Source organism: Mytilus californianus, unplaced genomic scaffold (genome assembly GCF_021869535.1).
Source record: "Mytilus californianus isolate M0D057914Y unplaced genomic scaffold, xbMytCali1.0.p SCAF_1, whole genome shotgun sequence".
Lineage (NCBI taxonomy): Eukaryota > Metazoa > Mollusca > Bivalvia > Mytilida > Mytilidae > Mytilus > Mytilus californianus.
This window is the reverse complement of record NW_026262581.1, coordinates 36,254,272-36,391,998: the sequence shown is the minus strand read 5'-3', so window position 1 is coordinate 36,391,998 and position 137,727 is coordinate 36,254,272. Positions and strand designations below refer to the sequence as shown.

The following is a 137,727-nucleotide window of genomic DNA, read 5'->3' as shown; positions in this document are numbered from 1 at the left end:
TTAACAGACTGTCACTCTTTAAAGGAGTGACTGCCCTTAAATGAAGATTTGATTTTGTTTACCCTCTTTTGTGTTTTGAGCAAAAACTAAAGAAGATAGAGAGAAACTAAACTGACTAAAGGATCAGCAATAAAAGATTAACAAAATAGAGATTTTTGTCATGAATTCTATTCTCGTCTAAAATGTTGGAGAGTTTCCTTTGTTAAATATGCACATAGACCAAGGTGAGCGACACAGGCTCTTAAGAGCCTCTAGTTTATATAAGTTATTGGTTGGATTGTCTTATCTCCATCTAAAACTTTAGCTAAAAGTATATTTCACTGGGTATTTTAGTTAAAACAGATTTGTAGCATGTTGAGAAAACCCACATTATAGAGCAAGTAATTCGAAACCCTAAATTGGCCATTTGTTTTAGCAATTCAAAATGACTTCCTTACCTTTCAAATTACTTTACAAATTACAATAAACGTATGTGTAGAAATTTAAGACAACATTTCAAAGTATGCGTGAAGTGGAACTCAAGTCTTATGGGACTGTTGGTATGCTTCATTTTCTCCCTTGACATTTTGATGAAATGGCTGAGATTCTTCTTCATTAGTTGGTAAAAATTTCTTACCAGTTGAACAGGTTTGTTTGATGAAACAAATTTCAATAAGATCAGAATATTGAATGAACAGCAATAAGGTGGAAAGAAACACTTAAAATCAAGCCACTTCAATTTACAAAAACAAAATATGGTGCAAATTAACGCAGCACCTTTTGTTTTGTAGATTACATTTAAAGCATGACGCCAGTAATAATTCTTAGCACTACTGTTTGTTAAAATTTCTTCTCTTATCTGCAACATGTGAGCCTAATAGATACTAAAAGAATGCCACTTGTTTAATGTAGAAATTCTACTAATAGGCACTAATGACTTTGTTTAGTATTGTTTATTTGTCCAGTTAAAATTGACATCTTTATAGATTGATATGTGGATCTTTTGACTTAAAGCATTGATAATGTGGAGGTTAGGTTCTGGTTAAAACTATATACACTCATTCTTATTAGTCCTTATTCTAAGTGAGGTTATTCTCTTAGCGTTTTTTTTCCATCATGATATACGACAGGTTTTATTTTAGTTATTTTCTTCGTTCCACAATATGTCAGTTGGGAAACACCTCTTTCAGAAACAGCTGTTAATTATAAACGTTTTGTTATCAATCTACAGGTAGATCAAAATTCTTAAATTTGTGACGGTTATTTATATCAGGAAATGCAATAATGTGTTGCTATTACGAAAAAGGAATTTTGAAATTAAATGCGAGAAGATAGTTCTTCAAACCTTTCAGAAAATAAACAAAAAATATTTATTGTAACCCTACTCGGTTATTTTTTGCTGCATAACAACAAAGATAAATTAACTCTGCATTCTTGAAAAGATCATATTTATTTCTACATTGAATGAAAAGTCCTCCAAACAAATTGTTTTCCGTATCAAAGACTGATTCAGTAAAAAAATCAAAACCAATCAATCGCGGCTTTTTGTGATCCAAAACGGTTGAATCCTCGATCTCATACTACCTTAAAATTGATTATTACAAAGGCTCAGAACACATTTCTTACGTATTCAAGTACATGTATATATATTTCATTACAGATTTTAGAGATGATGAGATAAAGAATGTGTTTATGTCTCTTATAACAAGGATCTATTCATTCTTCTGAAAATGCTTGTATCATCATTTAATTTCTTCCTTATAATAGTTATTATGCACTGACACAGCACACAGTCAATCATGCAATTAAATATAATATCTAGCATGTACATGTATCAAATGAAAAAAAGTATTAATTGCATGCGTTCGAAGCTCTTTTCTGGATTACCTCTAATCAGGATCGCCCAAAGCCGAATATTTTGAAGCCAAGGATGTACAAGAACTGAAACGATTGAAGAATAATATCACAAAAAAGGACATATAACTAATAGCCAAATCCATCTAAGGTCAACTTAATAATTTATGAATTTATAAACGGACAATTTATGAAAGGTATATGAAAGGTATGTTATAAATCATGTTAGTACCGAAGTACTGACGACTGAGCTGATGTTATTACCCTTCGAGACCGACTGTCCGTGACCACCAGCAGCAGTGTCGACCCAGTGATATGAAAAATAAAAATAACACGTTTTAAATTTCATGCGTCCAAAGCGTTTTTTCTAGATTCCATCAGGAACGCTCAAAGCCGAAACATAAGAATAAGAACCGAATCAGTTGAATAGCTTTACATACACAATTTCTATTTGACTGTCTTGTTAAAAAACTTAGAATCATCAATAAAACGATTTCCTTACTGAGAAGGGATTCTTGGAAGTCACAAAATCTGTTTTTATCCTTCAAGATGTTAATCTACTCAGTTACTTTATATTGGATGCTTAAATTATAAAGTCACTTAAGAATTGTACATACCGACGCGAGTTTCTTAATAAAAGGAAGCGTTATGAATAGTTTTTGATAAGTCCTACACTGATTTCATTTTAAACATACACACTAGTCAAATTGCTGGACTTTTGACAATGCATTTTTATTGTTGCTGAACTGACATTCGGTATGTCAACGGTCGTTATTTTGTGTCAATGCAAGCCACTGTTTGTGTCACAGCCAATGCTAGCTGACCCGCTCATATACAATTTATACAAACCATGTAAAATTTCAAAATCTTTTAATTTCATTTTCATCTAAACTGGAGATACCTTTTTCATCGACGTTGTATCGCATATACGATTTTTAAGATACATATACGGAAATATACAGGTCCTCTTTACAACTAGATGTATTTGCTGAAATTTACCCAGATGCACAACTCATCTCTAGGATATTCCACAATCGGGATAATTTCAGCTTTTCTATATTGAAAACTAATTATTGCTTTGCTGTAACATACCATCTGGGACGTTTATATATTTCGGTTAATACGGTATGCTGGAGCATGTTCCATTATTACTGTGGACAGCCCATAGTCACAAACATCGTCAGCTATTTTCGTTTGTTATATATAAGTGTTTTGTCTATCATTTAGAGATTTTAGTGTTAATAGTCTTCGATAGTCTCTGTTAAATTTACTCATAGATTTTCTTGATGGGGGCATTTACAGCTTGACAATGTATATCGACACGTATAATTTGTTCAGTGCTGTAGTTATTTTTGCGTCGTTATGTTGCTATCATCTTATAGTTTTTCCAACATCTTTTATTTATCTTACCTACATCAAAGTTGTGGAAGTATATTTCTGACACGATATAGTCACGATATCGATGACATCAATAGCCCCATTATCGTTATATTTGCAGTTTGTAATGAGTAACGATAGGGGTTAGATGGCTAGTTTACCTTGTATTCACCTGATGCATGTGTCGATGTCGAAAATATCGACTTTATCTATCATACTTCGACACTTCAGATATATTCTTCATGATATGTTTCTCTAAACTACACACTCTATATTCATTTGCTATACTTAGGTGTCGACATGTGGCTTCAACAGCATTATCGACGACATCGAAGCAATTGCTATAATTGCATTTATTATTCAAAATCTACTGCAACCACAACAACCGACTTTGCCAGATTATCATTGCGATCACTGTACATGTTCTTCACTTAAAGTTGGAGTTTAAAGTATTGCAATAGTATTCAATAGTCTTGTCGCACATTAGTAAAACATTGCCTTCGTTTCTGAATTGTAGATATTGTGTTGTCTAAGACTTCGGTTTTTCAGCCGAATATTTTAAAACCATAGATAGGTGATACATATTCACATTTTTGCACTTTGTCACAACGAGAAAATTATATCATTTCAAATTATTTTAAATTTTGATCGATACCTATGTTGTTAGACTGAATGTTCACAATTTTGGAATTTTTGTCGTTGAAAATACGGATTTGGTTTAAATAGATAGTAGTGATAGTTGAATGTAGGCATTAATGGTAGTTTCCATATACCTCGCTTTGACGTCTAAGAATGTTTATGCTCTTCGTTTTAGTTATTTATCTGGTTGTTTCAGTTATATTTTTAAATCTGTTTAAAAAGGAGGGAATATGCCAAGGGGACAATCAAAACGCAGACAACAGCAAAACCTACAATAAGAAAATAGAAGACATCCAATTGTCCAACTGAAATATGGCTACTGTAAACTAAGATTTAGCAACACAAAGTCTAAAAAAAATAGAAGACAAACAATTGTTCAAATAATAAACATTAAAAAAAGATTATGGCTACAACAAAGGAACATGTCCGAGGTCATCTGTGACAAAGATATTCCATAACAGTCAACCAAAACATAATAACGTCTTCAAACTTTCAGAGAGATTTCTTCAACTAAACCATTCAGAACTCTTTGCTTATGGTTCGGATTTCTAAATATTTTAGTTTTGTTTATTTAAGAGATTTCATTTATCGAAATTTTTATCTAGTCCATCAAAACCGGTATCTTCTAATGCCAATATTTCAGTGATGAAGCTCTCAAAACATTGCTTACTTCTACAAGATCGAAATGTCCCTATATAATTTGAAGTCATGGCTATTGAAACGGTTCATTTTAACATTACAAGTTCATTCATATTCATATCTTCCTGTTTATCATGTTGCTATATGTATATGTGTGCATACAAACGAACCATCTATTGACTCGTATGTAATAAAATAGAGTTATCTCCTAAAAAGTCAATGTTTCGATTACGCCTTAAGCAGTCATGTGTGTTATCCTTGACAGACGGAATGTTTATGTCTTATCCTGTCAAGTGTGAAAGTATATACCTGCGTACACTTGACAAACAACTTAACCATATCTGATTGTATTGGGATTTATATTTTTGTTCGTTTTCGTAGTAAGTAAAATAACTTTAGAACTTAAAAGTTGTTATAAAATTCAATTGTGTAAAACTTGTTAAAATGATTATGCTTTATCTCGATGCAATTTTCTGTAACCAAGAAGAATATTAATTGCATCGTTACACTTTTTACTTGGCCGGTTAGGGAATTTAAAATTACTTTCAAAGGGGAATATGCCGGCCATTTAAGCAGGAAGAACATCATATTTAAAACCCTAATTTAAAAAAAATATGTAACGTAAACTCTTCCTTAACATTCTCAGCATTCAATACTTTATCTTAATGCATAATCAGTATTATTATGTATCATAAATAAATACGACAATTGTACGTCTCCCACGTCTTATTAAACAGTATTCCATTTCATTTCATTTGAAAAGGTGAGTATCTTTTTATGTCTTCGTCTTGAGTGAATACTCAAAAATTTAATTTTCCAGTCGTTTTTCTCATTAGTGTGTGTAATTAAAACGAATTTGATATGAATACTACTTTGTCAAATTAATATGGTTCATATAGTGTAAATTTTAAATAAATATTTCGTATATGTTCATTGAGGTATGATGGTTGAGCAATGATAATCTAAAGGAAATCGCACATTGTACAAGGTATTGATAAATATTAGAATTGCAGATTTCTGAACAAAAAAACAATGTGCAGATATTCCGAAGCCATGTAGAATATGCATGTGTAACATGATTATCCTTATTTTTCAAAAACATTTTGGAAGACACGGTGTTTATCATCTTTATAGATGCGTGGGTGGTGGTTCGATCTGACAACACCCTTTATTAAAATTTTTGTTCAATCATATTTTGATTTCGTATTAAAAAATGAACGGATGGGTCATAATGTAGAACGCTAATCCTGATATTGATCCATTGATCTTGAAACACAGCTGATGCAGAAAAATCCATTTTATTTAAGTATCTTCATAATTATATGTTGTAGACTAGGTGTGGTTAGTACAAGACGATAATAATGTGTAAGTACATTTCATTTGTGATTTTAACTAACCCATAATGATTTTAAATACAATTGTATATTGAATGAGGCTATGCCATATAAATATGTATCCTTTCAGGCCGAGTTTAGATGAAAAAGGGAGGTCTCTGTTTTTCATTTACCACTATATATGATAACCGGAAACCGATTTCAAAGTATCATAACTGGCTAATTCCCATATTGTGTTGTGTTCTTGTCCATTACTGATAATAAAAATGATCGAACTAAACAGGGTTGCCTTCACTTAAAAAAAAAATTACAACTCGTACAAAAATTTCGTGTATGTTGTATTTTATATATGATTGTTTGTGTACTTGTTTCACTGAGATAATAAATTTAAAGGTAGATGACTAAAAATATTGTTAAAAGGTGTAGAAAGTAAAATGACATTTTATGTAAATGAAATGTATAGCGGGGGCGTAATTGGGGTTTGAAATGTGTATGTCTACAAGAGTATAGACATTATTTCGGTGTTAAGATTCACAAAGCAACGTGAAATAAATGTTACACCCATTTACTCATATCAACCTTACATGGTATTGACTTTTAACTTCCTTAAAATGAGCTACAAAAACATATATTTAATCTCAGCGTGTTAGCTACAATAGACGAACACTCAAAAATATACTTATTTGTTTATTTTTCTGTACCAATCAAAACGTGCGTTTGCTTGACCTTATTTATATTGCAAAAGAAACCCAATATATAACAGAAATGAACAAGGTTATCATTTTCGTTTTGCTCTAACAACAACAAAAAGATGGTTTTAACGATGGCAAAAAGGATTTTTTTGTCAGATTGTTCCGCGGTAAACCTGGCTACACCCAAACCACATAAACACTTCCCATACATTTCTTGGTAACCCAGTGTTCCTCACATTAATTACAAAATGATAACACGACCAATACGGAAATATCGTCATATTCCCATACATTGTCATAAACAAATAAAAAATAAATTAATGTCATATTTTTACCACTACCTTGATCATAACAGACATAAATGAGTTATTTCTAGTTAATTAGTGTTTTAACATCTATATAGTTAAACGTCAAAGTTTATACTATTTAGTCACGGCTTAGGCACCCATTTTACTAAGTATCGGTCTTAAAAAGGGATTGTATACTTTCAATGGATAAACAAATTTTACGGTTGAAAAGTTACTTTACCCTTCTAAATCCCCATACATCACATAATCAACTAAAATGGATAGTTAAGCCTAATGTTAAATCTTGCAACTACTACCTTAATCAATCATGGGTAGTAAACCGTTGAATTTCATAATATGCTAAACCTACAAATATCTATACTTAGGTTATTTTAGAAGCGCTGTAGTACTACATATTAAATTTTTTTTTCATGGAGAACTGCTTCAGATGAATTATGTCAGCAGCCACTTCTCGTGCGTAATTAAATGATTCAATTCACCCATTTAAATTAACTGTCAATCTAAACATCAACTACATGTAATAGTTTCATCCTTGGCGAAATGTATGACCTGAACTATTTTGCCAACAGTTGTTGGTTTATGGATAAATAAAAGTCGTTGTACTAACAAAGCAGATTTTTAAATTTCCTTGATTAATCCATTGTTGATAAGTTCACACAAAGTTTGATGTAAAAAATGTGTTAGCATCATTGCTACATGTACAAGATCAGAAATTTGATAGAGAGTAATGTAAATATTAAAAAAACTTTATATATGACGATAGATTTGAAATAATGTTTCCAAAGTACTTGACTATAGAAATGAGACTCACAGGAATTATAGAAACAACTACATGTACTTTGAAAAAAAAAATTGATCAAAATATTGCAGTAAATTACAGCCATTCAAAACTACCAAAATTGATTACTGTGTAACACTTAAGGAAATCATTTGTTCAACGAAAATCAGATTTAAGAAAATGTGTATAGAATATTATTGTTACACGTGCCAAGTGTACATGTATTTAATGTTTGTGTAACATATTTTGTATTTGTCTTTGTATGTATATGATGCTATTGTCTCTTTAGTGGTCGTAATTTGTGCTAAATTTGATTTGATTTTATTTGTAACTTTTGGACAGCCGGACTTAGGAAAGCAAAGAAATATGACTGGAAAGATTCGAACATGGCCTTGTTTGGATCAGATACTGAGAAGAACGTCAAAAGTAAGTATATTTCTATAGTACATTGATCACAATCTGTAGAACTAGTAGTGCTAAAACACGTGTCGAGTAAACCCTATTAAGGAATCTTAATCGTTTCCTCATATCCAACATATACAAAGATATACAATGTAATTGATTTCGGTATTTGGCAAATGCATAAGCGAGACGGAAGATACCATAGATATTCAAACTCATAAGTCGAAGACAAATTGACAACGCCATGGCTAAAAAAAAACCCAACTATTTCTATAGGAACTGTGAAACTAAGGTAAAAAAAAATACCCATTTTAATGCCACCAAAGTGTTTTTCCGTGATTTGATTGAGAGAATCACTGATTTTATAGTTCTTTGTTATTCAATATTTGGACAGGTCTAATTTACAGCTGCAAATCGAAAGAACTCTTTTCGTCTGGAAAAGATATAAGATTAAAGACTAATTAAATATTGGAATAAACAAAGGAGTAGGGCTTATTTTCCCTGAATTTATTTCACACTAGTGCCATTTTCAAATAGTATTTCAATCTTTACTTTAAGTACCGCATCTCACAGGTTTTTATAAACATGTCATCAGATTATGAACTCCCGAGGAATGCCAATAACCGCAATAAAATGAGATTTTGATTATTTTTCCCCCAAAAGTACACTCCTTTTCAGATTAATTACTTAAAGATTTAAATTTATGCAAACTGTTTGTTGTATTGAACGGTTTCGCTAGAGATAGAGCGAATATTCCTGTTTTTTTTTCACTCAAGAGTTATCTCCATAAAATCTCCATAAAATAAAAAAATATTCAGTGCTACACACTGCTTTTAAATTGATACAATGTTGTTGTAATATGTGAATTTAGTATAGATCGAAAGACTTTTTGAAAATGTTCCTGGTGTAAAGATAAATACGAGGGAGATTAACCCTACCTCTTTTAGAGAGGTATATTGTTATGATTATTAGACATGAACTGGCGAAAACAACTTCTAGACTAGTGCAGTAGTGGGTGATAAATGTTCATGTATGGCCACATGTTTACACTTCATTCATTTCACCGACAACTTAACATCAAAGATTTGCTGGCTAATTACAGAAGGGCTGTAATATTCTGACTTGGTGTGGGATTTTAAAAAAGGAGGTGAAGATCCAAGGGAGATATTTCGGAAACGGAATGAACAACATCATGGCTAGAACGAAATAAATAAGTGTAACATAATTCGTGTAACATATTTGTGGTCATCTGTGACACTAACAGTTTTCAATAACGGTCAACCCAATCATGAGATGTAAAACGTTTTTCTCATACTTCGGGTCATCCGCCCATCAACTTGGTTATCTTTTAACGACAGTCCTTCTTTCCACATATCAGAGAAAACCATCAGGAAAATGGCAATATGAAATTATATGAATGGATTTTAAAAAAGCATTTATGGCATGATATTTATCAACAACTAGACAGAAATGACTTTTATCTTGCCTACAGTAGTTGTGACCATTCTTAAACTGAATTATCAGTTACTAGTATCATTTCAATGTAATTGTGCTTTTTACAGCGGATGATCGTGAGGTCATTCCGGTGTATTGTTATCGCCTAAATTTCCATTATGTAAATTAGTTTTGGGTTTTTAACCGATCTATAAACATGATAAATACGCCGACATCATCGAGTGCAAAATAACATTCCTTATCGCTTGCTATATATTCATTTCTTCAATGAATACTCATCAAATATTTTTTAAGAACATAATTTAATAATATTAAAATGTTTTATATGTATGTAAGTAAAAATTATTAATATCTATGCAGACGTACAGAAAAATTGTGTTAACGCATGCGGAAGAATATCTCAAGAACGATTTCAATCTCCTATAAAGGAGGTGAAGATTATATACAGATACATGCAGAGTTATTGGTCCTTGCTCTCTCGTTTTGCGGGAAAATATGAATGCCTACTCAAATCCAATCTATAAGAAAAATCTAATTATTATAGAAGAGTGTCTACCATGCACTTGCACTGCACTATTAATAATTAGTAGAATAGAATGATATACAAATGGATGAAAATTATATATACATGTAACTGTAATATACAAATATTAATATTAATATAAACCAGAGTATATTGATTTGTATCGCTACAATACATATATATATATATATATATATAATAGCTATTACGGTGATGTTGAATTCCCTTTCATTTATTTATCTTCCACACAAGAACTTGTCTCAGAAAAAAAAATACATCTGTACATTAACCTCACTTTCAGGTATAAAGATGTGATTTTTTTTTTCTGAGACAAGTGCTTGTGACATCCACAATAACTTGCGGTCATCCGATGTTCAGTACTTCAGTACTTTGATATCATTTGTAAATTCCATAGTACACTCTGAGTAATGTTGGACCACTTGCTCAGTGATATTTATATATCTTGTTTTATTCATATTATAGTTAAACAAAAATCTAAATTCAATTTTACTAGGTTTTACAGGTATGAAATTAAAGAAATTATTAAAATTATATGAATACGTTCTCGCATGTACCATAGAATCTATTCCCGTACAAACAGCACAGAAGCATAGATAGATATATATATATATATATATATATACAAGTCTAAATTGAAAACAACGTTCAAACCTAATATAAGATTGCGTTGGATAAAAACCGCAATTTTATACATGTTCATGCAAAACAAATTTCTTGGTAGAGTGGTCTTAATACAGCACAACATTTTCCAAAAGACCAAAAAAGTGAAAAAGTATATTTTAACAAAACGCATTTGACTAGCAGGTCGAACAACGGATGTTCTTAAACCCTGCTGACTGCCATGGCGATTGCCAAATAAACGGATCACCAGATGTAAAAATGGATCTTAATTATTAATTTAATACCAAACAGAAAACAATAAACTTGCGGAAAAGATGGTATACCGCAAACATGAGGTGCAAAAATTTGTACATCATATCCGGATTTCGACAATTAACGTCTCTCCAGTGATGTTAGGAATCGAAACGGTATTTGGAAGGCCATATAATTTACCTCAATTTGGGATATATATACATATATAAAAATCTGCGAGGTAAGGCAATGTATTACTGAAATAAGTCTCATTAAGTTCAACCGATAATTTAGTAGTTTTATGCCAGTTAAATATAAGCCTTCTATTTTCAGAGGAATCCGCTTTAACTGAACCAGCTTGGAAAAACGCGGGTAAAGAAGTTGGACTTCAAATCTGGAGGATAGTTGTGCGTATTTATTTTTTTGAATAGTAAAATATATTTCATTCGGGAAAGAAATGTGTCTTACAATAATACAAATAGTCAAAATATCTTTTATATTTAAATGTTGCTTGGCGTCAGCTTATCCTCCTCATCTCTTCATACACGCACAGCGAACAAATGTTTTGAGCAAAACTATGCAACTGTAAAATTGAACTGGCACAAACCTAAAACATATAGAATATGAAAAAAGTAAAAATGAATAATGACTATAGAAAATGATTCGGCGTGGTAATGTCATAAATTATGAGGCGTGAAATAATCTAAGGAGTCCCCATTTAAAATTGCGACTCTAAACAACTGTACTGATTACAAAAAGACAATGTAGAAAAGGGTCTACATGATACAAAAATATATTATTTTGATCTTTGACACCAGTGGGCTAAATTATAGCTAAATAAATCTGAGGGTATCGGGCCATCCAATGAATGTATCAAAATTTCATCCGAATTAATTCTAATCCCACGGGAAATGGAATTGAATTGTTGAAATGGATTTTGTCGTATTTTCTTTTTCTATAATTGTTTTGAATGCATAATGTAAGCCAATGACCGATAAAACTATGAAAAGAAAATATTGGAAACATGCAAGCTTAGCACGATTGGCCTAACAGAATCCCGTATACAGTCTAACTAGCTGACCAGACTCGATATATATTTAATATGTTTACATCATGTAAAAGTAATCTTAAATTATAAGTGAACAGTACCGTTCTTGCATTTATCCTGTCGGCGTATCTGAATCTTACTCCCTTATTCGTGAGTAAATGCAACTTACATTTAGCTTATTCGGATTTTGTCATTTCCTTATAAGATTATTTTTCTTTTGTATGCTTATATTCTTTTTGAATTATTTATACAGAAATTTAAAGTAACCAACTGGGCTAAGGATGAATATGGTAGCTTTTATAATGGAGACTCGTACATCATACTTAATGTAAGTATGCTTTATGAAACACATTTATTTTCAGTTAAGTGGCAAATTTTAAGTTATAAAAAGAGATGGGATATCAGGAAAAAATAAAATAATTTTACAAAAAAAATGACAAGAAAAAATAGTCTGGCAAAAATTTGTTCAAAATTCGCCATCGAACTAAAAATTAAAAAAAAAATCAAATTTTAAGTATTTAGTTAAAACGCCATATATCTAAAATATAACATGTTTCGTCTGATAAGTCTTTACGTTTTTTAAAAGCGCTTCTTTTAAAAAAACAATTTAATGTATCATCTTTCTCACTTTGCATATACAAGATAATTGCCAGGCATTTGTTCCACATCCACTTAATGAAGAAGATACTCTTCAAAGTTATTTGAAACTCATCTGTAAAATATACATTTGCTGCACATTTTTTCTGTGTTTAGTGTTGATGTTGATGAATGTACATTGACACATGACGATGTTGTATGGTAGCCAAGTTCTACATTAAACTTTATTTTGAAGTTTTCATATTTACATGTAAATTGTTTGATTCATGATTCAAGAAATATCAAGAATTGTACTTGTTGATTTCACTTACTTCACAGCGGTATCATTGCTCTAATTTATTTTGTAGACTTATAAAAACAAAGATTCGGATAAACTCTTATATGATGTCCATTTTTGGATTGGGAAGTACAGCACTCAGGTAATTTCACACCATATCAATAATCTTAATAGAAAAACAATTACAATTTTCCACTGTTTTTTGTTTTTTGTTTTTCAACGAAATTCAAATCAACAAATTCTTTGAGATATCTTTCCTGATTGTAAACCGCCGTTGGCAAATCATCTGAACTAAAAGACATGGTCAAACGTGAATGTGTCTGAAAAAGCTTTTAATTACTAAGGCATACAAATTATTGAAAACACCACTGACTTCTTTTCCTATCAAAAATTGTAAAATCCTAATTGTATGTTTCTTTCTATTTTTGCTACATTGATTGAAAAAACAACATAAGTATAATAAATGAATGAGATGTGGCGATCAACACATAACCGTTATTGGTTTCATCTTTTTTGAAATATTTTTTTGGGAATTTTGGTTATTAATGCTCTTCAACTTTGTGTTTTGAATTTCCAATCTGAGTTTTGATTCGAGCCCCACCAATGAGTCTTATGTAGACGAAACGCGCGTCCGGGGTACCAAATTATAAGCTTGGTATCTTTGATTACTTTTCACAGTGTTATTTTTTTCAGGATGAATATGGAACTGCGGCCTATAAAACAGTAGAATTGGATACCTTATTAGACGGTGTACCCATTCAACACAGAGAAGTTCAAAATAATGAATCATCTATGTTTAAAGCCTACTTTTCAGCAATAACGTAAGGAACAACTTCTGTTGTTTTTCAGTATTTTCTTTTTGTTTTCCTTTTAATTTTGTTATTTATATCAATTTAAAAAAACTACAAATGAAATGTTCTAACGTATGCGCGCGACACGTGTATCTGGAATAATCGGTTCATCAGGTACCCTCGAGACCAAAAGTTAAACAAAAAACAGTCTGGGGTCGTCATTGTCTAAAGCTGTTGCAACCTTGGATTAAGCACAGCATTAACAGACAAAACGTATCTTTTAAATCGTGCCAATACCGTTGCACTTGCTACAGGGTGTGTGCTACTCTTAGAAACTGCATCGGTACGGATCCGTAGGTGTTAAAACAAGCTACCGATTTCCGATATTTGTTTTCTTAAAAAACTTTTATCTTATATTTTTTTCTATATAATCGAATAATTTCGAGTAATTTTGTATATAGAAAAAAATACTTTTTGAATTATTCTTTATTTGCAATTATTCTAGAAGAGACGCAGTGTTTACGTCACACGAAGGAAAACTGAGGGTACTCTCGTTGTCATTAACTGAGAATAACTGGTTTCTGTTTTCTTATTATAATAAATAAAAAAACAATTATCCTCTTTATGCAATAATTTGAAATATACTTTACATCCAATTTTAGTCTAATGGAAGGTGGTGCAGAAACTGGATTCAGAAGCGCGCGACAACAAGCAGAAATCAAACGACTGCTTCATTTCCGTGGTGACAAAAAGGGCGTTGTAGTTCAAGAGGTGTGTAATTATGAATTACATGTATTAATCTAGTATTAACAAAATGTATATGGTATTAATAACTTTTTGTGTGAAAGGAGAGTATGTACATTATTTCAACGTTAATGAAAACAATATGAAATGTATTATACAATAGACAATTTGAAACAAGTTTCGGGTTAATATGAATGTTCAGAGTTGTTTCTAAATATTTTTGGTTTGCATTTACATAAAAAAAAATTGATCAGAGTCGTTGGTAGCATGCAGCACTTCGCACTCCTGAACAAAGCACCAATCATGTCATTTTGAACGGATTATTTCCAGAATCAATTATATCCAAAAATAAAATGTATCAATTTTAGGCAGTCGGGAGCTTTCAGTATAAATGTTTATGGTTCGGTACCGTCTGCCATAATGGGGTTTGCTTCTCATTGAACGCCCTGGTGACCTATGATAAGTGTTTACATCCACGATCTTTGTTCTATGGTGCATAGTTGTTTTATTGGCAACTTTGTTTTATGGTGAATAGTTGTCTCATTAGCAACTTTTTTTCTTCGGTGGATAGTAGTCTCATTGAAATGTTTGTTCTATGGGGGATAGTTGTATCTTTGGGAATCATACCACATCTGCTGAGCTTTTTATACAGTTTCTGTCTCATTAGAAGCACTCGCCATGTTGCTCCTATCACAAGTAAAAATCAGTGATGAGTCGTGAAGGAGGACAGGAGAAATATATTGTGGTAATATGCTTTGTGTTTGTTTTCCTTGAGTTCTGGATGGAGGTAGGGATACGTGTTATCATCAACTTAGTTAAGCCAGAGACTTTGAAATTCACATATTTGCTGTTTTCTCTGTGAAGCACGTGACGTTTATGAGTGAACAATGACTGAATTGGTTAACCATAATAACAAATCCGGGTGAGATGAATTGTCCTCTAGTGGAATATTCCTTTGTAATTAAAATCGGCTCACTTGTCGGTCTTGTACAACCAAGATTTCATATTCACATCAATGATTAACCACAGTGACGTGTTGTCATCCTGATTATGTATAAATATTTGGCGTTGTTAAGAAGCCATCAATAAATTAAAGGCTATCATCGTTTTAAGGTTGGTCTGGAATAGACACACACAAAAATTAACGAACTCGACAAATGTCATATTTGTTGCACATAATGTGATCTTATTAAGCAATCAAACATCAGTTAAAAGAGAACATTTTTCTGAAATAGGAATATTTTCTAATCACGCAAATATTTGCCACAGAATAAAGTAGACTATTAGCAAGAAGATACATGGCCATGTACATTTGGGATATTAAATTTTTTTATTTTAATAGGAATGTGATTTTTAGACATGAATTTTATTTAAAGTTTAATACGATATCTGGGAATAATACATATAATTATATTGGTATCAGACGATACTGTTGGATATAACTGCCACTGCATGGACAAAACTCCATTGATACAACACTACGTATATATGCGTCCGTTGTACCTGATATCAGACGGCTAAAGTTATTACTGTCTAACTTCCAAAATAAGATTGTGTCCTGGAACACATTTTAAATAATATCTAAGGGGTTCAACAGAAGGCCATGTCTGTTGTTTCATTTGTTTTGCGTCAAGTATAAAATTTTCAAAACCTATCAGCCAGACAGGAAAAAGCACACCGAAATTTCTTTCTTCATTTTCAAACGAGTTTTTGAAATATTGTTTGTGTCTGTTTTAGCATCAAAAGCCGACCAGTTAAGCGGTTGTAAGAACTATGGATTAATGTAAACCAATAAATATCTTTCTGGTTTTGTATCATTGGGTTGCTGTTTCATTGATGTTTACCAGACATCTTCTTTAACCAGACAATAGTTATGGTCCATTAGGTCGTGTATGAATTGTCGAAAAAAAATATTATAAAGATATTAAGCACATATACAAATGACTATAAAACAATCAATGTGCTGAAAACGAAGTTGACTGGTGGAAAAAATGTTGTGGAATGGTCACTATCCAACTGAATTTACATTTGTATGACGGTCATTCATGGTTCCACCTAACTAAAATTTTCCAAACAAACAACATCGTAAGTTAGTAAAATATCTTTGTCTTCAAAACTTGATATTCTATTTTTGTTTGCACAGATTTTGCGGAAAAGAAGCAAATTGGATTCCAATGATGTATATATATTGGATCTTGGCTTGCAAATATATCAGTGGAATGGTCAAAACTGTAACAAAGATGAAAAATTCAAGGTAAGCTACATAGTATAGAGTAGAATTTGTACTGACATGTTTTGACTAAAAAACATCTGACACTGAATTTGTCTTTTTGCAGAAAAAAAGAAAATGCCTAGCTACCTACCCACTGTCTCTACCTTTTGGTAGGGTTTGGGCAAACCAAAATATTTTTAAGTGTGGCCTTACATATCGTGGAAGGCAGTAGGTTGACCTACTAAATGCATTTTGAATATTTTTGTCGTTGTGTGGCTGTCGCATTAATATACACTCAACAACTCCTTTTATTCTTATATCAATTTAAATACAACGAAACAAATCATGAGAGTTATTATGTACCTATACATTTTTAGAAAATATAAACTATTTCGAAAAGAAAAAATCAAGGTTTGAAATTATACTCAATTTACATCCTAAGCGAGATTTTACATCATAAGCTGTCAATTGAAAGAAGATACAAATCAAAATTATATGGTTTTAAGAAGGCATAATTTTTTTTATTTAATTCAGGCAATGCAATATCTCCAAGATCTGAAAAGCAAACGAAGTGGAAAGGCATCAGTGGAGACACTGGATGAAGTGGATACACCTGATTCAGTAAGTGTCAAATCAAATGAGCCAGTACTGACGTGTGTACAGATTAGTGCTTTGCAAAGAACTGATGACATACGCCATTATTTCAGTGACTGTCCACCTCACATAGCAGTTGCATAAAAAAAACTCAAACATTTTGGAATGAATTAAGGACAAGGAAAATGAAAAAAAAGTATTTCGTTAGATAATTTAGAAAGGTTGTACACAGGGTTGAGTATAATAAACAAAACCTAATGTAACGGAAGTAATACTAATAACTAAACACGAAAAAATAATAACAGCCGGATGGAACAAATAACATTGAAAACTAGTTTTTTTGTCGAGCGACTTCTGAATTTTAGAAGGTGGAAGACTTGGATGATTCATACTTTGTATATAGATGCCTTATGTTATGAAGTTTCCGTCTGTCATCTGTCCATTGTCCTTGACCTCATTTTCATGGTTCATTGATCATTGTTAAGTTTTCATGGTTAAGTTTTTTTCCTAGATACTATAGGCAATATGTCAACTATATTTAATGCATAGATTGATTGTAAGGTGTACATGTCTGTCTGACATAGTTCATCTGGCATTGACCTCATTTTCATGGTTCGTTGGTCACTGTTAAGTTTACCTGGTTAAGTTCGTTTCTAAGAAACTATAAGCAATAGGTCAACTATAGTTGGTGTATTGAATGATTGTTAGGTGTACATGTATTTCCGGTTGTTTTTTTTTTACCTTGACCTCATTTTCTTGGATCATGTTAAGTTTATGTGATACTAGTGGTAAAGCTTTACATCTAGGACTATCAACATAAAATCAATGGTCAGTAAAGCAGGCGAGACATTTCAGCGTGTGCACTCTTGTTTAAAACAAATTGTAAAGACGTCGGTAATATTTGAGTAAACAACCTGAAGGAAAATAATAAGATATATCTATATAAATTTCTTAATTCTAATACAAATAACCAAATGGAATACTACCTATCTCACACAAACAAAGAAACAAGAAAAATGTTAACCAAATTTAGAATAAGTGACCATTGTCTTTTAATAGAAACTAGAAGATATACAAAAATACCAAGAAATGAAAGAAAATGTAGAATATGTAACATCTTAGATCATGAATTCTTTCACTGTAAAAAATAATAAAAATAATAGAGAAACCTTTTTAAAATATTATATCGAAAATATGTCAATTTTAATACACTTAACTTAGCCGATAAACTCGCGATTATACTAAATCCATCAACACCCAGTGATATAAAAACAGTAAAGCGTCATTAGAACTGAGGAAAGGAGACCAATAACATGTATATTATTATTGCTGGGTTTTTCTTATGTTTGTTGTATGTCTGTATTACGCTAACCAAAATTGGTTTTTGTTTGTTTTGCAATAAACTTAATGCGGTAATATAATGTTCTCATACCGTGATGTCCATATATCGATATAAAATTAGTCATGTTTTGTATGAGAGAGAAAAAAACCAACAAGTCCAAATCTATTTGTAGCGTTACCGGCATCACAATGATGTATCACAGTTTGTGCATAAATGTAAGGGAGCTACCATTTGATTTTTATGGGGCGGGGGGGGGGGGGCTAGGATGAAATTTGAAAAAAATAGGCAGGACAGGAGTTTTGAGTAAAAAAAAAAGGCAGGATTAGATTATTGGCAAAAAAAAAGGGGCAGGATGACAATTTATGTAAAAAAAAAAGTCAGGATAAACTAAAAAAAAAAGGCAGGACCGAATAGAGTGAAAAATAAAAAGGCAGGACCGAATAGAGGGAAAAATAAAAAGGCAGGACAAAATTTATCATTCTAGCCACCCCCCCCCTCCATAAAAATCAAATGGTAGCTCCCTAATGGTCACTTGCCTTCATTTCGTATAAATTTAAATAAGCACAGCATAGGATGAAATTTGAAAAAAATAGGCAGGACAGGAGTTTTGAGTAAAAAAAAAGGCCGGGTGAGATTATTTGCAAAAAAAAAAAAGCCGGATGACAATTTATGTTAAAAAAAGTCAGGATAAACTAAAAAAAAAAAGGCAGGACCGAATAGAGTGAAAAATAAGAAGGCAGGACCGAATAGAGGGAAAAATAAAAAGGCAGGACAAAATTTATCATCCTAGCCCCCCCCCACTTCCATAAAAATCAAATGGTAGCTCCCTAATGGTCACTTGCCTTCATTTCGTATAAATTTAAATAAGCACAGCATTCAATTCATATATTTACAGATTTTTTGGAATTAGAAAAAAAAAAATATCTTGTATACATTTTGAACTGGAAGTAAACTATAAACTCAAAACTGCGGCTGAATTTGAGTAATGAAAAAAACAGTAGCATTCCACGATCTTCTACGTGTAATCGAATTTGATGCGTCATGAAGATGTCGATTTTAATAGTCGATAGCTCGTAAAATTAATACTTATCAAATTGCAATCATTATTGTACATGTATATCATAAGATAATAATTTATTGTTGTATATTTATATCAATAATTAATTAAGTAGACGGAGCTAATATTTATAAAATCTTGGATTGTTTTCATCCGAGATGAGTTGCTTTCGTGCGATTTGAAGGCATATATAACGGAATCAAATAATTCGTATTTTAGCCAATAAAATATCATCATATGTATGAATTGAACACCTACAGTAAATAGTAAGTCTTTTAAACACTGTGTCGTCACAGTAAACGACATGGTGAAGCGATGTACTATCAGAATTGGGTTTATGGGTCGTTTGACTGCTATGATTGGACTTAACCAAAAGCACACCTTACGGACAAAGGGGGATGAGCAATGGCCTGAAACAGTTATTACAAACACAGCGAAATGGTTTTTACGATCTTCTTTCTTCAAAAGCGCATATGAAAGTCATATACAATTAATAACAATGTAATGGTATATAATGCAAATAATAGAAACATATAATTCATATAATTTTTCAACATAAATGATCAATTAATATTTTGAGTATTGAACTAAACAAACTTTACGTAAATGCATGAACATATGCATATTAAAAGACGAACACGTATGCTTATAATATTTCTAAATAATAAAAGCTTATTTAAGCATTCAAATATATGAGCAAGATGACGACTAAATATGAAACGTATGAGCATAATGCGTGACCTACTATTTGAACCTAATTAAGAGAGCATAAAGCATGACTGCGCTGAACAGCATAAAGTGTTGAATTCATAAATATCTTAGCAATGAACATGTATGCTTATGATTTTTCCAATAAATAACAGCATCCAAATATATGAGCAAAATGCGAGCTAAATCTTGAATGTATGAGCATTATGCGTGACCTAGTATTGGAACCTATATGAGCATAGCGTGTATGCTAAACAGTATCAACATGTTGAATTCTTTTATCTTTTGAATAATAAACATGGTAGAGCAAATATTGCGCTTGTAAAAACTTAAAACTATATAAAACTATTAACCCAAAAATAATCAATTCAGACAATGAGCATTGGTTGACAAATGTTTTCTATAATTCTATTTAAAAGGGGAAATAACTTTGTAGATGAATTATAAGGATAATCGTAATCGAGACAAACCTAGCTTTACGAAACTAAACGTGATTATCCAAACATTAGTATCATGTGAAATGGGGAAACTAGCTTTAAGGTAGATCATAGGTATATATTTCTTGAGATAGAATTTTCTTATACTTTGCCAAAATGAAGATTTTACTATGTTTTTTTTCAAAAATATAATAAAAAGTATGGGTCACCGTGCTATTTTCCAAGCTATGAGTCGTTGAAAATTGCCTAAATTTGGTTAGATTGTTCATGAAAAAACACATTTGTGTGCAAAAAAAAAAATCTATGAGATAGAATTTTAAAATAAATTGTGAGAAGATAGGTTTTATAATATATTTTAAGAAAATAAAAAGAAAAAGTGTCACCGAACTTGTTTTCTTGCTACAAGTAAAAATTAAAAATTTCCCTATCAGTCCAGTATATATTTTTTACTTAAAGAGTTATCTCCCCTTAAATGGCTTATTTGAAAAAATTGATTCTAAAAACACAAAATTTGATATTTGTATAAATATTTTGAGTTATACAATAAATCACCAAGTTTTCTTTATATAAATAAGCAGTCTAACCAATAAATTCCAAAAATGTCTCCAAATTTGCGGATTTGGGCAAATAACTAGACCGATTTTTTACTGGGATTGTACAATTCAAGATGGCGGTATACCATGAATCTACCTTAAAACAGACATATGCTTGCTTTTATCAAAAAATTCATGACTCGTTATGATGACTTAGGGCTGAACGACAAGACTAGTTTACGATAAATAATTACTTATTAATTTAACCTACACATGTGGAAATTACGCATACAGCGTTTCTTAAATAATCAACATCTTACCCTTGTGGAACTGGCCTTAATTCTTATTACGTATGAACAAGCGATAAGTTAAATTATCATTTCCAACATGCGAGCGTAAAAGAAAATTCTATAACGCGTTTAAAAATACCCTTGAGAACAGAAAATTCGTGAAGAATAAACGAACATTTTTATAACACATATTTACATCTATTTACACTTATACAGAAACAACAATTTGATCTGAAATTCTTTACGTGCAGAACTAATATATATTTAACTTCAACTTTACTGAATAAAAGGGAAATGAAACCATATGAAGTTTTTGCGATTCATTTGAATAACTAATGAAAGAAACACTAAAAGAAAAAAAAATATAAAACGAAGTATATTAACTTTGAATAACTAAAATACTTCTAAAGTTATCGGGAACATTAAAATGATTTCCTTCAACAATAATGAACGAATATAAATCAAAAATACTATTAACCACAATTGCATCTTCGAAATAGACTTTTAATAAAGAAAATGAATTAAACTTATTCTTTTTTGTTGAAAACTAAATTTTCACAAAAATATTAAATGAGGTATAAAATGACTCTATGACAGTACGACCAGATGCGATACCTGGAAAAGAAGCCAAAAAACGTGTGCGCCTTCTTTTATTATTAAAAGATATATCAAATCGGTGACTTTGAATTTTTATCAGATTAATGAGGCGATTAATTTGAATTACCAGAATTGTATTATATGTCTATAGAATTACTTAAACGAAAATAAAGTTCTTTGTGCAGCTTCTCTGACTGACTGTTAAAGAATAAAAAGTTTAGCATAACTTTATGATGTGTACCGTTAACTTACAATTAAGGGGTATACAGGATTATACGGATGGATGGAAACACATGTATATAGAGACTACTGGCGGCTCGCCGAATACAATTCTTTTCAAAGACCTCATAACAATAATTTTGTAAACCACGTGTAAATCATTAAAAACGTGTAATATTGCTTCAAGAGTGTATATGTATAAATTTTTATTTTCAGCACAAATTTTACAGCTTCCTTGATCAGGATGACGAGGAGGATGATGATGATCCAACATATGAGGCACAAAAATTTAGAAAAACGTTACATAGGTCTGTAGAAAATGTCTCGCCTTCTTTACAAACCATTGATTTTATGTTGATAGTCTAAATATAAAAATTTACTACAACTATCACATAAACTTAACAAGATCCAAGAAAATGAGGTCAAAGTCAGATAAACCAAACTGTAAATACATGTACACCTTATAATCATTCCATATGCCAAATATACTTTAAAATATAGTTGACCTATTGCACATCTAAGAAACAAACTTAACCAGGAAAACTTAACATTGATCAATGAACCATGAAAATGAGGTCAAGGTCAGATGAACCCTGCCAGACAGACAAGTACACCTTACAATCATTGCATGCTTTAAATATAGTTGACCTATTGCATATAGTATCTAAGAAACAAACTTAACCAGGAAAACTTAAGATTGACCAATAAACCATGAAAATGAGGTCATGGTCAGATGATAATTGCCAGACAGACACAAACACCTCACAATAATTCCAAACACCAAATATAGTTGACCTGTTGCTTATAGTATAAGAAAAACAGACCAAAAAACAAAAACTAAATATTGAGCAATAAACCGTAAAAATGAGGCCAAGGTCAAATAAAACATTCCAGACTGACATGTACATCGTAAAATATTTTCATACACCAAATATAATTGACCTATGGCATACAGTATTAGAATAACAGACCAAAACACAAAAACTTAACTTTAACCACTGAACCATGAAAACGAGGTCAAGGTCAGATGACAGCTGCCAGTTGGACATGTACACCTTACTATCATTCCATACACCAAATATAGTAGACCTATTGCTTATAGTATCTGAGATATGGACTTGACCACGAAAACTTAACCTTGTTCACTAATCCATGAAATGAGATCGATGTCAAGTGCAAACTGTCTGACGGGCATGAGGACCTTGCAAGGTACGCACATACCAAATATACTTTTTTCAAGTAGTCGCTGAACCATGAAAATGAGGTCGAGGACAATGGACATATGACAGACGGAAACTTCATAACATAAGGCATCTATATACAAAATATGAAGGATCCATTTCTTCTACCTTCTGAAATATTAAGCTTTTGAGAAGTTTGTTAACGCCGCTGTCGCCGCAGCCGGATCACTATCCCCATGTCGAGCTTTCTGCGACAGAAGTCGCAGGCTCGACAAAAACGATACGCTTTCACTTAAACTAAATTTAAAAAAAAATTAAAAGTCTGCTGTTCATGAATTTCCTGTATTAACCTATATTTTATTTCAATAAATCATAACATCAAAGAAGGCTGTTTATTTGAAATTGTTTGATATAAGTGATTTCATGAATATATAGTGTATGCATTTGAGTGTAGGAAACCACGGGATACTGAGAATCTTCTTCATAAAAACGTTCTTCTTTTAGGCAACACATATCTCAATGTTTTTGAATTTATTCCAGATTGTCAAACGAGTCTGGTGATTTACAATTTTCATTAGTTAGTGATGGTACTGTTACAAGAAATGACTTCAAATCTCAGGTAAAGCAGATTTTCACAAACTCAATTATATTTGTTCTACTGAAAAAAGTGTGCTGCATCAGATCATACAAGCCCAGACAGAATAGAGCTCTTGGCTTCTGGTGAAACCTGAAAATATAAATGAACTTTATACTAATAGATGCAATTTTTAGAATATTTTTTTTTCATTTTTGTAATTAAACGTTCCTATTTGAAATGTTTTACTTGTGGCCTTAAATGTAACGCAAATAATATTTAATAGACTAATGGTATTATAACAAAATCTGAAACAAATAAATAAATAAGTGACAAATAGTTGTAAAGTTGCCATATTTAGTTGTTTTTGTACACGTCAATCTGAGTTTCATTTTACTAAAGATTTTTGTTCATTCTTTACCAAACTTTAAAAAAAATTAAATATGTGTTGGAGACATATCTTTCTTTCAAAGGATGCATATTATTAGATCTTTTCACATTTTATGTCCAGATTAATGTAAAAACCACATGTAGAGATGTATGTGGATAAGCACACATAATGTTATTTTGTTGAAGAAAAGATCCACATTATTTTGTAAATATTCATTCGTTTTACATCTTATATAGACGGTCAAGGTCGACAATATCTTTTTTAAAACATTGTTTTTCTTTCTTTTGATTGTTTTTGTCTAAGACTTAGAATACATATTTTTTTTCCTTTATTGAATTTGATTGGATGCTAATTATGCCTTTCCAGGATGTCTTCATCTTTGATACACAGGGAGAAGTTTTTGTATGGATAGGTAGAAGAACAAGTGAAGACGAACGTAAGAACGGAATGGCATACGCTCATGTAAGATAATTTTGCCTGAATAAACTGGATCTTTTATTAATATTAACATTACATTTATATTTAGTTTCGACTTTGTTTGCAAACAAACACACATATGGTACAAACTGAGAAATGTACCATGTCATTCCGTAAGATGAGCCAAGTGAAGCACCATTGAGAACATCCAGAAATGTAGAGCATATATCAAAAGTTTTTAAAAGCAATTTGTGAATGATACAATCACTATTTGTAATGTTGAAAAAAGTTATGTATTGACTGATGAAAATCAAAATTCATTCTTTATAGTTTGCAACAAATTAGCATCATTATTCACATTACAAATATATCTTGACACAAATAATGCAATTTCTATAATAAAAAACTGTATTTGAAAAAAAATGTATATCTTCTCTGTAAGTCGTTTGCAATTAACAGGCTTATTGAAAATGTATTTTTGTTGTAGAAATATCTAATGGAAACAGATCATCCAACAGTACCAATAACAGTTCTAAACGAAGGACAAGAATCTATGGTCTTCAATTCTGCATTGGGAAATTAGGAATTTATATACTAAATAACTTTAATAATTTGCTTTTGATATATATTTAAATATACATTTGCTGAGTCATTTGACCATTTATACTTCACAAATATAGACTTACAAACATTTCTTATATTTCTATCAGGAACATCGTTGTGTCTCATGAAATTCAAAAATGATATTCTTGAGCCTAAAAGCGTCTTTCTGTTGTTGTTTTCAATAATTTTTAGCAGAAGTTGGTATTGGATAAACGATGTTACAAACTCATATAAACAACAGAAGTAATTATAAGAATAATGTTGGATACATGATAGTAACAGAAACCAATTAACCAACATAAAACGTTAACAAAGTACTGGACTGGAATTATTAAAATAATTCTTTATTTGGTAGAACTTGATTAAAAAGGATAGCCAACAACCTTTGAGAAACTTTTAAAAAAGCAGTGATAAAACACATATACAATTCATTTGACCAAATAATCCCGTTTGGTGCTAATCTTCTTGCACATTTTGTTACGGTTTGATGGAGAGTTTCCAAATACTGATATAAATATTAAAATAGATATCAAAATCAACAAGACAGTTGTCGTTGATAGAACTATGTAGTTCTTTCTTCCCTACTAAACATTTTTATTGGAGGTTCAAAATTTTATTTCAAATATTTAAGCAGTAATTTGCTCGAAACTGTCATATTATGTCAGTTAAGTGCATGTCGTTTATAAATACAAAAACTCAAAAACTCAAAAACTTAATATTGAACAATTCATGTAATTACTTAAAATTAGAATACCAGTTGAGTAGTTTGATTTCATACAACAAATTGCAATTGGGTCAGAATTTTGAATGAACTGCAATAGCTGGATAGAAACACTTACAATCAAGTCACTTTAAAAAGTCCTCCGCTCGTATGACATTATTAAAGATGTAAATGATTGGTCAAACGACACTCATGATAAGAAACTTAACATTTGAACGAAGTAATTCCAAGGCCACAGAAATATACGACGCAAGACTGAGTTCATGACATCAAAAACTGCAGGTTACCGACTTGCGTGAAGGCTAACGCAACTGTTTATCGAATGTAGGACAGAAAGTCATAGGACAAAAAGTAGATTATTTTCTTTGAATAAGAAATCACTAATTTAAAAAAAAAATTTTTTTGTATTTTTCTTGAACTATTGTATACATAAACCAACTTTGTGAACAAAATTTATTAAAGAATATCAATAATGATCAAATAAATGTTTAGAAAACAAAATGTCAAAGTGGCTTGGTACCTAAACGGCTTCATGGTGCTAAAAAATATATCCTTTGCAGGATTAGAATTAATAAATCTTCATTTATCAAGGCTAATGAACAATTTTCTAAACTGTAAAAAGAATATATGTAATAAAAAGTAATTATTTCAAGATCTTACTCTTATATATTCAAACAATTGTCAACGAATTATTTGTGACTTTTTGCCCTGTGGCTTTTTGTCCTATCAAATTTGTGACTTTTTGTCCTGTGACTTTTTGTCCTGTGACTTTCTGTCCTGTGACGTTTTGTCCTGTGACTTTCTGTCCTGTGACTTTTTGTCCTGTGACTTTCTGTCCGCTTACCTGTTTATCATACATAAATGGACTATCATATGTGCTTCAATGTCAAAACCAAATAATAAAATAACTTGGCTTCACATAGCCATAAGGTGAAATTTACAATCCACTGTGAAAGCTATTTACTATTATGCAAAGATACTAGTCTAATGCAACTGTATGCCAAAATATCAATTCTATACCATAATATCTTCTGAATTAACCATGCATTCATCAGAATACAACAAAGAAACCAAACGTCTTTTGTTGTTTTCAATAATTTTTAGCAGAAGTTGGTATTGGATAAACGATGTTACAAACTCATATAAACAACAGAAGTAATTATAAGAATAATGTTGGATACATGATAGTAACAGAAACCAATTAACCAACATAAAACGTTAACAAAGTACTGGACTGGAATTATTAAAATAATTCTTTATTTGGTAGAACTTGATTAAAAAGGATAGCCAACAACCTTTGGGAAACGTTTAAAAAAGCAGTGATAAAACACATACAATTCATTTGACCGTATTTACTCTATTAAAATACTGACCGACCTACACCCCATCGTACATAAGCACTATGTACGTTTACCATAATTAATATACAAATTAAAAACAATATTAATTTTGCCGACTAGCCCGTCAAGTACGCTGGACGCCGGATTTTATTTTAGATATACAACATATAATAAATATGATAAACATTGTTTGAGTAAACATCCATACAGTTATTAATCACTGATCATTTACAACTAACTTAAGAAAGTTCCTCCTCGTACCAACGGCCAAGACACGCTCAGGAAAAACCAGAGATAAAACCATACAGTATTTGATGGTCATAAAAGCTCTGGAAACCTGTGTTCTCTAGCAAAAATATCTTTCGACAGACCGTCTCATAGGGACAACACGAGAACTTGCGTTGATAATGAACTTTCATTCCCAATCAAAATATACACTTATAATCTATATAACATTTCAAAATTGAAAATTCAGAAATTAAAAACAAATATACTCTACGCCAACAGCTTTGCGATATTAAATCTATTATCAAAAAATGTAATTTTGATGTGTACGCTTCAAAGGACGGCTAGAAAGTGAGATACATTTACATGTATACCTTTTACCTGCAATCAATTTTGATTACAAACAAATCCTGATTGGACAATACCTTATTTACAAACCGTTAATACAGACATTTTCCCGCTATTACTAGTCGAAACGCGGGAAAATTCATGTATTTACTCTATCAAAATACTGACCGACCTACACTCCATCGTACATAAGCACTATGTACGTTTACCATAATTAATATACAAATTAAAAACAATATTAATTTTGCCGACTAGCCCGTCAAGTACGCTAGAAAACTTACAAATATAGGGGGAACCGGGACGAGAAGCAAAAACTATTTACAATCCTAAATGCTTCGTTACTTGCAGCCTTTTTCAACTGAGTCCACAACGTAACCATCCTTGCTACTGTCACTTTTCCAACGACCGTGTCGTTTCCATACCCTATCATTGACACCCGAATTTGCAGCAGCAGTAGCCCCACCTGACCGCATTGAATGCAGTCCAAGCTTCAGGTCTTTTGACACTAGTTTCAGTCTATAAATAATGCTTTCTCTGGCTGTAGTATAACTAAGCTTTTTGTTTTTATATACAAGTTTACAAATACTTTTAGAACGAAAAATAGGTCTAAAAAGGAAAAATTCGATTCCAAATTGACACCTGAAAGATTTACATATCTCAAAAACATCTCATATGGACAAGCAATGGTATCCCCCTTGGAAATTAAAACCTCATTACCATTACGATACTGGTCAGTCTTACTCTTCTCTATATACAAAATTAAATAATCAGATTTAACTTTAACATTTTTACACAAAAGAGAGCTAATCTCATCGTAACGCAAAAACCCAGCAAAAGACAGTAAAATCATTGCTAAATCACGAACCACAAGTAAATCTTGGTTATTTGAAAACATTCTGCACAATTGCAATAACATATCTAATGAAACAGGGTCCTTCTTGTGCTTCTTAACAGTAGCCACTCTCTTGGCAGATTCTTGTAAAGAATGTAAATATGAATTTTTAGTTGGATCTGCAAAATTACTCATTTCGTGCACCCATTTTATACTATAAATAGCAGAATTGATAGTGTTACAAGTAGCACCAGTGTCAAGCAAATAAGTTATGTACAAAGCTATATGAACCGGTTGTGCTGATAAAGCTTGAAAACCATGTTTTTTAATGAATGTTTCCCAACGTTTAAATGCATAAAAGTACGATTTTGCTGTATTATCACTTCTACTGTTCACAATGTAACTGGACATATGTTCTGCATACTTGAAAAGTTCAGATTCCTCGTCTACTCCGGCATCTTTCACATCTTCCTTAATTTTGTCTCTCAAACCTATTCCTGGAAAACAGAAATGCAATCTATGATAATCTAATAACCTAAATTTCAACACGCATAGCAACGAAATTGAAATTTTGTTTAATCATACCGAAAATCCCATTTCGCCCTCTTCCTCTATGAGTTATCCTTGAACCCGGAAAGATCTTATGATTTTTAACAAAATATTTAAATCCGTTACCCTCTGACAAGACCGGCCAATAAGGAGCCGACTTCCATTCGGGTATAACTAACGTACCAACTGCCCTATCTTTCAACATCTTTTTAACTGTTTCTGTAACTAACGAAGGTGGTGGGACTAACCAGTTATTTTCTTTATCCCAATGCTGTTTGAAAGCATCAACACCGCTCGTTCTCTGACACCAGAACTTGGAATTAAAATTATCACATTTTTTGTTATATGAAGACGCAAAACGATCTACTGTATGAGGACCCCACTCTCTATCAAGCGTACGAAACAGCCATGTTTGTACACCCCAGTCATCGCAATCGTTCAACCTACTTAAAGTGTCTGCATGTGTATTATTTTCTCTCGGTATCCATTGCGCAAAAAACGAAACATTGCTTTGTTCACATGCATTTTGAATTTCCATGTTTATATCTTGCAAGTGAGTCTTTTTACTACCGACCTTCAAAATAGTTTCAACATTTTTATTATCAGTATGTATTCTTACACTTTGCCCATTCAATGTAGGCAAATTAGTTTTCAAAACCCTATGAACAGCCTCAAGTTCTCTCCAAGTAGAACTCATGTTTGTTTCATGTGCATCCCATGCACCAAACATTTCAACCGTTTTGCTGTTCCCTGCCTCAGCTATATATCCTCCATAGCCTTCACCTGAGGCATCCGAAAACATGTTTACATCACATGCTTCGTTTGTCAACTGACTAAATAATGCACCATCTGCATTTAACCTTTCTATGTTTGATAACCAAAACCCTAATTCTACCTCCGCTTCTGGAGTAACCCAGACCGGTGCCTCCCATGATGTACTATCCTGAACACAATCATAGGCATACCGAGTCCTTAACCTTACAGTTGTACCCAACACACCTTGTGTAGATATTAACTGACCAATAACAGAAGCTAATAATTTCACTGATATCACACGTTTGTCTGGTAACCTGTTACAAATGCAGGATATACATTTTATTATCCTGTCAATTCTCTCTTTTGTTATTCTAATTCTACCTTCAGATGTATCCCATATCATTCCCAAGAAAGTTATCACTTGGACCGGGTTCCAGTTACACTTTTCTTCAGCAATAATGAAGCCAAAATCGATTAAATCTGCCTTTATTCTATGGCTAACTGTAGTGCATTCATCATAATTGTCAGCACCCCCTAAACCATCATCAAGATACATTAGGATCCTGATACTGTTAGATCTCCAATACCTTATAACCTCTCTTAAGACTTTTGAAAATATAAAACCTGCTGTAGCCAATCCGAAACACAAAACATTAAATATGTAAAATTTAGACTCCCACTGAAAACCCAAATATGTTCCGTCTTCCTGCTGTACCATAATATGATGATAAGCTGACTTCAAATCAAAAGAAAACAGATAATCGCCCTTAGAAAACAGTTTTCTTGCCACAGAGGCATCTTCGTATTTATATCTAAACTGATATAAATGTGGATTGATGTGACGCCAGTCAAGCACTAATCTAAGTTTTGACTTGTTACCTGCAACCGTTAATGGATTTACAACCTTAGGCTTTACAAATACTTCTGATATACACCCTTTAGATAATAATTTCTCAATTTCATCTTTAACAAATGATTTGTTGTCTTTGGCTGATCTATTATTATCTAATAAAACGTTCTCAGGTAAAGTTTTTAACGGTAACATATACCCTTTGTCAATAACATTTAAAATGTAATCACTTGTTTGAATGATTTTCCATTTGTTTATGTGTTTTCTCAGACTATTGACTGGTGATTTAATTGTATCAACCTTTATACATAAGTTATCTACGTGTACTTCTAAATTACACCTATTTAAAGTATTAAGATTACTTATCTTATCATTTTTTCTTTGCTGTTTCTCAGGACATTCCTGTTTCCAATGTCCTTTCACACCACAATTGAAACATCTGCCTGGTTTTCTCGTCATAACTGCTTTTTCTGCTGGTTGGACGTAGGGATGTACTCGTCTAGCTTTCTTTGTCTTATCAGCTTTCACCTTTCTTTCTGCTCTGTTTTCAGCCTTATACAATTTCCTTTCATCTTCCGAATCATCTGCAAGTGGGTTGGTTTCATATTCGTGTACGACTCGCCAGCCCAGCTCGGATGAATCTGCAATACGTATTAACTTTTGTCTATAGTTCATTAAAGAAATACCTTCCGCTAACTTCTCCTTGGCTTTGCATACGGTATCCGGTGTTGGATTAGTGCCATCTAACAGACTGTCTGCTTCTTTCATTTTGCTGAGCACCTTCATGTTTTGCTTAAACTGCTCTTCATTCCCTCGTTTTTTGAATTTGGGTCCATCCGTCAAGGTAGCTTCTATCTTGGAAACCTGTGTTTCTGCAATCTGTTGTTGTTGCACATGCATCTTTCCCATTTCGCTGGAAATAATCGAACGCATTTGGTTCATCATGTCGTTTTGATTTACCGTCAAAATATTCGAGACTTGAATTCTGATTTGCTCTTGAAGTTCGGCGTCCATTTTGATGTGTACGCTTCAAAGGACGGCTAGAAAGTGAGATACATTTACATGTATACCTTTTACCTGCAATCAATTTTGATTACAAACAAATCCTGATTGGACAATACCTTATTTACAAACCGTTAATACAGACATTTTCCCGCTATTACTAGTCGAAACGCGGGAAAATTCATCAATAATCCCGTTTGGTGCTAATCTTCTTGCACCGTTTTTTTCACCTGCTGCACAATTTATATATATAGCACGCCTTTTACGAATTACGAATTAACGTATTTAATTCACGAAAAGCGTAGCTTTGAGTGGATTAAATATGTTAATGAGTAAGGCGTGGCTATATATGATTTGTAACATTAATAGGCTATGACAAACGTCAAAAGTTAAATGCTGACCAATAAAACTTTACTGTACTTTTCAATATGTCAATCAAATAGTGGCGTGATACTAGTTCTGATTTCCAGAAAATTAACACAGGCAGCATATGTCAGTTGGATTTGTATGTCAGATACAGGTACATTTAAATGAATTGTTGCTGTGGTATTCAGGCTCGATAGCCATTTACGTGTTATTGAATATTTTTTCTCCCCAAAAACTCTTGAAAAAAAGGGAAGGGATGCAAAATTTAATTCGAAGTCTATCTGCCCTCCAGCTCGAAAATGGCGTGTAGTTTCAAAGGAGTTTTGATAAGAAGGAAACATTTTCTAATACCAACTATGAAGGTAATTACTACTATTCTTCCATTTCCAAGAACTGGAAAAAGATCGCTTAATTGATTGCAATGGTCGCATGTTGAATGCGTGTAAGATCCAGGGACAAATATTTGAAGCATGATCAATTCACGGAGATAGGCCTTTATAGAATGAAGAAAATGACTAAACATCCAGTGACATATATTTTTTAGAATATTATTAATTTCGACAAGATAAAAACAGGCATCCAATCAAAATAACAGTAGGAAAATTTATAGTCATTTCTATTACATTTTGTTTTATTCTTTCATTAAGTGGAGGAAATTAAACGACTAAAATTCCAGAGACAATTTTGTGTAATATTTATATTGTCACAATAAAAACAAGTATCCACCAATTTATCAATATCGCCTCTTCGTTTATAGACCACGTTATTCCTTTTTGTAGCTCTCCTCGAGCATTCATTTGTGTTCAAGTACAATGTATAGGGAACCATTTTTAATTTAGGGTTAGGTTTACAAGTTTGGCTTGTGTTAGGGTAAGCCCTCCCCCCCCCCCCCTTTTCTCGATTTGTTTTTGATATATTGTTGTGTATGCATTTTTTTACATTTATTAGGACATTTTATGGTCATTGATTTTATAGTTTACTAGGCCAAGGAGGCGGAGCTAGACAGTGAAATAACAACTTTTGAGATGGAAGTTAGAGCACTGGTCTAAGCTCCTCCCATTATTTGCTGTTCCTATGACAAGCGACACACGGCGGGACTGGAGAGTGCAATAACTAAAAAATCATTCAGTTCTAAACGCACTCCTCTAAAAATAACCAAAGTTAACTCACTCGAAGATCAAAGGAAAAATTACCATTCATGTTACAATAAAAACAAATACATGTATATGAGCAATATATAGCATGTAGTAGCTTTCATTAATTGAACTTGAACCAAACGTCGAAACTCAAGGACAGTGGACGAGTTCAAAAAGGCTTCATATTTTTATATTCATATTGTTTGGAGTAGCTGATATTATTAGTTACATAGTGTGCTAGTGAACTAATATGGTATATATGGGGTCAGTAAATTCCATATGGGGTGAGAGCGAAGCTCGAATCCCCATATGAAATTTACTGACCCCATACATACCGTATTACGTCACTAGCACACTATGTAACGAATTTATCTTACCGACTATCTTAACGTGTGATATTTAGACCAGTAACCTATCAAAATGAGCAAGTCTGAATACCGTTAGTAGGGAGGCGGGGCTTATTTCAATACACGGTTAGTAGTGGTGTTACGCCCCTTTTTAAAAACAAAACGGTACTGAGAAAAAAATCTTAAAGGTTTCAACAAACGAAGAAATTGATGATTAATAAATTCATAAAACACATTGTTATTGTTGGCATCTGTTTTTGTATGATCAATGGAAGTAGTTTCGTAATGCTAACGGTATTGAATTCAGACTTGCTCATTTTGATAGGTTACTAGTCTAAATATCACACGTTAAGATAGTCGGTAAGATAAATTCGTTACATAGTGTGCTAGTGACGTAATACGGTATGTATGGGGTCAGTAAATTTCATATGGGGATTCGAGATTCGCTCTCACCCCATATGGAATTTACTGACCCAATATATACCATATTAGGTCACTAGCACACTATGTAACTAATAATATCAATATGCAGACAACATGATTGTCGATTTATAGGATTGTATTCGTTTTCGGGTCAAACTTATCAATGTCGGTTCATAAACCTACAAAAAAAAATATATTTAAGCATAATGATATAGTAAAATCAGTTTAAATGTAGAAAGCAGAAAGCTATATCTGAGTAGTTGATAACATCTTTCTGGCCTTGCCGGTATCTGTCTTTGAGTAGCTGTAGTCTTGTGTTGAGAACTCTGTTCTTGCGTCTGATTGGTTGACGGGCACCTCCTGCAGCATACATGATTATAGTGCATTCTGTGAAGGCATGTGTCTTCTGTAGGATTTCGATTAGGTTGTACAGGTTCTTTATTTTGTTGTGCCATCCTTCCATGTGGTTGGTTGTACGGGTTCCTTCAGTCTGGAAGTGGTTCCATAAGAATCTGTGCTGCTCTTCCATCTAGTTGAGTGATGTCGTCGTTCTCCTTGTAATAGGTTTGAAGTCCGCATTTCTGTGCCTTTCTCAAAATACATTGGATGAAGTGGAAGAAACAACCCCTAACTGCTACCCCTAGGAAAACTACATGCTGCATTCTTGGTGGCTGTCTCGTAATCGATAAAAAAAAACTGTGTCAGGTTGGAATTGAAGTTGGTGCTGTTTCTTATCCTTATTTTATTAAAATTATTGAGCATTTCACAAATGTATATTACTAAAAGCACATGTATTTGATAACTTCTATTTCTAGAAAACAATTTGTACTATTATAACATAAAAACATAAAGACTTAAGGTTGTATACCTCTGTAGTCTGAGGAGCCAAAAATTTCTAGAATTAAACTTTTTTTCTTAACCTGATTTTTGGGTTTATAAGACTGTAAGAAAGTAATTGATGGCGAAAAATCATATGGTGATGCACTTCTTTTTTTACTACAGCCATTTGAAAGTACCGGCTTTCAACAATGAGCAAAACCCATACCATAACCGAGAAAAACCATCAGCTTGATTTTAATTGCACCAAGCCGTTTGTTTCCCCAGTCTGTTTTAGCGTTGCATCATTAGCGTATCGCATTTCAACGCTGTTCTATTGGACAGACCGCAGCGCTATCCAATCACATTGCGGCGCTTTGCTCTCCTGCACAATTTCGATCATATGATCACCTGGTTGATTTTTCTATATTGTTTACTTTACAGCGGAGAGGAACCATTTCAATGAAAGAAAACAAAATGCTGTTCTTGACATAACTTTAAGTAAAAAAATATTTCTTCCTCGATTCTTTTTTACATAGAATTTTTTTTTTAAATACAGAAATTTCATGAAAGGACGAAAAAAAGTCGGTGGAAAGTACGCACAAAATCATTTCCAATCATTTTTAAGATAAGTTTAACTCTTCCTCTAACCAGGTGTAATTGTCCCTCTTTTGAAACCCCTATGATTAGTTCATTATTGTTTGGTAGTTTCAACTAAACTGTTGCCGTGAATCTGCATTGATTCAGAGTTGCATTCCAGATGGGTCATACCTGTCAACTGACCCGTATCCTGCGGATAACACCCGAGAATTTCACCTCTCACCCAGGATTTTTAAGATATCATGGCCAGTCTCGCCTACTTTTGGTGTTAATCGCAGGCTCAACAAAAATGAGGAAAAAAAGTAATAAAAATATTCCCCTCTATACTATGTTTTGATTGTAAGTAGCTTCTGTCCAAGTTTGGTAAAAATCCAGGATAATTTATGAATCTAATAAATGTTTTAAAATCTTAAACTGCAGAATGTATGTAATGTTGACTGGAAGAAAAACTAAGTCCATTTATAAGTAAAATACAGAAAAAATGGAACAAAATTTTATCAAAATTTCCTTCTAGATACTAGCTTTTGATCATAAACAAGCTTCTGTCCAAGTGTGGTACAAATCCAGGATAGTTTAAGAAAGTTGTTAAAATTTTAAAAACTTTAACCACAGAGTGAATGTAATGTTAACTGGCAGAAAAACTAAGTCCATTTATAAGTAAAATACGGAAAAATGGATTTTTTTTTTTACAAAATTTACTTCTGGATACTATCTTATGATCATAAACAAGCTTCTTTCCAAGTTTGGTATAAATCCAGGATAGTTTAAGAAAGTTATTAAAATTTCAAAAACTTTAACCAGAGAGTGAATGTAATGCTTCCTGGCAGAAAAACTAAGTCCATTTATAAGTAAAATACGGAAAAATGGATTTTTTTTTTTACAAAATTAACTTCTGGATACTATCTTATGATCATAAACAAGCTTCTTTCCAAGTTTGGTAGAAATCTAGGATAGTTTAAGAAAGTTATTGAAATTTTAAAAACTTTAACCACAGAGTGAATGTAATGTTAACTGGCAGAAAAACTAAGTCCACTTATAAGTAAAACACGGAAAAAATGGTTTTTTTTTTTTACAAAATTTACTTTTGAATATAATCTTATGATCATAAACAAGCTTCTGTCCAAGTTTGGTAGAAATCCAGGATAGTTTAAGAAAGTTATTAAAATTTCAAAAACTTTAACCACAGAGTGAATATTTGTGGACGCCGACGACGACGACGACGACGACGACGACGCCGACGGAATGTAGGATCGCTATGTCTCGCTTTTTCGACAAAAGTCGAAGGCTCGACAAAAATATATATAAAAGAAAAAAAAATGCGGTAGCTAGTATGTTAGTTTGGATACTTTTGTTTTTTGTATCATATTTTGATATTATATATCTGATGTGTAAATATTAAGTTTTAAATCTGGTAAAATTCCAGATACTTGGAATAAAGGTATAATTAATCCAATACCAAAATGTTCAACTTCTGATCCTAGAGATCCATTGTCATACAGAGGTATTACTTTAGCACCATGTGCTTACAAACTGTATTGTAGTGTTTTAAATAGAGATTAACTGAATGGATAGATGAAAGGGAGATAATAAATGAACAAAATGGTTTTATTAAAGGCAGGAGTACAATTTGACGTCAATTATTGAAACTAGAAAAAAGTGTAAATTGTCAACTTTTGTCTCCTTTATAGATTTTAAGAAGGCATACGATACAATTGACAGGTCATTATTGTTTAACAAATTAAATGATATATGTATTAGTACAAAGTTTATGTTTGCTTTGCAAGCCATTTATTCAAATATAGAATGCTGTGTTCGTGTGAACGGTAACACTACTGATTGGTTTAGTGTAAATACTGGTTTGAAACAAGGATGTGTTTTATTCACAGTCATGTTTAATATATTCATTAATAAGTTAATTGATGATATAAAAGAATTAAATGTTGTTATAGACATTGACGGTGAAAAGGTTGCTATTTTCAGTGGCGGATCCAGAACTTTTCATAAAGGGGGGGGGGGGGGGGGGGCTGACTGACCTAGCCCCCCCCCCCCTGGATCCGCCTATGATTTTGTTATATGCAGAAATTGATTGATGTATTATGTGTATGGTGTAATAATAATTGTTTAAAAGTTAATTTAAGTAAATCAAAATTCATGCATTTTAGAAATCCCTCTGTGATAAGATCAGATTTTGTTTTTAATATAAATGGTGAAGTCATTAAATAATTATGTTTCTAGCAATATTCAGGATCGGTATTAAATGAATTTTTAGATTATAAAGTTATGGCAAAGGCAGTTGCAAAGTCAGCAAGTCGAGCATTAGGCCTTCTTATTGTAAAATGTAAGGCACATGGTGGCTTCCAACACAATATTTTCACCAAATTGTTTGACTCTTTAGTTTGGTCAGACATCGATTACGGCTCAGCTATTTGGGGTACGAGTGAGTTCTCTTGCATTTCAGCAGTTCAGAACCGAGCCATGAGATTTTATATGGGAGTTGGAAAGTATACCCCCAATGATGCTGTTTCAGGTGACATGGTTTGGAAGCCTCCATATGTTAAACAGTGGACTAACATTTTAAGACACTGGGTTAGATGTACAAAAATTCGTAAGGGTTCCGCGGAACCCAGTGTCTCGCCTACTTTTGCTGTTAATCGCAGGCTCAACAAAAATGAGGAAAAAAATAAATAAAAATATTCCTCTCTATACTATCTTTTGATTGTAAGTAGCTTCTGTCCAAGTTTGGTAAAAATCCAGGATAGTTTATGAATCTAATAAATGTTTTAAAAACTTAAACTGCGGACTGTATGTAATGTTAACTGGAAGAAAAACAAAGTCCATTTATAAGTAAAATACGGAAAAAATCAAACAAAATTTTAACAAAATTTCCTTCTAGATACTAGCTTTTAATCATAAACAAGCTTCTGTCCAAGTTTGGTACAAATCCAGGATAGTTTAAGAAAGTTGTTAAAATTTTAAAAACTTTAACCACTGAGTGAATGTAATGTTAACTGGCAGAAAAACTAAGTCCATTTATAAGTAAAATATGGAAAAAATGGATTTTTTTTTTTTACAAAATTTACTTCTGGATACTATCTTATGATCATAAACAAGCTCCTTTCCATGTTTGGTAGAAATCCAGGATAGTTTAAGAAAGTTATTAAAATTTCAAAAACTTTAACCACTGAGTGAATGTAATGTTAACTGGCAGAAAAACTAAGTCCATTTATAAGTAAAATACGGAAAAAATGGATTTTTTTTTTTACAAAATTTACTTCTGGATACTATCTTATGATCATAAACAAGCTTCTTTCCAAGTTTGGTAGAAATCCAGGATAGTTTAAGAAAGTTATTAAAATTTCAAAAACTTTAACCACAGAGTGAATGTAATGTTTCTTGGCAGAAAAACTAAGTCCATTTATAAGTAAAATACGGAAAAAATGGAATTTTTTTTTTACAAAATTTACTTTGGAATATTATCTTATGATCATAAACAAGCTTCTGTCAAAGTTTGGTAGAAATCCAGGATAGTTTAAGAAAGTTATTAAAATTTCAAAAACTTTTAACCACAGAGTGAATATTTGTGGACGCCGCCGACGACGACGACGACGACGACGACGGAATGTAGGATCGCTATGTCTCGCTTTTTCGACAAAAGTCGAAGGCTCGACAAAAATGGATAATGACAGAATAAATTATAAAGTGTTCAAATGGTCAATTAGAAAAGGTAGTTAACTTATAAAATTAGAAATTGGAGTTATAAAGTTATGGAAATGTTGAAACTTTACAATATGGACAAATTTTGTAATGTAGATGAGTATATACTGGATAAAAATACAATTTATCAGTTAGAAGAAAATATTTTTGATAATTATAAAAATGAATGGAGTACAAGGCTTGATTCTTATGTTCAAGGAAATAAGTTGAGAACTTATAAATTGTTTAAATTTGCATACTCTACTGAACAATATTTGTTACAAAATATACCTACTCGGTATCGCAGTGCATATGCTAAATTTAGATGTGGAGTAGCACCTTTAAAAATTGAAACTGGTCGTTACGAAAGATTAGATTTAGATAAAAGATTGTGTTTCAATTGTGATAATATAGAAGATGAAAAACATGTATTGTTAACATGTCCATTATATGAAGATCTAAGACAGTCTTTATTTATTGATATAATTCATCAACGTAATATGTTTTTAACTTTATCAGATGATGAACAATTTATATTTTTATTCAAAAATGAAAATGTTTGTTCTGTTGCCAAAACCTGCCATAATATTTTATTGCGACGAAATAGTATTTTATATCGCTGAAATTTGAAGATGATATTTTTATGTACATTTACATGTATCATTTTTATCCTTGAATGTGCATGGTGATATTACACTTTTATGTTTTGTGTAAATAGCAAAACTATATTTTATTCTGATGTTTTAATATTGTATATAACAGTCTCTTATAGTTCTTTTAAGAATGGCACATGCATTCTAAATTTTATATTGTGTATTAAATATCATATAGTGTTTATACTTGTATGTATGTGGTGAGACTATAATAAACTATTGAACTTGAACTTGAACTATTATTTAATTCTAAGTACTTTTTGAGTAGTTTCTAGTCATGCATCAGTGGTTATAATTATTGTAAGACATCTACATGACTCAGTGAGTTTTGATAGATTGGGTATTTGTTTATTCTCTAGGTTTTACTAGTTTGTGTTATGAAAACTCTGTGTTCTTTATCATTAGAATATAGCAAAGTGCTCTCGGCCAATGAAATTGTAGGATTTAATGTGTCTTAATTGTGAAGAATGAATGTAAATCATGTTCTTAGTATGGGATTATCCTATTATTTGGGTCTATTTACAGTTCAAAACAAAGAGTTTCTATATATGAGGTATAACTGCCCCGAAGCACATTTATCAGATTGAAAGGATTTATCACAGTGATTGAAACTGACTAAAAGTTGAATTGTGAAACAAACAAAAAAATCAAAATAAGTTGAAGTTTACTGGTGCAGTAAAATTTGTACCTTTAATGTTATAATGAAAATATTAATAACTTCAAATTAATAAAAAAAAAATAAACACTATCAAAGCAATGAAAAAAAAAAATAACCTTAATTTTTAGCTTTCCAAAACTCTGATTACTGAACCAGCGGTTCGGAAGAATAGTTATTTCCATTATTCCGATAAAATAAAAAAAAACAGGAATTTAATTTACGTTTTGAATATATTGAAAACTTTTAAAGGATTTTTATTTGAACATTTCTCTGACATAATGAAATAGTATTTGATTTAAAAAGCCGGACCAAAATATTGGCTGTGAAATAAAATTAGTTGTAACTCAAATGTATTTATTGATTTAAACTGTAAATACAAAAAGGATAATTCCTCACTAAAATATTACATGATTTACATTCATACTCACAATCAAGAAACATATACTATTCCTACCATTTCTTTGTACTGTTGTGTCACCTAATGTATATAACGCATTTTTTTAATATTTCCTAAATTATAAGAAAGACCTTACACCACTACAACTAATCCATAAATGAAATGCAGAAAAATGAAGTCATGCATCAATTATAAACATTACACTGACAATATACCTAATTCTTGAAAACAACCAATCAAGAGATCATTTGAGCCTTGAGCACTTTACAATATTCTAAGTTTGTAAGAGAATGATAATCCCTTACTTCATGATAAGTACTCACTTTTGATCCTATATTGCAATGTCTTAAAGAACATACATGTAAAGAACTTTTATTTGAATTATACATTAAAAACATATAGTTTTCATTAGGACTAAGTCTTGATAATAAAATAGATATAAATGTTTGGATTGATGAATTAATGATGGCACTCAGGGGCGGATCCAGCCATTTTTAAAAAGGGATGCCAACCCAGGATAAAGGGGGGTCCAGTCATATGTCTTTATTATAAAGCATTGATCGTAAAAAGGGGGGTTCCAACCCCTGCCCCCCTTGGATGGCCCCCAAAAAGGGGGGTTCCTAAATATGCAATCTGTATTTTTGTATGTTAAGCGTGTCCCGTCGTCGGGTTTCTAATCCAGACCTGCCCCCCTTGGATAGCCCCCAAAAAGGGGGGTTCCTAAATATGCAATCTGTATTTTTGTATGTTAAGCGTGTCCCGTCGTCGGGTTTCTAATCCAGACCCACCTATCCCTCAGTGTGTTCGAATATGAATGTTTGTTTAGTGTTGAGAAGAGTGGGGGGGGGGGCTTTTTTTGATAAAACCGTAACATATAAAATACATTTATGATTACCTTCATTAAACTGATACTTGTAAGTACTTTGGGTTATAAATATTGCCTTTATCTTTAGTCTCTCCTACCACTTCAAACGCCTGACTCAAAATGTCGTCCGCCTTATACCCGTCCATATTGACAACTGCATACAAGGGATCACAAGCATGAAGTATTTTCTTTTTGTAATTAAAATGCACGCATGGATTTAACGGGCAACTTTGACATTTGTAAAATCTACTCACTTGTCAAAGTAAGGTTACTAGTGGGGTTTCATCTAAAAAACATATTCTTTTTTCTTATTAATCATGGTTTGATATTGTCAATAAAATGCTATCCGTTCTTTTTCATTTAATATTCAATGTAAACAAATATAGGGTTTAGCATCGGTTGTAAGTTAGTTATACACTTCGGGATACGGCGTGTCTGGATGAGAAACCCCTATCCCTTAGTGTATAACTATTAGTTAATTCGTATTTATATTTGGAGGACATTTTTGATTTTTTTCAAATAAGGTCAGTTTTCTTTAAATGATATCGCACATTCCTACTTAGTACTAATATACTGATATGTATGAATTGAATGAGTTTATTTGCAAAAAGCATATACATGCTATCGTAATCAAAACATAGTTACAAATATGACTCAATGATAAACAGAGAATGTATTGTATAGATGAGTTGTATGAATGGTCAAAAAGAGTGATTTTAGAATAAAAGGTGCGTATGAAAGACCAAAACCCACACATTGTATATAAAATAGTGGTCAAATCAGATAAACTAATCGACACAGTAAATAATCATTTTTAAGTATGTATTTAAGCCAAATTATACAAATATCTCAATTTTAGTGAAAATGCAATAGTACTAACGTAAAAGTAAATAGATAAAATAATTTCAGGTATCAAAAATAATAATGTTTTAATTACAGATATTTAACTGTTCCAATATTTTACATGATCTGGGAACAGTATATCTAACAATATATATGTTCCTGACATGATGTAGTACCATAAGTTCCGGACCTTTAATTGTACCTCATATAAGGTAAGTTTTGTAATCTGTTTATATGTGTGTTTTTGAGCTTAACATGTGTCTTAAGCTCGACTTTAATATATGTTTTAGCAAGCTTATTGTGTTATGTTGCTATATGCTTTGCTTTGCGTACTAATACAATGGTGTTATAAATTTTAATAGAATGGCCTGAAAAATGACTAGCAGTGGAATGTTTGCCGGGTAGTCAACTTAATATGTTAAGGATGTACTTAGGTGAAATTAAAAAAATTAAAACTATAAGTCAGAAGAGCATTAGCTAAGAAATAACATAAGCTAAAACATATTGATAGATTATGGAACTCCTTTTCGAGATATTTAAGTTTTAAAAAAGGCGGGAAAAGGCTGACTCGGACTTTAACCTTATATTTGCATTGGTACCATTTGGGTATCAATCGAAAGAAAAGAAATCTCGAATCTGCTTAAATTTTGTGGTAAATGACCTTTTATGAGCTATTGAATTCTTATATGAAAAGAAAAATGGGTGTTAACTTATGGGGCAAAATATTTTACCTTTTATCGTAGCAAGGATTTGTATAGTAATCTTACTATACAAATCCTTGATCGTAGGAAAAAACATCGGAGTGCGAACATCTGGCAAAATTCCTAAACTTGACCTAAGTGCATCCTTAAATATTAAGATGTATAATTTATGATGAGTTTCCCATGGTTTACATTCTTTATACACAATTTGGAAAAGTCCAAAACACGGAAAACGAGTTTTCCAGTAGGAAATATTTGAATACTGTATTTTTGATATTGTCGTCTAAAATGAAGAGAGTTACCTTTCTTTGTACTGATTATTTGTATTTGTAATGCATGATCGTTTAAAAAAAGGGAGAATATATTTTTTGTTCTTTTTAAATATTTTTTTGTTAATGCCACATATATATATATTTGTATTGTTTATTGTTTAATAGTGTTATCTCATGTATTATTATTATGAAGTAGCAAAATGGATTTTATACTAAATGAATATATCTTATCTTATTTGATGAAAATTATTGACCTGAGGGCGGGGGGAGGGGCAACCCATACCATATTGTCAGCTATACAGCTGCCCCGACATTGCTTGTTTACTGTACTGTGGCTAATGTTTCCTACATAGTCAGCATCTCTGCTGTCAAGTTTATCATCATATGGGTTTATATCAGTCTTAATTTTTTTTGCAGATGTTTCATGGTCTACTTCCAATAGTAAAATTAAGTCTGTAAGTCACTAAGACATTCTATTGACATGCATCATGGTAATATATTCAATCCTCTTTTAAACCGCCTCGGTAGTCCAGTGGTAGTGTGTTCGCCTCCGGAGGCGGTTCTCAGTGCTTGAAGCCCAGCAGAATCGAACTAGACTTAAAATATGTATATGCTACTTCTTCGATAACCACACTGCATTAAGAAGAAACAGCAAAGACTGGTCAGTCAGCATGGAGTCAGAATAATATGTCCGGGTAGGGTGACACATTTTCATGCAGACTGTTACCTTGTGAACTAGCATGTTAGTCTAGGAGAGGTACAAAATGATCAGCAAAACAATTTCTACAAACATTTCAACCATAGCAAAATTGTAAGCTCTCTTCTTAAAGAAGATATTGCCTTTGCATGACAATTTTTACCCATATCTTGTGCAAAAAACTATATTAGAGAGAAACTAAAAATAGAAAATAATTATCAGCAATAAAAAGAGGTCATGAATTATATTATTGTAATCAAATCATGAGAATGCACATTGGTCCCAGGTGAGCGACTTTAGATCTTCTCTGTTTAAGAATATAAATGACAGACATTGACGTCTTTACACTAAATCCATTGGATGTTGGATGTGTACTGATTGATATTTTAGTCTTAGATACATGATTTTTTTATTAGTTGTTATTGGCTTTGAACTAGCTGTCAGTAACTGGGAGTACTCTCAGATCTGTACATAGTGTCTTTTGTTGTTAGGGATGAGGGATGGATATATAACCTGCATGCCACGTCCTGTCTGTGATTTTGTTTGATGTTTTTCTTTGGATCGATCTGATGAGTTGAACCTTTTTCAAATGATTTTTATAGTGTGTTCTTATGTTGTGCTGTTTTACCACTGTCCCAGGTTAGGGGAGGGTTGAGCGCTCACAAACATGTTTAACCCCGCCACATTCTTTATGTGCCTGACCCAAGTCAGGAGCCTGTAGTTCAGTGTTTGTGTTTTGGTTCACGTCTGTCATATATGTTTTTCGTAAATTGTTTTGTTATAAATTAGGCCATTAGTTTTCTCAATTGAATTGTTTCATATTTTTCATGTCGGGGCCTTTATAGCAGACTATAAAGTATGGGTTTTCTCATTGTCCTATAATTGCTTACATCCACTTTGTTTTAACTTTGGTGGATATATTGGCAATCATACCACATCTCCTCATCTTGAAAGGGCTGCAGATAAATAAACTAGCAAAAGTCAGAATGACAATGAATAGTCTAACACAAACAATGTATTAAACAGTTGTGTATAAAAGCGAAAATAAATGTTCCTGTGTTGAAGCCACAGAAAAAATAAACACGCATGGCAAAAGAGAGAAAAGATACAAAATGGATAATCAAACTCATAAGTTGACAATGTCATGGCAAAAAAACGAAAATTGACCAAAAAGACAAACAACACTATACAAAACACAACATTGAAAACTAAAGACTGAGCAACACGAACCCAACCAAAAACTGGGGATGATCTCAGGTGCTCCAAAAGGATAAGCAGATCCTGATCCACATGCTAAATAATTTGTACATATACGTACTGTATTAAAATATCTATTGACAGTTAAATTCAAATTTTCATCAAATTAATGTAACCACTGTTTATCATCACCACCGGAAATTGGGTACCAACGAAGTGTAGAGAAAGGAGAAAAAAACAAACAAGGTAAGAAATCCTTCAATTTCAACCATTTCTACCGTTTTGATGAGGTTACCACTTATGAAATGATTTTCTGATAGATAGTGCTTTAATTTCTTATGCCAATAAATAACAAACAAAGACAAGATTTTGTGTTATACTTCAAAACAGTGCACTTGGTACCAGAAAATTTAGAGGTCAATCGCCCTCTGACGTCCCGCTGGCCAGATTTTCAACTTTTTTTCATTCTTTTTCCAGAATTTTTTTTAGATTATGATAGTGTGACATCATAATTACTGACTTTTGCTATCAATAATATCGTTAAAAACTAATCAAGCCTAGGGTATGGCAACTTGCTAATGTTTACAGATTTACAGTACGGCAACTTGCTAATGTTTACAGATTTACAGTACGGCAACTTGTTTTCCTACTGTATGGCAACTTGCTAGCTTTAAAAAAAATATATGCCGTCCTTTTCACGAAATAGCGGTACGAGATCATATACCTAATTATGCATTATATCTCTTATATATCCGAGTTAACATATGTCATTCAGATATGAGATGCAATGTAATGTAGTCAATTTTGATACATTGAACAAATAAAAAATTTGTTTATTTTTTCTCCCAGTCATAGAATTATGATTTAAAAAATAATAAATATTAATAAAGCGTTTACAATTTGAAAACTATACATATGACAGCGGATAAATGTTTTGACTTTCTTTTACACTTTTGATGTGTCTTTGACAGACTATATATATATATACAACTCGTTTAAACATCAGCCCAACAATATTAGATCTGTAAATTTGCCTTCGCAAATTTTTTGTTCTTCCCTCGCCGGGATTCGAACTCATGCTACTGAGATATCGTGACACCAAATCGCCTGCACTGTATCCGACACGCTAGACCAATCGACCACCTAGGCTTATACTCATATAGGTAAATGACAGCTATCATTAGCAAAACATATTCAAAGGATATTTAACATACACATTTTATGTAAACTAAGACTATTTGAACTCGGTTAACCTTGTGAGAAAATCTTTTCATACACGCTGAAGAATGACTTGCCTTACACTTGGAAAAAATGTCTTCTCCATATTATTTCTTTAAACAGGTATTCAGTTTGCCAAATAGGGACCAGGTCACAAAATATAGTTTAAGATTTATAACAGTCTACATAAATTACTAGTTAGATATCGTTTTCTTAAGAAAAAAAAAAATTGGTTGTTCTTATGCTGTTAATTGTCCTGTGAGGGGAAATTTGAGCACTCACAAGCATGTTAAACCGAGCTACGTTCTATATGTGCCTGTCTATGGCAAGCCGTTCTCGTCAAAACTATGTTTAAACCATTTTTCGAAAAATTTACACTGAGAATTAAAAAAAAACACACTGAGATTAAAAAACCTAAAAACACACACTGAGAATTAAGAATTACACACTGAGATTTCATAAAATGCACTGAGATTACAAAAATGAAAAACACACACTGAGATACCAGAGGGCTTAGTTTTCCTCTAAGGATTTAATAACCGATTACAGAGAAGTGCCAGATTTAAAGATGATGTTATCATCTGCATAGTTATATTATTCATAGTGTTTTACAAAATAACACATGGCCAAGTATATTTGTTGCTCTGTTACATATTTTTTTTGTTCATTATTTTGTACATAAATTAGGCCGTTAGTTTTCTTGTTTGGATTGTTTTATATTTGTCATTTCGGAGGCTTTTATAGCTGACTATGCGGTATGGGCTTTGCTCATTGTTGAAGGCCGTACTGTGACCTATAGTTGTTAATTTCTGTGTCATTTGGTCTCTTGTGAAGAGTTGTCTCATTGGCAATCATACCACATCTTCTTTTTTATATACCGGTAGTTTGTTCTTATGGTGTGCTGTTCCCAGGTTAGGGGAGGGTTGGGCACCAACAAACATGTTAAACCCTGCAGCATGCTGTATGTGTCTATCCCAGCCAGGAGCCTGTAATTCAGTGGTTGTCGGTTGTTGCTGTTTATCATAATTGGTTTTTTAAATTGTTTTGTATACATTTAAGTCAGACCATCATTTTTTTGTTTGAATTGTTCTACATTTGTCATGTCGGGGGCCCTTTATAACATGTTATGCTGTATGGTGACCTATAGTTCCTACCTAACTTTTATGTCATTTGGTTTTTACATGAGCATATTTATTAGTTACATGATCAATGGATATATATATATATATATACTTTTTATAATTGCACAGACTATGTGTGGTAAAACCAAGTATAATTGCAAGTATCCCAATGATTTAAGGGTGGAAATTTTAAATTTTATTTTTGTCGAGCCTGCGACTTTTGTCGCAGAAAGCTCGACATAGGGATAGTGATCCGGCGGCGTTAGCTAACTTCTTAAAAGCTTTATATTTTAGAAGATGGAAGACCTGGATGCTTCATACTTTGTATATAGATGCCTCATGTTACGAAGTTTCCGTCAGTCACATGTCCAATGTCCTTGACCTCATTTTCATGGTTCAGCGACTACTTGAAAAAAAAGTTCAGATTTTTTGGAATGTTAAATTCTCTCTTATTATAAGTAATAGGATAACTATATTTGGTATGTGCGTACCTTGCAAGGTCCTCATGCCCGTCAGATAGTTTTCACTTGACCTCGACCTCATTTCATGGATCAGTGAACAAGGTTAAGTTTTCGTGGTCAAGTCCATATCTGAGATACTATAAGCAATAGGTCTACTATATTTGGTGTATGTAATGATAGTAAGGGGTACATGTCTAACTGGCAGGTGTCATCTGACCTTGACCTCATTTTCATGGTTCAGTGGTCATAGTTTAGTTTTTGTGTTTTGGTCTATTTTTCTAATACTGTATGCAATAGGTCAACTGTATTTGGTGTATGGAAATATTGTAAGGTGTACATGTCTAGCTGGCAGGTGTCATTTGACCTTGACCTCATTTTCATGGTTCAGTGGTCAAAGTTAAGATTTTGAGTTTTGGTCTTTTTTTCTAATACTATATGCAATAGGTCAACTATATTTGGTGTAATATATAATATTGTACGATGTTCATGTCAGTCTGGCAAGTTTTATTTGACCTTGACCTCATTTTCACGGTTCATTGCTCAATGTAAAGTTTTTGTGTTTTGGTTTGTTTTTCTAATACTGTATGCAGTAGGTCAACTATATTTAGTGTATGGAAATATTTTACGATGTACATGTCAGTCTGGCATGTTTTATTTGACCTTGACCTCATTTTCAAGGTTCATTGTTAAATGTTAAGTTTTTGTGTTTTGGTCTGTTTTCCTAATACTGTATGCAGCAGGTCAACTATATTTGGTGTATGGAAATATTTAATGATGTACATGTCAGTCTGGCAGATTTTATTTGACCTTGACCTCATTTTCATGGTTCATTGCTTATGTTATGTTTTTGTGTTTTGGTCTGTTTTTCTTACACTTTAAGCAATAGGTCAACTATATTTGGTGTATGGAATGATTGTAAGGTGTACATGTCTAGCTGGCAGGTGTCATTTGACCTTGACCTCATTTTCATGGTTCAGTGGTCAAAGTTAAGATTTTGAGTTTTGGTCTTTTTTTCTAATACTATATGCAATAGGTCAACTATATTTGGTGTATGGAAATATTTTATGGTCTTTATGTCAGTCGCGCAGTTTTTATTTGACCTTGACCTCATTTTCACAGTTCATTGCTCAGTGTTAAGTTTTTGTGTTTTGGTCTGTTTTTCTTAAACTATAAGCAATAGGTCAACTATATTTGTTGTATGGAAGAATTGTTAGCTGTACATGCCTGCCTGGCATGGTTCATCTGACATTGACCTCATTTCCATGGTTCATTGGTCAATGTTTAGTTTTCTTGGTTAATGTTAAGTTTATGTGACAGTTGTAAGAAAGCTTTATATTTAGGACTATCAACATAATATCAATGATTAGTAAAGAAGGCGAGACATTTCAGCGTGTGCACTCTTGTTCCAAAACAGTCTTGTAAGTATAGTGAATTGAAATACTGGTTGCACATGAAAACTCAAGTTATTTTTTTTATAGATATAATTAATTTTATGTATAAAATACAATTATGGCTTAATTGATTAAAAATAAAAAATGTGTATTAAATTTTTGGTAGAACATTTTATTGCATAAAAAAACAACAAATTTATTACACCCAGTAATAATAAATTTTCATCATTCAAATATCATAAATATAATAACTTGTGTTCTATTAAAATAAAATCCACAGTGACTGAATTTTTATATGTACATGTATTACATCAAGACAATGTTAAGTAAAACATTACAAATCATCAACTGCACAAGGTGGAAGCTAAACAATAACCTTGTCAACTTTTTTTAGTTTTTAGATTATGTTAATTTCTTTACCTGGTATTCATAAAACTATGGAAACAGCCTCATAAAATATTTGAAACGATCAGGTTTCATTCTTATACCTGTAAAGAATTTGATATAAAACATTTTCTTCACATTTGATAAATAATTTAAATCATGTAAATGCCAGATTTTAAGAATTTGACCAAAATCCAAATGTAGAAAATATTTTTTTGGTTGATCCTACAACAGTTGACTACATTGTGAACATGAGTTACATGACATTAGTAGACTTTTGTCCATTTACTTGTAAGTGTAGGTTTGAAATGGCTACGTTGTGTGTTTTTTTTTATGCACAGCGTAACAGGTTTATCTTGTTTTCTCCAAATAACAAACAAATTATATAAAAGACCCTCAAAATCATTTTTTTTCAACCTAGGTGATAAACTAACTTATCAAATATGAAATGACGACAAAGTTTTTGAACATATTAATCTATTTTCAATCTCATTTTAAACAGTCTTCACACTTTTTTGACAATCTTGTAAATAGATGCATTTAATGAATAACCTCAATTATATCCCATACAATTTACTTTCTTTATATCATTAATGATTAAATGTCAGAATGTAAATTTGTGGAAGAAAATTATGCTGAACAATGAAAATACTGTACAGAATGACAAATCATTTCCAATGACGTCAGCAGATTATTAGACAAAAGTGTCCATAACTTTGAAAAACTTCACTCAGCATTTAATCAAAATTATTTTCATTTCTTTCCTTTTCCTGCTCGTTTGGTTTTCTGTGTCTTATTCTTTTTCTTCTGCTTTTTAATTTGTCTAGAGTTCATCCACACTGGGTAATTTCCATGTTCATCTAACTTTGTCTTTGTGTTATATTTTTTTCCTGAATCAAGGTCCATGTTTTCTGAAAATAAAAAGAATATAACATGTAAATATGTATCTTTGTACTGCCATCTAGATAACAGTGACAACATTTGAAAAGATCTTACTAATAATGATGCATCCACTGATATTATATAATGACTGTCTGACTTGTACTTGCTTGGATTCTGATCATAACTCAAAACTTAACAAGAGTCACTCAAGCATAAAATAATAAACTGTTGAAACAAATAATCTTAGTGGAAATGAAATGTGCTAATGCTAATACAACCACATACCAAAATCATTCACTTACAATAATGGTTCATCTTAAGACTGACCTTATCACAAACTTTAACACATAAACCATGCAAAAGTGTCGAAGTCAATAAAGCACGCCTGAGAGGGCAGGCCAAATAATATCCATGGATAAGAGATGTGCTAATGCTAACTGTATACCAAACATTATATGCATTGACTTACCATTAGTGGTTTCCCTTACACTGACCTTATTACAAACTTTAACATGAAAACCATGCAAAAGTGTCAAAGTCAAGAGGGCATTCCAAATAATCTCCATGGATAAGAGCTGTGCTAATGCTAACTTATACCAAATATCATATACATTGACTTACCATTAGTGGTTTCCTTTAAACTGATCTAATTACAATCTTGCACAATTGAAGTAAGCAAAAGTAGACCATGACTGAGGAGGAGAGCCAAATAATTTGAGTGGTAATGAGATGTTCCAACTACATATCTAATATCATTGACTTACAATCTATTATTAATGTATCCCCTTAAAATGACCATGATGACCTAATCACAAACTTTAACAATCTGTTGATTCTGCCACAGCTGGACACAGCACACCTTTGTCATGCCTATCTGACACAGTCGAGGTGATACAAAAAACCAAACCTGAATTGTTCATGCATTAAATTAATTTAAGGCCAGTGTTGCCCAACTTTAAAAGATATTGTAAACCACTTTTCAAGATGCAACCATTAGATACTATTATTATATTCATATGTGGATCCACGATTTTGATAAAAGCAAACTAAACAACTTGTAAGAGGAGTCGGACAGTCGATGCATTAACCATGTTTGTAGATCCAAAAGGGTTCTGAAGCCCCTGGCCACACACTGCCTTTCCCTCTCCCCTGATCCTCTAATACTCAGCTTTCAAGCTTATTAAAACAAGAATGTTTAATGTTTTTATATGTATACAGTATATACATGATATATGCAATTCTTGACTGCAGAAATAGTCATAATAAATTAAACCACTTAAGACATCCATGTATGTGTTAAAATTACCTTCATCTCTTATTTCTTGGACAACATCAGAACCTTTTCTCACTGAAACAAAATTTAAATAGTTTATACACAGTACAATAGATTCTTGGGCAGTTTTAAAAGTGAATTTTTATAATGAAAAACAACCTTCTAGTATCTGATTTATATACATTTTTTTTTGTTTAAATAAATTTTATTGCCCAATAGGACAAATAGATCTGGCAAAAGACTTGCAACTTAGTAATGTACATGTGTATTCTTCTTTATTTTAAAAAGTTGGTGGCTTTACTACAATGAACAGGATTATTGATGAATCATAATAACCAAAACAGATTACAAGCATTTCAAGAAAGATGCCAAAATCTGTACTCATAAAGATATGGACAACATAATGAATGCTATAAACAGACCTTACATAAGTGTTAAGTTTCTTACCAATATTTTATATAAAAGGAATTATTTTTCTAATCTACACTAGCCTGACTAGTAGAATTGTAAACATGGTAAACACCAAAAGATTCATGACTTATAATTTATTAATAATTCAATTTTTATCATATCCTTTAAGCATTCTCACAACTGCCGAATTCTGACTACAGACAGGCAGAGCTCAGACTTAAATATGGTTGTTCCTTTTTTGACAAAACGTGTTTCTGTAATGAAATCAATTTTTGAATTGTTTATTTCAGATTGGATTTAATTATATATACCAGTCAAGGGTCTAACTTAAATAAGTTATTAGAGAAAAATAACATACATTTGTTATTGAGGGCTAAAAAATCAAAAATCTGTGATAACATATGTATGTTACATGTTTCAAAGGGGCATTATACATCCTTTATTTTGTTAAATCGTGTACTAGTTCTATTGATATTATAATTGTCTTTATTTATATTAAACTTTAGAAAGATATAACAGCCCATAGTTTGCTAATCATGCATAACACACCCATGTTATTACAGAAAAAGTATGCCTGTAATAACTAAAGGGTGTTATTACAGCTTCCCTACATCTCTTCAAAGCCTTTTCACAATGTATTTTAATTTATTGTAATAAATAATGATAAGAGCATGTAATGAGGTTCTGCGCAAGCTTCCTAGTCATTCCCAAGTGTCTCATGTAATAAGTTAAATGCCTGTAATAACTAAGCATTGTTATTACAGCTAAGTTATTACTTAAAAGCCTTGTCTAATTGATTTACCATGGTTGATCAAAAATGTATTAATTGAATTGGAAAATTAGTTTTCAAGGTTATGTATTAAGTTACTGCGCAAGTTTCAAGAATTCCCAAGTGCCCACTGAAAATAAAAAAATTTATGGTACATTTAACTGATAACAAACATATGTTACTACAGATTAAGAGAAAGTATCCATAATAACACATGTATGTTATTTTTCTCTAATAACTTATTCAAGTTACACCCTTGACTGTATACCTTAAGCCTTTTGGTCAGTAATTTTCTGAAATATCTATGAATGCATTCCGTCAAAGCAGATCTACATTTGTGAAGAAAGCACATAAAATTGGTGAAAACATTCTTAAATTTGTTCTTTTGATTCAAATGTACATCTCTTTTGAAAGAATGCAAGCACAATGTCATGTTTTTCTCTGACTGTTTATGACGTCTTTACACTAAATCCACTGGATGTTAGATGTGTACGGATTGATAATTTAGTCTTAGATGCATGATTTTTTTATTAGTTGTTAGTGGTTTTGAACTAGCTGTCAGTATAACTGCGAGTACTCTCAGATCTGTACTTAGTGTCTTTTTGTTGTTTGGATGTACAAGTACCCGTTCACGTCCACTTGTAATTGTAGTACAATGTATTTGTATTTTTATCCATCTGATGAGTTAAGCCTCTTTCAACTGATTTTTATAGTTCGTTCTTATGTTGTACTATTACACCACTGTCCCAGGTTAGGAGGAGGGTTGGGATCCCGCTAACATGTTTAACCCCGCCACATTCTGTATGTATGTGCCTGTCCCAAGTCAGGAGCCTGTAATTCAGTGGTTGTCGTTTGTTTATGTGTAAATATTTGTATTTCGTTCATTTTTTGTACATAAATTAGGCCGTTAGTTTTCTCGTTTGAATTGTTTTACATTGTCATTTCGGGGCCTTTTATAGCTGACTGTGCGGTATGGGCTTTGCTCATTGTTGAAGGCCGTACGGTGACCTATAGATGTTAATTTCTGTGTCATTTGGTCTCTTGTGGAGAGTTGTCTCATTGGCAATCATACCACATCTTCTTTTTTATAAGCAATAATATTTCATAAAATAAATTAAATAAACATGATAAATGCATTATGTGTATTTTTTTTCCATTTTTAGTTAGGTTTAAATGTGCAAAGTTATAGCAAAATCTGTGACAATGCCCTTTTACTGTTCTTTGACCTTATGGAGTTCTTTGTGAACAATTTTGTTGTTATCAGGGAGCTTGACTTACAAAATGGTGATTATGGCAATTAAAACTAGACATCATTGAGATATGGGAGCAATCTCTGTGGGACCCGCTGTAAATAACAGGTTTCTATTTGACTATTAAAGTTGTTAGTGGTTGAATCTCTTAGAGCAGGTTACATGTGTTATTAAACAGTACACCGGATGCACTTTACCCTTATTTTTAGAAATATAATATAAAAGAAAAAAAAACTTCTTGAAAAAGACAGGTTATTTTGCATTACTTGTCAAGCCAGAATTATGCCATTTAAATTGTTGGAACTTTGTACTGTATCTGTATTCACTAGATTGAATAGTTCTTGTGTTTACCTATAAAACAGTCCATTTTTAAAGCACAGTAAATATTTTAATCATGTGGAAATCTATACCTCAGTAGTCCTAGGCTCAACAAAAATACATCAGATTGAATTATTTGATTGGTTTAAATTTGTTGTGTTGCCAATCTCCCTATCTTGGTTTATTTTATCTTTCAGAGTACAGTGATAACACAACATGTCCTGGTGGACAAAATGGTGGAGTAATATCTCCACATATAACTATACACAAGAGAACAGAACTAAGCCAGTTGTATGGATTGATGGAAAAAGACATAAAGTTGAATTCTGCAGCAAATGTTAAGGACTACAATGACAATGATCAGCATCAGTTTTCGTGTGGTAAAAAATTTGTTGTATATACATTATGCACACCCTCTAGCAGTCAGGAATATAACTATCATGTCTATCATGTCTAGGGTTATTAGAGAAAATATCTTGCATGTGTTATTACAGATACTTTCATGAGTTGTCTACTCTTTATTCCTTAAATTTTCTAAATCTGTAGTAACATATGTTTGTTATCTGTTAAATAAATCATAAATATTTTAATTTTTAGTGGGCACTTGGGAATTCTTGAAACTTTGCGCAGAAACTAAATACATACATAGCCTTGATAACTAATTTTCCGATTAAATTAATACATTTTTCATCAACCACGGTAAATCAATGAGACAAGGCTTTTAAGGGATAAACTAAGCTGTAATAACAAGGCTTAGTTATTAAAGGCATGTAACTTATTATATGAGACACTTGGGAATTACTGGAAAGCTTGCCAGAACCTCATTACATGCTCATTATTTCTTACAACAATAAATTAAAATACATTGTGATTAAGCATGATGTATGTCTGAGCAAAGGCTTTGAAGTGATGTAGAGAAGCTGTAATAACACCCTTTAGTTATTACAGGCATATTTTTTCTGTAATAACATAGGTGAACTATGCATGATTAGCAAACTATAAACTGATATATCTTTCTATTGTTTAGTATACAAAACAATAATATTAATATCAATAGAACTTGTATACATTTAAAAAAAACAAATGATGTATATTGGCCCTTTGAAACATGTACATGTAACATACATATGTGATCACAGTTTTTTTATTTTTAGTCCATAATAACTATGTTATTTTTCTCTAATAACCCTATAGAATTATACCCTTGACTGTCTAGTGTTGGTTAATATATGTATGTCAAGTATAAACTTTGAAATCATCATAGTTCTCAAGATATAGAGCAGACATGATCTGTACCATAGGACAGGGGGGTTGTCAACTGAAACCAAAGTTTTTGACCTTGACCTTTGACCTAGGAAGTTGTACATACATTATGACACACCCTCTGGTGTTGGTTAATATACATGTCAAGTATCAACTTTGAAATCATAACGGTTCTCAAGATATAGAGCAGACCTGATCTTTACCACAGGACATGGGGTTGTCAACTGAAACCAAAGTTTTTGACCTTAACCTTTGACCTAGGAAGTTGTACATACATTATGACACACCCTCTGGTGTTGGTTAATACATGTCAAGTATAAACTTTGAAATCATAACTGTTCTCAAGATATAGAGCAGACACGATTTTTACCATAGGACATGGGGTTGTCAACTGAAACCAAAGTTTTTGACCTTGAACTTTGACCTAGGAAGTTGTACAAACATTAAGTCTGAGCATTACTACAGACAAGAGCAGTATAAACTTCATGAGATGTACATTTACCATGTTTAAGTTAAATAAAGAAAAATATTTTCCAGTGCAATGCTAACCTGTGAACATTTCTTTCATGTCTTCTTCCTTAATAGCAGAAGCAACATCAGTAGTAACTGTTTTCTTGAGGGTTTCTAATTCTTTTTTCCCATACCTTTCTCTTTTTATAGCTCTCATCTTCCTCTTGTGTTTGCTTCTGATACTTTTAGCCATCTAAAACATCAATAATTAGCATTAATAAAAATCAAGTACAAAAGTTAGAAATGTTTGTGAGGGTTTCACTCTCCCCTAATTTGGGACAGTGGTGTAACAACAAAAGAACAAACTACAATTTTGTATGTGCCTGTCCCAAGTAGGGAGCCTATAGTTCAGTGGTTGTCGTTGGTTCATGTCTGTCATATTTGTTTTTCGTAAAATGTTTCATTTTATCCTGTCAGGGTCTGTTATAGTCGACTATACAGTATGGGTTTTTCTCATTGTATAAGGCCGTAAAATTGCCTATAATTGCTAATATCCACTTCTTTTGAACTTTGGTAGACAGGTGTCTCATTTGCAATAATACCTGATCTCCTTATTTTTATATAAAAATCTGTTGGAAAGCAGGGATGATTCCAGGTGTTTTCAAGTGGGTCCCTTGACCATCAAATTGGGAATTTTTTATGCATTAAATCTAAGACGAAATAACATTATTTTTCCTGTAAAAATGTAAAATGTATATTAAGGTTTACCTGTACACTGCTGTAAGAAGTTGTAACATTTTGAATAATCCTGGACAGGCTACTGATAAAAATGATATATATGATTACCAGATCGCTTGACAGTTATTGGATTGAGACCAGGGAAGTTGTTACATGAAGATCATTGAACATGATGCACTATCTTTTGTAGGCTTGCATCTTAGCTATGGTAACCTTGGCCTTTTACATATATAACAGCTAACATAAACCATTGAAAATAAAATGCTTCGCTGGGGCGCAGCTTGATACGACCGCAGAGGTCGAACCCTGAACAGTTGGGGCAAGTATGGACACAAAATTCAAGCTTGATACAGCTATGACTTTGGATTGTCATTAAATATTTGACACAGCATAGGTTTCTGACACAGGATGAATGTGGTGTAAGAACTGGAAAAAATTTAATTTACCTATTATGGTGGAATATCCATAAACTAAATTGTTTGTTAATTTCAATATATCAAAGAATATGTAGAATTCAATGTTTGATGTAATGTAATAAAGTTGAAATTTGGACCGTTTTTGTTCAATGTGGACCAATTTGGTAACATGTATAAATAATCAAAAATCTAAATACATGGGAGCCCATTTAAATACATCATAAAGGTATTAAAATAGAAAGTGACATCATAGTCATGGCTAAAAAAAACAAAAATCCTTAATCAGCAACATTTAAAGTAATATCTAAAAATAAAATTCCTTTGTAACCATAAAAGCCCATTTAAATACATCATAAAGATATTAAAATAGAAAATGACATCATAGTCATGGCTAAACATAGCAAAAAACCCTTAATCAGCATCATTTAACAGTAATATCTAAAAATGGAAATTACATCATAAAGGTATTAAAATAGAAAATGACATCATAGTCATGGCTAAAAATAAACAAAATCCTTAATCAGCATCAGCAACATTTTATAGTAATATCTAAATATAAAATTCCTTTGTAACCATAAAAGCCCATTTAAATACATCATAACAGATATTAAAATAGAAAATGACATCATAGTCATGGCTAAACATAGCAAAAACCTTAATCAGCATCATTTAACAGTAATATCTAAAAATAAAAATTTCTTTGCAACCATAAAAGTAAAACAGAAAATGACATCATAATAATAGCTAAAAATAAACAAAAATTTTTTTTATTGGCAAATTTTAAATGGAGTTTATTATACTAAAACAATAAATTTGCAACCATAAACATGATAAAACCCCATTTAAACACATCATAAAAGTATTAAATAATTCAACTACATCATAAGGCTATAAAAATAGAAAATGACTTCATAGTCAAGGCTAAAGGTAAACAAAAAACCTTCATCAGCAAAATTTTATATTGGCAAATTTCCAATGAAGTTTATTACACTAAAATTGTTGGCAAATTTCCAATGCATTTATTAACAATAAAGTTATTGGCAAATTTCCAATTTACATAATTTAAAAGCAGTGTAGATGAGATATTTAAATGAGTTTGAATTACCAACCTTACACTGCTTTTAAATAATGTTCTTTACTCAATTATTTGTCTATTAAAATGGAAACCCTTGTTTTTTAACCTTTTTTCCCCTTATTCCTTAAACATTAGAGCCATAACCACCCCCCCCCCCCCCCCCCCCCCAAAGCCAATTATTACTTTCCAATGTAACCTAAATTTCCAATATACATAATTTTAAATTTCAGTTCCTCATGATATATAACCGTATCATTATTATTTTCTTTCATATATAAATCTGAAACAACCATCTATAAATGGAAAATTTTAAAGAAAAAAAAAGGAAAAAAAAAAATCCTACCCCCCACACATTTTTTCAACCCCCTTTTGATTCATCATCCCCCACCTCAATCACAACCTTCAATTTGTGGTATGGTACATTGCAATACAATTTCACAGAGATCCATACACTTGAACACAAGTTTTTGTTGCAAACTAAAAAAATCCTTATTTTCAACCAATATTTGGCCCCTTATTCATAAATGTTTGAGCAATTAACCCCAAAACTCAATTCCTACTTTCTCTTCGTGATAAAAAATAACTAACTTAAAATGTAAATTTTAAACAAAAAAAAAAGGAAAAAAAAAAATTACCCCTTTTTTGACCCCCGCCCCCCTTATGATTCATCACCCCCACCCCCCTTTCCCCCCAAACCAAGCTCAATAACAGCCTTGCCTTTGTGGTATGGTACCTTGTAATACAATTTTAGAGAGATCCATACACTTGAACACAAGTTATTGTCTAGAAACTAAAAAATGCTTATTTTAAACCCCTTTTTAGGCCCCTTATTACTAAACGTTTTGGGCAATTACCACAACACTCAATTCCAGCTTTCCCTTTGTGAAATGGAACCTTGTAGTAAAATTTCAGAAAGATCCATACACTTACACACAAGTTATTGTCATGAAACTAGAAAAATGCTTGTTTTTTGCCCCCTTTTGGCCCCTTATTCCTAAAATTTTGAGGCAATTAACCCCAAAATCAATCCCAGCATTGACCCTTTGTGATATGGAATCTTGTGGTACAATGTCAAAGAGATCCATATGCTAACACACAAGTTATGTCTGGAAGTTACAAAAATGCTTATTTTCGGCCCCTTTTTGGCCCCTAATTCCTTAACTGTTGGTACCATAACCCCTAAAATCAATCCCCACCTTCCTATTGTGGTATTGAACCTTATGATAAAATTTCATAGAGATCCATTCACTTAAACTAAAGTTAGAGTGCGAAAACCATTGTGTATTCGGACGACGACGCCGGACGACGACGACGACGACGACGCCAACGTCATACCAATATACGACCTCAAAATTTTTTTGCGGTCGTATAAAAATCATCCATTTGGTATTTTTTTTCAACAACAGGTCATCTTTATAAATTCACCTTGATTCAAATGGATTTCAAATTGAACTGGCCAATTATCGAATTTAGAAAAGCAATTACAAAAGTTTAAGTACTTAATTGATAAGATATTTTTGTGATTTTTGCTTGCTGTTTAATATGTAGAAGGTTGCCATAGTTTTGCTTTATGTGTAACCCTAAGACCATGAAGAAACAGGAAATTAAAGAATTGAACCATTGTATTTTAATATTATTTGGGTCATCTTCACATCTTTTGAAACATTTCCATAATGTTGACATCGATCCTATTTCATGAATGATCTATCATCCACATGTATTTTCAAACACGCTCAAACTTTTGTCTTTTGGGGAAATAGAGCCTGACTAAATATAAAATCATTTCTTTTACAATATAAAAAAGAAGATGTGGTATGATTGCAAATGAGACAACTCTTCACAAGAAACCAAATGACACAGAAATTAACAACTATAGGTCACCGTACGGCCTTCAACAATGAGCAACACCCATACCGCATAGTCAGCTATAAAAGGCCCTGAAATGACAAATGTATGTAAACCAATTCAAACAAGGAAAACTAACGGCCTAATTTAAGTAAAAAAAATGAACTAAAAACAAATATGTAACATATCAACAAAAGACAACCACTGAATTACATGTACAGGCTCCTGACTTGGAACAGGCACATACATACAGAATGTGGTGGGGTTAAACATGTTAGCAGGATCCCAACCCTCCCCCTAACCTGGGACAGTGGTGTTACGGTACAACATAAAAACGAACTATAAAAACCAGTTGAAAAAGGCTTTACTCATCAAACATGTCAGATGGATACAAATAGAAATACATATCACAAAAACACAGAGTCGACGTGGTCGGGTACTTGTACATCCCAACAACAAAGACACTAAGTACAAATCTGAGAGTACTCGCAGTTACTGACAGCTAGTTCAAAGCCAATAACAACTAATACAAAATAAAATGCTTCGCTGAGCGCAGCTGGATACGACCGCAGAGGTCCAACCCTGAACAGTTGGGGCAAAAATGGACACAATATTCGTGTTTGATACAGGTCTGAACAATGCTGAATTTGGATTGTAATTAAATATTTGACACATAATAGGTTTCTGACACAGAATAACTGTAGTCAAAGAACTTAGAATTGTTTATATGATTTGAATTTATATTCAATTTTTTGCTTTTGTGCAATACACCATGCTGTTGCGTATTGACCCCCCCCTCCCCTTTTAATTTGCAAAAAAAAAAAAATATTTGAAGAAATTTTCTTTTTAATTTCTGAAATCTGAAATGAGAAAAATTGCCCCCCCCCCCTAATTTTTTTTTCACCTCCCCCCTTTTCCAAAAAAAATTCTTTCCCTCAAGATATGGTCATAATCTCAATTCAAATTTCCAATGGAGTTTACAACCATAATTACCAATTTAAATACATCATAAAAGTCTTAAAATAGAAAATGACATACATAATCATGGCTAAAATTAATATTCCTTTAATAGTAACTTCTAATAAAATGCTCCGCAGGGCGCAGCTTGATACGACCGCAGAGGTCGAACCCTGAATAGTTGGGGCAAGTATGGACACAACATTCAAGCTTGATACAGCTTTGCATTTGGATTGTGATTAAATATTTGACACAGCATAGGTTTCTGACAAAGAATGAATGTGGTCTAAGAACTTAAAAATTTTAAATTGGACATTCACCTTTTATGGTCCAATATCCAAAATCTAAATACATGGTTAGATTCAGCATATCAAAGAACCCCAAGAATTCAATTTTTGATGAAATCAAACAAAGTTTAATTTTGGACCCTTTTGACCTCAATGTGGACAAAGTTGATAACGGGGCCCAAAAATCAAAAATCTAAATACATGGTTAGATTCAGCATATCAAAGAACCCCATATATTCAATTTTTGTTGAAATCAAACAAAGTTTAATTTTGGACCCCAATTTGGACCAACTTGAAAACTGGGCCCATAATCAAAAATCTAAATACATGTTTAGATTCAGCATATCAAAGAACCCTAAGAATTCAATTTTTGTTAAAATCAAACTAAGTTTAATTTTGGACCCTTTGGACCTTAATGTAGACCAATTTGAAAACCGAACCAAAAATTAAGAATCTAAATACATGTACACGGTTAGATTCGGCATATCAAAGAACCCCAATAATTCAATTTTTGATGAAATCAAACAAAGTTTAATTTTGGACCCCAATGTGGACCAATTTAAAAACGGGGCCCAAAATCCAAAAACTAAATACACGGTTAGATTCAGCATATTAAAGAACCCCAAGAATTCAAGAATAAAACCACATTGAAATTGGTAGAGAAATAAGCAATTTATACAAAGTATCTTCTTTTGCACAATACTGTGCAATTAAATATTTCTTGCTATTGCGCAATACTGTACAATTGACAATTTCTTGCTATTGCGCAATATTGTGCTATTGGATATTTCTTGCTTTTGCGCAATACTGTGCAATTGAAGATTTCTTGCTATTGCGCAATACTGTGCAATTGAAGATTTCTTGCTATTGTGCAATATTGTGCAATTGAAAATTTCTTGCTATTGCACAATACTTATAATAATTTACACATCCATTTTGGTGTGTATCTCCTACCATATCATTATTATTTGCTTTTAAATATAAATCAGAAATAACCAACTTAAAATGGAAAATTTTAAAAGAAAAAAGAAAAGAAAAAAAGAAAAAAATGAAAAAAAAAACCAAAAAAAACCCCAAATTTTTTGAACCCCCTTATGATTCATCACCCCCAAACTCAATCCCAGCCTTCCCTTTGTGGTATGGTACCTTGCAGTACAATTTCAGAGAGATCCATACACTTGAACACAAGTTATTGTCTGGAAACTAGAAAAATGTGTTTTTTGGCCCCTTTTTGGCCCCAAATTCCTAAAATATTGAGGCAATTACCCCCATCATCAATCCCAGCCTTCCCTTTGTGGTATGGTACCTTGCAGTACAATTTCAGAGAGATCCATACACTTACACACAAGTTATTGTCCTAAAACTATAAAAATGCTTGTTTTTTTGCCCCTTTTTGGCCCCTTATTCCTAAAATATTGAGGCAATTACCCCCATCATCAATCCCAGCCTTCCCTTTGTGGTATGGTACCTTGCAGTACAATTTCAGAGAGATCCATACACTTGAACACTAGTTATTGTCTGGAAACTAGAAAAATGCTTATTTTTTGCCCCTTTTTGGCCCCCAATTCCTAAATGTTTCGGCAATTACCCCCAAACTCAATTCCAGCTTTCCCTTTATGATATGGAAACTTGTAGTACAATTTCAGAAAGATCCATACACTTACACACAAGTTATTGTCATGAAACTAGAAAAATGCTTGTTTTTTGCCCCTTTTTTGGCCCCTAATTCCTAAAATTTTGAGGCAATTACCCCCAAAATCAATCCCAGCATTCCTTTTGTGATATGGAACCTTGTGGTACAATGTCAGAGAGATCCATACACTAACACACAAGTTATGTCTGGAAGTTACAAAAATGCTTATTTTTGGCCCCTAATTCCTTTACTGTTGGTACCATAACCCCCAAAATCAATCCCAACCTTCCTTTTGTGGTATTGAACCTTGTGGTAAAATTTCATAGAGATCCATTCACTTAAACTAAAGTTAGAGTGCGAAAACCAATGTGTCTTCGGACGACGACGACGACGCCAACGTCATACCAATATACGACCACAAAATTTTTTTTGCGGTCGTATAAAAATTAATTGACAGCTAATCACCTTAAGACAATACAACATCTTTATACATAATTTAAAAGTAATGTAAGGGAGGTAATCCAATTTTTTTTTTTTAATACTTTAAATGTATTTGGAGTACCTCTCTTACACTGCTTTTAAATTGTCCATTAACCAGGAAACCCTTGTATTTCCCCCTAATTCCTAAACGGTTTGAGCTATAACCCCCCAAAGTCAATCCTAACCATCCCTTTGTGGTATGGAAACTTGTGGTATAATTTCAGAGAGATTCATACACCCTTCCACAAGTTATTGTCTGGAAACTGGAAAAATGCTTATTTGGGCCCCTAATTCCTTAACTGTTGGTACCATAACCCCCAAAATCAATCCCAACCTTCCTTTTGTGGTATTGAACCTTATGGTAAAATTTCATAGAGATCCATTCACTTAAACTAAAGTTATTGTGCGAAAAACCAATGTGTCTTCAGACGTCGACAACGATGCCAACGTTATACCAATATACGACCGCAAACATTTTTTGCGGTCGTATAAAAGTCATGCATCTAAGACTAAATTAAAACAAGTTTTCATCATATTATATAACCGCCTCTGCTGGTCGATCTGCTTTTACGAGATCTGCGCCCATTAAAATTTATTCATCAATATTATATCAAAATTTAAATTTTGCTCTCTGCTCTCTTATCAAGATTTGAAAACGTTTTGACAACAAACTACCAAAAATTAAAGTTGCCTAAATTGGTGAGGCCAAAAAAAAATATATGTCTGTTTAAGATTACATACTTTAATAAAATGCTCCGCAGGGCGCAGCTTGATACGACCGCAGAGGTCGAACCCTGAACAGTTGGGGCAAGTATGGACACAACATTCAAGCTTGATACAGCTTTGCATTTGGATTGTGATTAAATATTTGACACAGCATAGGTTTCTGACACAGAATGAATGTGGTCTAAGAACTTAAAAATTTTAAATTGGACATTCACCTATTATGGTCCAATATCCAAAATCTAAATACATGGTTAGATTCAGCATATCAAAGAACCCCAAGAATTCAATTTTTGATGAAATCAAACAAAGTTTAATTTTGGACCCTTTTGACCTCAATGTGGACAAAGTTGATAACGGGGCCCAAAAATCAAAAATCTAAATACATGGTTAGATTCAGCATATCAAAGAACCCCATATATTCAATTTTTGTTGAAATCAAACAAAGTTTAATTTTGGACCCCGATTTGGACCAACTGGAAAACTGGGCCCATCATCAAAAATCTAAATACATGTTTAGATTCAGCATATCAAAGAACCCTAAGAATTCAATTTTTGTTAAAATCAAACTAAGTTTAATTTTGGACCCTTTGGACCTTAATGTAGACAAATTTGAAAACAGAACCAAAAATTAAGAATCTAAATACACAGTTAGATTCGGCATATCAAAGAACCTCAATAATTCAATTTTTGATGAAATCAAACAAAGTTTAATTTTGGACCCTTTGGACCTCAATGTGGACCAATTTAAAAACGGGGCCCAAAATCCAAAAACTAAATACACGGTTAGATTCAGCATATTAAAGAACCCCAAAAATTCAAGAATAAAACCCCATTGAAATTGGTCAAGAAATAAGCAATTTATACGAAGTATCTTCTTTTGCACAATACTGTGCAATTAAATATTTCTTGCTATTGCGCAATACTGTACAATTGACAATTTCTTGCTATTGCGCAATATTGTGCTATTGGATATTTCTTGCTATTGTGCAATACTGTGCAATTGAAGATTTCTTGCTATTGCGCAATACTGTGCAATTGAAGATTTCTTGCTATTGTACAATACTGTGCAATTGAAAATTTCTTGCTATTGCACAATACTTATTATATAATAATTTACACATCCTGTTTGGTGTGTATCTCCTACCATATCATTATCATTTGCTTTTAAATATAAATCAGAAATAACCAACTTAAAATGGAAAATTTTAAAAGAAAAAAAAAAGGAAAAAAAAAAAATCCCCCGCCCCCCCAAATTTTTTGAACCCCCTTATGATTCATCACCCCGAAACTTAATCCCAGCCTTCCCTTTGTGGTATGGTACCTTGCAGTACAATTTCAGAGAGATCCATACACTTGAACACAAGTTATTGTCTGGAAACTAGAAAAATGTGTTTTTTGGCCCCTTTTTGGCCCCAAATTCCTAAACGTTTAGGGCAATTACCCCCAAACTCAAACCCAGCTTTCCCTTTGTGATATGGAACCTTGTAGTACAATTTCAGAAAGATCCATACACTAACACACAAGTTATTGTCCTGAAACTAGAAAAATGCTTGTTTTTTGCCCCTTTTTGGCCCCTAATTTATAAAATATTGAGGCAATTACCCCCATCATCAATCCCAGCCTTCCCTTTGTGGTATGGTACCTTGCAGTACAATTTCAGAGAGATCCATACACTTGAACACAAGTTATTGTCTGGAAACTAGAAAAATGCTTATTTTTGGCCCCTTTTTGGCCCCCAATTCCTTAACGTTTCGGCAATTACCCCCAAACTCAATTCCAACTTTCCCTTTGTGATATGGAACCTTGTAGTATAATTTCAGAAAGATCCATACACTTACACACAAGTTATTGTCATGAAACTAGAAAAATGCTTGTTTTTTGCCCCTTTTTTGGCCCCTAATTCCTAAAATTTTGAGGCAATTACCCCCAAAATCAATACCAGCATTCCTTTTGTGATATGGAACCTTGTGGTACAATGTCAGAGAGATCCATACACTAACACACAAGTTATGTCTGGAAGTTACAAAAATGCTTATTTTTGGCCCCTTTTTGGCCCCTAATTCCTTTACTGTTGGTACCATAACCCCCAAAATCAATCCCCACCTTCCTTTTGTGGTATGGAACCTTGTGGTAAAATTTCATAGAGATCCATTCACTTAAACTAAAGTTAGAGTGCGAAAACCAATGTGTCTCTAAACTATATAATAGAATCATCCCTGGAAAAAGATACACTGTACTAATCTAAGACGTGTAAATGCACATGATGTAAGAGTACTCACAGTAACTAAAATCTAGTGAATAAAAAAACTGTGTTCTACTGGACATGTGCTGGACAGTTACAAATGTATCTGGTTATGTTAATTTACAGCCTTGCCTTTAGAGACTTTTACAAAAAGCTAAAAGTCTATCATCACCAATCAAAGATTTAAAAGCTTACAGCCTATATTTTAAAAGACCAATTTGATACCTCATGTCCGGTCCTTATAATCAATTGTCATGATTGTCTTTAAAACAGGGTGCAGAAGTTTCTTATTACTGCGATAAAAACTTTTTTTCTGGAATATTAAACCAAAGTGGTATGAGGCGAAAAGTCTAGAAAGCATGCACGTTTCTTCTATATAAGACTCCTCAGATTAGTGGTTCACGAATCGAAACAGTTTGGATATGAAAATCAAATTCTGCTGCAGCCTGCAGGTATAATTTAGCTGTTTAGACTTAGGAGGGCTAGCTGCTAAAACGTAGCTCTTAAGGTCCTTTTGATGATTTTGATATTTGCGGACCATAATTCAAAGGACAATAGAGCTACGTTTTCGCAGCTAGCCTATAGGAGGGCATGAAAGCAAAAATTGAAATATCCTTCCAATTGTCAACTTGTATTTATTATTTATTAAAGACCTGCCTAGACCTAAAAATTTGTGTGAAATTTAGTCGGGTGCTATAATAACGTATATACCTTTGTTTAAATATACCTTTTCTTCGTTATAAAAACTGTCACTTAGATTTCTTCCCCACGTGTTGAACGTAAACTTCCGGTTGGAAGATATATCTAAATTAAGTATGCTACACATACATTTTTTTGTACTCATCCCAACGCTATTAACACTGGAATATAAAACTAATCTAATAATTTTATTTGCATTTTTTGTGTAATATTAGATAAGCCACATCGGTTAAGAATTGTAGCTTTCATAATTATTAGAACCAATGATGTGTATACTTGTTATCACCGAATCCAGTTTTTATCAACACACTTTACAGACGATCTGTTATCTAAAGATGTTAAAGATGCTAATGCATTAAGAAGCTACCGAAGATGTCAATACCTTTTACGCGAAAGTTGAATAACATGAAGATTTACTAAATATTACTCTTTTCAAATCTTAATGTAGTGGCACATGTCATACACTCACTGGTAACATTGTTATATATATATATAATATTATTATGTCACAGCTAGGATTTGTCTAGTAAAAATCCTTGGTCACAGGCATTTGGAAGATCCACTATCATTAGGGACAGTTCAAAATTTACCAGATGGATGGGCCGGTGCATTCTTAATATTATATCATTAAAAAAGTTAATGCCCATCCTTTTAAATTCTGCAAAAAAGTCCTTGCCCATATAAAAAAAATATAAAAAGAGTCCTTGCCCCTCTAAAACTTAAAGACAATCAAAAATGATTTAGGTTCTTTTTCTATTTTAATATTTGCATGTTTATGTCTGGAAATCAAAGAATAGACTTTGGTGTATAAATACAAAATTCAAAATGTGCTAGTTAATTCCATATATATATATATCATGTATATATGTGTGTGTGTGTATCAGAAACATACCTTTTATTAATTTTAAAACCAGTACTTATGATGAATATACATGTATAGATTTGATTTTATATGTGCAGCCTCAGATACTGTATCACAACTGGGAACAGTATATCTAACGGGAAATGAATCTGATACGCTTTTCAGTATAAAATTGATAAAATCTCGGACTCCCCGAGACTTCCCTAGATTTACGGATTTTGGTAGCGTTTGACTGAAAAACTATCAGAACTGCTCAACAAATAAACCACATAACTCTAATTATAAATAAATACAAGTTTTATCATTTAGTAGATATATTTTGTCATATAAAATTACCAAAATAAGTTTGATTTATTTGATGTGAAGTGTTTTATAATAGTTTGGGAATTTGTAAATCATCGCGGGAATGGCTGCCATTTTTTTATTACCTGGTTTGCATTCTGCACAATTCTGTGATGAAATGCTTGCGATTTTAACAAATTTGAAGTGACAGAATACAAGTTTGATACACTAGCATCACTATAAAACTAGTTTGAATGACATTTTATTTATAATATCAGAAATTATTAGGCTAATAGCGAGTCCGTTTCTGTATCGTATCTTTATTAACTATGGCACGACGATAAAATCGACCACAATCAGGTTGTGTCAAGTCCCGTCAATATATATGTTCCTGATCACAATTAAATCTCAAGACATAAGTAAAAGCATACTATATCAGCCAGCCTTTCATAGAGGCTTAAGAAGTGCTAACAATATTCATGCAAGTCATAAAACATATAAAGAAATATTAACCATACTACTAAATGTACTTAGTTTATATTTTTCTGAAATCTGAGGTCATCTTTAAATTTGGAACAGTTTTAATATATCTCTTCTTACATCTTTTTTCTATTAAATAATTGAGGGTCACCACTTTTTCCCCCTTTTGTGACCACAGGACATAAAGATTTATTCAAACTATTGTTAACAATCAAAAAAATATTAACTAACTATCCAATTTGTATACAATTTTCAAAATACCATATTAATTTAAAATAAAGGGAATAACTTAAATTAAGGGACAATAACTCTTAGACTAGTAAACATATTACCATATGCTGAATTACCAATTATTGTCTTAATAATAGAGTATGCTTATATTTCAAATATACAATGTCCCCTTTATCTATCTACTTTTCAAGAAAGAAATTATAGTCTTTCTAAAGCAATTTAGGCAGATATGTTTTTGACTTTGATGCAGCTTTTTTTTTACCTATTAATTAAATCCCAAAGGCGGATTTACGGGGGGGGGGGGGGGGGGGGGGGGGGGGGGGGAAATTTAGTTGCTTATATAGGAAATCACTGAAGCATGACTGGAGCGGGCCCCCTCTTAGGCAGTCAGTGGGCCCTTCTTATGAAAATTTCTGGATCCGCCACTGAATCCCTAAATTTGTCAGCAATACATGTACACCAAATTACCAAACAACCTGGCATTCTGTAAGATCAATATATAAATGAGATGTCTGCTGAGTTTTATGAAAATCAAAGTTGATTTGGAAACGTTACACCAATTTTTGAAGATGACTATCTGAATTTAGCCTAAACTGAAAATTGTAGCTTCTTTTACCTATTAACTAAATCCTTAAAAATTACAACAATAAACCAAAGTACCAAACAACCTGGTATTCTGTAATATTAATATGTTAATGAGATAGTTGTAGAGCTATATAAAAATCCAAGTTGATTTGAAAACTTTATACCAATTTTTAAAGATGACTATCTGAATTTAGTCTAAATTGAACATTTAGGCTTTTTTAACCTATTTATTAAATCCATAAAAATGACAGCAATACACCAAAACTACAAAACAACCTGGCTTTCTGTAAGATCAACATATAATGAGATAGGTGTAGAGTTTTATGAAAATCCAAGTTGAATTGAAAAAGTTATAAAAAATTTTAAAGGTGACTATCTGAATTTAGCCTAAACTGAAAATTTTAGCTTTTTTTTCTCACTTGTTAATAAAATCCATAAATTTGACAGCAATTCACCAAACTATCAAACAACCTCGTATTCTATAAGGTCAGAATACAATTGATATGAAAATCAATATATATATAAACTTTTAAAAGTGACTATCTGAAATTTGTCGGAATAGAAAATTCTAGCTTTTGTATTCTTTAATTAAATCCTTAAAATTGACAGAAATGAACCAAGCTACCAGTTTGTTGAGACCATGTCTTTTATGTTTTTTGTGTCTGCAAAAGAAATTTCCTACAAACCGATAAAATTGATAGCAAAAATTTTTCCTATAAAATAAGTTCTGGCCCATCCACTATACATGTAAAAAAAAGTTCTCGCCCATCCAAATATTTCCACAAAAAAGTGCTTGCCCCGCCCCATTTTGCACCGGCACATCCATCTGATAAATATTGAACGGTCCCTTATCAACGTATATAATAGAAACAAGTGCCTGTGTATTATGGGGTACAAAATAAATCGGCACCTATAGAAAAAGTCAAATCGGCACCTGGTTTAATCTGCATCTGGTCAAATTGGCATCTGATAATATTTGATATAATATATATATCGTCAATGATTGCAAGTTCGTTATGCTTGCAAGTTCGTGACATTTGGGGATTTCCAGTTTATTTGTGACGTCATACATAAGTATCTATCATCGGCAATGTGCTACTTCAAAATATGTATAAATGATTTTTAATTATTTAAAAAAAATTTTGGGGTTGGATTTTATTTTATTCATTACATCATTAAAAATCATCACGTTATTAAGCAGTTATGGAGCTTCCATTTGATTTTTATGGGGGCTAGGATGAAATTTGAAAAAAAGCAGGACAGGAGTTTTGAGTAAAAAAAAAGGCAGGATGAGCAACTTGGCAACAAAAAAAAAAAACAGGATGACAATTTATGTAAAAAAAAGTCATGATAAACTAATGAAAAAAAAGGCAGGACCGAATAGAGTGAAAAATAAAAAGGCAGGACAGAGATTACAACTAAAAAAAAAATGCAGGACAAAATTTTTCATCCTAGCCCCCATAAAAATCAAATGGTAGCTCCTTTTAAATGCATGTATGTCCTGGTGTTTTCAGACACATTACAGGAATACAAAGATGTCAAAAAGAAAAAAAATCCTGAATTTTACACCGAAATCAGTAAAAGCTTCAATACCTGGCCAGACATTAGAGACAAAAAGAACTTTCTGTTTAGCGAAAGTAGAAGAGATGACCTGCAAGAACTATGCTAGAAATACAACTTAGTGATTATAATATAAAATTAAGGGTGAGATAAGCCTAACACTCCCCCCCCCCCCCCCAAAAAAAAAAAAAATTTTTATGACTGTTTGTTTTATCCATATACAGATAGTTATTGATGTTATTTCTTCAAAAACTTAAATAAAAAAAACAATGAAGCCATTACCCAAGCTGTTGCTTAATCATGAAAAAAATAGAAGCAATAAAGGTAGTATTTCAGGAATGTTTAAACAGCATTAAACCAGTTTAAGAAATAAATTAGTTAGAGAGTTACATCTGATAATAATAAAAATAAACAAAAATAAGCGACACAATATGTAATCATAAAACTCACAACCAAAGTAAAAAAAAAACAAAATAAACATTAAGTACTTTTTTTTTTTAAGTAAAATTAGGAACATATAAAGATATAGGGAACAATTTCCAACAGGAAAGCCGCCGACTAAAAAACCCACAGTCACATTAAACCAACAATCATGCTAAATGCTCAACTGGTTAAAACATGCATAACAAATATCAATTACCTTGAATACACAGTTGAACTAAAAAAAGACATAGACCCCCCCCCTCCCCAAAAAAAAAAAATGTTAATAAGTCAATATTTCTGCTGGACAACCCCTTCTTTATTTTAATGTTTTGCTTAAAATACTGAAAAAAGATATATAATCAACATGGGTGCCGAAATGACTATATCGGTGCCGATTTAACAAGGTGCCAATTTGACTATACTGGGTGCCGATTTGACCAGGTGGCAATTTGACTCAAGAATTGTATTATGTCCCAGGACTAGTAGGATACCACAAATATAGTATATAATCTGATAATATAATTTTTCATGTTGTTGCGATCAACATCATTAGAGACACATGTATATAAATTATTATTTACCTACACTGTTAAATTGAAGGTTATAAAATTTTGTACATTGCCATGGGCTGGTCAAAAGCAGTATTAATATTCTTGTAGGAGAAAAAATTATTAATTGTTGTTAATAGATGCAACCATTTTAATAGTCCTATAACATATGACTTCACATTCTTATTCAATTTTTAATGTTTTTATACTGATATTTTCTTCTTTTTTTAATGCTCGAATGGCACATTGATTATGTTGATAGTAAAAAAAAAAATAAAAAAAATAGCAAAATAACATGAATAAATAAAAAAGAAAATATCAGAAATAAACAGAAATAGAAAATAATGCTTTTGAGGTCATATGTTATAAGACTACCATTTTAACAGAGAACAAAACTGTGAATAATGTTGTGCTGTTGCACCACCGTCCAAGGTAGGGGAGGGTTGAATGCTCACAATATAAAAAAGAAGATGTGGTATGATTGCCAATGAGACAACTCTTCACAAGAGACCAAATGACACAGAAATTAACAACTATAGTTCACCATATGGCCTTCAACAATGAGCAAAGCCCATACCGCATAGTCAGCTACAAAAGGCCCCGAAATGACAAATGTTAAACAATTCAAATGAGAAAACTAACAGCCTAATTTATGTACAAAATAGTGAATGACAAACAAATATGCCGTTATATGTTATATGTTACACAGCAAAAAACGACAACCACTGAATTACTGGTTCCTGACTTGGGACAGGCACATACAGAATGTGGCGGGGTTAAAGTAGGTTGAAGGCGCCAACCCTACCCTTACAGTGGTGTAACAGTACAACATAAGAACAAACTATAAAAATCAGTTGAAAAAGGCTTAACCCATCAGACATGTCAGATAGATACAAATAGAAATACATATAACAAAAACACAGAGTGGACGTGGCTGGGTACTTGTACATCACAACAACAAAAAGACACTAAGTACAGATCTGAGAGTACTCGCAGTTACTGACAGCTAGTTCAAAACCAATAACAACTAATAAAAAAAAAATCATGCATCCAAGACTAAGTTAAAACAAGTTTTCATCATATTATATAACCGGCTCTGCTGGGCAATCTGCTTTTAAGAGATCAGCGCCCATTAAAATTTATTCATCAATGTTATATCAAAATTTAAATTTTGCTCTCTGCCGAGGTCTGCTTTAATGAGATCCATTTTGACAAAAAGCATCTTTTTTATCGACCTGCTGGGTGATCTGCTTTTACGAGATCAAAAACACCCATAACATTTTCATCACTATTGAATCCAGCTGCTAAAATCGTTTACCACAAAAGTCATGTTGACATAATTATGATAATTAAATCGTTGTTAATAAAATGCAATCGTTGACAGCATACTCACAGTTGCTGAAAGCTAGTTCAAAGCCAATAACAACTAATAAAAAAAAAAAAATCATGCATCTAAGACTCAATTATCAATCAGTACACATCTAACATCCAATGGATTTAGTGTAATGACGTCATAAACAATCAGAGAAAAACATGACCTTGTGCAATGCCAAGATACAGGTATCAACAGGTTGTAGAGCCATGAATGTGCATATATATGTATATTACAATAATATTTAGTTTGCTTTTAATTTACTGATAACAAAATCAATATTGATATCAATAAAAACAATATTCAAAGATCTAATTACAGTGTTGAATTGGTAACCTTTTAGAATAAGTTTATTTAAAGGATCTATAAGTTAAAAAAAAACTGTTTATCAGGATCTTTTCTAAATTTCTGGGCACGGTAAACAACATCTCCATAAAAATGAGGATGTGCTATCCCATTTGCAATAAGTTTTCCAGGTATAACCAAACTTCAAAACCAAATCTTTATATCTATGGAAGAATTTAGTAAAGGTTTAAAGTAATTTGTGGTAACGAAATCCCTGACATGTTTAACCCTGCAACATTCTATTATATATATATGCCTGTCCTAACTCAGTGGTTGTTGTTGGTTGCTATCTGTCATATTTTTCATTCGTTTATTATTTTGTCATAAATCAGGCTGTTAGTTTTTTGGTTTGAATTGTTTTTCATCTTGTGAAGTTGGGCACTTTTATAACTGACTTTATGGAATGAGAGGTTTTTATTGTTGAGGGCTATATGGTGACCTATAGTTGCTTCAACCCATGCCCTTCAGTTGATAGTTGTTTCATTGGCAATCATACCACAACTTCTTATTTTATACAGCTAGAGCTAGCTTTCATCATGTTTAGGGGCATTTGTTTATCTATATTATGGTATATTTATTTTTTAAACATGGTGGTTGAACAATTGATTAGTTATCATATTTATTTTTCCTACTGTAGCAACTTTGTAAAATTATATTTCTAATCTGATATTGGTTCTGGTGTTTTAGAACTAACTGTTCTGCCAAAATATGCATTTATGATATGATGATATTTAGCCTATATATAGATCACTAGTTTGGTAGCCAATAAGGTTGTTTGAATGTATCAAAAAAAACATCGGATTTTGTTTTGTAACATTTTCTATCCTCTGTTTAGGTATCTTGAATGTAAATGCTGTTTTTATGACTGTAATGATGTCAGTAAGGACACTATGTAGACACCAAGTCAAAAAAGTAATGCACAGGACCTATGAGTCACAGACCAATGGAAAGTCAGATGGTGTGCTTGATTATTATGTAAAATTGCGAGATATTCTTACCAACAAGGAAACTCTGGTTGATCATTTGCGTCAAAATGTTTTATTCGAGGATGGTAAGTTATCTAATAATCATGTGATAATTATGCAAACAAGTGAATTTGTTGATCAAGAATAAGATGAAGTTTAGTACAATTTTTTTTTAAATTTTAAAATTTAAAATTTCCTTTTTTTCACCTTGGTATATATATATTTATGTATATAAGTATTGTACATTGTTTACCATGCATGGACAATATTAAGATGGAACTTAGATACATCATGATCACATGAAGTTTTTGTAACTGTATAGTCTTATAGAATGTATTTTATTTGTACAATTAATTTATTTTCAAAGTTCTTGAAATTTTATAATAGAATTGAATGCTGTTATGTTTTTCTATTACGGAATGAATGCAATTGATGATCATGTTTTGCATGAAACCCTGATATATGAATAAAAAGAAATGTGAGGTATAAGTCTATGAGTATGAGGCATCACCAAAAAAAACATATAAAATTGAGAATGGAAATGGGGAATATGTCAAAGAGACAACAACCCGACCAAATATGTCTATTTAACATTTAACCCACATCTGTTATTCATATATCCTAGAAAATTTGTAAGGGAGAACATTTGAAAGATAGAAAAAATCGCATTTTGAAGCATGATGTATAATATAAAATTACAAGTATTTGGGCTCCCGATACAGAAAGAAGACACTTAACAACATAGTACTTTCTAGTAAAAATGAGTATGTCTCTCAAAAGAAAATAACCATGAAAATACAAATTCATTACTAATTACGTAAAAACATGAAAAAGAAGAGCAATCTTTTTACAAATTGTAAAGATAAGTAAGAAAATCCATAATATTTACATTTATGTGATTGATTCAACATTTAGTACATGTATAAAACAAACTACATCTGGCTTGAATCACAAGTAGCTCCAAAAAAATTGTCATGTAATAATATCATGATGTAAACAATATTCCTCAGTATTATTTTTGTTGTCTTTTTAATAAATGTTTTTCAGACCATTTGGTTGCTATTAACAAGCCAGCTGGATTGCCTATGAAAGGTAAGGTTTAGTAAAACAGTTCACATACAAACACTTTTCTGGTAGAAAGTGCCAACATGTAGATAGCACAATGATTAGTTTTTAAAAGTAATGGATTCATATAAACCAAACAAATATAAAGACTTGACAGTTTTGTCAATTCTAGTGTACATAGGGTTGCCTATAATTGCTTACATCCACTTCATTTGAACTTTGGTGGATAGTTTTCTCATTGGCAACCAAACTACGTCTTTTTATTTTTATATTAATAGGATTTAGTTTTACCAATTATGGACAGATTTTTCTCATATGTAACCTAATCACAGAACATTTTGCAGATGTCTACTAGTGATGGTGTGTGAAACCCTATATTTTTGTCAATTTTCACTTTTTTTGCCATCATTAAAGAAGTTTATTGCAGATTGTATAGTAACATGGTTACCTTTTGTTCCGTTTCAAGTTCTTTAATTAAATCTTTTTGTCCCTTTTCAATTTTTTCTTGAAAAGAAAGACGGTTTTTAATTTTGAAAAATGTTATGATATTGGGATTAGAAATACACTAAAGAAATACAGGAATATTGGAAAATCACTGTAGAACAGGATTAACTGATGGTAAGTTTTTTTTACTTTTTCAGCTGAAAAGACATCACAGATGGATGCACGTTTAATAGACAATTTTTCCCTGTATCAAGTTATTGAAGATTTACGTCACCATTTTAATTCCCCTGACATGAACCTAGCTTTGCCACTTCCAAGGTATGTGTAAAAGTATAAGATCACTTGAAAAAAAACTCAAGAAAATATATCTACTTTGTTTACCTCTTACTGAAATTGTATGAAACTTCTAATGTTCTGTTATTTATATTGTAGATGAAAAAAGTTAAATTTTATTATTATACTTTACCAAAGTAACCAGTTATAAAATAAGAAAGGTATAACAGCAAAAATAGTATCTTTCACCTGCAGCAAAGTGCAAATATGAACAGAGTTTTTTTTAGCTCCATTTTGAAGACCTCACTGTGATTTTGAGATGAAGAACAGCAATAAAAGCGCTGTTCCTTTACTTTTTGTGTGGTTTTTTTTGTTGTTGCTGTGCATGTATTGATTTTTTTTTCATGGATGGATACCCCATATCCTTTGTTTTTCTATTATATTATAATTTTTGTTGAGCCTGCAACTTTTGTCGCAGAAAGCTCGAAATAGGGATAGTGATCCGGCGGCTGCGGCAGCGGCGTTAACTAACTTCTTTATATCTTACCGGTAATATTTCTGAAGGTAGAAGACCTGGATGCTTCATACTTTGTATATAGATGCCTCATGATATGAAGTTTCCGTCTGTCATGTGTCCATTGTCCTTGACCTCATTTTCATGGTTTAGTGACTACTTGAAAAAAAAGTTTTTGTAATGTTAATTTCTCTCTTATTATGAGTAATAGGATAACTATATTTGGTATGTGCGTACCTTGCTCGGTCCTTATGTCTGTCAGTCAGTTTTCACTTGACCTCCACCTCTTTTCATGGATCAGTGAACAAGGTTAAGTTTTCGTGGTCAAGTCCATATCTCAGATACTATAAGTAATAGGTCTACTATATTTGGTGTATGTAATGATTGTAAGGTGTACATGTCCAACTGGCAGGTGTCATCTGACGACCTCATTTTCACGGTTCATTGCTCAATGTTAAGTTTTTGTGTTTTGGTCTTATTTTCTAATACTGTATGCAGTAGGTCAACTATATTTGGTGTATGGAAATATTTTACGATGTACATGTCAGTCTGGCAGGTTTTATTGGACCTTGACCTCATTTTAGTGGTTAATTGCTTGTGTTAAGTTTTTGTGTTTTGGTCTGTTTTTCTTAAACTTTAAGCAACAGGTCAACTATATTTGGTGTATGGAATGATTGTAAGGTGTATATGTCTGTCTGGCAGGTATCATCTGACCTTCACCACATTTTCATGGTTTATTGGTCAATGTTCAGTTTTCCTGGTTAACTTTGTTTCTTAGATACTATAAGCAATAGGTCAACTATGTTTGATGCATGGAATGATTTTAAGGTGTACATGTCTGTCTAGCAGGGTTCATCTGACCTTGACTTCATTTTCATGGTTCATTGGTCAATATAGAATTTCCATTGTTTGGTCTGTTTCTTTTATACTAGAAGCAATAGGTCATCTATATTCTGTGTATGGAATGATTGTATTAAAGCTGTACATGTATTTCCGCCTTGGTTTATCTGACCTTGACCTCATTTCCTTGGATCATAAATGTTAATGTGATACTTGAAGTAAAACTTTATATGTAGGACTATCAACATAAAATCAATGGTCAGTATAGTAGGCGAGACATTTCAGCATGTGCACTCTTGTTTAATTTGGCATGCTTTTGAACGTGTACAGAATAACTATTTGTTGTGGAATGAGGCCACAAATTTTGATTGAAGTTTCAATTTAGACATAAAAAATATTCTACAACAAAAAGACTAAAAACACAATACATGCAACAAAAGTAGCATTACCTTATATTTAGCTCTGTCTAATATAAAACATGTATGCCTTATATCAAAAGTTGACATCACAATCTTTAAAATTGGACAAGCTTAGAATCATGTGCATAACAGTGTAGACGAGACCATTGATTGGCACGCTAAAATATCCCATTGACTGTGTCAGATTAGGTGAACGTTCGTCTGTAACGCCCACTGCTCACGACGTATTTATTATAGACATTTAAACTGTGGGGTCACCAAAGGGTCTCAATGCCTAAATAAAATAATTCGAAAAACTAATCAGGAATAACCTTTGTGTTTTGATTTATATTGAATACTTAAACGTTCTTTACTTGTGTTTTTGTTATGTTTTGATAATCAATTTTTATGATATCGCACGTTCTTTCAGCAAAAAAAAAAAGGATTTAACTGGCTTTAAAAGTTACAATGCATGTGTTGATTATTATCTTTTTTCAGACGTCAAAGCTATTTAACAATATACAATTATGGCCCGTTGAAAAGGTGAATATCCAAAATTGTTAACACGAGAAGGTTATTTCACTGAGGGCGCAGCCCAAAGTGAAATAACTTTTAAGGGTTGACAATTTTGGATATTCATCGCTTTTAAAGGGCCACAATTGTTTTATTATACCGAACTAACAGTGGAAGGGCATTTTGAATCATTGTAAAAGCACTTACCCCTACTTGAGTCAGTAACAAACACAAGTTGACGTTCAAAAATACATGTAACTTGTGTCTTAGAATTCTTGTATGTACAACAAAGGTAGATTCTTTTTGTAAAATATTGATGGCCCTGAAAAGGACCGTTATTAGAGATATCATCGGCACAAGCTGCACATCAAAAGCCTTATTTCCTCTTCTCTCGATCAATGGGCTTCCTGTAACTTGAACGTTGCCATTTTGTTTATTTACGTCTGTGACGTCATTTTCATGAGTACAAATCAACAAACTAAAAAGGTTATTCGCCGGTGAATAATAGGATTATTCAACGCTGGTGTTAATTTTTAGGGTTATTCGTTCTTCCTTGCAATTGAATGAAAATTAACTGAATTATTCCATGTCACGTGATAACGTTTTACCCAATAGAATTGTTTGAAATATATGTAAGGTATAATAATTGCGGTTGTCCAATTATGTCATCTTTAAACTTTTATCTGGTCAAAATTTTATTTTAGAACGAATGCATGATCAACTTTAAAAAGTGTGCAAATACAAAACATATAGACAAAATATACTTCTGTCCTGTCTTTTTCGTACTTGCAAGTTATTAGACAGTAAAAAAGCTATTTGGATCAAGCCTTGTGAAATTTGCATTTACGTTATTGAATAGGTAAAATGTATAGTTTGATGAACTTTTCTTTCTTTTTTTTTTAAATCGACCCAATTTACATAGTAATGGACGACTTCGTACATTTTATGATCGCAAATAAAATATGTATATAATATACTGTGCACTGTAGTTCGTATATTCATTTTTTCTTTTGTTAATGGATTTGCCCGTCTTTCTGGGAGTGATTATTTGTTATTGACTCCTTAAGCTTACTCGCAAATAATTTAAAACCAAGACTTCCATTATAAAACTGTCCAAACAAACCTTGATTTTCCTTTTTTTTAAACATAGATAAGGACTTAAATTCGTCAGGTCTTTAATTTCAAGTTAGTGAGTTGACCAAAGTAATATTGAGGACCATTTGCCAGTTTCCATGCGGTATCCGTGTTTTTTCTCTCGCTCTGTTCTGCATCCACTCAACTTTCGTGTTTGTCGTGACAAGGCCATTTGAAGCTTTCATGCTATACAGTGTGTGTTTTGCTTATTGTTGAAGGTCGTACTTTGACCTATATTGCTAACGTCTGTTGGTCACTGGAATGGATTTGTCTGTCTATCACACCACATATTCTTATTTATATATGCAGTAATATCTATAATAAAATTGAGAGTTGAAACGGGGAATGTGTCAAAGAGACATCAACCCGACCAAAGAGCAGAAAATTTGTTTTTCGTTAATTGTTTTGTTGTAGATTAGGCCGTTGGTTTTCTCAATTGAATTGTTTCATATTTTTCATGTCGGGGACTGTTGTAGCCGACTATACGGTATGGGTTTTTCTAATTGTTGAAGGCCGTACAGTTGCCTATAATTCCTTACATCCACTTCATTTGAACTTTGGTGGATAGTTGTCTTATTAGCACATCTTATTTTTATATAAAGTTGTATCAATTGTGACTTTAGATACATTGGTGTATTGATTTTGGTTGCGTTACGTCTAGTGTCAAATTTGTCAATAACACTTCCCTGCAAAATTTGTTATCCAAAGGTCCAAAATATCGTGAGCCTAAATCCATCAATTGGAAATACAACTTCAAAATACTGATGGATTCAGTCGAGGATTATGCCAGGCAATGGGCTAAACGCGAGAAAGAAGACGTAGATACTCTTTCCAAATGGATTAAGGCTGTGAGGTCGTTGATACAAATCCGAATTAAGAAACTAAATGGGCATATCAATACCCACGCTACATCAATTTTTAAAGACCCAGATGTTGCAAAACACTTGTCCTACCTCCATGACAAATATGTTGTTGTCCCTGCAGATAAAGCCCCAAACAACATCGTTTTTGTGTGTAAATATCATTACATAAACTGCTTGATAAATGAATTAGGTATTGACTATTCACTTGGAAACTCAACATATACCCTCACGACACTTACCAAAGAGGAAATCCTGGATAATCATAGGTCTGTTCTATGTTCCTTTGGAATTTCAACCAAAGATGAAGAACTGGATCTTCCATCACTGTATTGGATACCTAAACTACATAAGTGTCCTCACAAACAACGGTATATTGCTGGGTCTTCCAAGTGCTTCAGGAAACCTCTTTCTAAATTATTAACATCTATTTTATCAGCAATCAAAGCCGGGCTCCAAAATTATTGTGAAACTGCCTATTCTAGAGGTGGCGTGAATCAGATGTGGATACTAAAAAATTCCAAAGATCTTTTAGAGTACATACAATCTAAGACTCTCTCATCTTGCAATAGTATTAAAACATTTGACTTTTCTACACTTTACACAAGTATTCCCCATTCCAAACTAAAAGACAAATTGAAAGAGTTGGTATTACTTTGTTTCATTAAAAAGAATGGCGAACGTAGATACAAGTATCTTGTCTTGGGGAGGGATAAATCCTACTTTGTAAAGAATCACTCTGATTCAAACAAAAAATTCTCTGAAACTGACATTATCAAGATGCTTGATTTCCTGATTGACAACATATTTGTTACGTTTGGAGGACGTGTTTTTTAACAGACTGTCGGAATTCCAATGGGAACCAATTGTGCCCCTCTTCTTGCCGACTTGTTTCTCTATTATTATGAGGCTGACTTCATACAGGAACTTCTTAGGAAGAAAGATAAGAAGTTAGCAATATCCTTTAACTCTACGTTCCGCTATATAGATGATGTTCTCTCACTAAATAATACAAAATTTGGTGACTATGTTGAACGAATCTATCCCATAGAACTAGAGATAAAGGATACTACAGATACAGTTAAGTCTGCCTCATATCTTGACTTACATCTAGAAATTGACAATGAGGGTCGGTTGAAAACAAAACTTTACGACAAAAGAGATGATTTCAGCTTCCCAATTGTGAACTTTCCATTTCTATGTAGCAACATTCCAGCAGCGCCTGCATACAGAGTATATATCTCCCAATTGATACGATATTCCTGGGCTTGTGTTTCCTATCATGATTTCCTTGATAGAGGATTGCTGCTCACAAGGAAGCTATTAAGCCAAGAGTTCCAAATGGTGAAGTTGAAATCATCCCTTCGTAAATTTTACGTACGCCATCACGAGTTGGTTGACCGTTATGGAATAACCGTTTCACAGATGATATCGGATATGTTCCTTATGTCGTAACTACAATACCCTTCCCTTTTCACGAATGTGACTTACCGAATTAGACTATATACCAGATTTGTAATAACATAAGCAACATGACGGGTGCCACATGTGGAGCAGGATCTGCTTACCCTTCCGGAGCACCGGAGATCACCCCCAGTTTTTGGTGGGGTTCATGTTGCTTAGTCTTTAGTTTTCTATGTTGTGTCATCTGTACTATTATTTGTCTGTTTGTCTTTTTATTTTTGGCCATGGCTTTGTCAGTTTGTTTTCGATCTATGAGTTTGACTGTCCCTCTGGTATATCTTTCGTCCCTCTTTTGGGACTTAAATATATTGCAGATAGTTTCGTAATTAAACAGCTTTAGATCTGTTATACGACAATAATACATAAAAAGATCAAAAGTAGGAAAATTAAAAGAGACCACAACAACAAAGACCATCGAGTCCTGTCCATAAATAGTAAAAATAGATGTTTAATCAACAATAAACAACACAAAACCCGGATAGACGGACATTTGGCTCAAAATTTAGTGGGGCTTATCCAGTTTAACATGCAATCCCTCCCTGGCCAGACTTGGTGCAGGCACACAATCCAGTGGGTTAAATCAGTATAACATGCACCCTCCCCAGCCCGACTTTGGCACAATATGTAGCGGTGTATTGCTGTGTGCTTGTTTAATCTACATAAGCTAGAGGTATAGGGGGAGGGTTGAGATCTCACTAAACATGTTTAACACCGCCGCAAATTTTGCTCCTGTCCCAAGTCAGGAGCCTCTGGCCTTTGTTAGTCTTCAAGTTGTATGTTTTTTAATTTTAGTTCATTAATTTTTTTAGGAGTTTAGTATGACGTCCATTTTCACTAAACTAGTACACATTTTTGTTAAGGGGCCAGCTGAAGTGCGCCTTCGGGTGCGGGATTTTCTCTCTGTGTTGAAGACCCATTGGTGGCCTTCGGCTGTTTTGTTTACTCTATGGTCGGGTTGTTGTCTCTTTGAAACATTCCCCATTTCCATTCTCTATTTTAACATGTAACCTTCCAACTTTTTTTAGTCTGTCTTAACTATATTTTACATTAAACAAAACAAGAAAAATAAACTACACAGTGCAGCTTCCAACAGGATTACAACAAGAAAATTAATTTTAAAAATGCGGTCAAAAGTCAAAATTTGCTTGCAGTGGAAAAATGCAACAGCTTGATATTCATTTGAAATAAAATAATTGTAATGATTTACACAACGTTACTTTTTCCAATATAAACATTCAAATTATTTTGTTTTTTGTTGTTTTTGATTAATTTACAACATCTTTACAAAGACCACATTCTGACTTCGAAATTAAGTAGACAATAAAAGCGATGTTCATTATCTTTCTTATGTTGTAAGTTTAACTTGTCATCTCGTAAATATGAAGAAAGGATAGTCCGGTTGTCTTATACGTCAATGAAACACAAAAAAAAAGACAAAAAATAATAAAAGGGGCAACATTCATTCTTCAACAAAAGAATACATCACAAGAATATAAGTTTTGTAAGAAAAAGACCAAATTCTTGAGATGTTGTGGAGGACTTGAATAGCCAAGGCAAACTGATAAATATCTGAATGAATGAATCGATTTATGTAAAAAAAAAACCAAGGTATTAAACAAAAAAATAAAATGATTTTTTAATTATCCGGAACTCTTCACAAACAAACCTACATGTATGCATTGAATGAATAGTAGGCCACTCTTTTAAAATGATTACAACGTAGAAGTACTTATTCTCGTAATCAATAAGATATATTGTGAATTAACCCCATCAACTTAAAGTTTTTTACGATGAATAAACGTATTTTTGTATTATTTAATGATATCAGCTCTGAACATTATTATTCTTTAAAATGAAACTGTTGTATGCGATGTTATAAAAAATATTTAAAACAAATCTTTTAAAGTTTCATTTTATGTATCGAAATGTGTAACAAGTGATCATTATTTAAATCCCCACTGGAAGGCCTCTGATAGACTGAGTGAGCATAAAATCATTGTTATCGATAGCCGATGGCAAAAAAGTTAAAGGTAAATTATTCAGTAGTATTACCAACAAAGGGTTTACGGTTGTCTACGCTGATATGAAAACGATTCTATTTTCCCTCTACCAATGGACCTTGGGAAAACAATCTTTTCTCAATTTAGTAATTTTGGATATAAACTTTTGATGAAAGTCATGATTATATAATATTGATAGGTCATAGATGCAATTGAGAAAAACTTGCAACAACCTATAATATGGCCTGGAATTACTAACATCTATGTATTTACTTCATTATAATTTGACTAGAAAGAAAATTAAACATATGCATTTAAAAGTGATATTTTAACTCAACAGTATACAGGAAAAATAAGAAGCTCACCAGCATGATCTAAGGATGTTAAGCTCACCAACATGACCTAAGGATGTTTGCCTCATGTTTATAGTCAACTATATATATGAGTGCAATAGTTCGTAGTTATGCTTGGACCACAATTTTGTAGGATTTTCTGACTTCCTTCTAGTTATTGGTTTAAATATTTTACAGAGGGATTCATATTGTAAGTTTCTGAAAAGTTTAAACCCTGACATTGATACATGTACCAACAATCTTTTAAAGTTATTATTTTATACAACTTTCAGGAATCACAGTGGCATAGTTGTATTTGGAAAGAATAAAGTTATTACTAAAAGTATTGCAGATAAATTTTATATGGCTTACGGAAATAAGCAGTTGCATCAACAGTTTCAGTAAGTTTAATTGTGATACCGGGTAGATGAAATGGAAAATACATATCTTGTGACTGTTCTATCCCCACACAACAAAGTTTTCGATTGGAACATGATAAAATAATTTGATATGTATCTGTCTATCTGTCTATCCATGTAAACACACTTTGTCAACATAAAACAGACTTAAAGATTTTAGCAAATAACATGAAACATGTACAAATACAAACAAAGAGAGATGTAGGGTGTACTCTAGGAAAAAGGTTCAATTGTCTGTCTATTCATGCAAACACAATATAGACTAAAAGGCTGCAGAAAAAACTATAAAACTTTGTACATTTATGAACACAATGAGATGGGGGTGTACATCAATGAGATAGCAACTGCACAAATAACCAAAATAATAAAAACTCAAGTTTGCTTTGGAGTAGGACTTTATAAGTTTGCAGTATTGATACAAACCATGAATGGCAATCATTTTTGCTGAAATTGCCATTCCATAGTTGTTTCCCTTGAATAATCTCAAAATTACACTTTAGAGAAAAAAGTTTGATTTGTATCTAGTCAGAAATAAATCTGTTAACAGAGGATAACTTTTTTAGCCCGTTATAGTTCACCCCTCCGAACCTATTCTGTGTTGAAACATTTTTTCCATACTACAATTGGCTTGTGTCTCTCCCCTCTACACATCCTATTTATACTGCAATACATGCTTGTATCATTTTTGTCGAGCCTGCAAAATTTATTTCCCGAAAGCGAGATATAGCTATCCTAGACTCCATCGACAGGCGTCTACATTTAGGTTCAGTCTGTGGTTTAATTTTTTTTTATTAGGCATCAATAACTTTGTCAAACCTACATGGATTTTATGAAATTTGGACATTAGCTCGTTTATGACCAAAAGACAGTATCAAGAGCAAAATTTTGATATTATTTATTTTCATTTTTCTGTATTTTATTGATAAATGGACTTAGTTGTTTTTTTTTATTATGCCCCCGCCGTAGCGGAAGGGGCATTAAGTTTTACCCTTGTCCGTCTGTACGTACGTACGTACGTCCCAAAATTGGTTTCCGTTCTCTAACTTTAGTTTGCCTCAACCAAATGTTATGAAATTTATACACAATGCTTATTACCACAAAACACAGATCAAATTTGAATTTTTATGGCATCACTTTTACCGTTCTAGAGTTATGCCCCTTTACAAATGGAAAAATTGCTGAATTTATGGTTTCCGTTCTCTAACTTTAGTTTGCCTCAACCAAATGTTATGAAACTTATACACAATGCTTATTACCACAAAACACAGATCAAATTTGAATTTTGGTGGCGTCACTTAAACTGTTCTAGAGTTATACCCCTTTATAAATGGAAAAATTGCAAAATTTTTATTTTCTTCTAAATATCAAGTAATTTTTAAAATTGGAGTTATCTTCCTTTGTCCATGATTATAGTTGAATCAACTACAATCAATGCTTTATACAATGCAATGTTTGATTTTGACTTCCACTGATAAAACACAGATCAAGTTGAATTTGGGTAGTGTCACTTTAACCATTATTGAGTTATGCCCCTTTATAAATCAAAAGATTGCAAAACGTTTAGATTCCATTCTGTAACTTAAGTTTGCCCCAACCAAACATTATGAAACCTATACACAATATTCATTACCACAAAACTAAGATCAAGTTCAAATTATTGTTTCCGTTTTCTAACTTTAGTTTGCCTCAACCAAATGTTATGAAACTTATACACAATGCTTATTACTACATATATACATAATACAGATTGAGTACGAAATTTGGTGGCGACACTTTTAACATTCTTGAGTTATGTCCCTTTATAAACATAAAAATTGCTGAATTTTTCGTTTCCGTTCTCTAACTTAAGTTTGTCTCAACCAAATGTTATAAAACTTATACACAACCGTTCTAGAGTTATTCTGTTAACATTCAGATTTAGTCTGAGATTTAAGTTTTTCAGTCATCAATAACTTTTTATTTAACCTTCATGGAAATTTATGAAATTTGGACAGAAGCTTGTTTATGACCAAAAGACACTATCCAGAACAAAAGTTTCAAAAAAATATTTACTTTAATTTTTCTGTATTTTACTGATAAATGGACTTAATTTTTTTACAGTTAACAAGTAGATACAGTCTGGTGTTTAAAGTTTGTTACACATCAATTACTTTGTGAAACCTTTATAGAGTTTTATGAAACTTTGGCTGAAGCTTTTGAATGATTAAGAGATAATGTCTGAAGCAAACCTTTGAAAACATATTTTTTCATTTTAGTATTTATCTGATAGAATGATTTTTTCACAGTTAACATTTACAGACAGTCTGGGATTAATTTTTTTTTTCACATGATAAATTTGTAAACCTTCATGGATTGTTATGAAACTTAGGCAGAAACTAATCTTCAAGACCAAGAAATAGAACCTTAAGAAAATGTTTGAATTTTTTTAAATTCTGTATTTTACTGATAAATGGACTCACTTTTTAAGTCAACATCACACTTTTTCACTGACAACAGCAATCAAAGGCGAGACACAGGGTACCACAGAACCCCTTACAAATTTTTAGTTGGGTTGCAACATTCTGTGCGTTCATTATTATTTGCTGGATACCACTTTTTGAAGATTTTGTGGGCATAGGTAAACCACAAATTTAAGTCTTCAATTTTGTACAAATTTTCTATAGGATTGTACATAGCAGGGCTCGACAATAACGCTTGTCCGATTGTCCGGTACCAGAGGAAAAAAAGGTCGGACAAGTAAAAGCCATATCAAGCTTGTCCGATGGGATAAAATAAATTAAATCCAACTTTGATGATCAAAGTAATAAACAAAAACCAAGAAAAGAAGATAAATACAAATGTTAATTTGATGTTTACTTGCAATGATAATTCAAAACTGGTTCTATGTCAGATACTTTATAACAGATAAAATGCATATTATTCTTGGAAACCAGTCTTACAGCCATGTAGATAAGGTATCAAGACAGTTCACACCTGCACCTCCAGAAAAGAATCGGCTCCATGATTAATAGACAGTTCGGCACTGTAGGAGACATTTCGGGACCAAGACAAACCAGTACCTTTGTTTCCCTACCTTATTCTGTTGCTTGATAGTAAATATGATAAGTTTTATTTAACAATAATATTTTTAAAAATAAAAACGAAGAAATTATTGACCATAAAATTCATAAAATCATATTTGATCATATTGCATTTGAATAAACATTTTAACATATTAAAAACAAAGCTGATTGTAGTAAGAAATTAATCATAATAATCAATATTTTATCAACATAAAAGACCAGGATACAAACCAAATGGGTGTAGACTTACAGGCCTAACAGACTATGCCTCATGTGCAGAGTCTGATGAGACTTTGGCATTGATGAAAACTATAACTTAAGTCGGATTAGTCCAGTGACATGACTAGATTCAGTTGTTCTCGACTCATATTTCTAAAAGGATATTAAATTCTTTTCTATTGTTTTAATTCATTTTGTTCATTGAATCAACTTAAAATCCGAAAAGTTAATATTTAGATTTTTTTTTGGACAAGTTACAATTCCATTCGGACAAGTAAGTTTTGGTATGTACTTGTCCTATTGGGCAAGTTGAAAAAAAAGTTATTGTAGAGGCCTGCATAGACTTTGAGAACAAAAATGCAACTTTTGCTCAATCCACGAAAGTAAGTACCCATGAAAAATAAATGAATTCATAGTAGTTTATACTATGATGAATGCTGTCTCGACACTTGGTGTGATAATGCCCCAAATGGTTAAAAACCCTTAATGATTTTGATGTAACTTTGTCAAGCATTTTATAGACTAACCTCTGGTCAAAAATTTTGGTTTACGGTTGACATAATTTGTCTCGCCTATGACAGACATACATGTAGGGATTACAATTCTGCGGTGAAAACTTTTTGTATTAAGCTTTATATTTAGAGGGTAGAATACCTAGAGGCTTCATACCTCTTATGTTACAAAGTTTCCATCTGTCATATATTCATTGTCCTTTACATCATTTTTTATGGTTCAGCGACAGCTTTAACTTTTCAGCTCATCTGGCCAAAAGGCCAAGTGAGCTTTTCTCATCACTTGCTGTCTGTTGTCCGTTGTTATCGTTGTCCATCGTCATCGTCTGTTAATTTTTACAAAAATCATCTCCTCTGAACCTAATGGGCCAAATTTAACCAAACTTTATAGCCACAATCATTATTAGGGTATTTAGTTTAAAAATCTGTCTGATGCACCCCGCCTGTCAACCAAGATGTCTGACATTGCTAAAAATAGAACATAGGGGTAAATTGCAAGTTTTACCTTTTTTTTTATGAAAACTGCTGTAAATAGAGAAAATCTGACAGTAGCAAAAATTTTCAAAATGTTCAGGATCTACAATTAAGTTTACATAACTGACATCATTAGTCGACTCCTTATTGAAGTTATTGCCCTTCAATGACAATTTTCCCCATTTTTCCATATTTTTGCCTATTATTTTTAAAACTGTAATAGATAGATAGAAACTTTAAAGAGCACAAATGATCAGGAAGACAAGATCTACAAATCTCCAGTTAACTCGTTATTTGAGTTATTGCCCTTGAATGATAATTAAGTCTATTATAATCCTGTTCGTCATGTCCCAAACATTTGAATGATATATAGGGTCAGTCCCCAGGGGTTACCCCACCACCACTGTTCTAATATCTTGTAAATGGTCGAGATCCCCACCCCTAAACCATATATATTCCTGTTTGTCATGTCTCAAACATTTGAATGATATACAGGGTCAGTCCCCAGGGGTTCCCCCACCACCAATGTTCTAATATCTTGTAAATGGTTGAGATCCCCACCCCTAAACTATATATATTCCTGTTCGTCATGTCTCGAAGATTTGAATGATATACAGGGTCAGTCTCCAGGTGTCACTAATGCATATCACTTTACTGGACCAAACCAATTTTTACTGGACTTTGCCCAATGTCAGGCGACCCAGGGAATGACGAATTATGGGAGCTTTGTTTGAGAGACTTCATAACAACATCCTGTTACAATCATTTCTTGTTATTTTTACATTTTTATAGATATAAGAAGATGTGGTATGAGTGCCAATGAGACAACTCTCCATCCAAGTCACAATTTGTAAAAGTAAACCATTATAGGTCAAAGTACGGTCTTCAACACGGAGCCTTGGCTCACACCGAACAGCAAGCTATAAAGGGCCCCAAAAATTACTAGTGTAAAACCATTCAAACAGGAAAACCAACGGTCTAATCTATATAAAAAACAATTATTGTTTGCCAAGCTATTATCGTGAAGACTATAATAGATAAATAGAAACTTTAAAAAGGAAAAATTATCAGCAGGATAAGATCTACAAATATGTCTGAAATTGTCAGTTAACTCTTTATACTAAATGTTATTCATCTTTAATGATTTTTACTAAAAGTGGTCATTGTTGAAGATGCAGGTGAGCAACACAGGCTCTTTTGAGCCTCTAGTTTTAGTTTTTTTGTCATGTGAATTTCTCACTTATTATAAGTAATGGATAAGTATACTTAGTATGTGGGTTCCTTGCAAGGTCTACATGTCCATCAGACAGGGTTCAGCTGACCTTGACCTCATTCATGGATATGTGATCAAGGTTAAAGTTATGTGATTAGGTCCTTTTCTCAGATACTGTAAGCAGTAAGTCAACTATATTTGGTGTATAGAATGATTGGAAGGTGTGCATGTTAGTCTGGCAGGTTTCATCTGCTCTTGACCTCATATTCACAGTTCATTGGTCAATGTTAAGTTTTTGTATTTTGGTCTAATTTTCTAATACAATGTACAATAAGCAATAGGTCAATTATATTTGGTGTATGGAATGATTGTAAGGTGTACATGTCTTTCTGGCAGGGTTCATCGGACCTTGACCTAATTTTCATGGTTTATTGGTCAATATTAAGTTTGGTCAATGTTTATTAGATACTATAAGCGATAAGGTCAACTATATTTGATGCATGGAATGATTGTCAGGTGTACATTTCTGTCTGGCAGGGTTCATCTGACCTTGATCTCATTGTCATGGTTCATTGGTCAATATTAAGTTTTCATAGTTTGGTCTGTTTCTCATATACTACATGCAATAGGTCAACTATATTTTGTGTAGGGAATGATTGTAAGGTGTACATGTCTTAACAAATTTGTGGCTTGGTTTACGGACCTTGACCTTATTTCCATGGATCATTAATAATGTTAAGTTTATGTTATTGTCCCCTGCGTAATGCGTTGTGGGGGACATGGAAATACTGTGTGTCCAAGTGTCTGTCCGTGTGTCTGTCCGTCCGTCGGTCCGGTCTTGTTAGCGCTCTCACAGCTACAATTCTTGCCTGATTTTCATAAAACTTATACTATAGGTTAATATCAGCAATATCTCGGACAAGTTTTATAATGGTGGCTGATCGACTTTTTTCAAAAGAGTCATGACCCTTGGAAATATTAAATTTATGGAAAATTGCCTCGTTAGCGCTCTCATGGGTTCAATTTTTTATAAAACTTATATTTAGTAAAGTATAAACTTTTTTGTCCCCCACACACGCCTTTTATTTATGAATTGTTTTATAGAACAAGAAATTAGTTATTGCCCCTGAATAGATAAAATATGTGCAAGGCGGGGGACATTGGAACTCTGTTCTTTTATTCTTGTAGTAAAACTTATCTTTAGACTATCAAAATATAAAATCAGTCATAGTTAGTTAAGCAGGTGAGACATTTTGTGTGTGCACTCTTGTTTAGCCATTTGTCTTACCTTCATCAAACTTCGCTTGGAAATGGCGCTTGTAAAAACACGACTGCTCTTGATTTTTGAGTCATCAGGTCAAAGGTATAGGTCACAATGCCTATGAATTGTTCGATATTTGCCCCCAAAAAAAATTTTCCAGACAATATCTTATGATCCCGTAACTAAATTTTTATTTTGGTGAATTATGCTCATTAGAATGTGAAAAACAATTTGTTTTCTGTTGCCAAAGGTTCAAGATTCACAATGAATTTGACATTAATAGTTAGACAACCATATGAAGGAATAGAGCATTCTGGTAGTTCCATGTATTAATTAACTATATTTGGATTTTAGTTTGCTATGTATTGGGAATTCTGAGAACCTGTCAGAAGAGATTAAACAAATATTTCTGAAAAAGAAAGAGATTCAGGGTAAACTTGAGGTATTTATGAAATCAAGCTATTGATTACGATTAAAATTTTACAAACTGAGCCAATTTTCATGCAATAGGTCAATTCTATTTGGTATACTATTAAGAGCTGTTTTTAAAAATGTCACTAGACAGAATATTACACAGGTGGAACTTTGATCTATATTTGGTAGAGGCCATCTGAAGCAAGCAGTTTCACTTAGCAAGAATGATTTTAGTGGGTACTGATAGATTATTACAGTAGTAAGCTAAATAGACAAAAGCCAAAGTTAACCTTATGTGGGTTTTGCGTTTCTTTTATGTCCTTTTTGGAAATATAACTTCTCAAATATTCAAGTAATTCTACATCCCTGGCTTTCAAAAGTTTTGTTTTGTGTTCTTAAGTACATAAAGTTTATAAAATAATTTTTACAAGTAAAACAGTTCAAATATATTAAGTTCCATAATACATTCTTGGTGAGAAAATAATTTTAGATATTTTGGCAGGTAATGATTTGAAGTATAAATGTATATTAGATAATTCAAAATTTCTTATGAAATGAAATTACCTGCAGACATCATGACAGATGGTCAGACATTAATTGTATATAATCAGATTTTCCAAGAGAATCAAGTAAATCGTAATGAAATCATGGTTGATAAATATTTAAATACTCATTTCTGTACAACTTCTTATGCACCGAAAATAAGGTTAAATGTTTGACACACTTTTTGTATGTGATTTCAGTTGCCATATATGTGAACAAATATGAATCATAGGATCAACCCGTTTCAAAAAAATGAATTTTCTAATTGTATTTGGCATGTATCTGGATAAGTATTAACATCAGATCAACCACATTCAAATCTCCATTGTCCAACTAACGTACATAATGATACTCGAACAAATTTCCCCAAAAACAATATGATTAAAATACAGATCCTGCATCTAATCTTTGCTTACAAGGATCTGACAAAGAGTTCCTTCCCTTATTGGCATTATATTTGAGCCATGTTCAAATAAATCTTGATCAGAAGGATCCCTAGGTCAGATAATGATTCATCTTTTTTAGAAATTAAAAAAAAGTGAATGTGATTTCAGATGATAAAATGTTAAATTTTGTAACCTTTCCAACTCTCTTTACCTTTAGTTTTGACAGAAGGCAAAAGTCTGCCCACTTGTGTCCAACCAACTATCAAAATGAAATAAAGTTGACTTTTCTGATATGTCAAGACTCAACTCATTTTAGACCTTTGAAATTTGTAGGTTTGTCAATTTTGTCTAATATAAGAACTTGAGCACAGGAAATATCAAATATTGAATACTTCAGTACTTATTTTGAAACAGAGTCAACCTTGATGATATAATGTATTGAAATAGTTGGTGAACATACATAACTAGTATGATAATCAAAGTACGAAATGAGTTATTTGAATTAAGTTGTGAATTTCTGAAGATTTTTTAACTAGAGCTTAGAATTTATTTATAGCATATGAAATATTGTACAAGTAAATGAAAATAACACTTTATAAGTTTGGTGCATTTGACGGATTTACCTTCATATTGTTACAAAATAAATTCTTTTTACATTTTATATAGCCTATAGAGGTTAACAAATTGTCAGTGAGTGAAAGGAAAAAAGGACAAGGTATGATATGCACCTACAAGACAAGAATACTGTCAAAAAGACTGGAAAGTGGATTTGTTGAACTAATGACTAACACGTGTAAGTAGAAAGTAAAATGTGATTCATAGATTTATATTGTCATATGCTGAACCACTGCAATACAAGTCTCTGTCTATCTATCCATCCATCCGTAACACATTATTCTCTCTTGATCTGTTTTTTAGAAAGCTTTCATGCTTGGAAGGATCTATTGTCATAAGGTGACCATATTCTACTGCTATTTTGATTTGACAATATTTGCGTCAATAATTAGTTATAGAAAAAAAAACAAAGACCCCCATTCAGTCATTTGTAGGACTATCCTTTATATTTGCATTAATTAAGGTTTTGAAGGAAAATGGTAAACAGTTTGGCAACAAATGTGTAGAAGTCTTTTAGACTAATTTTTTCTCAATCAATTATCTACCTTGAATGAGCTATTTGTAATGTGGTGAATCATTTCCAAGATTAATTGCTCTGCTCAACATTGTTACAAGCATCATGCCTTTCAAGCATAAAAATGATGATGCATACAATCTTGATATTATCCTGAATTCGTATTAGTACTGAAAACAAACATATTATACAACATTCAGATATATATATGCTGAACTGATAACTATCACATGAAAGTGTATAAATTCTAATAACATGTGAAAATATCACCAATGATCCTAAATATACATATATCCTAGTTGAACAATTAGTTAACATGTTTAACTAGTAAAAAGTAGTTTAACCTACATTTGTAACTTAAACATGTTAAAAGTGTTGAATCTATTGATATTTCCAACAAAAAAGTCAGAGCAAATGCATTATTTTGCTGATTTACCCAAGTTCTTTTATTGATTTGACTTTAAACTTATTAAAAATAGTTTCAACTAATATACATGCATGTAGCACCAAGGATATCTTTCATATTAACAATTTAATGCTGTGGATATTATATAATAATTGAAAAGTTTTTTAAGTATGGCATTTAGTCACTGTAATGTTCAATTTCAAGAAGGTAACAGCAATGTTTTTATTTTGACCCTGTTAATGAAACAAATTCAGGGAAATCAGCCATGTCTGTTGATCAAGAAAGTAGGTACCAAATTGAAACAGTTATGACAGAACAAGAGATTGTCAACCATCATTTTATATACTCATATACTCTATCAAGAAAACGAGGGCTATAATCAAAACTGATGACAAATTTAAAGATACCAGAGGTGTACTACAAGTTTTTAATAACACTATTTGTTATATTTCTCAACATGTGTCCAAAAAAAAGATGTTCGAAGATGGCTAAAAACTGGATTTTAAATTGAATTTGGCATATTTTGAGGATTTAAAAAAAGAAGAACGAGAAGGATATTTTTGCCACGGAAAAAGCTGTTGGCTTCAATAAGAATTGTTTGCCTTTAAATAAGATGAATGCAAAAAATAATACTATTGGAATAGATATTTATAAGATATATAAGTGGATATGCTTGTAAATAATATATGAACCTCTTGTTAGAGTTAGCCTATTTTTTTTAATTTATCTGCTTAAAATGAGCTAAAAGTTTAGTTCAATATTGTCTGGAGAATTTTTATGTGACATTTTCATGTAGGTTTGTAATACATGTAGATTTTCAGTGTGCATGATTATTGAGTTTGTGCAAAATAGTTTCATGATTCACATTTTTTTGTCTTGTAGCAAAATGGGATTGTTGTGAACTGTTAATGACTCAGAATTTAGCACCAATTCTAGGAGACAACACATACTCCAATAGAGTCGCACCTTTACTTGGGCAGTTAGTGTGTGTAGACCCAGAACTAGCTGATAAAGGACCACAGGTATATGTTTTGCATTTATATTATTTTTTTTTTGTGACAATGATATATACAAATTAATGTATGATAGTTTTGCATACTGGATAAACTGTATGTAGATTTTGTGAATGCATTTCAGGTATCATTGACTTTTATATATTTTATACATATAAATCATATTCTTACCTGGTTTTGCTTTTTGTCATCACCTGAATCACTACATTTGTTGTATTTTATTTCGTAGCAAATCATTCAATTATTTTTTTTGTATCATTTACTCTTATTAATTTTATTTCATTGTTTTTTTTTCAGAAATTGCCAAAAGAAGTTTCAGACCAGCTAGGAATAAGCACTGAAAACATGCTTAAAATGCCACTGCATTTACATAGATCTAGAGTAGAACTTTTGAAATTTCCCACAAAGAAATCTGAGCCAATGACTTTCTTTGCTGATTTACCAGAGTACTTTAAGACCACTTTAGAATTATTAAAGCTAGATGTAACTTGAATGCCAGTATTATTTATTTTATGTGCATAATGCAATGGTTTGGGCCAATGTAAACTTTTTGCCATCTTTGTATAGAAAAAGTCTAGTAAATGTCACGGTGGATGTATTATCGGTAACTTTATATTCAATGCAAATACTTTATGCATAGAAGAAAAATAAGCTAACAATTAACTAGCCTGCATGATCTGAAAGCTATAGAAAATTTTGATTGCCATTGTACAAGAGGAGTTTTTTTTTTAATTAGGTGAGAAGTTTTGATGACAACAATTTATATGTAGGCCCCTCCAGAGTTTATGCTCTGGTACTTAATCATACTGGGATCTTTGCATCCCTCCTTCATCTGTCTTAGACTGAATGACCTCAATCAAATTGAATGTATGAGTCAAGAATTAATGTCAAAACAATAAACCGCACTAAAATGTGATTAATTAACTTAAAGAGATTGCAACCTTCAACAATAAGGAGATACTTTAACTTTATAGTGACATCAAAAATAATGTCTAGTACAATAACAGTCAGGATGGAAATGAATTATGTATAAAAAGGAGAAAAGAAAAAAATACAAAATTAAAGAGCCTCTGATGAAATACACTGATTACTTCAAAATGGACAAACACACAACCATATGGCAGGATCAAGTTACTGAGATAGTTAAACAAATTAAAAATATGGAGATATGGTATGATTCACAATGAGACAACTATCCACCAGAGTTCACATGAAGTGGATGAAGTAATTGTAGGCAACCATACAGCCTTCAACAGTGAGAAACCCATACTATATTGTCGGCTATGAAAATCCCAGACATAAAAAATGTGAAAGAATTCAAACGAAAAAACCAACAGCCTTATTTATAACAAAAAGAATAACAAATATGACCGACATGAACCAACGACAACAACTGAACTACAGGCTCCTGACTTGGGACAGACACATAAAGAATGTGGCAGGGTTCAACATGTTTGTGAGTGCTCAACCCTCCAATTGGTAGCAATTGGCTTAACTCAAAAGATTGGTACGAGGCACAAAAACAACTAACATAAAAAACTATAGTTCATTTAAATTCATGTTGAAAAGTTTTGTTCATTTCTTTCTCATGAATATTCCTTCTTTTCCATTAAAATGTTTTCTTACAACAGCAGCTGTACACGAGTATTGGCAGTACACTATAGAGACAATATGGAGTATAGTTGACGCTGTGTGGATTATTTTGTTGAATCTTACTCCTACAGGAATTGCTAATGTTATATTTTGTTACAAAAACATCATTAATCTTACCTGGTATCAACAGACATGAATAAGGGTACATTTTGGATAAGATCTCAGGATATGCAAAAGGTATTGTGCACCTCAGATAAAAACAGGTAAAATGATTTTTTTGTCTATATGAATGAGTGGTATCATGTTGCTTGTATGGAGTACATTGTTGCATGTTTTGAAACTTTAATACTTCTTGTATGCCTATCTGATAAGAAATAATATGTGTATGATAAATTGCATATCAGTCCATCTTGCCTACTGAAAAATATGTTTTTAGAAGATTTCCATCAAACAGATGATGTTGAATGCTGGTCTAATGATTCCTATACCTGTTTTATTTTCTTTATTTATGTTGTTCCAGAAAAAAGTTCAGATTGTTTTATGATTAATTTTAAAGGTAGACAATTCTTGCATAAAAATTAAAGCAGTCATGATTGACTTTTCATAATTTGAAATAATCCATAATACAACTACCAAAGTTGTAATTTAATTGACAAAAAGTAGGCCTGTTTTAAACTAGAGTATACTTTGGTGGGTATCCTCCTTCAATCTTACGAATGTGAAAATTGACAATGACAAAAAAATCAATTTGAACAGCAAGGGGCAAGAAATAAAGTTTTACAGGAACAATCCTGCTGAAAACAATAATTTATATGACAATTACGTCTTGAAATAACATTCGATGTAATTTTAGCTCAAAGGGCCAGTGTGAGCGCTATTGCTATTCTTTCACATCCATTGTCTGTTAAATTTTACAATTATCTACACTGAAAATTCTGGGCAAAATAGAACCAAATGTGGTCTAATTTATACTTGCTTAGTTTTAAAAATGTGTTCGGTAATCTGGCATGCCAACCAACATGGTTCAAAATAGAACATAGGGGTAAAATGTAAGAACTGTCTATTGCAAGTATCTTGTAACCCTTAAAGATAAAAATTTGACCAGACAAATGTTTAGAATGATGAGATCTACTTGCATTCCATTTAGAACAAAACTGTCAGAAGACCCCTTACAGGAGTTATTACCCTTAAATGAAGATTTATAATTTATTTTTCGTTTTGCCTATTATCTTGAGAAGTATAATAGAGGAAAACTTCAGACAACAAAAGTAATCAGAAAGGCAAAATCTACAAAAAATTCGTAAGGGTTCCGCGGAACCCAGTGTCTCGCCTACTTTTGGTGTTAATCGCAGGCTCAACAAAAATGAGGAAAAAAATTAATAAAAATATTCCTCTCTATACTATCTTTTGATTGTAAGAAGCTTCTGTCCAAGTTTGGTAAAAATCCAGGATAATTTATGAATCTAATAAATGTTTTAAAAACTTAAACTGCAGAATGTATGTACTGTTGACTGGAAGAAAAACTTAAGTCCATTTATAAGTAAAATACAGAAAAAATGGAACAAAATTTTATCAAAATTTCCTTCTAGATACTAGCTTTTGATCATAAACAAGCTTCTGTCCAAGTGTGGTACAAATCCAGGATAGTTTAAGAAAGTTGTTAAAATTTTAAAAACTTTAACCACAGAGTGAATGTAATGTTAACTGGAAGAAAAACTAAGTCCATTTATAAGTAAAATACGAAAAAAATGGAATTTTTTTTTTACAAAATTTACTTTGGATACTATCTTATGATCATAAACAAGCTTCTTTCCAAGTTTGGTAGAAATCCAGGATAGTTTAAGAAAGTTATTAAAATTTCAAAAACTTTAACCACAGAGTGAATGTAATGTTTCCTGGCAGAAAAACTAAGTCCACTTATAAGTAAAATACGGAAAAAATGGAATTTTTTTTTTACAAAATTTACTTTTGAATATAATCTTATGATCATAAACAAGCTTCTGTCCAAGTTTGGTAGAAATCTAGGATAGTTTAAGAAAGTTATTAAAATTTCAAAAACTTTAACCACAGAGTGAATGTAATGTTTCCTGGCAGAAAAACTAAGTCCACTTATAAGTAAAATACGGAAAAAATGGAATTTTTTTTTTACAAAATTTACTTTTGAATATAATCTTATGATCATAAACAAGCTTCTGTCCAAGTTTGGTAGAAATCCAGGATAGTTTAAGAAAGTTATTAAAATTTCAAAAACTTTAACCACAGAGTGAATATTTGTGGACGCCGCCGACGACGACGACGACGACGACGACGACGACGCCGACGGAATGTAGGATCGCTATGTCTCGCTTTTTCGACAAAAGTCGAAGGCTCGACAAAAAGCAACATGCCTGAAATCGTCAATTGACTCTTCAAGGGAGATATTGCACTTAATTGACGATTTTACCATTTTTTTTATATTGAAAACTATATTAAATAAAGAGAAACTTAAAAAGCAAAAATGATAAGTAGGACAATATCTTCAAATAAGCCAACAGGGCAAAAATTTTCAGTCGACTCCGTATAGGAATGATTGCCCTTAAATGACGACTTTTACCATTGTTTTGCGTTTTTTTTCCTGTTATCTTGAAAACTATAATAGAAAGAGCGAAACTCTTCAAAGCAAAAATGATCAGCAAGACAATATAATACCACGTCGTCAGTCCACTCATTTTAGGAGTTGCGGTCCTTAAATGACAACATTTTTCAATTTTGCCTATTACCTTGAAAACTATGATATTTATAAGAGAAACTTTTAAAAAAGCTAAATTGATTAGCAAAGACCAGATCTTTACAAAACTACAGCTCTTTGATAAAACCTTGGACTAATACATTTATATATATCGATCCTAGATAAAACTTAATTTCATAACAGGCGGATTTAAGCAGCTTTTTTAATTTGTGAGTCAATCAGTAAAAATGTCTCTGCGAAAATGAAACCAATTTGCCAAATATAAAACCAAATTATAAGTAACCATTACAAAAAGTATACACACACACATACTTTTAATATATATTGAACATGACTTCAGAGCGGAACTGAAAATTCGGTATCTTTGTCCACCTTTACACCAATTGGAATTCATTATATATGTATACGCATGCAGTAGATCTTAAATCTTAACAAAAAAGTTCATCTCTACAAATCTGAAATGATACTGTTATTTCATCAAGTTCGATCATACCAATAAAGAAATTTGTTGGACAAGTTCGTAATGAATTAGTCTGATCTTTACTAGATTTCCAATAACATTGTATGAATTTGGCTACAAATGTAATCTAGACTTTGTTTAGCGGTGACTGATGATCATTTTAAGCTTTGACATTGCTTTCAAATGAGCGATGCGTCTATTGATTCGGTGTAACTAGTTATAAAAGTGATGTCAATTTAAGGAATAGTAGTGGTGGTGTCTGATATTGCACGAGGGTGTCAAAGAGGTTAATCCGTCTTAAGTTGTACATCCCAAAAGACTAACATATCACAACTCATTAATGAGTGTATGTGTAATTAAATGAATATCCATGTCAGCTTGTTAAGTGAGTGGGCCATAGAATTATCAGAGGCGTGGGAACCTCCCACTTTTTGGAAAACAAAATATTGAAAATGACAAAAGAAAGACACTGACTAACTTCTAGAGATGTAAAAACCTACAAAACTGAAAAGAGAAGAATCTACATGTACATCATACACATTAAATAATTTACAAATGTTTTACTCATACTCTATAAATTAAATCAAAACATTATTCGGCACTTGTTGTTGAAGACACTTTTGATACAATGTTGAAAATTTAAGTTGGTTTTTGTAAACTTGAAAAAAATCAATAAATGACAGACACCCTTTACTGACATAATTCGATTTGTATCAGAGAAACAAAACATATCTTTACTTTCAGTTGAATTCATGTTTGGCTATGAATGTCCTTGTTATTTATTTTTGTGATGTTTACTCAAAATTTTCCATGAACTACCAAAATTTTAGGCATTTAGAATTTAGTAACATGTTTAGAGAATTACAATAATTGTTTTAGTACCTCGCACATAAGAAGCTTTTTTATGTTTGGAAGACCTAAAACATTTCCTTGGTGTGAAATAACTTCAGGCAATACCTCTTGTTCCCTCTAGTCAATTTCCAATTGCACTGTGTTATTTGAAGTTATAAAAATAAGAAGAAAGTTAATGGAAATTAATTTAAAAAACAAAAAAGAAAACTTTCCAAAAAATCGGATGTAACGGGCAATATGGTCTTGCTATTTAAGTTAAGAAACAGTGCTCTGTATGACATTATAATAATATTTAAGAGAACCATTTGATGTTGAATTCAACATTTCAGGTGGCAGCTCACCGCAAATGTTTCATATATGCACTGAATGCATTATAATTTCTTGGCTTTTATTTTAAGATATTTTCTATTACTAGTATTTTAAAAAGTGCTTAATTGTTCATCTTAAATGTTCTAAGACATAAATTTCATTATAATATTTTTACTTCTATGAATCCTATGTTTCCTTTGATTAATCTTGTATTCATATTCTTCAATGCTCTTCTATAGCCTCTTATCTGTGTTATGATGCTATCAGTAATATATGGGAGAACATGTCAAATATAAACAACATTTATAGTCTAATACAATACTCTGATGTGCATCTTCAAGTTAATTAACTATTTAATGATTCGATCTTTGGTGCATATCGAAATAAAATTTCTTGCTGTCGAGGCTGGTCATTGTCTGAGACATGAGGATTAGTTTTGTTTTAATAACCATATTTGGTGCTAATTCTGGTAAGAATGTTTTCTTTTTAATTATTGAGACAAAGATAAAACGCAACTTATCAATGGCAAATTGCAAGACAATGTTAATCTTGCTAATCTAAGCATACTTATTATGTTTAGGATTTTTTTTAAAAGAAAGGATATGCAATATAAACAGAATGCGCTACCGCAAAATTATGTCATCTTTCAAAAATCATGATTTTGCGGAGCAATTTTTCTAATAAACAAAACAATTAAATAAAACATTGCAGCATAAATTCTTAATATTCAATTAATATGTAGTCAAATATAGGAAACTGATAGGAGTCCAAGAAAATTCTCGAGTAAATTTTCACACATTAATTTGGTTTCGTCCCTTCGTAGCTCTAAAGCGGACGTTTAACATTTTTATATAACACGTAACAGTATTAAGAAACTAACGAGTGTTTAATGGTAGCAGCCAATACTCAGTTTATATTTCTAGCGACCGTACGAATTATGTTTTAAGGTTGCTGTCTCCTTGACGTATTATATCCAATATATCTTTTTTATTCATACTGGTCATCGTATGCCGTTTTAGATATAATTATTTTCAAAGAACTTCTTATTATTATACATTTAGTTAACATGAAAACCCTTGTTGTTTAATGCCGTTTTTTGTGTTTGTAGTGTTTGGATCTGGCTCATTTTGGCAAAAATGGTGGACATATGAAGGAGTTTCTGGTAAGGAGAGATAATGTTCTTCATTTACATTATAATTAATAAAAAAAGATACAAGACTTGCAATGGCTATTGCTTCCCAGTAAGACTGTAAAAAAAAAAATAGACCGGAAGTAAGCTGGAATTTGACTTTATCTTACTTTAAGAATTTGATGTGTATGCAGTGTCTCCTCAACCCAACAGAGTGTTGCTCGCGACGAGTGCAAATCTTGTTATCAATTATAAACGTGGAAAGGTGAGGACAAATATATCATATATTTTTAGCTTACTGTATATGCAATTTCTGAATGGTCAATATTAATTAGAGACTGTTGTGTCGAAATCAATGTGTTCTTTGACCTTTTAGAATCAGATTGTTCAAACTTCTATCATTATGATATAATGGAGATTGCATTTTTGGTAATTATATATATAAACAAAATGGAAATTAGGTGAGTTTTCTTGTATTATATAAAAATAAGGAGACGTAGTGATGCTTGCATCTTTATTATCAAAAAAGCGTGTTCATAGGATACCATGGCCACTTGTACTATTATATGTCCATATTTAATGAACCTGAGAATTTACTAATTTCACATTATCACATTTCTATGTCCAGTATACCATGACATTGGGATCAAACCGCAATTTGGTATACAATTTACAAAGTTAACATCACAATGAACATGTGTACTAAGTTTCAAGTTGATGTGACCACACCTTCATGGTTAACTACATTATCTAAATATTTTACACGATACAGGATGGACAAGCGGACAGACGGACAGATGTACGGTCGCAAAGTAATAAAAACATAATGTCCCTACCGTACTTGGGGCATAAAACATGTATTATTGAGCACTATATTCAGACTTTCTAACAGAGTTAATTAAAAAAATTCATACAAATAGTTTGGTTACAAATCGTCACCACTTATCCATTGTAAGATTATGTACAGGAATTTTATTAAACATGTATGTTTTATGTTAAAGGAGCGGAAAACTGGGGTAAAACAATAGACGAATGGCTGATATGTTCCAATGGAAAATTCCAGTCTCCAATAGACATTAACACAAGTCATCTGTTGTACGATCCTAATCTTGATCCGTTTTATATTATTCCTAGAAAAGTAGGTATAAAGGATAAAATTTGCTAAAATTAGTGTGTCAGTTTGTTTTCGACTGGTGAGTTTGAGTGTCCTTTTTGTTGCTTTCGCCCCTCTTTTAAGAATGAGATACTGATGCAACAGCCTTCTAATTCATTCAGTCATAATTACTTCTACAATGGCATAATACTAATATAAAAGTACAGCAAAAAATGGCATACCAATGGTCTATACTTATTAGGATACCAATACTAAAGTGACATGATACTCATGCAAACGTACATCAAATATCCATTGTCAGTCATTGAGAGATAAGACTTTAAAACATTAAATTGAATTAAGAGGGTAATAATTTGGCATACTAATAGGATGTACTTATTATGATAACAATACAATAATATAAAATTAAAGCAAATATAAATTGTCAGTCATCAGAGGATACTTATTTTGAAATGAACATATACTTGGATTAAAAAAAACTCACATTAGGGGAAAAATATCTTTATCTTTCCTCTTTCTCTCTCTATCTCTGTGAATATTACAAATCGTCAGTTATTGAATGTGTATTGTCAAGTTTATGAATAAAAAACTATTCTTTTTTGTACATTTTGAATAAACTGATTGGTTGATTGTTGTCTGCTTAGCGCCCTGTGGCTTTTGTTTTAAAGCTATGTTTGGTATTATTTCACATCCAGGTAAAACAAAAAGGATCACCAGTTTTGTTTATCATATATTTAATTTTGACACTTCTAACAAACTATTCACAAAGAATGTATTTGAAATGGATGAACTACATGCTTTTGGTAGAAAGTGTTGACGCAATATTCATTTAATTGAATGTCTTGAATTCAAGACCTGAAATACTATATGAAAGACTCTTTATTAATTTAGGTCTCTGGCAACATAACGAACACTGGACGTGGGATTACTGTTGATGTTGAAGATGGTCCCATTGTTTTCTCGGGACCCTTGAAATATAGACACAAAATAACACAACTAAAAGTCCACTTTGGTCGTAATCACAGTAAAGGCTCAGAACATTCCATTGATGGGACAAGTTTTCCAGCAGAGGTTACTTTTTACATATTTAATACATACATATCTATTATATCTATTTTAATAATAAAAATGAGGAATGGAATATCTGTCCTGAGTTACAACCAACATTATGTTAATGAATACGTTTGGATGCGCTGATACAAATGACATTACATGTAAAATTGTCCTAGCTTCTCAAAAGCTTGTGAAGCCAAATGCATAAAGCGTTTGGAAAGAAGGTATTACACATTAGATAAAACCGTATATGGAGTACCTTGCCTTGTCCGTCTGTATATGGAGTACCTTGCCTTGTCCGTCTGTATATGGATTACCCGGCTTTGCCTGAGGAGTTTGCAACCTTAATTTTAGAGTAATTATATAATTAAAAAAAAACCGGAACATTTATATTAAAGACGTATCAATAAAATCATGGCAGATCCAATATAATGTCCATTAGGCAAATGATAGGTACTCTATCATTTAGGAATCAACAGTCTCACAGCAACAGTATTCGCCCAGTGGTATTAATATGAATGTATATTACATAGTTTGTATGAAGCATACAGCAAGATAATTCGGACAACTTGTATCTTTAAACTTCTCATTTTATTTGTTTTTATTTTCAGATACATTTGATAACATATAATGTTGATCTCTATCATAACTTGTCGCAAGCTTTAGATTCATTCCATGGAGTTGCTATCATCGCTATTTTCTGCAAGGTAATCTTTTATTGTAAATTTCAATGAACTCTGCCATACTGGAAGAAGGTGTTTTACAAAGTTTTCTGTAGAAAACTGGTCTATCTTATTTGTTACTTTTGGTGGGTGAGTTGCTTCATATCTATTTAGTTTCCTTATAAGTGTTTTGTTAACTGATGTATTTTTTTCGTCATTTTTCGTTGGACATGGTGTTGTCGATCTTTCATCGACTTATATTTAATTATTGATTGCCCCCTTGTTATTTTATAACTTTTTTGTAAACTTTAGACTATTAGAAAGCTAGCTGGCAATTATTTTCATGAATTCTAAAATTTTGATGTATGTACATAACATTTGTAGATATTATTTGATATGACCTGGACAAATTATTAAGGAAGGTAAAAAGAGTCGATATCAGTCAGTATTCACATTTCAAAATTTGCATATTTCCAGTATGGTGTTCCAAGTAATGAGGCTTTTCAGCTTATGTCAAAATATACAGAGATTGTTAGACTAAAAGGTAATAACAACATTTATGTTTTGTATGGTTTTAAACTTTTGATAACGTAACAAACAACATGTTGCTGTTAAACATTTCTGCTGACCATGCGCTATTTTTGCGTTTCGGAAAATGAACAAGATTATTTTGAAGCCGGGAAAAGGCGCTAATTAAGGCAGGTAAAAGGCTATGATGGTACAATACAAGTATAGCCTGGGTACCAAAATTTCACCTATTTTGCCAGTTTTTTTTCACCTACATTTATTTAAGAAGCAGACAAAAGTTTCCGTTCTGTGTCTATTTTTATAGATGTATCCTTATTTACTAAATAGTTCCACAAATTTTATTTTGAATCCTTACTGAATCATAGAAAAATTGATTTAACCCAACCTCCAAACGATATATCAAAGTTTCTGTAATGAAGAGGGAGTACCTAATGCTTAATCACACAGCTGTAAAAATCGAATAACTGATGATTTGTTTTGTCTCTTCATATTTGGGAACAATTTGACATCGGTCTATGCTTATCATGCAAGAAATGGACGCCTGTAACATATTTTAAATACTCATTTTTAAAAGTCGACTTTTTGTATTTCCTTAAATTTTACTTATTCGCACTGGATACTGCATCTGTTGATATAGAATGTGACCGTTTTGTGAAACTTTAGTATATTTAGCCTGTTAAAAACGTGCATAATAAAAATGATAAAATACTACTGGTTAAGTCTCCAAGAAGCACCTATAAGATTTCAGCCTTCGCATTTTTTTTCTAAAATAGGTGCCTAGGGTATTCTGTGCACCGTGACGTTAGCTGGAATGTCGGTGTAGTATTTCAGTATTAGCTAGACCAGTAGCATGGTCAACCACAAGGTAGACAAAAAAAAATCAACCGTAGTTTTAACTTTGTTGTGGAAAAGTAAAATAAGGGATCGTCTTATGACGATAAAATACCTTACAATCGTTTTAAAAATAATTTCAGCAAATGTTTACTTAACAGGTCAGACGACAACAATATCCGGAATACCATTAGAGATTCTATTTCCCAATACTGACCAGTATGTGACATACCATGGATCACTAACAACACCCGGGTGTTCAGAATATGTCACATGGATTATCCTAAACCGCCCGATCAACGTCAAACAAGAACATGTGCGTATTTCTTATACTAAAGTAAAATCAAATGTAGTCCAAGAAAAAGAAAATTGTGTGCAGACTTTCATTTTATATAAATATGAACCACTTTTAAATACAGAAATTAACAGTGACTGTAAGTCAATGACCTTGATAAGAAATAAAAAAAATCACGGATTATTTTGTACAAAGAGCTTGAATGTTCATTAGTATAAATAAGAAGATGTGGTATGAGTGCCAATGCCAATGAGACAACTATCCATCCAAGTCACTATGTATAAAAAGTTAACAATTATAGGTCAAAGTACGGCCTTCAACACGGAGCCTTGGCTCACACCGAACAGCAAGCTATCAAGGGCCCAAAATGATAGTGTAAAACAATTCAAACGCGAAAACCAACGGTCTAATCTATTAGGTACGTCTGCGGCCGAAAATTTTGAAAAGCAAATTTTAAACGATAAATCACATCTTAGTAAAACAGTCAAAACCTGCAATGCAATAGGTATGTCTGCGGCCGAAAGTTTGAAATGCAAAAAATAAGATCTCATCTTAGTAAAACACTCAAAACCTGCAATGCAATAGGTACATCTGCGGTCGAAAGTTTAAAGTGCAAAAAAGATAAAATCTCATCTTAATAAAACAGTCAAAACCTGCATTACAATAGGTACATCTGCACCGAAAGTTTGAAATGTAAAAAGATGAAATATCATCGTAGCAAAACATTTGAAACCTGAAAAGCAATAGGAACGTCTGCGGCCGAAAGTTTGAAATGCAAAAAAGATATAATCACATCTTAATAAAACAGTCAAAACCTGCATTGAATAGGTACGTCTGCTGTCGAAAGTTTGAAATGCCAAAAGATAAAATCTCATCGTAGAAAAACATTCAAAACCTGCAATGCCATAGGTACGTCTGCTGCCGAAAATTTGAAATGCAAAAGGTAAAATCACATCTTAGCAGAACAGTCATAACCTGCAATAGTAATTTATTTCTGTGAGCGAGTGAACTGCGAAAGGCTTGTGAAAAGTAGCTAAGAAATCAATAAATAAGACTTTGATTTGAAATTATAGATCAATTTACCTTGCATTGTACAAGTACCAAAGCTAGCATTTGTGACATAGGAAAATTATGAATGATGTTTTGTGTTCATGTATTTAACATCATTATATAATATAAATTATGTATACTATGATAGCAACTCTTTCTAACAAGACTAATCAATATAGGTTTGGTAAAGAGGTAGGGTCAGTTTCGCTTGAAATTATTTCACACAAGGGCCAGATTCATAAAGTCTATTAATCTTCGCTTTAATCTTTCAAAGTAACACATCCCGATATGAGTAATTTCAAGGTTCTACAATATTAGACACATATACTGACAGATCAGTTAAATGTAAACGCCTGAAGATATCACAAAAAACTCAATATGGCAGATTTTGGCAGATTTTTAGTATTTTTCTTTAAAAGGTATAAGGAGACATAGTAAACCAAAAACAAATTATGTTGGAAGATAATCATTGTTTTTTTATACAAATTAAATCATTTTGGTAAGCGATATCCTCCGATGTAAAATTTGACAAATAATTTGTATCAAAATGTTTTCAACAGCAACATACTATTATAGAACTAAATTGCATTTTGATTTATGGAATGTATTGAGAAAAAAATCGTGAAACAATTTATTAAGGGAAAGACCATTCTGATCCCCAATTTGATGTAAAAAATATTGTGGTCAAGCAGATAAAAAAAAAAATATTCTGAATCCAGATTGTCCCCATACCTTATAGTGTTAAATTTTGAAAAAAAATAATTTGATTGATAGCGTCGTAAAACGAAAAAACTTTCTGACTCAGACAAAAAACCATACCCCCCCCCCCCCCCCCCCCCCATTTGAAGTTAAATGGTTGCTCCCTAAGCATATGGTATAGAAAATTTCAGCAGGATTTGACAACTTTTAGATTATGTCCCAGTGAGTGAAACAAATACACGGGAAACTGGTCCGACCTCTTTAATTACGATATGTATTTTAATTGAATGCCAAAAAGAAAACATAACTTATTTTTTTTTATTTTTAAAGCTTGACAGATTCCGTCATCTTAGTAAGGGAATACTGGGCGGTCCAGAGGCATACTTAGAACATAATGTAAGGCCAGCTATGCCTTCTTATGACCGGCTTATCAAAACTAATATAAACTTTTATCAAAAGGTATGTCAAGCTATAATTTCTTCATGCTATTTTATTTCATTTTTGAAAATTTGAATAAAGGGTGATATGAGGCCTGGGAATCGTCAATTGGACAGCAATAAAAACAAAATGAATATATCTACGACGTTCACCAGCCCTTATAAAGTGCACAACAATTTAAAACAAATAAGCATATTATGTACATGTTGGAAAGTTTCCAATTACGAAATGCAAATTCTATGTTTTGCATTTGGAAACCAACAAAAAGCATGCAATCTCATAAAAAGCTATACGATTACAGGTGGTATATGAAATGTTTCAATATCTTATTGGAAAGCAATCGCAGGCACACCAACACAGAATTGCAGTTCCTTGCAGCATTAAAAATGTGTGGTCTTATTAAATTAATTTGCTATACAATTTATACACACAGATAACATAATAGGCGATTTTTACTAAAATACTACTTCTAATAAAAATAGATGAAAGAATGTTAAATAAATAGATAATAAAATATTTTTAAACCGAGTTTAAAATATAAAATCACTTGATACTTACACATACATATTTTCTTTTATTCGACTAGTAGAAAAGTAAAGGTCTTTGTACTTATTTTCAAGCCTCTTTAAATATTGTTTGATGGTCGGTACGTTTGTCGTTCCTCTACTTGTATCAACAAATCCTCATAAAGCAATCACTTTAGTTCAATGAAAATTAAAAAGAATTTTAGTTGTCTTATGGCGTTGTATATACATTTCATTTTTTTAATAAAAATGATTTTTCGGGGTTTCTAATAAATGCAAAACACGAATTTGCTATGCTGTACAGAAAGTGATAGGCATGTTGTATCCGCTACACATAAAAACTACGACAGAACTTCAATGAAACTTTCATGTAAATACTTCCATTGTGCAACTTTTATTTTATTTTTTACCCGAGTAAACTTTTTGAGATTTACACATTGAAATGCAAACTTTGTCATTTTCATAAGAAAAAGGGAGTTCCGCTATATAGATGATATCCTCTCATGCACTGAATAAAGTAAAGTTTGGTGACTATGGTGACACAATAGATACAGTGAATTCTACCTCATATCTAGACTAAAATCTAGAAATTGACAAATGAGGGTCGGTTGATAACAAAACTTTACGTTTTTTTCCCCAATTTTCAAAATATTGTATACAGGAAACCCTTATTTGATGAAAAAGAAAAAAACAACAACAGGTACAAGATTGGTAAAATATTATAGTTGTTTTGATTGAGATTATTTATCTCATTATTTTCTATATTTTGAAAAATAAGAAGGAAAGAAATGCCCCATATCTCTTGATCTTTTTTTTAATGAATTAACATTTGATTTTAGACGAGGAAATGCAACATGAAGATTAATACACAGTATGGAAGTAATTATATAGTTTACAAAAATAACTGATATTCTGTTTGCTTCAGTATATTCTTGGACCACAGTTGGATATTTAATAACATGAGGTAAACAAACGGACATAAAAAAATATTTCAGAAAATCTAAATTAATACATATTTGGTTCGAAATAAAAACTTTATGTACTAATGTGTAATTTGCTAGATAAATGTTTTAACAAAAGTAGTTTTGATGTTAAGAAAATGGTGTGTGTGTTTTGGTCATCATCATATTTAACATATCATGTCCTAAATGAATTTTAATCCTGGTATCTTTGATGAGTTTATTTACAACTACTGGGTCGATGCCACTGCTGGTGATCCCCGAGGGTGTCACTAGCCCAGTAGTCAACACTTCTGTGTTGACATGAGTTATCATTGATATGATCATAATTACAAAACTTTTGTATTTTCTATCCCCGGGAATAGATTACCTTAGCTGTATTTGGCAAACATTTCGAAATGTTTAGTCCTCAATGCTCTGCGACTTCGTACTTTATTTGTCCTTTTTAATTTTTTGATTCGTGTGTCACTGATGAGTCTTTATTTGTAGACGAAACGCGCGTCTGTCGTTCATAATTGTAATCCTGTTATCTATGATAGATATAAAAATAAGAAGATGTGATATAATTGCCAATGAGATAACTCTCCACCAGAGACCAAATGACATGGAAGCTAACAACTATAAGTCACTGTACGGCCTTCAACAATGAGCAAAACCCATACCGCATAGTCGGCTATAAAGTTTATTTATCGTTTGAATTATTCATTGTTCATTTAAAAGCTAATGATTAAGAACACACATGCAATGTAACCTGAACTTTATCAAAAGCCTGCTTCGAAGCTTCTCAGGATACTGACAATTGCGAATGAAGAATATGCATGATATTCGTTACGCAAGTCTTGCAATATGTAACATATTTACAGGGACTGTTCTGTTTGTTAAATTATTGAATTGTGCACTTTTTACGTAAAAATCGAGTGAAAATGTGAAATAATATCAATAGAACTGTTTAAAACATTGAAATTTGAAGTACATAATTTTTTTTAGAGAATGTCTTACTATTTTATCCTTCTTTTTCAGTGGGGCTTCTTTACTCGTGAGGCGGTTATGTGAACTAGTAGAAATGACTTGTTCCAAAGAGCAGTCATAGTCAGAAAAAATATGCAAACCATTGTTTATAATAATATGATAATATTAATATTGAATAATTAATTACTATATAATTTATATAACCGTCTGTCTTATTTGTATATTTTTAGTATAATTCTTACAATTATATTAACATGATAAATCATAGTGTACTATATCAGTGTCAACAAGTGAGGTTTTATATACGCAGGCTGTACTAAATTATAAAAGATTTCTATTACTCTTGACTATCAGATAAGTTATTTCTATGAAAACAAAATGGATATAACTGGAATCACGTTTATGTGTGCACTGTTCTCAACTTTTGTTAATATAAATGTTGCTTGTTATGTACAAGAATGGCGAAACCTAACAATGGAAGACATACTATTTAAATCCGATGTTGTAGTTTATGGAAAAGATGTCGAACATGGCAAATTCCGCAGTCCAAATGACGTAGACAGTAGATTTGTAGTCTATTGTGTCCTCAAAGCAGGGAAGTTTCGCATTCCAGAAAATCTTATCATAGAATCAATTGGCGAAGAGGAGTTATGTGCAAATGTTGCCTATCAAACCGAAGTGGGGGAGGAGTACATTATAGGACTAACACCTCAACTCAGTGGGTTTATGAAATATGCAAATGTGTACCCATTGCATTCGTCAGCTTTTCCACCTACTGTTGAAAACCTTCAAATATTAAAAGGCATATGTGAACTTCAGCATTGGAGTGATCCAGAGACCACAAGTCGGGGAAATTGTCCATATTTACCGTCAATAGAAGATGAATGTAAAAGTTTAACCCAGGCCCCGCCCACCACGACACCAGCACCTCCAGAAAGAGATTGGTTTGACCTGATTTTGGATGCTTTTAACAGAGGAACAAATACAAAACTGGACTATTTAAACACAATAATTTTGTCATCCATCAGTTTGATGTATATTTTATTAAAATAAAAGATCTGTGTTTTTTATCTTCTTGATTAGAAGGTGGTGACGATCTTTAAGACAGTCCCCGAATGATCAGGTTGAAAACAAGAAAAGAAAATATCAAAGATAACGTATCTACTAGCTATTGAGCATCATTTAATGTACTTTTCTGAAGTTTTCTTGATTAGAAGGTGGTGACAATCATTAAGACAGTCCCAGAATGATCAGGTCGAAAACAAGAAAAGAAAATATCAAAGATAACGAAGAACTTCTTGATTAGAAGGTGGTGACAATCATTAAGACAGTCCCAGAATGATCAGGTTGAAAACAAGAAAAAAAAATATCAAAGATAACGAACAGCTTCTTGATTAGAAGGTGGTGACAATCATTAAGACAGTCCCAGAATGATCAGGTCGAAAACAAGAAAAGAAAATATCAAAGATAACGATCAACTGTCAATCATCTTTTGGTTAAAAAGATATCTAAAACGACCAAAAAAGTATGATTCTAAAGGTTCAAGTAAAGAAATAATTTAAGGAATTTCAAAACAAATTATGATTTAATAGACTTAGATTTTTGTCGAGTAAGCGACTTAATATCAAGGAACGAGACACAGCGATCCTACATTCCGTCGAAAACATTTAGGCATACATGGTTAAAGTTTTTTTTAGACCACTAACTTTGTCAAACCTTCATAGAATCTTACGAAACTTTGACAGAAGCTTCCAAAAGATTACGAAATAGCATCAGAAGAAAAAAAAAATCGATTTTTACATTTTTTCGGTATTTTACTGATAAAAGGACTTGGTTGCCTTTCCAAATCTGTACCCTTAATGTGGTAATATACACCTTACTAAAATTAATTTGGCTCGTTTAATTTTCATAAAATTTTGACAAAATATTTACTTTAACCTTTGACAAAAATATAAAAATTTCAAAAAACTTGAAACACACTTTATCGGAAAAATTTCATTGGATATATAGCAGTTTGACAAACACTAATTTTGATCATTGAGAAGCTTAATATTTCCTCAACAATAGAGCGTGATTAAAACGTTCAGCTGATTTTTACAGAGTTATCTCCCTGTAGTGTTATGTACCACCTTAGAGGTCATGTCAGCAAGCACCGAGCTTTGAATGGAATGTCAAAAAATACTTTATTTTAATAAAAATTGGTGTTTTAATGATGTGTTGAATGTAATGTAACACAAAAAAGATAAAAATAGTATATATTTTTTTTCAAATCCATTGTTTTCCATGGCAACAAATTTCATTTCCTGAGATACTTGTCAAAATACCACCCCAAAAATAGTAAAATATGTATTTTTCACAATTAAGCAGGAAATCAAAATTGTAATAAAGTAATTTCATAACTCTAATATCGGAAAAAGGACATCTTGTCTTGATATGATTTGCACAGTATTGAGCAATTTAATATTTTTGTAGCGTTGCTATGACAACCTGAAATAGTAGATATGATAATAAGTGAAAATAAGCCAAAATCAAAATTTAGAAAATATGACCTTGACCTTTGACCTTGACCATTTTTATTTTGGAGGATCTAGGACCTGAAATCAAAAGACCCTAGGTCTCTATGACTAAAGTTTTATGAGTTACTATAACATTTCACTAATGTAAGATAAAAAAGGGGAAATAACTCTCATATGGAGTCTACGGAACGCTTTGGTCAAAATTAAACGTAACAATCTGAGGATATATTTGGAAAAATGAATTTGTTATCGCTTTCTCTTGCGGTTGCGAAGGAGATGTCATAACAAGAAAAACAGTGTTCCAGGAGATAACTCTTACAAAGAAAAGTGTTCGGTTAAACAGGGTCAGTTTCAAAAGCGTATAAACTGTACAATATCATATACAAAATATTTAAGCGACATCTTTTGAAACATCAATACAGCGGAAGAAAAAAATTATGTGAAAAAAAAAAAAAAAAAATAATCAGAACAAAAGCAATAGGTCTTTCCACGGAGAAGTGGAAAGACCAAATTATATCAAGGAACAGTACAGTACTATTCAGTTAAAAATATAAGCAAATTCTAACCAAAACAAAAGAATTTCCCTCCAAAAAAGACATATGACTTAATCAACCAATTATCATAGAGAAAACAGAGTTTTCATAACACGAACTAGTAAAACCTAGAGAGTAAACAAATACCCAATCAATCAAAACTCACTGATCATGAGCCATGAGCATATCTTATAATAAATATAACCACTGACTAGAAACTACTCAATAAGTAGTTAAAATTAGAAATTAACTCATCAGATATATAATATCAAAGTATGATACAACCGAAAAACAAAAGTATCGATATTACCATGCTACAACATATACATCATGATGAGATTGATACTTTTTTGTTAGATTAACGTTCAGTGGCAAGCATGTCCTGTATATTCAGGACGCAAACACATAAATAATAAAATCAATATAAAGTGGACCGACCGCGATGGGAAAGAGGTTAATCCAACTCCCTTTAAATTTGTTAAATACACCCAAATATAGTGACAAAATATTACCTCCCCTGTAAACACTGAAAACTTGATCTTTTAAATGTTTGTCATATTTTAACAAGGACGCTATCAATTATACATTCACGGGAAAAGGTTCTGGTAAAAAAACGAAAATAGGAATAAGGTGAAATAAAAACAAAACTTCCATTTAATGTTATCATTTCCTTCTTTAAATAGAAAACGACGAGTACAGCAGATTAAAGGAGCTTGGTGTAAAATTGGTTTAAAATGTTGCTATGCGAATGAATTCCTGGAGAACAAATTTCAATTAATTTTTTTACTGGCTGCAAACCTGTCTGGAACATGCTATTTGTCCGTATATATATGCAGTTAGATCAGAGAGAGTCCGGGAAAAAATTTCAAAGTAATCGATTGATATGCAGCAAAGATTGGCACTTTTGAAATTAAGTTACTAAGCAAATTCAAACAAACCTTATCCCAATGTAAACATTGAATGTGAACAGATCGAGAAGACCGCAAATACTTGTACAAAAATCGAGACGACCTTTTCTTAAAATTGTATAAAAATAGTAAAAGACGCCTACTTTATAAGAATATTTGTCTTTAAATTTTTTAACCTTCACAGACAGACTTGTACATTGTTATATTCACGAAAAAACAATATGTCTATATGGAATTTTCACGTGACATGAGAACGGTGTACTCGAAAACTTAGAATGTGAAAAATAAGAATATTTTGGGAAATTGCAACATGTTAAGGACTTTGTGGAACACTCCAAAAATTGGTGACCCTAAGATCTTTAGATTTTGTATGTACATGATTTTTTCCATTTTTTTTTATCAATATGCAGCAAAGATTGACATTCTTTAAATTTCAGTTTCAGAAGCTTCTAATGCAATTATCTCGATAAATACTGAACATAAAACATCGTCTTTTTTGCATGTATATTTCTAATAACACAGTTTAACAAACAATTTCTTTAAAATGTACAATTATTATTTAGAAATAACTTTTGATCAGTATCTTTCTCGACTCTATCATAAAAAGAGTGAATTTTCTTTTTTTTCCGTTCCTGGATATCGCACTGTTATGAGTGCCAATGAGACAACTCTCCATCCAAGTCACAATGTGAAAAAAGTAAACAATTATAGGTCAAAGTACGGCCTTCAACACGGAGCCTTGGCTCACACCAAACAGCAAGATATAAAGGGCCCCACAATGACTAGTGTAAACAATTCAAACAGGAAAACCAACGGTATAATCTATACAAAAAACGAGTTGGGCCAATTCCTTTTGATTTTTTTCACACCAGTCATCTTTTAAAAGTCTTCCAAACTTCACTTAAATCACAGTGTGAGAGATTCATATGCATACTTTGAGGTTGCAACAGCATAAGTGGGTACTTCTAAAAATGTTAACAAAATGTAAATGCCAAAGAAAGCTCAAAACTGCAGTTTGGTATATTTTAGCAATCTTTACAGTCAGAATTCTACTTCGTCAAAACTATTTCCCCATTACGCCAGCTAATTTTTACAATTACTCCAGCTAATTTTTACAAACCATTGTCGGGGTGACGCGCTGCCAATTTAGCTCTTGAAAACCGATAAATTTATCCACATAGCATCATTACGATCCTTATATGCCAGTTGTATTTTAAAACACAAATGTATCTACTAGCTATTGAGCATCATTTAATGTACTTTTCTGAAGTTAGTCAACTTAAAACTATTGTCTGATCGGTTGTCATGTGGAATTTTTGAAAGTTCAAACACATAAAAAAAATTCTAAGTAAATATTTCGTGGAAGGGCAGACTAAATAATTTCAGAGGTTGAAGACTAATAACCCTAGATAACACACAAAAAAAAATGATTTTTTTTGAAGTTATACATTTTTAAGATCCACTTGTAAAGTCTGTCGTCAAGAACTTTTAGTAAAAAAATGTTATTCGAACACACCTACTCTTTTGTTATGACTCATTAGAAAGGTATTTCACCATCTTCGCTAGCCAAGGGTTACGATCCACTGGGAAGTGGATCGTAACCCTTGGCTAGCGAAGATGGTATTTCACTTGACCCATATATTTCATTTTTTATTACTGTGAATCTTTAATGTTATTAAATCAACCTGTAGCTTATACATATAAAAATAATAGAATCTGAAGCGAGTTGATGTATCAAATATTTTTGCTTTATACGTTTTCCAGACAGAATAGTCAACTCAAACACGCCCGAACATGAAAAGGTGCACTCGACTTTTTCTCTTCGATGAAATTATTGCCCATTTTTAGGATTTTTTCCCAAAAAACTGTTGCCGGGGTAGAAATGCAATTTAATGCTTTAAAAAGATCAATCTATTATCTTTCTGTGGATTTTTTTTCGGGGAATTTATGCTTATGCCCAAACAAGACTCACTTGTATTTGCACATACTACAATCGACTTTTTTATGAAAATTTGTCTATAATTTAAAAGTTTACAAATATCTCGAAGCTCCATACTATAATTTAAGTAAAAACACGTATGTAAGATGCATAAAATCCTAAATTATGCACCTTTATTAAACGCTTAAAGCCCATAGAAACAGATATAAACAATTCAAATATACCAATTTGGCTTTTTTACCTTCTCGAACAAGGAGTTCCATACCTTTTGTTTTAATTTCAACTAGGTATCCGCCTGTTTATTCGTAATATAAGACATAAAGCTTTATTTAAAGTCGGTATATGCAATACAATTACACACATATTAAGCTCAGCTTTTAAACCTGACAAAAACAAAAACACAACAAACAATACAACAGTCATGCACACATACAATTTCAGTTATTTTTTCTTTTACTTTAATGCTTGGATGGTATTCATCAATAATTGTATCTTTTGAGCCGATATCTTTGACAACATTTATAAAAAAAAAGTTATTAAATATTTCAGCAACTTAATTTTGATTTTATTGATTATTTTGTTGCCTTCACATAAGATTAGATTTTTTGAAAATGTGACCCTTTATTGGTTAAGAAGGGCTTGACTGTTGGCCAAAATCCAAAAAACACGTCTTTCCATGAAATAGTTTCTGATGGATTGTTTTTTGTTTTTGTTTTAGTAACCAAATTTCTTTGTTTTCTATAAGATTCCCAATTTGCTGTATTTTTATAACTTTGATATTTGTTATATGCCATCCTTTTTTTTATATTTCCCTGCGTAAAAGTTTGATTCATAAAAGGGGCGGGTCTGTTGATGGATTTCTTTTTTCCATATCAAATGCTGAATTAAGATTTGATGATTCTTCCATCATAGCAGTCTCTTTACAATTTTGCCTTTTTTGAAATATTTGTAGATATTGTTTTGCTGATCATTTTGTAGATCTTGTCCTGCTGATCATTTTTGCTATGAAAAGTTTCTCTTTATCTAATATAGTTTTCAAAATTAAAAGGAAAAACACAAAAATTGGTAAAATCATCAATTAGGGACAATAACTCCTTTAAAGGAAAACTTCGCAAAAAAATAAAAAATTGATATTATGTCCATTCTGTATAAAATAGCACAAATTCATAAATATTAAAGTTTTATTCTGCTAGATAAGAGATCACCATCGATTTTAAATTTAGAGTATCAATTCTCTACGTGCGGCCATTTTGACATCTTCTCGGTTTAGAAACCACGATATATCTATAAACCACAAAGGACCAAAACCAGCAGTAACCTAACGTAGTCGCATTTATCCGACTTACTAACTTGCTACGGAAAATGTAATTATTTTTTTAAATAACTATGGTCTGTCGTTTTTAAACTGTTTTTTTCTTTACGAAGTTTTTGAAACAAGAAATTTATATGGGAATTAGTTAAAAAGTCAAAAGTTCAAAGTCATAAATAAGTGTTCTGTGTAAAATCGTTTTCGAAAATCTAATTTGTTCATAATTCTTTTATGTAATAAACTTATTTAAATAAATTCGGACCTTCTCTTATCTGATCACCAGCATGGCTAAAGGAATTATTCCCTGAGGTATTGTGAGGTGACACGTCCAGGTATTCAAGCGATTTCCTGTCGGGCTTAAAAACTCTAATTACACAATTACATAAAGCATGTTCATGCATCGCTTCACTTCTGAGGGTATTGATCAGTGTACGCAGCCGATAACTTGTAACTTTCCATTTTGAAACTATCAGGTGTATAATATATATCTCTGTCTTGCGTGTCCGATAGTGATATACTAGTCATTACTAAACTCATACGCTTGTTTATAAATAACATTTCTGGTGTAAAGAATGATATTTATGAAAATCTTAATAATTCCAAAAAAAGATTTGATAAAATAAAAATCTATTTACATATTTTTTCCGAGGGTAAATTGGGGAAAATGTAAGTATATACTCGTTGTCAATAATGATGGACACATGAAAGACTATTGATTTAACAAAAATGTACGCACTTGTCGATCATTGATTTATACGCCTGGATAGAAAGACTAAGTTACGGAACTATAGATAGTCGCAATTTAAAATTGTATATTGAATATAAGAAAGAACATCCAGAACCAATTTGATTTAAATACAGGTCGATATCTAACTTGCTTTGGTTCATCGAAGTTATGGACATAGTAAAATCACAGATTTATATTTCAATTAGATTGTTCTCGAACAGTTGAAGAAATTCGTCATCACCTCAATTGTTGGGTATAATGTATATTAATGTGAACATGGTTCTAATAGAACCGTATGCCAATTTTCCTGTTCCGACATGCATGTAATATATATGCCACTGGACGTACACTAATGATCCCCAAAAAGTTTATTTGAAGAAATAAAGAAACTTCAATCCGGATAGACTGATAGTAGTTGTATTAACGTCTGATCAGCTTGAGGGTTGATTAATTTATAACGTTAGCTTGTGGGGGAATGCACTTATGCATAAAATATTAAATAAGAGTAATATAAGAGAAAATATAAATACGAAAAGTCGCATATCTGGTAAAAAAAAAAAAGCTCACCAACCAGGGACTTTCTATACTAACGTTAGTATAAACTGTCCCTGCACCAACTATAGGATTTCACGTACACTTGTCATTATAATCGAAATAACGGACAGTCATTAAAATACGTGCATGTACGCTTTGATAAAAAGGGGTGCCGCAGTTGCATATTATTCATCATAAATCTATTTCAAGTTTATACTTTCCTGTTATTCTTATCAGTTAACGCAGAGACATGTAACTATACATCTCTAGTTAACGACAATCAACTGAATCTGATGTGACTTACCGTTCATCTCTAGTGGTTCATCTCTTTCTTCTTTTTTCTCTTTTTTTTTTTATTTGGGCAGGAACATAAACATTGCTAGATATAATGTTCCCAGGTTTGAGGGGGGTTGGAGGTCAAGTCTATCGAAAGTTACAAAATAAGAACGTTGTATTTATGAATTTACAAGAAGAATTCTGTTCTTGGACGTAGTTTTCTTCTTTTTTTTTTAGTTCAGCGATTTAAATTGAGAATAAATCTAGTCAGAATTTAAATCGTTCCGGCAATCCCCCACCTAAGACTCCTCTAAAATCATGAATGGTCATGCTTCACAATCATCAGAATTTACTTTGCATTGGTACATTCTGTATCGGTAGTGATTAACCTTGACATTTCCGGGTATAACAGAGCTACTTGTTTATTACCTGTATGTGGTTAGGTACATCGTCCCATGAGGTCTTACGTATACAGGTTCACATTTATAATGGTTTCTGATATAACAAGGTTTTATGACATTCACACTTCTGCATGTTCTGTATACCAGTTTATTATCTTATTTTCAGACCGAATGAGGATGTATATATTTTCCAGGAAAAATATTGAGTATCAAAGTATCAAATTAATTTCGGGATTTTTTTCTTTCTTGGTATTAAATCACAGAAATTTAAAGAATATACTGCTTATAGATATAAGAAGATGTGGTATGAGTGCAAATGAGACAACTCTCCATCCAAGTCACAATTTATAAAAGTAAACCATTATAGGTCAAAGTACGGTCTTCAACACGGAGCCTTGGCTCACACCGAACAGCAAGCTATAAAGGGACCCAACAAATTACTAGTGTAAAACCAGGAGTATTCTTGTCAGTTAAGACAGACATATAATTATATTTACACCCCAGTTCTATTGTTATACTTCATAGTTTCTATTTCTGAAACAAGTGTAAATTGAATAGATCTATTGTTACGAATAACAATGGATTTTGACCACAGGGTGTGACGAGCGGGGTTTCTGGAAACCCCTGCTTCTACATCCCGCAAACAAAGTCCATTGTTATTCGTAACAATAGAAGTTGATTATTTTTTAAATAGCACGAACATAAGAAAGTACTAATAGTGTTCACTACAAATTGTTTCATGATATTAAAAAAAAAAACACATTTTAGGAAATTCCAATAAGCATCTATATGGAATACAAAAATAATCCTTTAAATACTCTTTTGCTTGAAGGTATTTTTTTTTTTATCCCAGTCATATGTCTCTATTCTAAAGCACTGATCTTTAAAAAAAAATGGGGATTATAACTCCCGGAACCCCCTCCCCCCCCGCCCCGGTTACCCAGTGGCCGATACGGGGTTGGGGTTTCCGCGGGTTGGACCCGACTTTTATTTAAAAGATCAATGTATTTGAATGGTTGGACCCCCCCCCCCCCCACCCCTTTTTCTCTTGAGTTGGGAACCCCCGGCTGGATCAGCCCCTGATTGCCCCCAAAAAGGGAGTTCCTCTATCTCTATATTAAATATTGTATGTTGAGCGTGTCTGGTAGTCGGGTTTCTAATGCAGACACACCTATCCCTTAGTATGTTCGAATATGAATGTTTGTTTATTCTCGAGAAGAGGGGGGCTTTTGTTTTTGATAAAATCGTAAGATATAAAATACAGTTATGATTACCTTTATTAAACTGACACAGGTAACTACTTTGGGTTATATTATTGCCTTTATCTTTAGTCTCTTCTACCAAACCCAACGCTTGCCACAAAATGTCGTCCGTCTCATACCCGTCCATATTGACAACTGCATACCAGGAGCATGATGTATGGTTTGTTTGTAATAAGAATACACGAAACAGTCAACCTTGACCTGCTGATCCATATTAGCACATGGATTTAACAGGAATATGCAAAACAACTTTGACATTTGTAAAATATACTCACTTGTCAAAGTTTGAACGAAGATAACCAAAGAAAGGTTGCTAGTGGGGTTTCATGTAATACAAAAAATATTCTTATAAATCATGGTTTGATATTGTCAATAAATATGCTATCGTTTTTTTTTTTTTTTCATTTAATAATCAATGTTAACAAATATAGGGTTTAGAATGGGGTGTAAGTTAGTTATACACCTCGGGATACGGCGTGTCTGGATAAGAAACCCCTCCGGCCTCCGGCCGACGGGGTTTCTTATCCAGACACACCTATCCCTCGGTGTATAACTATTACGTATATATATGTCTGCGGTGTAGACATGGTTTATGAATGAATAAGTCTTGCAAAGGTACAAGATATAAAGCACATTAAAAATTGATTCCGCCGGTCTGTCTCCATTCAATAAAGGAAAGTTGACGTTAGACTGATTCTGTAAAAAAATTTTAAACATCGTTGGTCAAATAGCTAAAGTATTTGTTGTGAGAGGGTGCGTCTAAACACTGCTAAGGAGTCCTTAGTGCACTAAGGACTTATGATATGCCACTAAGGACTAGATGGGGTGCTATTACCTTAAATGTCTTTTCATATTATGGTTGATATTGATATTTCATGCATAAATTTCAAATTTTATAGAAAAATAATCACAAATAAATGAGTTATTCAACATTGTGTAGACACGTGCCTGTTTTTCTTTGATATGCCGAAAATCAATGAACCGTTAGACACGTGTCAAATTACATAACTGATTACACGGGAATCCTGCTATCTGTTGTGTTTAATCGACAATATTGGAAAAGTTGGATACTAATGAATGAATTGTTTTCAGATTATATTTCAGTGATCAATTTTGATTTGACTTCGCACTGAATAAGTTGTTAAAATTTTATTCATGTTTTTTTTTCAGATTCTCAAGAGTATTTTGTAATTATTTCTTGTAAATATTAGATTTGTTTCCAGAGCAATTTATCTAAATGTATTTTCATATATGAAGACGTTTAGAAATGTATTACTGGACAAAACGAAATCAATAAGATAATAAATCTTTACTACATGCAACCACACTAATTTCATATGTGAACTGTTTAGGCAGAGATTATCTTATGCGTTTGCTATGGTTCATTTTCAAAATTTTTATCATATGAAGAAAACGTTTGAGCAATATATTATTTCTGGACAAAAACGAATTCAATATGATAAAAAAATATTTACTACGTAATACCAAACTTATTTAATGCAAGCTACATGTAAACAGACATATTTAAAACATGAACAGTTTGGACAGAGTTTATATATCTTTTGCGTTTGTTATGGTTCATTTTCAAAATTTTTATCATATGAAGAACACGTTTGAGCAATATATTTCTGGACAAAAACGAATTCAATATGATAATAAATTTTTACTACATGCAACCAATATAAGAAAGAAGATGTGGTATGATTGGCGATGAGACAACTCTTCACAAGAGACAAAATGACATAGAAATTAATAACTATAAGTCACCGTACGGCCTTCAACAATGAGTAAAGCACATACAACATAGTCATTATTTCATACAATATCTTAAACAGACAATTTGGTTAAAAAAATACAAATCGGATTTCCTTCTGACATACTTGTTCTTCTTAAAGAAAAAATAGATTGAAAGAAATTATATTTGAAAATATTTCTGTTGGTTTTGTTTCAAGGATTTGTATAGTTATATACTATACAAATCCTTGTTTTTTTTCATTTATACACGTGATAGATTTAGGTGTAAAGTATTCAAATTATCTTGTATTACAAAAAATGATTATTTTCACATCATGAAAAAGAATATTTTTCAAGGCATTCGTACGAAGCATAACCTTTTTATGTCAAAATTATATCTATACCTCTAAATTAACACATACGGGATAATTTTCGTAAATAATGTGCTAAAAACTGTGGAATATTTAAAAAAAATAATTTTCTCCTTTATATATTTGAAAATGAAACTTCAAAGTTCGATAATGATATTTAAACTTCTTATACTTTTAGAGAAAAAAAATGTCGAACAATTACAAAAAAATAATACGGTTTGAAGCCTTTGTAAACAGCTATCAAACTGGTTGAAAACTAGTGGTTTTGAATAACCCCAAGGACGTCAGATGATTTTTTTTCTCAATTCAATCGTTATTCGTACTAAGTATGAAGCAGTAATAGAAAGTGGAGAAGCAAACACCAGGTTTTGATAGTCTTTTTCGGAATTTACTCATAAATTTTAATGAAACACGCATCTTTGTCGGAATTAAAATTAAAACAAAAAACTTATAAAAATATCTATTCCTTTTGTTTTGGTATCTCTAAATATTACTTCCATGCTCTTACATAAACATTTAACAAGCTGACCACACGCTTAACTTATTAGTTTGCGCACATCAAAGTCGTGCACAAATGGCAAATAACTCTGTCGAGAAAGATATAAAAAATCAATAAAAGTATTTGTCCTTTTAATCATTGCAAATAAGAACAACATATTTAAATATAAATTATTAATCTTTTCGATACAATTGTTTATTACTTAAAATAAAAAGATTATGATTGTTTATTCAGATGTTATGTTATATGGCACGTGTCAATCGGTTCACTGATTTTCGGCATATCAAAGAAAAATGGGCACGTGCTTAAACAATGCTTAATAACTCGTTTATTTGTGATTATTTTTCTATAAAATTTTAAATGTATGCATTAAATATCAATCTCTAACTTAAAATGGAAAAATAATACATGTAACAGCACCCCATCTAGTCCTTAGTGGCATAGTATACGTCCTTAGTACACTAAGGACTCCTTAGCAGTGTTTAGACGTACCGGTTGTGAGATGTAGAATATTTTAATAAGGACATTCCCGATTAGGTAAATGTAGATCGCTTTGGACGGACCAAACTATATTAATGTAACTGATAATTTTCTCTGCACATTTAAATATTCAAGGTTACCGATGATAATTCAAGATAGCACAGTTTTTGGTTTATACGCTCGTTTTCGTGGGCCATTTTTATTTATAAAATTATTTCATTGAAAGTTATTCAGAATTCCGATGTTACAACAAAATACTCACCCAACTGAGCTAACGCAAAATATAAAAAATACATATAACGGCGATTCAGGTATTTTGCCACCATATTCCTCCCCAAATAATTATTTTTTTCCGTCTCAAACCCACATTTCTCTTTATCATTTTTTTTTATCTTTTTCAAACCGGAAAATAATTTTTGTTCGTAATTATTCGATCTCATTCCAATAAGACAAAGTTGACCTTAAATTTCATGTCAACTTTTTAAACATCTTTCTTCAAATGGCTGAAGAATTTATACGTTGTGAGATTTAAAATATTTTGATAAGGACATTAATTCCTGAATATGTAAATAAAGATCGGCTTTGGACGGACCAAATTATATAATTGCAATTGGTAATTATCTATTTCAAATATTCAAGGTTACCAATTCTAATTTAAAATAGTACAATTTTTAGTTCATACACTCGTGTTTAGAATGTCATTATTATGTATTCAATTAAATTAATTCAGTATTTCATTGTTACAAAAATATTCAGCAGTCCTAATTCATTTTAAACTGAGCTTACGGAAAATATAAAAATATACCACGGCTATCCAGTTACATTTTGTATTGTGCCACCATATTACTCCCCCAAAATAATTATATTTCTTTTTCTATTTTCTATCTCAAACTATCACTCCCGTTTATCATTCATACGAAATGATGTTCACACCTGGAACGGTGAACCGTGACGGCTAAAATACACTGAGTGAAGATCAAAAGATTAGAATTACAGAATGCAAACCTTTAAATACCTTAGTTTAACCACGCATTCAACAGGTAGTCACTAAGTGTCACAGTACAATACACATTGTATTAATTTTACACAGTACTAGCGAGAAATGTTTGCTAGACTGAAGTAAAAGGTGAGAATACAAACATGCATTTTTAATACACTATCAGTTATATATGTTTGTTGAAAATATCCGTCGGAAAAAAAATTCATAAAAATATTCTATTGTATGATTTACTTTTATTACTATAATGACTATAATCATATCAGAAATCCTTAAAATATAAATCGCACATTTTATTTTTAAAAGTTGCACGGCTGATCACTTTACTTTCTTAATTATTAGTTGGTTAATAGCTACGCCAAAAGTCGTCGATGCGCTTTAAATCGCGTTATTAGATGATTAACGAACAAGACTTAAATGAGATTAATTCCACTCCCGGCATGCAAAAAGACTTAAACTACGTCACAGAAGTCAGGAAGTTCGAATAAATAAAATTGATAATTCACAATTTTCTTCTTTATTAGCTTTCATATCCAGATAAAACTTGGTGAATATGTTTTTTATGGTATTATGAACATAATAAGATGATAAGTAAAAAATCGCGAATTTTCCCTTTAAGGAGTGGACCAACGATTTCGGCCTTGTCGTCTTAAGTGTAAGTCTTGTCTTTCTTTGGTTCAGGTGAGGTAAAATAAGGAGCTGTGGTATAATTGCTAATGAGAAAACTATACACCAAATACCAAATGACTAGATGTAAGCTACTATTGGTCATCATACAATCTTCAACAATGAGCAAACTCCATACTCTATAGCAAGCTATAAAAGGCAACGGCATGAACAAATGTTTAAAATAAATAAAATGAGAAAACCTATGCATGATTTAGGCTAAAACTGTAATCTAAAAAAAAAATATGACAGACAGCATCGACTACCACTGAATCACGGGCCACTGTAAAATAAATTGTAAGCAGGGGGTCTGGAGGGTCAAGCTGAATGATTGGTAAAATTTGTATTGGAAAAAACGATACTGAAACATATTCCATTTGATAGCAAACTGTGTCAAAAAGGTTTGATTAATGTGTAGAAGTTTCTAAAACTATTTCTTTAAAAGTGTAAAAAATGTGATTAGTCACTTGAAATTGCAGGGTCATAATGCATCTTTCCGTATTCACATATATAAGTCATAAGCCTTTTTTTATCCTATAAAAACTCATCATTTCAACGTTTTGGATATCAAAAAAACATTAAAAACCCTGTTAAAATTTTGACTGAAAAGGCCTAAAATATGCATGTCCTTTGCACACTGCATCCACTATATGAGTAACACAGGTTCATGGAAAAGTTACAAGCTGCTTTTATTCCTTTTTGATTACACATTCCAGGAATCACGCACGGTTTGCATCAGTCAATCAGTCACTCGTGAAAAGGAAGTGTACATCGATAGCTTTATCCTGTCAAATATCATTTTTATATCCTCTTCTGTGATCTTATTGCTGTGGAAATAAATTATATGTGTCTGCACCTAAACGTACTATTATAATATCTGCACCACAGAAAAGTTATAAGCTTTAGAAAAGGCTTGCCGCATCCAGATAATTTTTTCTGAACATTTTTTTCGACGAAACAAAAGAGTGCACAAGCAGAAATGTCTCGCCTGTTTTACTCAGTATCATTGAATTCATGTTGCAAGTCTGCAAAGATTTTACTACACATTAACTTAACATTATCAGTGTTCTATGAAAATGAGGTTGCGGTCAGATGAACCAGAATGTGCACCTTACAATCATTTCATACACCCAATATAGTGGTCCTCTTGCTAATAGTACCTGAGAAACAGATCAAACTACAAAATCTATTCATTGACCAATGAACCATGAAAATGATGTCAAGGTCATATGAACCCTATCAGACAGACATGTACACCTTACAATCATTCCATACACCAAATATAGTTGACCTATCAGGGCCGTAACTAGGTCTCCAAAACAGACGAGGCAGACGGTCCAAAAGTAAAAGAAAATGGACAATTAACTGGTATCAAATGAAAGGCTCCTCCACGTCTTGTTATCACTGTAGAACCCTTGATGAAAGTTTCTCATGAATAATAAAATAAATATATGAAATTATGATAGGGGGCATATTTGCCCTGTTGCTCAGATCAGAAGTACCTGCTTTTATACTACCCAACTTTCGGGAACCAGTGCGCTCTATTATGCAATTTAAGATATGTTGAGTTTTTCAGCACAGTCAAGTCAGGATAAGGTATAGTTTTTCTATGAAATGACTACCACTTTATTTGAACTTCAGACAAAATAGCTATAAATGTTTAACATTGCATAGTGGTTTTATTCCAGAAAACACATTTGAAGCAAGTGCTTGTCTGCGTGTCTGCGTTTCTATAGAATTCTTTCTTTCTATATTCAGAAAATACCAAAAATGCACAAATATGCAATATTTTTACGATTAGATTTTCTAACACAATGGCTCTAATACGCATGGAATATTTGCCACTGGACGTTAAGCAGAAAACAATCAAATAAATCCACTATTTTTGATACAAAGATAAACTGGCAGTGCTTAGCCGATCAGATTTATATGATTTATTTTTCAGTCATCAATGCGCACGAATAATTAAGTTCCGCATGAAGAAAAGGAGATGTGAGGTATACGTCAATGAGACAGCAACCACACTACAGAAATAACCAAAAGACATCTAGAGGGAGAGGGGTAATCTTCAACAATAGACAGGTGTCCTAACAATATGTCACTTGAGTGCTATCAGATTTATATATTATTCTCAGCCAGCAGTATACACGGTCAATTGAGTGTAAAATAACAGGAGAATCAGATGTGGGTTGTCCGTCAATGGAACAGCAGCCCAACGACAGAAAAAATAAAAAATAAACCATCTTGATGCAGACATATAGTCTTCAACAAATAGACATGTGACAACACATTGTCAATATGTCTCGCTCTTAATTGTCTTGATTCCACCAAATATATGTATGAATTCAACAGAAACAATCAAAGATCTGCTATTAACACTCAATTCTATATATATAGGCGGGAATTACCATTACGATATGACATACTACCGTTAACGACAACGTCCCCGACGTGGGACACACACAACATACATTTAAGAAAATGTAACGGAGTTAATATGTCAACGTTTTTCTTATATATCTTTACCAGCCCCCTCCAATCTCACAACAATACAAGGAGAGATATAGGACTTGTAGATTCTAAGATTGAATCCCGTCGCCTCAACGTACGTACGGGTTGCACTCTGTCCCGTCGAGGACTAAGTTCCCAACAGATCTAGACTTTTATTACTAGATTGCGGGTAGATTACAAATCTTGCAGTGCAAACTTATATGTCAAAATTATTTCATGAAAAAGGTATAATAATATTCAAAGTTTTGCAAAATTTGTGTCTGTTATCAGGAAAAAGCCATGATAAAGAAATATTTTATGATTGAGTCGTTGTTTAAAATTTTTTGGGACTATTCAATTTTAATCTGTGCAGATCACAACTTCAAAATACACGAAAATGGCGAAAACCCTGCAAACGTATATAATACGTATATAACATTCCAGATTTTTGCCAATACCTTCTCTGAGGAAATTTTGCAAATTGTGTACTATATAACGGTTTCAAACCCATTACAACGTATGCTAACCTCTAAAAGAACTGGCTTATTTTGTTACGTGTTATGTATGGTAAACGATTTTTTTTTTTGTGTTTTTGTTTTAATTTTGCTGCTTGCATTGTTTTGGTATTTTAGTTTTGTTAAGAAAAGGGGGGTGCCGTGAAACAGACGTTTCAAATGATAAACACCAGCTATGAAATGCGAAATATTTTCAATGTTTAGTAAATAAGTAACAACTTTTTGACACATAAAACGTAAATATGAATAAAAGGAGATGCAAGAGATATACACCAATATATAACAGCTAGCCAACAACACAAAACTGAACGGTACGAAATTCGCTGTTTTTACTTTATTGGATGCTCAGTTCAAATATACACCACTTTTCACGTGGAAGGGTCGGAGTTTTGATTATGACGGTTTTAAAGTAAAGTATGTTAGCAAAAAAACTTTGAATTTTAGCGCGGGACTTTCTTCAGCTCAGGCCTCCGTAAAATAGGCGAGTTACAGTGGTGTGCAATGCCGTAAATCTGAGAAGATGACCATTTTGTATCACAGTATGATATCGGCAACAGACAAAGAAACAGCATAATTTCATCGTAAACGATTAAAACTGCTAAAGTCTGTTTTCAGTGGAAGTCAGAGTCCATTCCGTGATGGATAAAAAGTCGTAAGTCGAAGTTGACATCAGTATGGTACCAGGTTGTAACGAAACTGTGGAGAAACAATCCACTTAGTTGATCATGCAGAGAGAAAGTAAATTTAGCCAATCGTCTAATGAAAAAAAAAAAAAAAAAAAAAACATTTCAAAAAAGAGTCTGACTATTGCTGATATAAAATAATTTAATCACGAAAGAAGGAGAATTGTTTTTTATTTGGTCATTTTCCTCTTCGTTTAGTTTTTGCTTATTTCTTTTCGTCCCTAGAAAATAAGTAAGACTTACGTAGAGCTGCGCTAATTTCCCAAAATTGTGTGTGCGTTAATGTCTTTAGTTTTCGCTTGACACACAGAAGGTATATAATTCGGGCTCGGTCACAAAGAAAATACAAGAAAGTAGTACATATGTTAAATAAAATAGTTCCTACGCATAGCTGTAACTTTGTCCAAAAGTAAAAGAAAATGGACAATTAACTGGTATCAAATGAAAGGCTCCTCCACGTCTTGTTATCACTGTAGAACCCTTGATGAAAGTTTCTCATGAATAATAAAATAAATATATGAAATTATGATAGGGGGCATATTTGCCCTGTTGCTCAGATCAGAAGTACCTGTTTTTATACTACCCAACTTTCGGGAACCAGTGCGCTCTATTATGCAATTTAAGATATGTTGAGTTTTTCAGCACAGTCAAGTCAGGATAAGGTATAGTTTTTCTATGAAATGACTACCACTTTATTTGAACTTCAGACAAAATAGCTATAAATGTTTAACATTGCATAGTGGTTTTATTCCAGAAAACACATTTGAAGCAAGTGCTTGTCTGCGTGTCTGCGTTTCTATAGAATTCTTTCTTTCTATATTCAGAAAATACCAAAAATGCACAAATATGCAATATTTTTACGATTAGATTTTCTAACACAATGGCTCTAATACGCATGGAATATTTGCCACTGGACGTTAAGCAGAAAACAATCAAATAAATCCACTATTTTTGATACAAAGATAAACTGGCAGTGCTTAGCCGATCAGATTTATATGATTTATTTTTCAGTCATCAATGCGCACGAATAATTAAGTTCCGCATGAAGAAAAGGAGATGTGAGGTATACGTCAATGAGACAGCAACCACACTACAGAAATAACCAAAAGACATCTAGAGGGAGAGGGGTAATCTTCAACAATAGACAGGTGTCCTAACAATATGTCACTTGAGTGCTATCAGATTTATATATTATTCTCAGCCAGCAGTATACACGGTCAATTGAGTGTAAAATAACAGGAGAATCAGATGTGGGTTGTCCGTCAATGGAACAGCAGCCCAACGACAGAAAAAATAAAAAATAAACCATCTTGATGCAGACATATAGTCTTCAACAAATAGACATGTGACAACACATTGTCAATATGTCTCGCTCTTAATTGTCTTGATTCCACCAAATATATGTATGAATTCAACAGAAACAATCAAAGATCTGCTATTAACACTCAATTCTATATATATAGGCGGGAATTACCATTACGATATGACATACTACCGTTAACGACAACGTCCCCGACGTGGGACACACACAACATACATTTAAGAAAATGTAACGGAGTTAATATGTCAACGTTTTTCTTATATATCTTTACCAGCCCCCTCCAATCTCACAACAATACAAGGAGAGATATAGGACTTGTAGATTCTAAGATTGAATCCCGTCGCCTCAACGTACGTACGGGTTGCACTCTGTCCCGTCGAGGACTAAGTTCCCAACAGATCTAGACTTTTATTACTAGATTGCGGGTAGATTACAAATCTTGCAGTGCAAACTTATATGTCAAAATTATTTCATGAAAAAGGTATAATAATATTCAAAGTTTTGCAAAATTTGTGTCTGTTATCAGGAAAAAGCCATGATAAAGAAATATTTTATGATTGAGTCGTTGTTTAAAATTTTTTGGGACTATTCAATTTTAATCTGTGCAGATCACAACTTCAAAATACACGAAAATGGCGAAAACCCTGCAAACGTATATAATACGTATATAACATTCCAGATTTTTGCCAATACCTTCTCTGAGGAAATTTTGCAAATTGTGTACTATATAACGGTTTCAAACCCATTACAACGTATGCTAACCTCTAAAAGAACTGGCTTATTTTGTTACGTGTTATGTATGGTAAACGATTTTTTTTTTTGTGTTTTTGTTTTAATTTTGCTGCTTGCATTGTTTTGGTATTTTAGTTTTGTTAAGAAAAGGGGGGTGCCGTGAAACAGACGTTTCAAATGATAAACACCAGCTATGAAATGCGAAATATTTTCAATGTTTAGTAAATAAGTAACAACTTTTTGACACATAAAACGTAAATATGAATAAAAGGAGATGCAAGAGATATACACCAATATATAACAGCTAGCCAACAACACAAAACTGAACGGTACGAAATTCGCTGTTTTTACTTTATTGGATGCTCAGTTCAAATATACACCACTTTTCACGTGGAAGGGTCGGAGTTTTGATTATGACGGTTTTAAAGTAAAGTATGTTAGCAAAAAAACTTTGAATTTTAGCGCGGGACTTTCTTCAGCTCAGGCCTCCGTAAAATAGGCGAGTTACAGTGGTGTGCAATGCCGTAAATCTGAGAAGATGACCATTTTGTATCACAGTATGATATCGGCAACAGACAAAGAAACAGCATAATTTCATCGTAAACGATTAAAACTGCTAAAGTCTGTTTTCAGTGGAAGTCAGAGTCCATTCCGTGATGGATAAAAAGTCGTAAGTCGAAGTTGACATCAGTATGGTACCAGGTTGTAACGAAACTGTGGAGAAACAATCCACTTAGTTGATCATGCAGAGAGAAAGTAAATTTAGCCAATCGTCTAATGAAAAAAAAAAAAAAAAAAAAAACATTTCAAAAAAGAGTCTGACTATTGCTGATATAAAATAATTTAATCACGAAAGAAGGAGAATTGTTTTTTGTTTGGTCATTTTCCTCTTCGTTTAGTTTTTGCTTATTTCTTTTCGTCCCTAGAAAATAAGTAAGACTTACGTAGAGCTGCGCTAATTTCCCAAAATTGTGTGTGCGTTAATGTCTTTAGTTTTCGCTTGACACACAGAAGGTATATAATTCGGGCTCGGTCACAAAGAAAATACAAGAAAGTAGTACATATGTTAAATAAAATAGTTCCTACGCATAGCTGTAACTTTGTCCAAAAGTAAAAGAAAATGGACAATTAACTGGTATCAAATGAAAGGCTCCTCCACGTCTTGTTATCACTGTAGAACCCTTGATGAAAGTTTCTCATGAATAATAAAATAAATATATGAAATTATGATAGGGGGCATATTTGCCCTGTTGCTCAGATCAGAAGTACCTGTTTTTATACTACCCAACTTTCGGGAACCAGTGCGCTCTATTATGCAATTTAAGATATGTTGAGTTTTTCAGCACAGTCAAGTCAGGATAAGGTATAGTTTTTCTATGAAATGACTACCACTTTATTTGAACTTCAGACAAAATAGCTATAAATGTTTAACATTGCATAGTGGTTTTATTCCAGAAAACACATTTGAAGCAAGTGCTTGTCTGCGTGTCTGCGTTTCTATAGAATTCTTTCTTTCTATATTCAGAAAATACCAAAAATGCACAAATATGCAATATTTTTACGATTAGATTTTCTAACACAATGGCTCTAATACGCATGGAATATTTGCCACTGGACGTTAAGCAGAAAACAATCAAATAAATCCACTATTTTTGATACAAAGATAAACTGGCAGTGCTTAGCCGATCAGATTTATATGATTTATTTTTCAGTCATCAATGCGCACGAATAATTAAGTTCCGCATGAAGAAAAGGAGATGTGAGGTATACGTCAATGAGACAGCAACCACACTACAGAAATAACCAAAAGACATCTAGAGGGAGAGGGGTAATCTTCAACAATAGACAGGTGTCCTAACAATATGTCACTTGAGTGCTATCAGATTTATATATTATTCTCAGCCAGCAGTATACACGGTCAATTGAGTGTAAAATAACAGGAGAATCAGATGTGGGTTGTCCGTCAATGGAACAGCAGCCCAACGACAGAAAAAATAAAAAATAAACCATCTTGATGCAGACATATAGTCTTCAACAAATAGACATGTGACAACACATTGTCAATATGTCTCGCTCTTAATTGTCTTGATTCCACCAAATATATGTATGAATTCAACAGAAACAATCAAAGATCTGCTATTAACACTCAATTCTATATATATAGGCGGGAATTACCATTACGATATGACATACTACCGTTAACGACAACGTCCCCGACGTGGGACACACACAACATACATTTAAGAAAATGTAACGGAGTTAATATATCAACGTTTTTCTTATATATCTTTACCAGCCCCCTCCAATCTCACAACAATACAAGGAGAGATATAGGACTTGTAGATTCTAAGATTGAATCCCGTCGCCTCAACGTACGTACGGGTTGCACTCTGTCCCGTCGAGGACTAAGTTCCCAACAGATTTTTTTTTTATCTTTAAGATCCCAACAGATCAACTTTTATTACTAGATTGCGGGTAGATTACAAATCTTGCAGTGCAAACTTATATGTCAAAATTATTTCATGAAAAAGGTATAATAATATTCAAAGTTTTGCAAAATTTGTGTCTGTTATCAGGAAAAAGCCATGATAAAGAAATATTTTATGATTGAGTCGTTGTTTAAAATTTTTTGGGACTATTCAATTTTAATCTGTGCAGATCACAACTTCAAAATACACGAAAATGGCGAAAACCCTGCAAACGTATATAATACGTATATAACATTCCAGATTTTTGCCAATACCTTCTCTGAGGAAATTTTGCAAATTGTGTACTATATAACGGTTTCAAACCCATTACAACGTATGCTAACCTCTAAAAGAACTGGCTTATTTTGTTACGTGTTATGTATGGTAAACGATTTTTTTTTTTGTGTTTTTGTTTTAATTTTGCTGCTTGCATTGTTTTGGTATTTTAGTTTTGTTAAGAAAAGGGGGGTGCCGTGAAACAGACGTTTCAAATGATAAACACCAGCTATGAAATGCGAAATATTTTCAATGTTTAGTAAATAAGTAACAACTTTTTGACACATAAAACGTAAATATGAATAAAAGGAGATGCAAGAGATATACACCAATATATAACAGCTAGCCAACAACACAAAACTGAACGGTACGAAATTCGCTGTTTTTACTTTATTGGATGCTCAGTTCAAATATACACCACTTTTCACGTGGAAGGGTCGGAGTTTTGATTATGACGGTTTTAAAGTAAAGTATGTTAGCAAAAAAACTTTGAATTTTAGCGCGGGACTTTCTTCAGCTCAGGCCTCCGTAAAATAGGCGAGTTACAGTGGTGTGCAATGCCGTAAATCTGAGAAGATGACCATTTTGTATCACAGTATGATATCGGCAACAGACAAAGAAACAGCATAATTTCATCGTAAACGATTAAAACTGCTAAAGTCTGTTTTCAGTGGAAGTCAGAGTCCATTCCGTGATGGATAAAAAGTCGTAAGTCGAAGTTGACATCAGTATGGTACCAGGTTGTAACGAAACTGTGGAGAAACAATCCACTTAGTTGATCATGCAGAGAGAAAGTAAATTTAGCCAATCGTCTAATGAAAAAAAAAAAAAAAAAAAAACATTTCAAAAAAGAGTCTGACTATTGCTGATATAAAATAATTTAATCACGAAAGAAGGAGAATTGTTTTTTATTTGGTCATTTTCCTCTTCGTTTAGTTTTTGCTTATTTCTTTTCGTCCCTAGAAAATAAGTAAGACTTACGTAGAGCTGCGCTAATTTCCCAAAATTGTGTGTGCGTTAATGTCTTTAGTTTTCGCTTGACACACAGAAGGTATATAATTCGGGCTCGGTCACAAAGAAAATACAAGAAAGTAGTACATATGTTAAATAAAATAGTTCCTACGCATAGCTGTAACTTTGTCCAAAAGTAAAAGAAAATGGACAATTAACTGGTATCAAATGAAAGGCTCCTCCACGTCTTGTTATCACTGTAGAACCCTTGATGAAAGTTTCTCATGAATAATAAAATAAATATATGAAATTATGATAGGGGGCATATTTGCCCTGTTGCTCAGATCAGAAGTACCTGTTTTTA

General features: G+C 32.2%; 5 protein-coding genes across 8 annotated transcripts; 3 read left to right on the top strand and 2 right to left on the bottom strand.

Annotated features, from left to right (window-relative positions):
* The first annotated feature begins 4,713 nt into the window (after window positions 1-4,713).
* LOC127702514 (gelsolin-like protein 2) lies at window positions 4,714-26,838 on the top strand. Of its 2 annotated transcripts, none has more exons than XM_052206745.1 (14): window positions 4,714-4,868; window positions 5,820-5,853; window positions 7,943-8,026; window positions 11,187-11,260; window positions 12,155-12,229; window positions 12,846-12,917; window positions 13,469-13,596; window positions 14,229-14,337; window positions 16,454-16,564; window positions 17,057-17,143; window positions 22,516-22,607; window positions 24,021-24,099; window positions 24,812-24,907; window positions 25,350-26,838. In XM_052206745.1, exons 2-14 carry the CDS (start codon window positions 5,850-5,852, stop codon window positions 25,443-25,445), a joined length of 1,107 nt encoding a protein of 368 aa, XP_052062705.1. In that variant the 5' UTR covers window positions 4,714-4,868; window positions 5,820-5,849; the 3' UTR covers window positions 25,446-26,838. The 2 variants fall into 2 exon arrangements, with proteins under 2 accessions (XP_052062705.1, XP_052062713.1); XM_052206753.1 differs by lacking the exon at window positions 4,714-4,868 and adding an exon at window positions 5,168-5,251.
* A 791-nt stretch (window positions 26,839-27,629) lies between these two features.
* On the bottom strand, window positions 27,630-32,106 carry LOC127702933 (uncharacterized). The gene has a single exon (XM_052207254.1). It carries the CDS (start codon window positions 29,340-29,342, stop codon window positions 28,611-28,613), a length of 732 nt encoding a protein of 243 aa, XP_052063214.1. The 5' UTR covers window positions 29,343-32,106; the 3' UTR covers window positions 27,630-28,610.
* A 17,988-nt stretch (window positions 32,107-50,094) lies between these two features.
* On the bottom strand, window positions 50,095-68,130 carry LOC127703133 (protein LLP homolog). 2 transcript variants are annotated; one of them, XM_052207626.1, is made up of 4 exons: window positions 68,070-68,130; window positions 57,043-57,196; window positions 52,516-52,557; window positions 50,095-51,238 (listed from the first exon to the last, which is right to left on the bottom strand). In XM_052207626.1, the coding sequence occupies exons 2-4, from the start codon at window positions 57,194-57,196 to the stop codon at window positions 51,081-51,083; spliced, it is 354 nt and encodes a 117-aa protein (XP_052063586.1). In that variant the 5' UTR covers window positions 68,070-68,130; the 3' UTR covers window positions 50,095-51,080. The 2 variants fall into 2 exon arrangements, with proteins under 2 accessions (XP_052063586.1, XP_052063577.1); XM_052207617.1 differs by having other exon boundaries at window positions 68,054-68,129.
* Window positions 55,492-97,075, top strand: LOC127702496 (mitochondrial mRNA pseudouridine synthase RPUSD3-like). Of its 2 annotated transcripts, none has more exons than XM_052206715.1 (9): window positions 55,492-55,610; window positions 75,565-75,780; window positions 76,742-76,786; window positions 77,401-77,521; window positions 85,825-85,932; window positions 93,046-93,133; window positions 94,701-94,827; window positions 96,452-96,591; window positions 96,880-97,075. In XM_052206715.1, exons 1-9 carry the CDS (start codon window positions 55,532-55,534, stop codon window positions 97,072-97,074), a joined length of 1,119 nt encoding a protein of 372 aa, XP_052062675.1. In that variant the 5' UTR covers window positions 55,492-55,531; the 3' UTR covers window position 97,075. The 2 variants fall into 2 exon arrangements, with proteins under 2 accessions (XP_052062675.1, XP_052062677.1); XM_052206717.1 differs by lacking the exon at window positions 55,492-55,610 and adding an exon at window positions 68,342-68,512.
* A 5,872-nt stretch (window positions 97,076-102,947) lies between these two features.
* LOC127720135 (putative carbonic anhydrase-like protein 1) lies at window positions 102,948-115,271 on the top strand. Its single transcript, XM_052226620.1, has 7 exons — window positions 102,948-102,993; window positions 104,655-104,791; window positions 106,432-106,527; window positions 106,960-107,026; window positions 108,003-108,157; window positions 110,216-110,344; window positions 115,248-115,271. The coding sequence occupies exons 1-7, from the start codon at window positions 102,948-102,950 to the stop codon at window positions 115,269-115,271; spliced, it is 654 nt and encodes a 217-aa protein (XP_052082580.1).
* Window positions 115,272-137,727: the final 22,456 nt, after the last annotated feature.

Bases quoted from the DNA above. Each gene is read 5' to 3' on its own strand.
- LOC127702514 (XM_052206745.1), top strand. The intron at 11,261-12,154 runs GTGCGTATTTAT...TTATTTATACAG, and splicing joins TTCAAATCTGGAGGATAGTT to AAATTTAAAGTAACCAACTG. The intron at 22,608-24,020 runs GTCTGTAGAAAA...AATTTATTCCAG, and splicing joins TTTAGAAAAACGTTACATAG to ATTGTCAAACGAGTCTGGTG.
- LOC127702933 (XM_052207254.1), bottom strand. From the start codon at position 29,342: ATGTCCAGTTACATTGTGAACAGTAGAAGTGATAATACAGCAAAATCG.
- LOC127702496 (XM_052206715.1), top strand. From the start codon at position 55,532: ATGGAAAAAGACATAAAGTTGAATTCTGCAGCAAATGTTAAGGACTAC. The intron at 93,134-94,700 runs GTATTTATGAAA...CATTTTATATAG, and splicing joins AGATTCAGGGTAAACTTGAG to CCTATAGAGGTTAACAAATT. The intron at 96,592-96,879 runs GTATATGTTTTG...TTTTTTTTTCAG, and splicing joins TAGCTGATAAAGGACCACAG to AAATTGCCAAAAGAAGTTTC.
- LOC127703133 (XM_052207626.1), bottom strand. From the start codon at position 57,196: ATGGCTAAAAGTATCAGAAGCAAACACAAGAGGAAGATGAGAGCTATA. The intron at 52,558-57,042 runs GTTAGCATTGCA...ATTTTGTTTCAG, and splicing joins CATGAAAGAAATGTTCACAG to TGAGAAAAGGTTCTGATGTT. The intron at 51,239-52,515 runs GTAATTTTAACA...TTTTATTTTCAG, and splicing joins CCAAGAAATAAGAGATGAAG to AAAACATGGACCTTGATTCA.
- LOC127720135 (XM_052226620.1), top strand. From the start codon at position 102,948: ATGAGGATTAGTTTTGTTTTAATAACCATATTTGGTGCTAATTCTG. The intron at 107,027-108,002 runs GTAATAACAACA...TTTACTTAACAG, and splicing joins AGAGATTGTTAGACTAAAAG to GTCAGACGACAACAATATCC. The intron at 108,158-110,215 runs GTGCGTATTTCT...TTATTTTTAAAG, and splicing joins TCAACGTCAAACAAGAACAT to CTTGACAGATTCCGTCATCT.